This window comes from Xenopus laevis, chromosome 7S, assembly GCF_017654675.1.
Source record: "Xenopus laevis strain J_2021 chromosome 7S, Xenopus_laevis_v10.1, whole genome shotgun sequence".
Taxonomy (NCBI): Eukaryota; Metazoa; Chordata; class Amphibia; order Anura; family Pipidae; genus Xenopus; species Xenopus laevis.
In genome coordinates this window covers 38,472,273-38,606,089 of record NC_054384.1, presented here as the reverse complement: position 1 = coordinate 38,606,089, position 133,817 = coordinate 38,472,273, and the positions used below count along the sequence as shown (strand labels likewise).

Sequence of the window (133,817 nt, the reverse complement as noted above, 5' to 3'; positions counted from 1 at the left end):
ATTTTTTTGCCAGATAGTTCAGCACTTTTTTCATTCATACTAGAATCTGAAGGCCTTTAATACTTAAAAATTTGTGGTTTTCCTGTATTTATAAAAAGCTCTATAAAACAGTAACATCAAAAAATTAAAGTGTTTTAAAGTAATATAAATATAATGCAGTGTTGTCCAGCACTGGTACAATGGCTGTGTTTGCTTTAGAAATGTTACTTTTGTTTATATAAATAAGCTGCCATATAGCAATGAGAGCAGCCATTCAAAGAAGAAAAGGCGCAGGTTGCACAGCAGATAATAGATAAGCTCTGTAGAACATAATGGTGTTATCTGTTATCCACTATTTAACCTGTGCCATATAGCCATTCAGACATTACTACACAGCAGCTTGTTTATATGAACTATAGTAGTGTTTCTGAAGCAAAAATATCAGTTTTACCAGTGCAGGGCAAAAGTACATGATATTTTCATTACTTTAAAACACATTAATTTTTTGGTGTTACTGTTCCTTTAAGTGTAAAAAACCTCTAAAGGAAAACTTTACCAAGTAAAAGTTGTCGAGGTGCTATAGAAGTCAGTGGTAGCAGCACTGATCCTATAGGACCATTTTTAATCCAATCAGAATTGTTATAGCTTTTTGTATTTTTTTTTTGTACAAATTGTCAGAAAATCTCAAAGATATATAAAAAAAAATTCTGTTTGAAAATGCATCACCCAATTACTTGTGCTGATTGAAAGCTATAGCACATACACAAAGTTATGGTAAAAATAGCAAATTACTTGAAATGGTAACATTGACACTGTTTTATAATATTTCAATGAATGTCCCCTTTATAGCTGTAAGGGAGAATTACCTTCCGCATCCACGCCGACGCTGCTCTGTTATTCAAGATGGCGGCACCCAGTCCTTCCACGAGGTTCTTCCCAAGCGCAGCACTGTGACGCCAGCGTTTTCGCCGGCGTCAGAATGGACGCCAGCGCCTGAATGGACGCCAGCGTCGGAACACCTGCGCAATAACGCCAGCGCAGTGACGTCATCACGTCCATCTTTTGGCGCCAAAGGAGGCCTATTTAAGGAGCCTAAAGGTCTCCAAACATCGCCCAATGATAGGTTGTACTTCGTGTGTTCCTGGGTGTGCTAGTGTGTATTGATTCCTGTTCTTGATCTTGACCCATTGCCTGTTTATCGTTATTGAACTCTTGCCGCCTGTACTGACCTATTTGCCTGGACTTTGACCATTCTTTTGCCTAATCCTATTGTACCGCGAACTGTGCTGGACTTCAGCTTCCTCTTGGGTTCGCTACTCCAGTTTGAGCCTTCGGGCCCTTACAATAGCTGGGCGAGCCTTTGACAGAAAGCAAGTAAGCAGTATTTAATAGTTAATATAAAGCATTTTGCAGAAAGAAGACCCAGTATTTTGTGATAAACATTGTCTTTTGTGTCATGTTTTTACAGACAGTTGCATCTAATTAGCTCTGTAGTTTTTATTGCCAAGAAAGTCTTTAGAATACACAATTTCAGTAGCATTTTATTATTTTGTTTGCATTAACGATTATCTTTATTGGACCAAATGCATCTGAATAAGAATTCAACCACACCTATGTTTTTCAAGCTCAAAAAGACAACAAAAATGCACTTCAAATTCATGATTACTTTCCACAAAGTTGACTTTATTTTACATGGGCAACTCAAGGCAAGACAGAGCACTAATTCATTACTAATAACAGGGTGTTTAGCCAGAGGCCAAAATGTCAAGAAAAACCAGACCAATTGGTGACCTACAGGAAGTATGGCAACCCAACCCCACCCTCACTAAACAGTTGACTTGCAAGTCGTGCATTCACAAGCAAATGCCAGAATAAGCAGGAGTGAATTTTAATGAAAGCTTTGGGAGGCTAAGTCTTCTCAACCAAGTCTTAATGAATTTACCTGCAACAAAGGTATTAAAAAGGAAGTTGATACTGTATGTCCCTTACCATGTGTTTATAACACATTAAATTTACTCTATGCAAGTCATGCATTCACAAGCAAATGCCAGGATAACCAGGGGTACATTTTAATGAAGGCATAGGGAGGCTAAACCTTCTCAAACTAACCTTAATGAATTGCCCTGCAACAAAGGTATTAAAAACGAAGCTGACACTGCATGTTCCTTAACATGTGTTTATAATACATGAACTTGACACTGTTTGAATGCTACCATGTGTTCTGGGGCCATTATACATGGACTTGGAACGGTATTTACCCCACCATGTGTTCTGGGACTTGTGAAATTGGCTCTGTGATATATTTTGGGATATATATGAAACCTGTACTGCATTTATCACTGCTCTGTATTCTGCATCAAATTGGGATAGTATGAAAGAATCAAATAACCAAATAAAGGTCCACTTCATGTATTGCGAAAAAGAAAATAACTGATTACAAATAGGTAATTGGTGCATTCAAAATAATATGAATTACATTGTAATCATGTGCCAATAATTTATGTCACATTAGATCTGTTGTAACATAAGACAAATACATATGGCAAAGAAATTAAAAGTTTAAAATGCAGTGTAAATAGGAGTGACACTCAACATCAGCTTTAGGACACATCAAACTGTCACATCAAACTGACAATTTGTTTTATGTTTATTAAAGGGCAGGGTTGCTCTTGTCGAGTTTTAATGGGCAAAAAAAAAATCCGAATTTTTTATAGGAAAAAAAATCTTTCTTAAAGGGATACTGTCATGGGAAAAAATTTTTTTTCAAAATGAATCTGTTAATAGTGCTGCTCCAGCAGAATTCTGCACTGAAATCCATTTCTCAAAAGAGCAAACAGATTTTTTTATATTCGATTTTGAAATCTGACATGGGGCTAGACATATTGTCAATTTCCCTACTGTCGCTGGTCATGTGACTTGTGCTCTGATAAACTTCAGTCACTCTTTACTGCTGTACTGCAAGTTGGAGTGATATCACCCCCTCCCTTTTTCCCCCTCAGCAGCCAAACAAAAGAACAATGGGAAGGTAACCAGATAGCAGCTCCCTAACACAAGATAACAGCTGCCTGGTAGATCTAAGAACAACACTCAATAGTAAAAACCCATGTCCCACTGAGACACATTCAGTTACATTGAGAAGGAAAAACAGCAGCCTGCCAGAAAGCATTTCTCTCCTAAAGTGCAGGCACAAGTCACATGACTGGGGGCAGCTGGGAAATTGACAAAATGTCTAGCCCCATGTCAGATTTCAAGATTGAATATAAAAAAATCTGTTTGTTCTTTTGAGAAATGGATTTCAGTACAGAATTCTGCTGGAGTAGCACTATTAACTGGTGCGTTTAGAAAAAAATATGTTTTCCGATGACAGGATCCCTTTAACTTAAAAAGATTTATCATGCCTGGAAGCTGCTAAAAAAATTGATCAGACATATAGGGGCAGATTTATCAAGGGTCGAATTTCGAAGTGGAAAATGGCATTGAGAGGAGGCAAGTGACGGCAGATCGGGCGTTTGGTGTTTCTTGTGCACCACAGCAGCAGCTTCCACTCACTCCGGGGTGCCATCACAGCAGCTGCCTGGCAGGGGGCACTTGCGTGTCTTCCTGCCCTGTGGATTGTAAATCCCCCTCCCTCTCTATTCCTTGCCGCCGCAGAGTTGCTGGTAGGAAGGACCAGCCGGCGCTGTTAGATTTGTACTGCCGCATCCCATTCTTCTGCAAACAGCAAAGTCAAGTAGAAATCAGCCGGCACCAGATATCGCCATTATTCTAAACCTGCGCCAAAACACGAGCCGGCTGCACAAATAAGTGGTAGTTGTTGACATCGCTGTTTAATTCAATAATTTTTTTTGTTGGAGCACGCGTGTATTTCCCCCCCCAGTAATTCCTTAAAACTGTTTGTGCCGTTTCTCTGTTTTTGAAGCAGCGCTGGTGCTGGTGCAGAAGAATGGGATGCGGCAGTACAAATCTAACAGCGCCGGCTGCGCCTTCCTACCAGCGACTCTGTGGCGGCAAGGAATAGATAGATAGATAGATAGAGGGAGGGGGGATTTACAATCCACAGGGCAGGAAGACACGCAAGTGCCCCCCGCCAGGCAGCTGTTGTGATGGCACCCCGGAGTGAGTGGAAGCTGCTGCTGCTGTGGTGCACAAGAAACCCCAAACGCCCGATCCACCGTCATTCGCCTCCTCTCATTCCATTCTGTCACTTGCTTCACAATCTGTCCATAGCCAGGGAGGAGCAATCCAGTGCCGCAAGATGGATGGTCGCCGTGTCGCCTTTTCTGAAGAGGAGCGGAAGTGGAGTTTATTTTATTTCTTAATAAAGACTTTGCATTTTTAAAGTTTTATTTGCCTTGGTGGTTTTTTTTTTTTTTGATGTATACTAACGAATTTTTTGAAATTTTTTTTTGATGTTACTGGTCCTTTAAACAAGGATTGATTGCTTAGATCCGCCTCCAAACCCAAACCATGTTGCTGAAGAGATCAGTTGCACTCTGATTGGATGTATGTGGTTTGTAGCTTGTCCAATCAGAGCACAGCTGAGTTTACAGACAGTAAAATGTACCAACCAGGTACAGAGTAGGCGTGGCTGGGAAAACTTTACCGACTGAAGGCAGCATGGGAAGACTGATATGAAGCAGTTGGGTGGAACCAGGGCTGCCATCAGAAATCACGGGGCCCCGCACAACAAAATTTTCTGGGCCCCCCTTCCCTAAGTATGAAGGCCACACAAGACACAGGCATTAAAACATTAAGTGCCCCCCTACAAGTTAAAAAAATAACTTTGGTGCCCAGGCCCCTCCTACAAGTTTTGGTGTCAGGTGGTGGTTAAAGAAAAAAAACATTTGTGGCCAGGGCCCCCACACATTTAAAAAATAAACAATGAGCCAGGGCCTCCACACATTAAAAAAAAAAACAATTAGCCAGGCCCCCACACATTTTAAAAATAAACAATGAGCCAGGGCCCCCACACATTTAAAAAAAAAAAAAATAGCCAGGGCCACCACACTTTTTTTAAATAAACAACAATTAGCCAGGGCCCCACACATCTTTAAAAAAACTAGCAAAGGGCCCCCACACATTAAAAAAAAAACAATTAGCCAGGGCCCCACACATTTAAAAAATAAACAATGAGCCAGGGCCCCCACACATTTAAAAAAAACAATTAGCCAGGCCCCCACACATTTTAAAAATAAACAATGAGCCAGGGCCCCCACACATTTAAAAAAAAAAATAAAAAAATTAGCCAGGGCCACCACACTTTTTTTTAAAAAACAACAATTAGCCAGGGCCCCCACACATCTTTAAAAAAAAACTTGCAAAGGGCCCCACACATTTAAAAAATAAACAATGAGCCAGGCCCCCACACATTTTAAAGATAAACAATGAGCCAGGGCCCCCACACATTTAAAAAAAAAAAATTAGCCACGGCCACCACACTTTTTTTTAAAAAACAACAATTAGCCAGGGCCCCCACGCATCTTTAAAAAAAACTAGCAAAGGGCCCCCACACATTTAAAAAAAAAACAATTAGCCGGGGCCCCCACACATTTAAAAAAAAAAATAGCAAAGGCCCCCCACACATTTAAAAAAAACTATTAGCCAGGGCCCCCATACATTTAAAAAAAACACACATTTAAAAAAAAAATAAAAAAAAAATAGCAAAGGCCCCCCACACATTTAAAAAAAACTATCAGCCAGGGCCCCCATACATTTAAAAAAAACACACATTTAAAAAAAAAATAGCAAAGGCCCCCCACACATTTAAAAAAAACTATCAGCCAGGGCCCCCATACATTTAAAAAAAATAAATAAACAATTGGTCAGGGCCCCCACAAGTTAAAAGAAAAAAAAACTGCCAGGGAGTTCAGATCCCGGTATCTTCAGTTTCCTGTGCTCTGATTCGCCAGTGAAATGTAAGTCCCGGTAAACCCGCATGGTGATTGGTTAAAGTAGAGGGGAGGTTCAAACTTCTCCCAACCAATCCGCATGTGGCTTTACCGGGACTTACATTTAATGGCGAATCAGAACACAAGAAGCCAGTCATCGGAGCTCTGATGCAGGGGCCCGGCTGTGCAAGTAAATGCAAGTAAGTGCAAGTAAATGCAGCACGGCCGGGCCCCCCTTAACTCCCCAAACCACCAGGGCCCGGGACAACAGTCCCCCCTGTACCCCCCTGATGGCGGCCCTGGGTGGAACATTCAGCTGGCCATGTTTGCAGCTTTCATTCAACTCACAGGTATTATATACAGCTGCTTCTCCACCAGCTTGAATAAGTATTAAAGATTTTTTTAGGTTTTTTTTTTTTTTTGCTCAGTTTCTTCTTGCTTTATACTAGTTTTTCTGACTTTTTTCATTGTTGTTTTCATGGAAACAGTCCTCTGTTATACCTTCCATTTTTCCTGAGGCTTTTATATGTAAATTAGCATTTAATTTCCCACTGAGTATATTGTGCCAGGACCCACTGTCTCCCACTGAGTATAATGTGCCAGGACCCACTGTCTGCCACTGAGTATAATGTGCCAGGACCCACTGTCTCCCACTGAGTATAATGTGCCAGGACCCACTGTCTCCCACTGAGTATAATGTCCCAGGACCCACTGTCTCCCTCTGAGTATAATGTGCCAGGATCCACTGTCTCCCACTGAGTATAATGTGGCAGGACCCACTGTCTACCACTGACTATAATGTGCCTGGACCCACTGTCTCTCACTGAGTATAATGTGGCAGGACCCACTGTCTCCCACTGAGTATAATGTGCCAGGACCCACTGTCTTCCATTGAGTATAATGTGCCAGGACCCACTGTCTTCCATTGATTATAATGTGCCAGGACCCACTGTCACCCACTGAGTATAATGTTCCAGGACCCACTGTCTCCCACTGTATAATGTGCCAGGACCCACTGTCTCCCACTGAGTATAATGTTCCAGGACCCACTGTCTCCCACTGAGTATAATGTGCCAGGACCCACTGTCTCCAATACACAATATATTTACTGTTACTGTTTAACCCAACCGGCATATAAGCTCTATTAGCCCACCCCTCTGGTGGGGTAAAACAAATTCGGGGTGACTGGTTCCCTTTAAATTACCAAGTATATGGTCAAATTTAGCCTCTCCAAACAAAAAAAATCACATCTCCGCCTATGTTCGACCCTTGATAAATCTGCCCCTAAGGGGTCTGTTTATATTTATTAAAGGGCAGGGTTGCTCATGTCGAGTTTTAATGGCCAAAAAAAAAATCAGAATTTTTATAGGAAAAAAAATCTTTCTTAACTTAAAAAGATTTATTATGCCCTACAGCTGCTTCTCCACCAGCTTGAATAAGTATTAAAGATTTTTTTAGGTTTTTTTTTTTTTTGCTCAGTTTCTTCTTGCTTTATACTAGTTTTTCTGACTTTTTTCATTGTTGTTTTCATGGAAACAGTCCTCTGTTATACCTTCCATTTTTCCTGAGGCTTTTATATGTAAATTAGCATTTAATTTCCCACTGAGTATATTGTGCCAGGACCCACTGTCTCCCACTGAGTATAATGTGCCAGGACCCACTGTCTGCCACTGAGTATAATGTGCCAGGACCCACTGTCTCCCACTGAGTATAATGTGCCAGGACCCACTGTCTCCCACTGAGTATAATGTCCCAGGACCCACTGTCTCCCTCTGAGTATAATGTGCCAGGATCCACTGTCTCCCACTGAGTATAATGTGGCAGGACCCACTGTCTACCACTGACTATAATGTGCCTGGACCCACTGTCTCTCACTGAGTATAATGTGGCAGGACCCACTGTCTCCCACTGAGTATAATGTGCCAGGACCCACTGTCTTCCATTGAGTATAATGTGCCAGGACCCACTGTCTTCCATTGATTATAATGTGCCAGGACCCACTGTCACCCACTGAGTATAATGTTCCAGGACCCACTGTCTCCCACTGTATAATGTGCCAGGACCCACTGTCTCCCACTGAGTATAATGTTCCAGGACCCACTGTCTCCCACTGAGTATAATGTGCCAGGACCCACTGTCTCCAATACACAATATATTTACTGTTACTGTTTAACCCAACCGGCATATAAGCTCTATTAGCCCACCCCTCTGGTGGGGTAAAACAAATTCGGGGTGACTGGTTCCCTTTAAATTACCAAGTATATGGTCAAATTTAGCCTCTCCAAACAAAAAAAATCACATCTCCGCCTATGTTCGACCCTTGATAAATCTGCCCCTAAGGGGTCTGTTTATATTTATTAAAGGGCAGGGTTGCTCATGTCGAGTTTTAATGGCCAAAAAAAAAATCAGAATTTTTATAGGAAAAAAAATCTTTCTTAACTTAAAAAGATTTATTATGCCCTGAAGCTGCTAAAAAATCGATCACGTTTCGTGTGTTTCCACACGTAATCATAGGCACAGGTTGCCTATGATTACATGTGGAAACACATGAAACGCGTCAGGACAAAACATGTTTGTGTAAATAAAGCAATTTGGATTTTACCGCTGGCTGGAGTCCCGTAGAGTGCGTGCCTTTCGTCCGGGGGTTGATGAGTTGAGGTCATGTAGAAGTCAATGGCAGATGTCCCTTTTACAATTGGAAGATATCACGATCTGCTCTGGGATTCGTATGATAATACGTAAAATTTGCCGTTGAGGTTTTCAGGCGATAATGTGAGTTTTTGAGTATACCCTTTGCATTTTTTCACAATTTTATCTAGATTTTATAGAGTATTTTCCAACACCAAATTTTTCTAATTATTTAATTGATAAATAAGGTCAAATTGTGGATGGCAGTTTGGTCAAAAATGTGGGTTTTAGTAAATAACCCTCTTAGTGAAGGTGGGATAGAAAGTAGATGGGAAAGTGGTATCAGAAGAGGCATGGGAAAAGCAGAAGTCACAGAACATAAGAAATGTGACCAGACATGACTGTGAATCTGGACCAGCTTTTAGATTATGAGCTGTTTATAATAATTGGGGTAAAAATTATAAGCATCCTTGCCCTTCCAAGTTCTAGCACATATTAAAAGTGAAGCTGCGCAGTTAGGGAGTAATTTACTAGATTTTTTCTGGTTGGAGTTTTTAATGGGAAAAACACAATTTTTTGGTAGAAATTTTTTTTTTTAAATAAAATGTATTAAACCCCAATGCTGTTAAAGTCAGAATTAAAAAAGTACTCCATCCGAGGTCTTGTAGATGTCAATGGCAGATGTCCCGTTTACAATTGGAATATATCATGATCTGTGCTGGGTTTCATACAATAATCTTGTTAATTTGTCATTTTCTGGCAATAATCCGAAAAAAAAATTAGTTTTTGGGCGACAAATCCTAAAATATAGAGTCTTTTTCTGCACCAGATTTTTTCAAGTAAATGTATTGATAAATACTGTAAAATGTGAGTTTGGTTGAAGTGGTTTTAAGAAAATAGTGAGAAATGTGCTGTTCGGTAGGGTCAGTGATCCTGACAATCAGATAATATTTTACCTGCAGGTTGGAAAGAGCTAGACCAGGAAACCCCAACCTTTTGAACCCATGAGCAACATTCAGAAGTAAAAGGAGTTGGAGAGTAGAGATGTCGCGAACTGTTCGCCGGCGAACTTGTTCGCGCGAACATCGGGTGTTCGCGCTCGCCGGAAGTTCGCGAACGTCGCGCGACGTTCGCCATTTTGGGTTCGCCATTGTTGGCGCTTTTTTTTGCCCTCTCACCCCAGACCAGCAGGTACATGGCAGCCAATCAGGAAGCTCTCCCCTGGACCACTCCCCTTCCCTATAAAAACCGAAGCCCTGCAGCGTTTTTTCACTCTGCCTGTGTGTGCTGAAGAGATAGTGTAGGGAGAGAGCTGCTGCCTGTTAGTGATTTCAGGGACAGTTGAAAGTTTGCTGGCTAGTAATCGTTTTGATACTGCTCTGTTATTGGAGGGACAGAAGTCTGCAGGGGTTTGAGGGACATTTAAGCTTAGGTAGCTTTGCTGGCTAGTAATCTACCTTCTACTGCAGTGCTCTGTATGTAGCTGCAGTGGGCAGCTGTCCTGCTTCTGATCTCATCTGCTGACTGCTGCAATAACAGTAGTCCTTGTAAGGACTGCTTTTATTTATTTTTTTTTTGTTTTACTACTACTACTACTACTACTATAAGAGCCCAGTGCTATTAGTCTAGCAGTGTTGGGGAGTGGGACTGGTGTGCTAATCTGCTGCTCCTAGTAGTTCAGCAGCACCAACTTTAATTTTTTTTTTTAATATTCATTTTTTTTTTATTTTACTTTTTTTTATTTTACTACCGCTGTAGTAGTGTATAAGTTGACCTTTTAGGCATTATTTGCCCTGTAGGCATTATTTGCACACTGTTTTCTTCAACCCGCCATCTAGCTGTGTGACCTTGTTCACATTCTGTCTAAATATCCATAATATTACCGTCTCCAGAAAAAACACCGGAGTGACTTTTTTCAAGCAGCCATAATATATTTTACGTAATCCGTATCCACCGCTGTAGTAGTGTATACGTTGACCTTGTAGGCATTGTTTGCCCAGTTTTTTTGGCCGCAGCCACTGAAGCACAGAGGCCAGAAAAAATATGCCATATAAATGCTGAAAATAGTAATTTTTTGCCATACGTTGACTCAACGTATATGGCAAAAAATGACTATTTTCAGCATTTATATGGCATATTTTTTCTGGCAACTGTGCTTCAGTGGCTGCGACCAAAAAAATGCATATTTTCTGCATTTATATGGCATAATTTTTCTGGCCTCTGTGCTTCAGTGGCTGCAACCAAAAAAATTTATATTTTCAGCATTTATATGGCATAATTTTTCTGGCAACTGTGCTTCAGTGGCTGCGTCCAAAAAAACTGGGCAAACAATGTCTACAAGGTCAACGTATGGCGAAAAATTACTATTTTCAGCATTTATATGGCATATTTTTTCTGGCAACTGTGCTTCAGTGGCTGCGTCCAAAAAAACTGGGCAAACAATGCCTACAAGGTCAACGTATGGCAGTTGTTTAAAGAGAACAGTAGATTACTAGCCAGCAAAGCTACCTAAGCTAAAATGTCCCTCAAATCCCTGCAGACTTCTGTCCCTCCAATACAGAGCAGTATCAAGCAGATTACTAGCCAGCAAGCTTACTATCATCTGTCCCTGAAATCACTAACAGCTCTCCCCCTACACTATCTCTTCCAAGCACACACAGGCAGATTTTTCAGATACATTTTTGCCCTTGATCCCCCTCTGGCATGCCACTGTCCAGGTCGTTGCACCCTTTAAACAACTTTAAAATCATTTTTCTGGCCAGAAATGTCTTTTCTAGATGTTAAAGTTCGCCTTCCCATTGAAGTCTATGGGGTTCGCGAACCGTTCGTGAACCGCTCGCATTTTTGCGCAAGTTCGCGAATATGTTCGCGAACTTTTTTTCCGACGTTCGCTACATCCCTATTGGAGAGCAACACAAGCATGAAAAATGTTCTTGGGTGCCAAATAAGTACTGTGATTGGCCATTTGGTAGCCCCTATGTGAATTGTCAACCTACATTTAGGGGCAGATTTACAAAATTCGAGTGAAGAATTCGAATGTAAAAAAATTCGAATTTCGAAGTATTTTTTGGGTACTTCGACCATCGAATTGGTTAAATTCGATCGATTCGAACGATTGAATTCGAACGATTCGAACTAAAAATCGTTCGACTATTCGACCATTCGATGATCGAAGTACTGTCTCTTTAAAAAATACTTCGACCACCTACTTCGGTAGATAAAACCTACCGAAGTCAATGTTAGCCTATGGGGAAGGTCCCCATAGGCTTGCCTGTGATTTTTTGATCGAAGGATTTTCCTTCGATCGTTGGATTAAAATCCTTCGATCGAACGATCGCAGGATTTGCGCAAAATCGTTCGACTTCGATATTCGAAGTCGAACGATTTTAGTTCCCAGTCGAATATCGAGGGTTAATTAACCCTCGATATTCGACTATTGATGAATCGGCCCCTTAGACTCTGTTTGGCAGAACACCTGGTGGCCAATCAAAGTGAATTCGAAGTGAATTCGAAGTGAATTTTCGAATTCAAAAACGTTGAATTTCGAAGTAATTTTTGGGTACTTCAACCATCGAATAGGCCAAAATTCGATTTGAAAAAACTTCGAATATTAGACCATTCGAAAATCAAAGTACTGTCTCTTTAAAAAAACTTTGACTGCGACACTTTGCCACCTTTAACCTGCCGAATTGCTATGTTAGCCTATGGGGACCTCCTAGAACATATAGCCAGTATTTGGCTATATATTTGGCTATATTTGGCAGTTTTTAGAAGTCAAAGTTTTTTTGAAAATCGATTAGAAAGATTTCTATGATCAATCAAACTATTTGAATTTGATCAAAAACAGCTAAATTCACTCAAAAAAAAAACCGTGACTATTGAATTTCTACAATTCGATGGTCGAATTTAGAAGTTTTACCACTTCGAAATTCGACTCTTGGTAAATGTGCCCCTAGGTTTTCGTACAACCAAAACTTGCCTCCAAGCCTAAAATTCAAAAATAAGCACCTGCTTTGAGGCCACTGGGAGCAACATCAGAGGGGTTGGAGAGCAACATGTTGCTAACGAGCTACTGGTTGGGGATCACTAAGCTAGACTATGCAAGCTAATACACAATGATATTGAGGACAACTTAAAAAGTTGCTTAGAATAGGTTCAATCCATCTACTACTAATCAACATCAATTTTAACTTTTCATTTATTTCTTCATATCTGTCAAGATTCTTTTAAAGGGGTTGTTCACTTTCTAAACATTTTTTTTCCAATTCAGTTGTTTTTAGATTGTTCCTCAGAAATAAAGACTTTTTTCAGTTACTTCCCATTATTTAATTTTTACAGTTTTTCCAAAATCTAATTTTAAGGTTGAATGTCCGTCTGGTGTTTCAGTCTGGCAGCTCAGTAATTCAGGCGCAGACTCTAAACTGTTACAATTTTGCAACATTTAGTTGATACATTTCTCAGCAGCATCTCTGGAGTATTAGCAACTATTGTATCCATTCTAACAGCTGCCTGTAATGAAACCCAAAGGTTCTGCTCAGCAGTGACAGAGATAAGAAATGTATCAACTAAAAGTATCCATTTAGAACAGTTTACAGGGTCGGCGACTCCCCCTCCCAGAGCTGCTTCAGAAGGTGAAAAATGACACTTTACACTTATGTAGAGTATTTTACAATGGTTATGTAGAGTGTTTTACAATGTCGATTTTGTATGTAAAAAACAAATGTATTATTCAGACTAAAAATATAAATACATGTTAACAGTCACTATATTTAATTACATAACATGCTATATTGCATAAAGTATTTATGCCACCACAACATCTTTTGTAATGCTCAGCAGTGACAGAGATAAGAAATGTATCAACTAAAAGTATCCATTTAGAACAGTTTACAGGGTCGGCGACTCCCCCTCCCAGAGCTGCTTCAGAAGGTGAAAAATGACACTTTACACTTATGTAGAGTGTTTTACAATGGTTATGTAGAGTGTTTTACAATGTCGATTTTGTATGTAAAAAACAAATGTATTATTCAGACTAAAAATATAAATATATGTTAACAGTCACTATATTTAATTACATAACATGCTATATTGCATAAAGTATTTATGCCACCACAACATTTTTTGTTGTTTTTAATTTTTATTAAGTGTAAGCCTTTCTAAAGACAAATTTGCTACAGAATTTAAAAACTAAAACATGCATGATACAGTCATATAATGGCATGTTATGCTTGGAACCACTAATAATACAAAAGCAATATAAAAGCAAGAGCAGTTGTTGAAATAGGCAGTGTTTATATAAATAGGAAAGTTACATTTGCAGCACTCTTACTGCATACAATAAATAACCCCCAAGGGGTTCTGAAGCAGACCCTGTTAAAAAAACAGAAGGTTTGCTCCTGGATGGCAAGTACAAAATCTATCATTTCTGTTTTAGTGCCTGAATATATAGTTGGAACTGAAGGGGTGCTACATGATCAAGCTTTTCAGAATAGCCACACAGAAGTCAAGATCCCAAATCTGACAGCACCTTGAGACTGAAATCCCTTACTTTACAAACTGTAGCATTATCCAATTTTGCAGAAAAATTACATTTGTTGACAAGGTTGTGCAGCAGGTAGCATTTACTGGTCACCTGGTCAAAACATCTTATAGGTAGTTATGGTTATTGCACCTGAGCAAACATTGTTCCTTTTATAACATATAAGAAAACCTCCATCTCTGTTGTTGCTCTGGTGTTTATCAGAAGTCATGCATACAAAGAATTGGATTTAAAGGGATAATCAGTTAAGTATATTTTACTGTTTTACAAGCTGTACTAATTTGTTAATATCGAATCTCTATTATTTTTTATATCTTTTTTTGAAGGAAAATAATTTATAATATTAATAATAATAATAGTAAACATTAAAAAACAAGCAAAACTATTTTCTGTTTTCTAGACTGAAAACCCTATCAATAAAATGTAAGTTGTAGACCTTTAAAGGGTCATTTGAGAGAGGATAATAATAATAATAAATGCAACAAAAGTTATTGCAAAGTTACAGACTGCCGGTGCCCTGCTAAAGTATTAAATTAAGGAAAGAAGTCAGCCTAAAAACTAGAAGTCCCATACGTCCATTTATTTTTTCATCAGCAACATACATAGCCACACAACATTTCCAAACATTATTTGAAGTGTCTACAAATCTCTTAACTAAAGGATAAGATTTAAAATGATGGGTGTCAGATACTACTGAACTTTGGAAAGATAAGCTACAAAAAAAACTCAGAACTTGTTTCCCTACCCTTTTTTAGGTTCTTTTCATTCTTTTTTTTTTTTTGCTTATTGACCACAAAGCATATGTTTCTTCAGTTCAATAAGGTTAAGGAAACACTTCGCTATGTTCATTAGTAATGTGTTATTCAGAGCAAGCATGAGATTTCTGGGTAATTTATTCCATTAAACAAAACATATTATGGGTATTAAAAGGAACATACAAAAATGTGGGTAGATATAAAAAATATACAGACAAAATCATGGCTATGACATAGCCTGTACAAGAAAAAGTAAACCTTAACCTTTAGAATGCTGCCTCTTTAGATTCTTTCCACCTACATAACATGGCTTGTAGAAAATACTGCTTGGTAAATAAAGATCTAAAAGGATATTGTCATTGTTAATATGGTTGTAATATGCTCACACACACATACACACCAAAATAATAAATAAAATTAACAATTTCATACCTATCAAGATTTCCCAAGTATATGCTTACAGATAAATAACTAATCTAACATAACTTATCAAGCCAAACTGCTTTAAGGCACTGACGATAATATTAGCATTGTAACTAAACGTATTATAAATATAGGGGGTTATTTATTAAAGTCCGAACACCAAAAAATCAAAAAATTCACAGACCTGCCGAGGTTGTATATAAGTCAATGGGAGAGGTCCTTATTCTCTTAGGAAGTTTCTGTGGTCTGCTCTGGAATTAGCCCAACTTTTCAGACAAAAATCCAAAATATTGTGACTTTTCGGAAAAAAGTCAGAAAAAAAGAGTGATTCGGGAAAAAATCTGAGAAATTGGAAAATGCAGATTTTTGCTAGATTTTTTTGTGTTTGCCCTGATCGGATAAAATCGTGATTTTTTTATAATAAATAAAGTCAAACCGTGGATTCTAATTTGATTAAAAAAAAGTCAGATAGCTTTGGACTTTGATAAATAAGCCCCATAGTGTCAATATTAAAACATAAATATTTTTAATATTCTCAAAAATCATGCAGAAGCTTAAACAGAACTTTAAAAAGTTAGAAAAAGTGACTTATTGCTAGGCCTTAGTAGATATTGGCTTTTTTCGCAACATAAAAATGTCCTTCTTCTTAGGTTTTTTTTTTTAGGTTTCAGTTAACAAACTGTATAGAACATAAATAGGTGCATATTTTCACTGACAGATGCACAAGTTAGAGGTGCGCTGCCTAAGCTTCTCTGCTGTAAGAAGTTAGTTCTGCTACAGTTTAAACATCATAAGCTGCAATCTCCTAGCCTATGAAGTCATGAAATGCAAATATAAAAAAAACAGTCGAAAAACAAAATGAAGGCATGAAAAGTACTGCAGTGAAATAAAAATACACGTTTTTTCTCTCTTAGCACAACCCTACTTTGTATGACTTACAGAAATCTAATGATGGAAATATTGTTGATGTTTGCATGAAACATTTCAATTAAAATGCTATCAGTGTTAAGAACTATTTAAAAGTTAAATAACAGCAACAAATTCAAAAGGAAAATGTTAACAGTTAACATTGTCAGATTCTACATTATACTATTAGGTGTATTATGTGTGGGAATTATTCGTGCAGACCCAATTAAAAAGTTATAAATAATAATACATAGATTCGTGTTTTCAAGCAGTGGTATATTACAAACATGTTAGGAACTACTGTAAAATTCCCAGTGTAATTTAAAACATCTAGAATTTGGAATTTCTACCAAGGAAGAGAGGAGTGTATAGAATCAGTGAATAATGTAAATAGAATGCCTCTAAAGGAAACTATGTTTGCCCATTTTGATCTTAATGCTATTATTACATCATTCATTTGATACCCCCCCCCCCCATTTACTGCTTAGCTGATCTGCTAATTTTTACATTACCTAATTGATACCATACAGTTCTCTATGGCTAATGTCACGTTTTCTTTTTCAGTTAAAAAGTGCAATATTCACTGTGCATTGATGACTCAACCAGCATGAATTACATTTTAATCAGTGGCGCTGCTGCCTGGTAACTTAAAGTAACTTTTTAGTGCAGAGAGCACAATTGCAGGCCCCTGACCTAATTTTAGTTCAGTTTATAGCACTAACTAGCAGCTAAGTTTTAAATAAACCGATACTGTGGGATTTATCAAGCTATTTTCCATGCTGGAAAAAATAAAATAAAATTGAATAATATCTTAAGCACTTAAGTAAAGCACAAATACAAGGGGTACATAGAAATCCCTTTTCATCCTCAGCTAAATATACTTGTGAACTGAGGGCTTCCTTCACCCATGCCTAGGACCCATGATGCCTTGCCCCTCTACCGCCACTGCTGTTGGGTCTGCTGGATTGTCACCTAGTTAACAGTCTTAATTTGCTCCTTAGTCATTTGATAAAAGTATTATTGTAACAATGCCATGTGCATGGGCCGCAGAAGGATTTCTGAGAACATTTTAGTCAAACTGTCTCTGATTGTTGAGTCTGGAATGGGACAGCACAGGCTGAGATACTTTGGAGTATTAAAGGGACACTACAACTAAAATGGAATATTGTTGCAACATTATGGGGCCGATTCATCAAGCTCGAGTGAAGGATTCGAAGTAAAAAAACTTCGAATTTCGAAGTGTTTTTTGGGCTACTTCGACCATCGAATGGGCTAGTTCGACCTTCGACTACGACTACGACTTCGAATCAAAGGATTCGAAGTATAAATCATTCAACTATTCGACCATTCGATAGTCGAAGTACTGTCTCTTTAAAAAAAACTTCGACCCCCTAGTTCGGCAGATAAAAGCTACCGAAGTCAATGTTAGCCTATGGGGAAGGTCCCCATAGGCTTGCCTAAGTTTTTTTGATCGAAGGATATTCCTTCGATCGTTGGATTTAAATCCTTCGAATCGTTCGATTCGAAGGATTTTATCGCTCGATCGAAGGAATAATCCTTCGATCGTTCGATCGCAGAATTTGCGCTAAATCCTTCGACTTCGATATTCGAAGTCGAAGGATTTCAATTCCTAGTCGAATATCGAGGGTTAATTAACCCTCGATATTCGACCCTTGATGAATCGGCCCCTATATATATATATATATATATATATATATATATATGTGTGTGTAAATGATTTTATATATGTAAACATTTCATACTGACAAAATATAATGTATTGTTTTAACAGCGACCAGAAGCTAAGGAACATGCTATTTAGTCTGATCATAAAAAAAACATGTTCCCGATATCTGTCACAATCACTGCTATCTGGTTGTCATAAAACCTGAAAGTAGTTTGAATGTTGGTACAATTTATATTCTTATTATTTAAACACATACATTACTATTATATCCTCACTTTTTCTCCTCCAGACAAAATCTATTTATGGTAATTTTAGTAAACGTAATTTTAAAACTAACACACACACATACTGTAAAAATGTAGTCCCTTTGCATTGCTGTTTTCTTCAACAAATTTAAAAGAACAATTCACATTGTAAGTTCCAATACTGTAACATTAATGATGGCCATAACAGCTTAATAAATTAATATATCCAAAGAAACTTTGTGACAAAAAGGTTTGATCACTCCTCATTTCCTTGTGCATCAGGGTAGCAACAAAAGTATAAATTATCTTTAAAATCAATGTGAGGGGTATAAAAAAATATATGTAGTAGTGGCACATGCTCACTATAACACTGAGATTTGAGAGCTTCTTGTATGTACTTTGGGCCAGGCCCATGCTGATGTATACACTGTCCGATTCTCTCATTGCTCAGAGAGGTGCTAAGGAGGCATGACATAAACAGTGGAGCAGCACTTCCTTTTTTGGTGAAGATGCACTTAATTTATTTTAAAACATTATCCACTACGGCTCTAAAAATACCATATATCTGGTTGCTTGGCACTCTGATTATTTTTGTGCTAGACCCAGAGCTCTGCTTTCAGTCTCCAGGCTTCATTATAACTATTCCAGCAAATTCTTCTACAGAACTGGATTTAACACACTTTCTTCTGGCAGGGTGGATATGCTGAACAAAACATATATGAGCCATTATCAAAAGGGAATATATATATGTATTTTGCTAATATTTAATCAACATATCTTTGGGGCCCATTTACTTACAATCGAATTTCGTTTTTTTTTCCACAAATTTCCTATATTTCTAAAATGCTCTAACAATTTGACATTTATTAAGTGAAATAACCATGAAAGCCTTTAATGCCAAACATTGCCAAGTAAAAGCTGTCAAGGTACTATAGTGGGAGGTGCTCTGATCCTATTGAACAATTTTTAAACCAGAATTTTAGAGGTTTCCGAATTCAGCATTTTTTTTTTGTTCTTACTTTTTTAAATCGGAATAATTTTTTATGAGTTTATGAGTTTAGTCATGAGTTCAAAAACCTCTAAAACCACTAAAATCTGACCTTTAATAAATAAGCTTCCACGTGTACCATCGACATCACTTCACTGTCCAATATATACTATACTGTTTAGTCAGTGGAGATGTAAGGGTTACACCACTCTTTGAAGTAAATTTGGGCCTTCTATGATCATTTTGGAGTATGTAAAAATTAATTTCTCTTAACAAATCTTCTAATAGTTCTTATTTGTTTTGATCTAGAAAGGCTTCCACCCTTGTATTCAGGTGTTTATATAGTTGTTGATATACCTGGCAAGGTTTCAGCAAAATTTTCACTCACAGTAAAAACCTATAAAATGTTTATGATAAGCAAACACGTTTGTATGGTATCATTAACCAGGAAAGCACATTGTTTTTATGCACAGAGGGATAATAAATAAACACAGGGACAAAATGTTCTTGACTACAAAGTGGAACTAGGTGTTCCTGAACTGGGTTGCTACTATTCGTTATCCCTCTGTATGCAATGTCTTATTGCATGGTTAAAGTGATGCTCTTGCCTATTAACGTATAACATAGGCACTTTTCAAAATTACATTTGCAAATGTTCTTTTTATATGCTCTTTATATAAATACAAGTATATCATCAAGTTGCACTTTAGATGTCATAAGGTACACAATACTCATTTAGGTGGAACAATAATTGTTGTGCTGCTTTGATGTTCAATTGATCCTTAGCTTCATTGCTGCCATTCATTCTTTAAACATTGATGGCATGAGCATGTTTCTTGCAGAGGGGCTTATCCTTCTTGGAGTAAAATGGTTGTCCTTCCAAATTCACATGACAAACCTGGAACGCAAGTAGAAATAACTTATATATTTTCATATGAAGAGGGGGCATTTGCCCTTTTCCCCAGCTCAAGGTTTGGTTTCATTTTAGGATTTGGAAATAGCTGCTAAGACAAACTTCTGAGCTGTGTTTGTCTATTAATACATACACTATAATTTTATGTAAACAATCACATTGCCAATACCCTCATAAAATTATTTGCACAAGGTATAATGTGACATCAAAAATCCTGTTGTGTAATCAACAGTTAAAGAATGGGATATGTGCCCATTTTGGTCATAAAGATAATGGGCCAAATTGTCCTTTAATTTTACGATCTAGTCTTTTGCCAGTTGGTCAGATAACTAAATCACTGCAGGTCAATAACAAACTTTTTGGCTTTAGAATATACACGCTTGTCAACAAAATGATACGATTAAATGATTTTCAATCCAGTGCAGGTTGTTTCATGCAGAATTGGACCACTACCACTACCTACCAAACTTGCCCTCATAACACAGGAGATCCAGTGGAGACTGTTAAACTGTACCACTGACACATTATTTTACTGTGTTTGCTAAGGAAAGCACATTTAATACAGCTTGTGCTGGATGAATAGTATATTTTGTATAGTGATGATGCATTATTATAATGTTAAGATTACTTACTGCACAAATGAAGCAGGTATCATGCCATGTATGACCAAGAGCTTCAATGAACTTATCTCCTGCCTCCACTGGGAAATCACATCCATGGCATTTTGTGCTAAACAGAGCAATATAATCTGGAATCAAACAAAAATACTATATTAAAAAATTGAAATGTATTTAATTCTGTATCAAGGCACCCATAATCCCTAGGCAACTTGATCACTTATCATGGCTTATCATTGAGCACCATACACTGGACTCAACAGGCAAAAGGAGACTCTGATACCAATGATGTCAAATATCATGTTACAGTATTAATGGTGTGTTTGATATTCATCAATGACTACAGTTTAGAAATCAATATTAGTGTTTGGTCTTTCCCAAGCAACTATTTTTGATAATTTAGATCATTCTGTCACCCAAGGCAGAAGAACCTGGCCACCCCTGAATCTAGTCATAACCCAACCACAGCCCTGAACCGTGTTCTGAGATTTACTAACTTGGAAACATTACTTGCTGCACTAGCAAGTAGGAAATTGGGCTGTGACAAGCCACTATTTGAGTTGAGGTTCTAGAGACTTATTGGGTGCTGGTACATTAGTCTCTAGTAATAAATCTTTGCTACTGTGGTGACAAATCTCCTGTAAATTCCTTCCCACTGACAATAATATATATAATAATCTCTGGTGGTAAAGCATATGTAGTGCTTAATTTTTCTGAAGTCACTGAAGTTGCCTCACAAAGATTTATTACGCCTAACTAATCCCTTCCTGTGACAGTACCCTTATTTGGTGCTAAAGCAGCACATGAAAATTGCCTTTTTAACCAGAGCCTAAACTTTATATAATCTAATAAGGTAAGGAATTTCTCAAGGGTCTAACCTCCATATGTAATAAAATACACAATTTGCCCAAGAGTCGTAGGTCATAGGAACCAATAAGATGTTTGTTTTTAAACAGATGATCAGTAAATGCTATCTGCTGACTGTTTGCTATATGGGTTGCAGCACAAAAGCAAAAATAAGCTATCAGGACAAAGGTTTGGAACAAATATGCAACATAGGAGCCTTTTTTTCTATGAAGAACAGTTATAGCATAGTGGAAGGAGACTCTTCAACAACACGGACAATTTATCTGCTATTGCAGAGATGAAATGCCTTAACCTCAATGTAATTTTGCCTTTCTATTGACTGCAAAGTATATTGGTGAAATTTTGTGGTTTTGCAAATTTTATGGCAAACTGGTTTGTCGTTTTGGGGACTTTAAGCTAAGAAGGTCATAGGTTGGTGCTTGGTTGCATAGATAATTTTATTTGGACATTTTCCTTTGGTGTTTAATCACAGAAGAATACTGGCATGGGCCTTTGCCTTAAACACTGAATTTAAACCACCATAATGATTGCATGACAATATTTTACTCTTAGGGGCACATTTACTAAGCTCGAGTGAAGGATTAAAATTAAAAAATTCTTTTTGGGTATTTCGACCATTGAATAGGCTACTTCGACCTTCGACTACGACTTTGAATGAAAGATTCGAACTAAAAATCGTTCGACTTTTCGACCATTCGATAGTCAAAGTACTGTCTCTTTAAAAAAAACTTTGACTACCTACTTCGCCACTTTAAACCTACCGAGCATCAATGTTAGCCTATGGGGACCTTCCCCATAAGGTCTGTAAGCTTTTTTTGATCGAAGGAAAATCCTTAATTAATTAACCCTTGATATTCGACACTTAGTAAATGTGCCCACTAATGTTTTGTCTTTGTTTTGCAACTCTATTTAAAACAAAAAATACTTAATTTCCAAAGGGAAAACTGTGCTATTATACTTTCACAATCAATTAAATATAACTGGCATGTTAGAGATATATACAAAAATAGAATTGCAAAGTACAAATAATATGTTCCTTGGATAGTACGTATAAACAATGTCTGATATTTGAGAGAGTGAAAGTGATTTGGCAGCAATATACAGATGTAATATTTTCATACACATATCCATAATTTAAGTGTTTTACGAGAAGCTGATGGAATACCTTTTTCACAGTATGGTTCTCCATCCTCCATATGGAAAAGGCTATTACCAAATGGCTTTCTACATGCTGCACAGACAAAGCAAGTGGTGTGCCAAGTCTGTCTTAGGGCATGCATCACTTCCTGGGAAAAAAAAAACAAACCACAAGCTTAGTACAGTACTACACACAGGGAAACAATTAGGAGAAAACTTCACTAACACCTGGGTGTGCAGTGGGGTCGTATGAGCCAGAACTGAGACACCAGTACTGTATGTCACATGAAATACTTCTCACCAGATGCCCAGAGTGCCAGTGTAAAGCAATGTATTTGAAGACATTGAATATTTTTCTCTCTCAAACACCGTCTTTCTTAAATTCTGCACAAAACTAGTTAATGTAGTGGTAAATGTGTTTGTGTGTTCTAATCTGCTTCCAAGTTCTGAGGCCTGCAAAGAGAAGCTGCATTACTTTAATGTTGGTGATTACGTTTTAATCTAAACCACATTTGCTTCCCAAAGATTAGAAAGTAGTATGCTACTTTTTAGCAAGAGGAGACTATCTTTTTAAGGGTTAATACTTTCTGCTTTTAGCATAAATCTTCCTCTTTCCTGGCACATACTATAGAATGTAGTATATCAAACTTTTCATGTTCTTTTAGTAGCTTGCTTGCCAAGGAAAGACGCCTGGGACAAATACGTGACTAAGAAGTGTTTATGTTCGCTGCTTGTATCCCCAAAATGCTTAGCAAAATTTTGAGACATAATTAGTTCCTGTGATCCTGGAAGTGGGTCCAAAGATAAGGATGGTTTCAGACATACCTTGTATATTTTACAGATATAAACAAAGGTAATTCTTATTCAAATCTTATTTATTGACTGAACAAGTTTGTGCATTATTAAGCAGAGCTGGGGTGGAAGAGGTAGATAATAATAGTGCAGGATGAAACTCCTAGAACCCACGGACAGCAGGATCTTTGCTGGAGGTTTAGGGTAGGACTACATGGGCGTTTTTGGGGTGATCCGACGTGCTGCGCAAAAACGCAGATGTCAAGCAGGATGCAACAGAAATAAGGTAAGTAATAGCATTGTCGGAAGGTGTTGCACCATCTGCATCCGACAGTCGTGTTGCGTCGGATCAATGCTGCAACTTCATCTGACATTTGTATATCTTACCTTATTTCCGTTGCATCCGAATGCCTGTGTTTTTGCGCAGCGCATCGAAAACACCCATGTAGTCCTACCCATAGGGAATTTAACAACAGCAGCTAAGGGGTTATTAATCATTAAAGGTGTTGTTTACCTTCGAGTTAACTTCTAGTACGATGTAGAGAATGATATTCTGACATAATTTGTAATTGGCTTTAATTTCTTATTACTTTTCATGTTCTTTTAGTAGCTTGCTTGCCAAGGAAAGACGCCTGGGACAAATACGTGACTAAGAAGTGTTTATGTTCGCTGCTTGTATCCCCAAAATGCTTAGCAAAATTTTGAGACATAATTAGTTCCTGTGATCCTGGAAGTGGGTCCAAAGATAAGGATGGTTTCAGACATACCTTGTATATTTTACAGATATAAACAAAGGTAATTCTTATTCAAATCTTATTTATTGACTGAACAAGTTTGTGCATTATTAAGCAGAGCTGGGGTGGAAGAGGTAGATAATAATAGTACAGGATGAAACTCCTAGAACCCACGGACAGCAGGATCTTTGCTGGAGGTTTAGGGTAGGACTACATGGGCGTTTTTGGGGTGATCCGACGTGCTGCGCAAAAACGCAGATGTCAGGTCGGATGCAACAGAAATAAGGTAAGTAATAGCATTGTCGGAAGGTGTTGCACCATCTGCATCCGACAGTCGTGTTGCGTCGGATCAATGTTGCAACTTCATCTGACATTTGTATATCTTACCTTATTTCCGTTGCATCCGAATGCCTGTGTTTTTGCGCAGCGCATCGAAAACATGTAGTCCTACCCATAGGGAATTTAACAACATCAGCTAAGGGGTTATTAATCATTAAAGGTGTTGTATACCTTCGAGTTAACTTCTAGTACGATGTAGAGAATGATATTCTGACATAATTTGTAATTGGCTTTAATTTCTTATTACTTTTTTTTATTAAAGGGGAACTCCACAAAAACACAACTTTCGCTTTTTGAGCAGTAAACATAATTTCAAGCAACTTTGCAATATGCATCAGTTAAAAAATATGCAGACCATTCTAACAGTTCCCTAAGCCTAGCCCCCTGCTCTTCTGATCTTTCTGACTACTTTGCTGAGCTGGCTGACTACAGTTACTTTGTATCAGCAGCCAGCTGTCCTCAACCTGCATCCTCCAAACCCCACAATTCCCTGCACACATGATTTCAATAAGGAACAGGACATCATAGTGCAATGCATTGTGGGTTATGTAATTCCTGCATGCTGTCTGTAAGCTGTGGAGTAGTTGTTACAATTTGTAATATCAGTGTTTTAGTCCCTCCTTCCCAGCCAGGATTTCAAATGATGCAGAAAGAGAAGAACTGTTAACCATCTGAATTGCAGCATAGAAAATGGAATTTATTCATACATTTTAAAGAAACAGGTAACTGTGATGGGTATATTAGGGGTTTCTGTGTTATGTCGTCCTCTTTATCAAATTTTGGTTTGGAAGCTTTAATTATGGTTCTTGAGTTATTTATCTTTTTATTCAGCATCTCTCCAGTTTGCAATTTCAGTAGTCTAGTTACTAGGGTCCAAATTATCCTAGCAACCATGCCTTGATTTGATTAAGAGGCTGGAATATGAATAGGAGATGGCCTGTATAGAAAGATAAGTAATAAAGCAGCAATAACGATACATTTGTAGCTTTATAGAGCATTTGTTTTTTAGATGGGGTCAGTGACAGTGGAGTAAGAAAAAGTTAATTAGAATTAATCATTCTATAACATACAAAAAGTTAAGTTAAAGTCCTATTTTGTGTTAATTATGGACAGCCTGTGACGTGGGAAGGATAATGCCACGCCACAACAGTTTCCTATAAGTTGTTCAGCTGTTTCAATAATTATCAACCAATTTAAACAACCATTACTCAGTTGCCAGCAGTGACTTCCAACTAGACTGAAAATGTTGCATGTTTGGAAAGGTATCACTTGAAGAATAAGGCACCCCCCTTCCCAATTCTATTTCCTTCACCCTTGGCTGATCAGCCCTTGTGTTGCCATGTAATGTAATTTAGGGAGTTTTTGTTGCCTACTGTCATGATAAAAAAAAAGTGCATGAGTTATTGCTTTCCTAAAACAAAGTTAAAAACACAAGTTACTGTAGTGGCTACAATTATACACCTTTATGGCAGATGGAGCAGCAGGTAAAAGCTGCGAAACTATCCAAAATATACCACAACCTTGTCTGGGGTTGTTTTCTTTGGAAAAAAGGCAATTGCTACAGGACATAATTACAATTTACAAGTACATTAGAGGACATTATAGACAAATAACAGGTGCCCTTTTTACCCATAAAGTGGATCACCGTACCAGAGGCCATCCCTTCAGACTAGAGGAAAATAACTTTCATTTGAAGCAATACAGGTGGTTCTTCACAGTGAGGACAGAGAGGTTGTGGAATGCACTGCCGTGTGATGTTGTGATGGCTGATTCAGTTAATGCCTTTAAGAATGGCTTGGATGATTTCTTGGATAGACATAATATCAAAGGCTATTGTGATACTAAGCTCTATAGTTAGTATAGATATGGGTATATATAATTTATGTGAAAGTATGGAGGGGTGTGTGTATGGATGCTGGGTTTTTATTTTGAGGTGTTGAACTTGATGGACTTTGTCTTTTTTCAACCCGATTTAACTATGTAACTATGCCTGGCTGAAGTTCTATGATTCATTTTATAACTGGGAGTCCATACACCTGATTTCCGTATATCTTTGGAAATAGCCAGAGGGACATGGCCCGGTTCCAAAGGCACTCAGCACACAAAAAATTTATATCAAAAATATATATGCCCCAAGGCTTGTTTTCAGTAAAAAGATTATTTATTAGTATTTACAATTTAAAAAGTTTTTGATACATACTGACCCCACATGGCCCACCTTACGTGTTTCGTACCCTCCGGCACTTAGTCACGGAGGGTACGAAACGCGTTAGGTGGGCCATGTGGCATATGCCTTAAGGTAACTATACTGATATTAGCATTGGCACATTTTTCCTTGGCAAGCTTATTCTAGAAAAACAATTACAGAATTCTGCATTTTCTTGACTTATAAAATAAAATGAAACCTATTTTTAAGTCCCAATCATGCACAGATTACAACTTAAACAACCACTGCCAAAAAGGAGTCAGCAACAGGTATAGTAAGTATTTTTTTTGTGCAGAGCAGAAGCAACAGGTATAGTAAGTATTTTTTTTGTGCAGAGCAGAACTAATGTATATCATGTAAAGGGGCAGTATACCCCTTTTACAACATGAGTTCAATGTATAGGGTTTAGGTTGATCATATTGTTTTACTATTGTCTTAATCACAAAAATATTTTTTGTTGTTGTTATTAGTTATTGAATTAAACAAGGCAGATAGGAGAATTTCCATTTTTGGTCCTTGCAAGGTAATTTGATTATTATTACACACTCCTCTCCTTTTACCTTCTGTTGTGACAGTTTTTTTTGTTAGCAGTCCATTACACTCCAAACATGGGCTATCTTTAGTTATCCAATTTATTTAACTCACATTGAAAAGGGGTATACTGCCCTTTTAAATTATGCAGTTGATAATGTATCCAATTGTTTTATTTCCTTATACATAATTCCATTTTTATTGCATAAACATTACACCAGCCTGATGTTACCCAAGTGTCATGGAAGTTGCATAATGTGGCCCTCTGCATACCAGCCTATCTAATCTTAGAGATAAAATGGGCACTTCCAAGAAATTGCTTCTCTATGCTCATCATTCCCGGAGTAAAGCTGTGAATAAAGCAAGATAAAGTCTAGCAGTTTTTTTTGTTGTTCTGCCAGATTTGTTCTAATCTAACCAGTCTGGTGCACTGCGACCTTGTAATGCTGGGTCTATTCACAGCTTTGGAGTGTTATCTGGGCATTAAGTCTAAAGTATATAACTTACCATGTGACAAAGATCCTTCACAGAAACCCTGCAAACAATATTGCAGCTCTTTGTATTCAAGTTCACTGATAATGTTTAAAGACAATATTGCATTTTTTTTATACTTAAGATGGCCATAGACGTGCAGATTTTATACCTTACAAGACATACGATTGTTCTTTTCAGTCTGCCAATCTACAACTAACTATTCAGATTAAATAAATAGGAAAAATAACAAATCAGATGGTATTCTGACAGACACCAATACTTTTTTTGTTTAGAAAAAAAAGTATAAGTGCAGTTCAGTAAAATATAGACACTCTAATCCTGTGTGAAGAAGCAGTGTGTATTTTCACAGTCATGTTATTTTCTCGGTCATGTTTTTATCCCTGCACCGTGGCAAAATCTGGATCTCCCCTGTGGAATTTTTTTTAAAGTAATTTATATGAAGATCAGCTCCTATTTGTGTGTGTGTTTTGGTTTGTATGTTTTTTGTAGGCAAAGAGGCCTAGTTTATAGTTTTTGTTTAACATCTAATAACCATTTACATACAAATATATTGAATGTTATGCCTTATTCAAACAAGTCTTAACCTGTACATTGCTTTATTTTTAACTTCTGTTTATTACTTGATTGTGCAGAGATTTGAAGCCAAACACAGCATCAAAGGGAAAGAGGAAACAAGTTTCATCCCTTATTGTACAACACATTCCAAACAATTACATATCAAAAGAGACTAAAAGATTTATTACTTAGTCAAGATAATATCCTGGGGCAGTTTCTCTTGCTTCCCTTAAAGGGTTTGTAAACCCATATTTCAAATTTTTCAAAATGAAAATTTTTTAATTCTACGCAACATTCCAATATACTGTACATGAATTACACATTTAGGGATTTGACATAATGCTGCAGTAGTCAGCTCATGCATAGTTCAGTCATTCTCCTTCTTTACAGATCTGTTAAAGGAGCAGCATTCCCCTTTTCAACATGGGATCAACGAAAAGGCCTTGTGTTTAGCAGTACATTTTGACTGATATTCTAATCATTAATCAACTCCTTGGCTTTTGTTATTTATTGAGCTAGACAGGGCAAACATGCAAATTTAAGCAACCCAGATGAAAATAATTTTAAAATAGAAGGTTGAAAAACATGGGAAAGGTAAAAGACAAATGGGTAGAGAGAAAGCAGGCAGAAAAAAGAAAATATCAAGAGTAAAGTGGGGAAACAATGAAGAAGAAAGGAGATGGAAATATGCAATGATTAAGGATATTAGGATACAACAGTGATCCATTAAATCAGTGGCTCTTGAGCAACATGTTGCCCTCTGGCCCCTTGGATGTTGCTTCCAGTAGCCTCAGAGCAGGTGCATATTTTTAAATTCCTGTCTTGAAGGCATGCTTTATTTGCATGAAGAACACATGTAAGTCCACATAGCAGCTACCAATTGCCTATCACATCCTATTTGTTGCACCAGAAGGGACTTATTGAATGATTATGTTGTTCTTGCTCATGGATAAAAAAAGGTTGGAGACCCCTGGGATACGGGCACAATGGAGAAAGTTACAAGAATAAAAGGAGTTAAAAAAATAGATAGCATAAAAAAGATAGACAGTGAGCTGTGCATATAATTGTAGTTGCAGGCCCATGTCCTGGGTATCCTCAAAACCTAATAATAGACATAAGGTGTGATAATTAAGCAGTTTGATCTTATGATAGTAGCTTGAATTTTTTGTTGCTGAATGATTTATTATTTTGCACTAGTTTTGTGGGCAGAAATTTTGATTTTGTTGTGTTGCCAACAAGGCAGGTAGATTTAAGCAAATTTGTTCGGAATGACAAACTGTACTTACCCCCATAATTTTTGTGTTGCAACGGGCACAAGTTGGAGCAAAGAACTGCTCATAGCAGCGTTCACAGTACACACCATTCTGTTCTTCCACAAAGCTCACATCAGCCAGAGATGTCTTACAGTGAGCACAGTTAAACTCCTCAGGATGCCATGACCGACCCATGGCTACCAGGAAAGGCCCTCTGTAGGAGTCACACAAAAAGTTCAAATATTAGTACAGCTATCCAAAAACTTTGAAGTTTAAGTTGCCTTGAAAAAAGTCAACTAATACATATGAATCTTATTTTCTAGAAAATGATGTAGATTTATATATTTTAATGCCTTTACAAATAAATTATCAAGTCTCACTGAACTACTGTTCAAGTAGCGCTATTAATAGTTTTTGACATCTTTGTTTTTCTATATTTATTTCACTTGTTTGTGTTTTCTTACCTAATTATGCTGTTGCAATTGCCACACAGTGGAGTTCTGCTGCTTGCTGGGAATCTTTCAGCACGTTGGATTAAACCCCTGGGAACCTGTGGCTGACTGACAGGCTGAGGTGTGTAGCTGGGAGTAGGTGGAAGTGGGGCAGCTTTTGGCAAGATCTGCTTAGTGACAGTGGTTGTGGATTTGCTTGGTGCAAATTTCTGAGAAAAGGTATCATCAGTCACCCAGGGAGGTCTGTTAGATGGTTCTTGTGCAGGCAGTGCATACATTTGGGCTGGTGGCTGAAGTGGACTTGGAGCGGGAGCTATGAGAAGACGAGTATATTCAAGTTAGGAAACAGAAGGAAATGGTTTGAGCTGAAAACATGTTTTCATATGCAAACAATTAATGCATTTAGATGAAATCACCAACCTAATATTTTCTTCAGCATAGGAATTCCCTTATGTAATTATAAAAAATATCATAAAACAAGTCATATCACTGTAATTTTAATGTTACTTTAATTATTCATCATGCAATCTCGACAGCTAGCAGTAGCAAGTCTCCTTCAGTAACTAATGATTTAGTGATCACTGTTGACCAGAAAAATATTAGACACTGCCCTGGGTAGCTGCCGTCATCTTAGGCTGGGTTAGGAATAGGCCATAAGCAATGTAAGAGCAGTATCCTCGCATTGAATATTTATCTGACTTCTCATGTGATTTGCAGATCCAAATGATCCCTCTGTACAACAACTACATATCAATTGCAGGACTTGTTTTAAAGGGGATGTAAAATCATCCCATTTAGTTAAGGGATTCTGACCGAATCACTAAAAACAAGGACATTTCCAATATACATGCATTATTTTTTTCTAACAGCTGTAAAGATAAATGATCCAGTGTCTTCAGCTATAACAGGCAACCTCAACAAGCCCAACCTGAGTTGCTCAAGAAACATAGGCAATCGCTGGTTCTCTGAGTGCTGCTGAAGCCTGTTGGATCAAATACTTCACAGATAGCTATGAGTATACTTGCAGAAGTGAAGCACCAGCTGACTGAGGCTGCCTGCTAAAGCTGAAGACACCAGATCGTTTATCTTTACACCAGTAAAAAAAAAATAATGCATGTATGTTGGCAACTTCCTGGTTTTTAGGGATTCTATTAGAATCCATTAACTTTCTGGAATGACTTTAAATCACTTTGAATTCTTTAAAGATGTTTCTAACTACTCATTTATTTGGTGCAACTCACAATTATTTCTTTCTTTAATAGTAATACAGTAAGTATGACAGTATATGGTAATATGTATGGCCAACCAAATTTTGCACTACTTATCTCCCCTTAAGCATATTGTATTAAATAGCTATATATATATATATAGTACTTGAAAAAAAGACCACACTCACAGGACTTTCGCAAGAAAATAAGCCCCCATGGGCTGTGACATTTATTCCTCAACGTTTCGGCTAGTACACTCTAGCCGTCCTCAGGAGGTAAAACATAACACACAGTGAGGTCCTAAATAACATACAAAGATTGGCGCCAAAATTAGTGTCATGACATCATCAAGGTGCGCCCCCCAGCGTGGGGAGATAAACAAATACACCACGTGTATAGTGAGCAAGAAAATTAAAACCATCAGGGCAGATCGTATCCATAGTGATCGTGCGTAGTGCGATCGTTCCTTAGTGCCACACAACGAGTAAATACTTCGTTCTGTGAGAGGTGTATTAAGCCTATTAGTGGCGTGAGTGACAATAGGCAAATGTAGTACTTACCCCTGGTAGACGATCGCAAACCCCTTGCGTTCCAACCTTGTCACTGTGTGCCTATCAAGGCATCCCCATCGCTATAGAGGCTGGTGGCAAACCTGTAGTCTCAATGCGTGCCAAAACCCCGCTGTCATTCCGCTTCCGGAGCGCATCAAAACCCCTCTCCTGCTGCGGGAGCTTAGGCCCCTCCTCCTCTCACCTGATAGGAGGAGGACTCACACACCCTCCAAACTCCTCTGATCAGGGAACCAGTCACTCGTGTACTCTAGTGCCAAACCCCAACCAATCGTTAGGGCATGGAGCTCTGAGCCACATTTGTGTGTGTTGAGTGCCAGTGCATTAACCCTCTAGTGCCTTCACAGTATTCAGGAGTTGGGTGAGATCAATTGCCAGTGCTCAAACCATCAACAGTAAAGTTGCCTGCATTCATAACGGGGTATAGATCCAGCTGGGGTTGGTCATTACCTTTAGCCATCACAGGGTCACCAGCTAAGCGAAGGGACATGCTAGCCAAGGCAAAATAGTGGAAGGGGTCGCTACTTGTGGTAAAGAATTTGTCATCTGGGAGCGGGTCGAAGAACACGTGGTTAGATAGACCCCTTAAAAAGGGCTGCTTCAAGTGTGCAGGGTGCCTAACCTGTGGAGGCATGACACAGGGTACAGCTTTCAAGCACCTTCGAACGGGTGCTAATTTCACCATCCGGCATAGGGTTACTTGTACCACGGATCATGTTGTGTACTTGGCATGGTGTCCGTGTGGACTGTATTATGTGGGAAAGGCTTCCACCTCCTACAGGGAAAGGATGAACAATCACCGTAGTGCCATTAGATTGGCATTAAATACTGGCAAAGCCATTGGCTACAGTGTCTCCATTCTCTCCGCCAGTTTAGACACATGATCATTGATCATGTCCCTGCCCTCCAAAGGGGAGGTAATAGGGGGCTACTATTGATCCAGAAAGAGTCGATGTGGATATACAAACTAGACACTCTGGCCCCTATGGGACTCAATGAGACCTTACCGATGTCTCCTTTCTATTAAACGAGTCTGGTGAACTTTATCGGAGGTTGGGTTACTTACCTGGTTTTTCGAGACAATTTTTATGACCAATTGGGTCGTATCGAATGATCTGGACTCTGGATTTTTGTCTTTTCTCAATTTTTTTGTTTTTTTGCTCTAGAACTCTAAGAATGTTGCTGATGAATTATATAGTCACTTAATAACATACATGTATAGACGATACGGTGACTTTGACACTATTTACCAGTTATATATCTGTGCTCTTCTACTCCTTAGGATTCTCCTCCCTTGGGATGACGTGAGCGACCCCTTCCACTATTTTGCCTTGGCTAGCATGTCCCTTCGCTTAGCTGGTGACCCTGTGACGGCTAAAGGTAATGACCAACCCCAGCTGGATCTATACCCCGTTATGAATGCAGGCAACTTTACTGTTGATGGTTTGAGCACTGGCAATTGATCTCACCCAACTCCTGAATACTGTGAAGGCACTAGAGGGTTAATGCACTGGCACTCAACACACACAAATGTGGCTCAGAGCTCCATGCCCTAACGATTGGTTGGGGTTTGGCACTAGAGTACACGAGTGACTGGTTCCCTGATCAGAGGAGTTTGGAGGGTGTGTGAGTCCTCCTCCTATCAGGTGAGAGGAGGAGGGGCCTAAGCTCCCGCAGCAGGAGAGGGGTTTTGATGCGCTCCGGAAGCGGAATGACAGCGGGGTTTTGGCACGCATTGAGACTTCAGGTTTGCCACCAGCCTCTATAGCGATGGGGATGCCTTGATAGGCACACAGTGACAAGGTTGGAACGCAAGGGGTTTGCGATCGTCTACCAGGGGTAAGTACTACATTTGCCTATTGTCACTCACGCCACTAATAGGCTTAATACACCTCTCACAAAACGAAGTATTTACTCGTTGTGTGGCACTAAGGAACGATCGCACTACGCACGATCACTATGGATACGATCTGCCCTGATGGTTTTAATTTTCTTGCTCACTATACACGTGGTGTATTTGTTTATCTCCCCACGCTGGGGGGAGCACCTTGATGACGTCATGACACTAATTTTGGCGCCAATCTTTGTATGTTATTTAGGACCTCACTGTGTGTTATGTTTTACCTCCTGAGGACGGCTAGAGTGTACTAGCCGAAACGTTGAGGAATAAATGTCACAGTCCATGGGGGCTTATTTTCTTGCGAAAGTCCTGTGAGTGCGGTCTTTTTTTCAAGTACTGTATGCAATTTCGTTACCAGCACCTAGGCGAGTACCTACCTTATTGTGGAGTGCACCACTGCGGATCTGTGTATATATATATATATATATATATATATATATATATATATATATATATATATATATATATATATATATATATATATATATATATAACCTTTCTCCAATATACCTTAATTAAAAAATGTCTACTGTTTTTATAAGAAACCTGACTGTTTAAAGTTAATTAAAAATGGGATTTTGTTTTTGCCTGTACATCCTCTTTAATGTTTCCAACTCTAGCTGCAGGGACAAAGATCATGGAGCCAGATTTAATCAGATAAGCTGGGATTCTATTAGTAGGATTGTTTAGCTGCAGCTACTGGTTCTGGAGAGTTGGAGAATGTTTGTATTAAACAATACAAAAACAATAAAATCCACTTTCGATTACAGGACAACACAGGACACATAGTCGGATTATTTATCAGTCTTGCTATATCTGCTTTGGCAGATATTATTTGACTTGTACTGTTCTGATAATTTATGACGATCCCTAAGCAGCAGCCCAGACCACACTGAGCATGGTCATGGGCATGGTCTTAGTCTTGCAAAGATGTTTAACAAAGTTACAAGATTGTGACCCCCCTGTAGCCAACTTTGAACGCGTATATCATTTGTTTTATTAGACTTCTGGTGCAGTAAGTTCATGTTTATGTAAAATACAAAATACAGCATTTCTAGCATTTTACTAATTTAGACTTTAGTTTCCCTATTCACTATCTGAACTGCCAAAATAAATATAACTTTCTCCCTTTTTATGATTTTCCTTATAATTTGTGGAAATGGCTGTTTGTTGTAAAAAAAAGGAAATATGTATATATTCATTGTTATGTCCCTTTTTTACATAAGTCCAACTGAGTGAGCTAATGTAGGGGTCGGGGGTATAACTTCCCTAACTATCTAAAAGCTATCATCTGTTAATAACTATACTAAAACTACCATTGGTTCCTGTCCCACCTCCATCCCTCTGCCAGTTAAAGAAGAGTCAGGAGGACCAAATAATGCATTTGTCAGATTAACTGGAAAAGCTGTCAAAGATTTTCTGTACTCTGTATAAAAACCTTAGATATACATTTGGCGGGTTAAATATATTAAAGTGACATTGAGTAACCATTTGTTGGAATTACTGCACTTTTAATTTTATTGCACAAAAGTATTTTAAGGCACAGTGCCTCAATTGGTGGTACTGCTGACTTACAGTGCTGGGGTCCAATGACAAAATATGTAAGGGGGACTGTAAGTTTCCACCATGTTTGTATTAGTTACTTCCCACACTGACAGGGACCTTAGATTCACTGGAGCAGGGACAGATGTGAATGTGATAGGGTTCGTAGATTGTAAGCTCCATTGGGGCAGGTACTGATGTGAGATACTGATTCTAAATATACTGCAGTATCAGTCACTAATCACTATAAACGTATTGACAAGTGTAACTTAGTAAAGGGTATCAAAATCAACTAATTTTAACTGACCAACTACATATATTTCAGGGTTATCAGAAATCACACTTCACACCAGGTATCAATGTCTACCTTATTACCCTGTTTTCAAGTGGCCTTCTGCACAGAACTATTTCTGGGCTATGTTAACCTACTATAATAACTGTCTCATTGATTATCAGTCATTCAAGATGGCCAAGTGCATTTACCATTCTTATCAACTTATCTTTGCAACTTGATTGCAAGACATTAATTGCATAGAAGTATTTATATGGGTGTGTTATCTTAAAATCCAACTGTTGCCAGAAACCAATAAATACTGGTACTGATTCAAACTTGAACAAATCTAAACATAGCTGATCAGGTTTCAGTGTGAGATTATTGGAGCAGAGCCGTCTGTATTAGACACTTTCCATTACTTGCTGCACATGCTTGGCAGTTTGGCATATCTTTCACACACAAAAAAGAGGGGATAGATTTCTAGGGGGTGTGTACATTATTTTTGACTGTATCTGTCTAAAGGTGGCCATACACGGGCCGATAAAAGCTGCCGACAGACCAAGTCGGCAGCTTATTGGCCCGTGTATGGGGGCCCCCGACGGGCTTCCCCGATCGAGATCTGGCCGAAAGTCGGCCAGATCTCGATCGGATGGGGTTAAAAATACCGTCGGATCGCGGCCGCATCTGTTCGTTGATGCGGTCCCGCGATCCGACCGCCCGTTTGGTGAACGCTAGGATCCGATCGTTGGGCCCTAGGGCCCACGATCGGATCAGCCCGATATTGCCCACCTCAAGGTGGGCATATCGAAGGGAGATCCGCTCGTTTGGCGACATCGCCAAACGAGCGGATCTATCCGTGTATGGCCACCTTAATTCTGTTGAGGTTGTAAAAACTGTCTTTCACCTTATATTTACACTGGAAGAAAAGAGAGTTGAGACAGTGACCAGAAATTCTTTTGTTTATAGCATTTTTTGTAACATGTCAAGGCACATACCTTATAATCTCAGGCAACACTGCAAACACTAGCAAATTCAGTCTCCTGATGTTTCAGTTTCAATCAGTTGCCCAGACACAAAACATCCCAACACCACTATATAACTAAAGGGAAGCATGACTTTCCTGCACAGTAAGTGGAAGATCATGCACAGCTCTTTGGTACTGATCAGAAGCACCATAATGCTTGTAGGATATTAGCTACTATGAGCAAACCTACCCAAAGATTATATTTGGGGCAGTCAAAGTTTGGTCCATACCATACCTGAATTAGTAGTTTACCCATAACAGCTTACAATCTTTAATAAAAGAAACATGCTCTTCAACTGACACTAGATTCCAATATATTTCTACCTTATCCTGTGGAATATCCTTTTTTGTTTGGTTTTTAGCTACAGACCAGGGGCATTTACTAATATTGGCCAAATTTTCCCTAGTGATGTAACCCATAGAAGCAAGTCAGCAAGTAGCATAAGAAACAAGGAAAAATGATTTTTTGCCCCTAGTACTTACTCTGAATATAGAAAACACCAGCTGCCTAATGGCACAAATATTTAAGGTTTGACCCCAAGTAAACTATAACTATTTTGAGGTCCATATTTTTGGCAAGGCCTCAATGACCCGGGCTTAGGGCGCAGAATTTCAGGGGCGGCATGCTTCCTAGCCGCATCTAAATGAGTTAAGATCACTGGAGATATGTGCATATGCTCGTACAGGAAGGGACCTGTGATGGGTAGGGGGAAGGGGAGGGGATGGTGACAGGTAGGTAGAGGGGAGTGAACGACGATGGGTAGGTTGAGGGGAGGGAACGACAATGGGTGACAAGCAGGGCCGACCTAGGGGCGGCCAGTTTGTAAATCTGGGTCTGACTATTTTATTTTGTTTTCTTTATATATGCTGACTTATTACACACACCATTTTACAGGGAATTATAGGTCACCGGAACACAGAGTTGATGCCACAGCGGAACATACAATATAACGTCCCAACTACAGTCTCAGAAACACTAGTAAGTTTAATCAGAAGACATTAAACCTTCCAGTCCAATATGTTTTTGGATTGCAGGAGAAACCTAAAATACTATGAGGACTGGAATCAAACCCAAGTCTCTAGCAATTCAATGCTAACCACTGTAGCTTCTTAATTCAAAGACATAATAACTCTGTTTATACAGGATAGCCAGCTTTCCAACAATTATAGAGCTCCTGTGCAGTTTGACATGGGTTTTTATCAACTTAACTATGGTGCACTCACATCATAGCTGACTGGCTAAAACAAAAATCATACCATTGAGCTCCCATCTGCAGTGTCATCAGTCAGTTTGGAACTATTGGGCAAAGTATGATACAATGGGCCCTTGGGTGCAATTTGTGTTTCTATTTAAGTGGCAAAATATATAATGAATAAAGTACCCCCTCTTGTAAAATGTGTTTTTATACAGGTCATGGAACTCCGAGGTGACTTCTTATATCCTCATATTTATGCAGTGCCTTGCAAAAACACCTTTTAACCTCATATCTGTGTGTGAGTTCCCACGTAGGGTATTACAGCCCTGCCAGTCCTGACCCTGGATGGAGGTAGGCCAAATGATAATGTACCTGCTCTCTACTGTAGTGGAAACACAGGACTCCTGTAGCGCCACAAGAAGAAAAAAATCACATGGATTTCTTGCAGTAGCAGAATAGGACTACATTATTCTAGTGGTAGCTGTGATTTATTTTAGCTATGTATAATTCCATCAATACACAGAGAATTTAACTGGAATTTACCCGGCTTTTCGTGAAGTCTGAGATAGTGTAAAATCACGGCGTAACATATGGTTTGCGCTATGCAAAAGGAGACATGACTATAAATATTGAATTGCACAAATAAACAGTACATTTATTAAGGATATTTAATAATTGTTTCAGTTCTGTTGTATTTTATATTCTTATTGAGAACCATTGCTGTACGTTAATTGGGAACTGCCAGATAAGTGGTTATTGCCTTGAAACTTGTATTTGAAATGTTTAAGATGCAGTCATTTAAAGGCATACGTACATACACCTATACAGGGTTGGGTCGTAAAGTTCCATACAGACTAATAGACTGAATGATATATGTATACCCTAAACCAGGGGTCCCCAACCTTTTTCCACCCGTGAGCAACATTCAGATGAAACAAGAGTTGGGGAGCAACACAAGCATGAAAAATGTTCCTGGCTAGTGCCAAGTAAGGGTTGTGATTGACTATTGGTAGCCACTATGTGGACTGGCAGCCTACAGGAGCCTCTGTTTGCTAGGACACCTGGTTTTTATACAACCTTCAAGCCTGAAATTCAAAAATAATCACCTGCTCTGAGGCCACTGGGAGCAACATCCAAGGGGTTGGGGAGCAACATGTTGCTCACGAGCTACTGGTTGGGGACCACTGCCCTAAACCCACACGAACAACTGTGATTTTAACTTTCTTTAACTTTCATTCTATAATAGAAAGAAAGACATATATGTAATTTAATTACCAGAAACTTCAAGCTAGGTTCTTAAAGTTGTTGGATTTAGTTATTTTTTATATTCAGATGGTTATAGGTATCATATTGCCATCTAGTGGCAGGTTTTAGGTAATGTGGAATTCAAAAACATTTCTTTACAATCCCAAAAAACATTTATTATCCTTTAATCCATGAATCTATATTAAGTCTGATAGTCTGCTTCATAACCCAAAACAATGATTTTGAGTTAATTATTCATCTTATCGCCTATTGTAGCACGATTTTCCCTTTATTATTTTAAAATGTATTTTATTATAAATGTAGCTCTATATTACAATATAGTAGCCTTCAGAGAGATTTATGTATTGCATAAAATTTAAGGACAATTCCCCCTGTAGGTTTGTTTTAATGCTTAATGTAGTAGTGACTTATCAACATTTTCCAATTCACCTATGGGCATAACTGTAAGAGGAGAGTCCTGAGTCTATAGATCAGGTATCTATAGACTTAGGACTCTCCTCTTACAGTTATGCCCATAGGTTAATTTTTAATAAGGCTAGGGAAGGCTAAGCCTTCCCAGCCATGACCGATTAGAAAGAAAGAAACAAAAAGCTTAACTTCCTGTTTTTCCCCTCAAGATCTAAGTCCTAGTACAGCCAAAAGGATTGGCTAGGCTGGAGGAAGAAATTTGAAGCCTCCTCCAGCCTAGCCAGTAGCAGGACCGGGACTTGCACTTTGAGGGAAAACAAGCTGAAGTTTAGTCCTTGTCTGCTGCCATGATTAATTCTTCCTGGATTATATGTGTCAGGACCAACACCTAGGTACCTTTGTTTCTTTACTCTTTAGCTTCTGCCCCTTTCCCTACCAACCTGGAAACAGTAAAACAAATAGTAGAGCATGCATATCAAGTTAGGGAAACATGAAGTCAGAGCACACGTTACTAATAAAAAATGAAAAGGGACCCTTTGAAGTAAGAGAAAATGGATTGGGTAAATGAGAAGAAACAAGAGATAAGGGAGTATAAAAAAGAATATATAGTATAGGTGATGGCTAAGCAGTATATAAAAGAGAGAGGCAAATTAAAAATTCAAAATACAGTAGTGGCACCTGCAGATAAGAAACTAGTATGAGGGCTAAAGGATAGAAATAGGATGGTACATGAATCAGCAGAATAGGGGGTGCATTCTAAAAAAAATGTCAATTGTCTAGTGTAGCACTTCTATTCATTAAAGGGATACTGTCATGGGAAACAATTTTTTTTCAAAACGCATCAGTTAATAGTGCTACTCCAGCAGAATTCTGCGCTGAAATCCATTTCTCAAAAGAGCAAACAGATTTTTTTATATTCAGTTTTAAAATCTGACATGGGGCTAGACATTTTGTCAATTTCCCAGCTGCCCCAGTCATGTGACTTGTGCCTGCACTTTAGGAGAGAAATGCTTTCTGGCAGGCTGCTGTTTTTCCTTCTCAATGTAACTGAATGTGTCTCAGTGGGACATGGGTTTTACTATTGAGTGCTGTTCTTAGATCTACCAGGCAGCTGTTATCTTGTGTTAGGGAGCTGTTATCTGGTTACCTTCCCATTGTTGTTTTGTTTGGCTGCTGGGGGGGAAAAGGGAAGGGGGTGATATCACTCTAACTTGCAGTACAGCAGTAAAGAGTGATTGAAGTTTATCAGAGCACAAGTCACATGACTTGGGGCAGCTGGGAAATTGACAATATGTCTAGCCCCATGTCAGATTTCAAACTTGAATATAAAAAAATCTGTTTGCTCTTTTGAGAAATGGATTTCAGTGCAGAATTCTGCTGGAGCAGCACTATTAACTGATTCATTTTGAAATTATTTTTCCCATGACAGTATCCCTTTAAACAGTCTCTTATTGTGTATACAGTCCTGGAGTGTCAGTACCCACCTTGCACGGTAGATTCCAGCAGTCTATTATGCAGTAGAAATAAGCAATACACCTACTGAGAGGAAAATATATTTCTTGGCATTTTGTTTATTTATTACTGGGGTACTAACAGACGGTCATTATAAAAACGAGTACAGCTTCCTTTACTTGCCACAGATATTAAGTTCTAGAGTACAACACAGTAATTGCTATTTCTTCTATGACATGCCCTGTAAAATAAAAACATCCTGGCAAGGAATGGCTTAAGTAGCCGTCCCAAGCACAACAATCACCCTCCACCTATGATTATGACTATTTCCTTATTGTGTACATAGTTTGGTTGTCTTACCTTGACTAGGTTGATAAACTGAAGGTTTAATGCTTGCAGTAGTGACTACTCGTGGTTTTGGTGCAGGAGCTGAAAGGGCTGCAGGTTCACTGTACCCCCCATAAGGCACTGGAGCTTTAGCAGTCGTTAATGAAGAAAATGATTGACTAGAAGAAAGACAGGTGAACATATGTGCATGAATAGTTTAGCCTAGACAGACTATTTATGCTCAAATGGGGTCTACAGAGTCTACAGAGAAATGCTGGAAACCTCTTCAGAGCTTTCAGAAGAAATTGTCCTTATTTGTCTGCATCACTGTTATGTAAACACACTAAGATTCCAGGCAGACATGCACTGGCAATAGCACACAAAATACCTTGTACAAGAAACACAATCTACATTGGCTTTTGCATGCTGTATCAGGTTTAATGGATGATGAAACTAATCAAAAGTTTAGGCAGAGGAGAACTTTACATAAGAGTCTAGTTTTATACTAGTATAGCCAGGGTCATACTCCTCTGTAAAGAAATCATCCAGTCAATGCCTTTAAAGGAGAACTAAAACTTATCTAAAGAAGTAGCTAGAAATGTTGCACATTATGTTTTGGGCTTCTGTACCAGCCCAAGGCAACCATGGACCTTTAGCACTGAAGATCTATGCCTCCTAAGATGCCCCAGTAGCCCACTTACTGAGCTTAGGGACCAATTCACAATATACTGTACACATATAATATAACTGTCATAATATAAGGCTGATTAGTAATAAACACAGATAATTTCTACATGGCAGCACAGAAACCAGTGCAACTGTACATGTAAATGTTGCAGACACTTTCCAAGATGGCGACCCAATGACAAGTTTGACGTCCTGGATCATTGCTTCAATTGAGAAGCTGAAACTTTAGGCTGGTGCAATAAAGTTCAGTATATAAAATATGGCATTTGTAGCCTCATTAATTTTTAGGGTTTAGTTTTCCTTTAAAGGACAAGTAAAGCCCAGTTTACTGGAATGGGGTGAAAAAAATGTTTACCACCCCAGTACATTAATCTCCATGGGCAAATGCTCCTTTTAAGAAGACCCACTTGACCCAGAGAACTTTGTAGCTCACCCTAATACAGACTTATCTTAATGCTCTAATTATCTGTAAGTGTCCAAAGAGCAGTACATTGAGTAATTTCTCTGTTGTAGCTTCAAGCCCTGGATCTACCCTAACGAGGATTTGTAAAACAAATGCAAGCACCAGGCAGAGAAATCATCCATTGTTACGAAGGTTAATTTAACCCTAAAAATGTAAGCTACCATACTGAGGTACTCTTTATAGTCACAAATTACTTGTGAAGTGCAGTAACAGTTTCAACTCATTTAGAAAGATTGTTTGTGGCAAGTGTGTATGTATTTAAGTTTTTGTACAGGGATTTTCCTTAATGCATGCAACCAATACTCGATTTTCATTCACTTAACAAATTTACGTTTTAGAAAATGAATCATGCAAGATAATTTAATTCATACATGTGGTAATAATTTCAATAGCCAGGGCCTCAAATAACTATTATCATTAATGTACAATTAATATATTCTAGATGGCTCAAGCCAATTAGGGATTTCTTTGCTGGTTTGGTGTAACAGGAAAATAAGCAGCCACAGCCATTCCTATTATCTCCCCCCCAAAAAAAACTAAAGCATAACAATGAAGTAGGGTAGAAATGCTGTGCATAATGTTATTAGATTCTATACCAGCCCAAGGCAACCACAGCCCTGGTTATGGTTGAAGACTAAACATTTGTCCCTACAGTCACCGGAAGGTGGAAGGGGTGTTTTCCGATACATTTTCACCATCTAATTTGTGTTGCCTTGGCCTGAAGGGTTAAAGTAATTATGCAGTTCTAGTAATGAATAGCAACCAATCAGGCATCATTTTGTGGCCTGTTGTTTGAAAAGCAAATTATAAGATGCTATGGGTTACTTGACTTAGATCGATCCTTGTGCCTGTTATTAAATGATTTTGTATATATGGAGAGTCCAGAAAAAATGGAGCTACTGCTATTGTTAGAATAAATAATAAATTGTGTTCAAAGACTTATTCGCTATAGTGCTATTCATTAATGAGATTACATTTTTGGATAAGAATGAAACTTCAGTATTAATTTACAGGAACACTCAATCACTGGTTGAGATACACACATTTACCATATTACTTGTTGTGTGCTCTAAGGCCATGATCTTTTATATCAAATATTTTCATAAACTTTATAGTTTAGAGTTAATTTATATTTATATCAAATATTTTCATAAACTTAATAGTATAGAGTTAATCCCTGTTAAATTAAAAATGTTGGTTTTACTATCTTAAAGGCAAATAATAGTATATATTATATATAGTAGTAGTAATATCTATTCCACTTTTGTAGTGATGGTGGTGGGGTTTCGGATGATTTATAAAGCTGCTGCAATTGTAGATTTCTATCTGAGACCATAGCTCAGATCAGATTATTCCATCCCAAATAGACATGCATATGGACTTTTGGGCACTAATCATTACCAGGGACCAAACTTGTGGTCAGTAGATTTAGAATTTTGTTTTATTTTGTTTAGATGCAGGAGGGGTTCAGTTCAGGCAATACCTTGCTTTTGACTGGTAGGTGGTAGTGAAGGACGATTGCTGTTGAAGGCTATAAATAATGACAAAGTTGGTCTCAATTATTGTATATTTAAGAGGTCAGACTGGTGAAACATTCACTGTAGATGGATCATAAATACAGTGCTCCCTCACTATACCACCTGCATTATAGTACCATCCAAATATTTTACCTTGTAAATGTCAATTGTAAATGTCAAACACACCAATGCTGCCTATATCAGGACCCATTCATCCTAATGTTACAGTTATAATCACACAATTTGGCTGTCCTAAAGCAGGCGTTAAAAATAGGAAGCACTGTATCAAGGTTAAACAAGTTTCTGTATATGAAAGAAAGTTTTCCATTAATGCAAATTAAGCAAATTGAATGAAAAAAAGCCTTCCTCATGTACTTATTCATAGATTCCAGTGAAAAGATAAGCCTAAATAGAGGCGGATTTATTAAACTCGCAAACACTAAAACCATGACTGCTAATGAATTTATTAAAAGTCCAGATTAAAAAGGTATTAATGTAAAAAGGCACTGAATGATGCAGTAAAAAATACGGATACTTTGAAAACCTTGAAAAATCCAAAAATGTCTTTTGGACAATTTCTAGCAGAGAAAAAATCCGAAACCCTCTAAAAGTCCGGATTGATTTAAAATGGTCCAATAGGAACAGCGCAGCTCCCACTGACTTCTATAGCACCTTGACAAATTTTACTTTCAGGGCCAGAATTAGGGGTAGGCAGAAGAGGCATGTGCCTAGGGTCAATAATGAAGAGGTACTAGGCACATACCTCTTTCATCACTTATTCCTGTTGCAGGCACTTGTTCCCTCAACTACCACTGGTTACAGCTAACTCACCTGTGCATGCTCCCACTCCCTTGATTGCTCACAGTGTTTGTGTGCTCCCCTCCGACCTCACAGTGCATGCGCGAGCTGTCGTGCGGGGGAGGGGGCAAGATGGCTGGCCGGGTTGCCTAGGGCACCCAGCCAGCTTGACCTTCCTCTGTTTACTTGGCAAATTTTTGACTTAGAGGTTTATAATGATTTCACATTTATTAAATCTTGATCTTTGGGGTTTTTAGAAATATAGGAGAATCACAAATTTTTCAGGATTTGTGGAAAAAAACAAAATTCAATTGTAGGTAAATGGGTCCCTAAGTGTATGATTAGGGGAAGGGTGATGTGCTTTGCTGAAGGGGCTTTGCACTATAATAGTCAACATCAGTTTTGAGTCTATGAACCCCTTTGTTTCACCAGGTGTCATATATATATATATATATATATAAACTTCCATATATAACTTCCAGACGAGTATCCACACTCCAAGGTCAATCTTAATAGAAGCAGGGGTGCACAGTAAATTGTGTATACACCAATAGTTTCCAAACCAGCACTCCCTTTTATGTAAAACAAGGATCATCCTTGAAGGGGGTCCCGGTGGGGATCGAGACGTTGGATATTGATGCAACAATAAAAGATTATATGTTTTACATAAAAGGGAGTGCTGGTTTGGAAACTATTGGTATATATATATATATATATATATATATATATATATATATATATATATATATCTATTTATATATATATATATATATATATATATATATATATATATATATATATATATATATATATATATATATATATATATATATATATATATTTGCATTTATACACATGAGCGGTACCTGCTATATTGATTGCCCTAAGGCATTTTCAATAGATCTCAACAGAACAGGCTCCCTAATGAAAAAATATTTGGAAGGCTGAAAGTTATGGAGTGTGCTCCTGCTGAGGCAAAGAGATATTAAGGCAAATATCAACGTTAAAGCAAATGTGCCGAAAGATTATTTTACATAAATATCTATCTGTTTAAGGAATGATTAAATTATCAGCAGGTTTTGCAGATTGGTGTATTTTCCCTGTAACAGGATAGTTGCAAATGCATTTGTAATCTTTCCATATCTAAATAATATATTTGAAACATGATGTTTGCTTTATAAATAAAGTTAATTGAATATTTTTCTGTCCTGCAGTAATACATGACAGTAGAGTAACCATAATGCTGCAAATGTAAATACAAGGGTTAATACCACCACATATAGGAACGTAAAGGGGCATATTTATTGAAAATTACAATTTGAAGTTGGCTGAATAGGTCCGTTTTATAACAAATAGGCAAGTCAAGGCCACAAAGGTCTTGTCTAGGGTGGCAAAATTTCAAGGGTGTCATGCCTCCCAGCCACATCCAAATGCGAGAGGGGACAGGGAGGAGAAGGAGATGGGAGGAGGAGAAGCAGATGGGGGTGAACAGAGCCAGCCTAGGAGCGCCTGTATAGTAAACCATCCCTCCTTTCATCCTGTGTTGGGCGTTTTACAACTGTACTCTAAACTTTAAAAAATGTGATAAGTTTTATCAACCTTGGCAGCCTCATTTTTAAATATTCAACTAATTGTTCACTAAACATTTGCAGGTATGAAGAAATGAAACCTGTTCTCGTATTGATATCTATTTTAGCAGTTTCTATGTGAAAAATAAATTCTTTTTTTCACTCATTGTTTTTCCCATTGCACAAAAAAGCATAAAAAGAGTGTTACATATCCAAACTGGTGTTAAAATGTTTGATGAAATTTGATAACAAGAAAAGGGTAATAACAACAAAAATGTATTATGATGAAATGATTTTACATATGATGGAGTGGGCAACTTGTTAGCTGATATTACTAAGCAAAGAAAATAGCAAACTTAGTTTTCAACCTCAAACTGGTAAACGCCAGTAGAAGCACACAAGCTGTAGAGGACTATGCATCCTCCCCTTTAGTGCTTAAAGGATCTGGAAATGCCCAGCTTTCTGATGAACTGGGACCTCACAGCACTGAAGGAAGAAGATGGTTAATAAATAGCCTGCTGCAGCAGCTGTACCTCCGGTATACTTTTCTTGGGAGAAATGAGGCAGCAGATCTTTTTTGTACGTTTCTCTTCTTGAGTAGCGGTGAAGTTATGAATATAGGAGAAATATAAAGGGCTTCCAGAGCTGGTGGCAACATGGGTGATTTATATTTTTGTCTACCCAGTGAAAACAGTAAAAAAAAAGGTTATTTGTGAGTGGATGTAGACTATCGATGACATTGCTAACAATTATCAAAATAAGATTTTTTTTGCTGGGCTTTCAAAAATATTAATGTCCCTGCACATTATTTACACTTTTTGACCCTATTTGTTGTGTTTTATGTTTCATCTTGATCTAGTGTTTAATTCAAATTTAAAGAGATGATGGGCACCAATGTCAGTGCTGGATTTCTGGCATAGAACAACATCCTGATGGGAAAACCTCCACAAGCCCACTTTGTTACATATGATTTTTAGTATATGCATGCTGGGAGGACCACCCTGACCAATAATGTATTTTGGATATTGGTTGATTTATCATTTGAACCAGTGTCGGACTGGCCCACCAGGATACCAGGAAAACTCCCGGTGGGCCCAGGTGTCAGTGGGCCTTTTGCTTCTAACCATTTGGCTTATTATATGGTCATTTCTTTATTAATTTAAGGGGCTTAATAATGGAAGAGTATAGTATAGTATGTAGAGATAAAAGACAAGAGAATGAAGAGTGAGGAGAGGAGGAATAATAGTTTGGAAAGTGGGCCCTCAGTCTAAAATTTTCTGGTGGGCCCCTGGCATCCAGGTCTGACCCTGATTTGAACATTTTGGAAAATTTCCTCTGCTAATGCATCAACATCAGCCAGTGCATGATGCATCTGCAGCTGGTTGGTCTGTTGACACAAACAAATTAAATAGTAGGAAACCGGCCCACTGCTTCATTCTTCTTGAACACTCAACTCAGTGAAAGCTCTTATTTTGGTCATCATTTGTGTGTTATTTAACCAGCTACATTTAGAACAGAAAAGCTGTAATTCAACCAATTAGAAAGGAATGAGCAAAGTATCACAAAAAAGCATAACTACACATCTGGTATAAATTTAAAGGCTTTGATACCCACGAACTGGAAATGCTTGAGCTAATTATTATAAAAAGATTGATAACAAATGGGACGGAAAAACTGAAAGAGAAAAGATATGCGTTAATATAAAACACATACTGTTTCTTGGAGAAAGAGAAAATCTGCAATGTAAAAAGCAGTGTCATTCAAAATCAGAATAGATTCAGAATATCAGTTTTGTGTTTTCTGAGTCACCTAAAAGTAAAAATGACAGATAGTCATCACTAAAAGAAACCACTGTATATGCGAAAGATATTTTATGAAGTGAGAATGGTCGATAACATGAGCACATGTGCAAGCACAAAATGGGTAACACAGAAGCAAACATATACCTAGACTGTGCAGAAATGGCAGATGATATAGTGGATGCTGCTACGGACAGGTTCTTTGATCCATGGAAGGCTTTGTTCTGTGAAGCAGAGATGCTGGGAGCGGCTGGTGCTCTGCGAATGACATAGCATAAGCATGAGACAAACTTAAATTATGCTTATGTTTGCTATCAAGAGCCACTGAAATGCATTGTCCAATGAATTTCAGGCCTTGCTTATAGCCAAAATGTACTCATATGACACATATAAAGTTAATTTTGATGTGTAAGATGCTGTTCCACATATGTCAGATATACATACAGTATGTATATCAGTTTGTATTTGTAAACTGTTTGTATTTATGTGTAAGATCAGACAGCTATTAAACAGATTCTAAAAACCTAGATTATTTTTTATAATTGTTCTCTTTAAAAGCTGCACAACTGAAAAATGTTCATGAAAAGTAAAGCTTCTTAGAACTTCAGTAGCTCACTATAAAGGACTGATAACAGCTTCTACACCACTGTGAATGCACTTCTATGTAGTGCATTCTGGGTATTTGCAGGATAACAAATGGATAAATCCACTTGGATCATTTGGATTAATCCCTTAGATTAGAGTTGTTCCTCTGCACTAAACTTCAATAACTACTAAATTCTGTTTTGCTTAAAACAAGATATTCCCTCTAGAAGATTTCAGTAGTGATCACATTCATAATTCTTAGTTGTTGATAACTTGCTCAGCATAATTTAATCTTGTTTGCTATTGCCTAAAATATTATTTCCTGATGCAATTTTATCACATTAGTGACCTTTCAAAGACCTGACATTTCTTCTTTCTCGGCTATGGCCTAAGTTTCCATCTTTCTAAACAAGATGCTGCCAAGAAATATATTTTACAGTTAAATATCTACTTTATATTAAGGTCCTTTACATAAAAGATATCATAACATTTTGGCTAAAATCTCTGTAGAAGTATTTATGCTTTGGGTAGTTTACTACTAAAAGTTTTTAGAGTACTGATAACTGACAATACAATTTTTATTTAGTAGAACTGCATCTTTAATGAGCACAAGGGATTAGTCACGCGTTATAATGTACAACATAGAGAATGCAAATGCATCTGTGGGAGAAGAATGTGTGGATCCTTAGAAGACATGTGGTGGTATAATAAATGTGGTATTATTACATGTTAGCATGTAGTCTGTTACAATGGACTGATTAAGGCAATTAAAAAAATGTATCAACTTTTGTAAGCCTCACATTTCAGGAGGACAACATATTTGTTGTATATATTGGGCATTGGGTATATGGGCAGCTGCACTAAAACTTATCTTGTGGTTTGTCTCATGAAAACTCAATAAAGGTTTATGGGAAAATATAGAATTAAATTAGGAGATCATCTTTTCTCAACGAACTGAATCTAGCCATTTGTTTTATCATTAAAAGTAGAGAATGAGCAGGGAAGTTTATGGAAAGGGGATGTAGGGGATGGGATTTTGGAAATAAAATGATTTTGGTTGAAAAGGTAACATGTAAGCCAAGACAATGGAGGTTAACTAGATTATGGCAAGAACGTTTATAGTAAGAACTAGTTTTGAAAATGCAGGTGTGCTTGGGTCATAGTGTAGGATAGAAATGGATCCAAACAAGTAGATGAACAGGCTATAGACAACTAGGAAACTTGCTTAACTTTCTACCTCAACTTAACCCTGACTGTACACATTTATATAAGCCAAGTTCATGTTCAGTGATCTATGAACATCTTTTGGTATAAATGAGGGTGGACACTGCTAACTCAATGTCTATCCAGTTAGTTGGTTGTCAGTGGAAACATAACTGTTATAACCTCTAGCATTTTTCAATGGTCAATGAATAATTTAAAAACACTATTTGAATTATTTATCATAACCAAAGACCATATCAACTGTGCCTCTGAATTTCTCCTTTTGCAGACTTTAATAACTTTCATCCTGTTAATTAAATAGGTATCAGAAATACAAAGATATTAAATTACCTTGGGCTGGAAGGCAACATAGCAGACAATACGGAGGTGGGAGCAGCAGCAGGTAGCGGTGATACTGGTTGTGGTTCAGTGTATTGCTCAGCAGTAGCATTTTGATTTGCAGAAGCAGCTGGAATTGTAGCAAAGTCTATGCTTGAAGCCATTGGTACATGCTCAACTGGGCTACTGAGTAAAGTTAAACCAAGGGAATAATCTTAGAATATTAACATAGTGGACTCATCATTGTATAGAGATATTTTTTCTAAATATTTTTCTTCTGAATATGCTGAATCTGATCTGATCAAGCAACTTATTTCTTGTAAGGTTACAACTTTATGTGGATTGGTTGCACCACTGAATTTTTTAAACCCAAAGCAAAAGACTAAATAGCAAAGCATGCAGTCAATACAAGTGGAAAATAATATGCAAGAATTTGTGGAATCAAAAATTATAGCATTTTTAGTTTTTCAGAAGACTCCAGCATGTGTTCATAGTGGCCTGCATTAGCAACATTCTAATGTAGAGTAAGGTCACATGGTCACTTTCTTTAAGGGTACCAAAAATAGCTGGCACATATGGATGCTTCATTTGTAATGCTACTCTGATTAAGAGAACATGGTTTCCAGTAATTATGTCACTGTATGGGCAAGAATAATACTGTAGTCAGACTTTGGTTCTCAATCTGTGGAACTGGTACCCCCATGGACCTAAATCATTTGCCAACTTAAAGGCTCTATATAGAGTGAGATTTGGAGAAGAATACCTATTTGAAGTTGTTAATGTTCTTGAAACTATTGCTGATATAGCAATGCTTGCATATATCTGTAATTCTAAAATATTGGACTTCAAAAGGGGGCTTAAGAAAATCATTGTTTTTATTCTTATTTTAATAATTCAGGTCCCAATAAATAGAATTAAAATCTTTGCTAAAACAAATTGTCTTGGACCTGGACACTTTTTGTAAGAAAGATGCTGTATAGCGAGCGGTAAAGCAAATCAAATTTAATGAAATAACTACAAGGTTACTGGTCTGAAAGACACAAGCGTTGTTTATTAGAGACTGGATCATCTAAAGGGGTAGTTTACCTTTATATTTAGTATGCTATAGAAGACTGTGATATTCTGATACAATTTTACAATTGGTGTTCATTTCAATTTTGTATTTATTTATTTTTAATTATTTAGCTTTTTGTTCAGCAGCTCTCTCGTTTGGAATTTTAACTACCTGGTAGCTAGACTCCAACAGTTACAACAACAATAACAACAACAAAAACAACAGATTAAAAAATGAATAGGAGAGGACCCCAGCAGAAACATAATCAAAAACAATAAAATTGTAGCTTAACAGAGCAATAGTTTTTTGGGCACCAAATAACATTTTAAATTGCACAATGCATAGAGGAAGAAGAGAAAGGCATGTAAGGGAGAGGAAGACATGTAATTAGTAAAAAAAAAAATTGGTAAATATAAAACTACTCCTTTAGGAAACAGAAGGGCAATTAATCATTACTGTCAGTTATTGGATATTATTATGGTAATTTAATTCCACAAACAGAGTTTTATTTTCCACCTGAAAATGTAGCAAACTTGTGAGCTTTTCATCTAAGCCAAAGCATGCACAATGCAAGTCACAGGACTGTACACCAGTCGGGTGCTTTCCCTGTAGTTATATGCATAGCAGGTTCTTTTCTGAGGTAGACAGACACCTAGTGCTGTGTTTATACATTTCATTTGTAGTATATAATTCAAAGGAAAGTGCAGCTTCAATAAATACAGAAACAAAATCTCATTTTGCTGCTGATCCACCATTATTCCCACAGTCATCAAGTACAAGAAAATTGCTCTGCTTATCACAGGCACAGCAAAATAGATTGTGGGGATGCATTAGCATCAATTAAGTTTCTAGCTGATGTTTAGACACAAAAGCACATACTGTAGCAAAGACACAAGTTTTTAATATAATGTTATTATGTTCTCTACTTGAACTGGAATGTCATTCTTTTCTGGTGGTTGTTGCAATTAAACAGAAGCAAGAAATGAATTTGCTAGTGTACATGGTCCCTTAGAAAATGTTTTCTGATTCCATATTGTAATTACATTGCTCTCATTCTCTATCCAAAAGGCATTTACCTGGAAGCAATAAAAATACTTTGCAGATATTTCTAAATTTAATTTGTACACCTTAAAAGAACTCAAATCAAACTGCACATATTGATTTTCAACAGCAACTGGACAAAAATTCTTTGCTTTAAAACTCTGCTTCAGTGACACATATGGCAGGTTTAGCAAAATGTGAGATTATAGAACACCGCAGAAAAACTTACCCTCCTCTGTTCATTCCTATGGCATTTTTAGAAGTGTATTGATGAATGGCTTTTTAAAATCACAAAGGAAAGAATGGAAAATGGGTTTTTTTAATTGCAGTTCCTGATGATGTGCAAAGTAGGGGCTTGTCAATAGACACCCATGCACCAGCAGGCATAATACATAAATGGCCATAACCCTTTGAGCTCTTTTATGTAATTGCAAAGAGTTGTGCTTACAATACCCACATGTTTTGTGCCTGTTTTTTTGCACCTTGTCCACCAATGGCAATGAGATATAGGGGGTTGTTCATCAAAGTCCAAATTTATCTCAATATTTTCTGAAAAAACTCAGACCAAATCCGCACAGGTTTTTTTCTGCATATTTATTAATACACTTTCCTGAAAATGTTGTTTGCGGGGAAATTTTTTTTGGAATTTCCAGCCAAAAACTGATTTTTTTTTATTTTTACCAGAAAACCCTGAAGATTTTCGATTATTGCACGTAACCCAGCGCAGATCAAAAATAATTTGGGACTTCTCCCATTGAATTATATGCAACCTCGGCAGGTCTGAGATGCTTTTGGATTCAAACTTTTTCCATCCTTACTGTATAATAAAATCTGAAAATTTTTAGATATTTTTTTATACTAAAAGAACGCAATTTTTTGGGTTTTTTTGGGATTTGAAGTTTAGTAAATAACCCCTGTAGTGTGTCAAATGTGTTATACTACAAGGAAGAGGTCAAGTCTGGATGTTGATCTAGTGGAGAGCATAGAACAAGTACCCATTAATGTAAATTAATATATATTAACAAGCCAAAAATTCAGAAAGCCAGAATTCTACAGTCTCATTATGTTCAGTTCCTGAAAAAAAGTTGCTTGCATTACTGCATGTTAATTAGCATGTGTAATATTTTAATTAAGCAACATAGATTTAGGATGAAAGTTATGCTTAATAAACTACCATACAATAACACATACTGTGCTGCATCATTCCAAGTAATCATAGATATTTTTTCTTGTTATTTCCCAGACAAGTTGAAAAGATTTTTGTATCAATATATAATTCATTCCAGTAAACCAGTTATTTCCGAAATAAATTCATAGCGGTGAATGAAAAAAAGAACCCTAGCTTTTCAATAATGTTTATAATAAAAGCTCATTCAATTCCAGTGATGCTATTTATGATCACGTCACTGCATGAGAAGATTTCAGTGTTCGTAAGTCTTCAGATTCAGTCATTCAAAAACAAACCTTTCCCATGCCACAAATGTGTAGGGCTGCCTATTGATAAGAGCATAGCTATTCCACTGATTAAGGCAAGAACACAACCAAAAGTGACACAACCCTTCTTTTTCTTACTTTTCCGAAGAACAATTATAGCTATAGTACTTGCAACTCTCCTGAGTTTAACTGCACCTGCAGGCCATAAAGCCTAACACTGATAATGTCAGTAGGCTTAGAATTGGTAGTTAAATGGGTAGTTCACCTTTTTGATAACTTTTAGTAAGGCCACATTGATCTTCGTATTTGTAATTTATATAGTTTATTAATTATTTGCCTTCCCCTTTTCCAAATTTCAAAAGGGGTTCACTGACCCTGGTAGTCAAGATTACAATTTTATTATTTTAATATTACATATTCATACCTAGCTAATAATTATTTATACACACCTATTTATCTTCCAGACTCTTATTCAAACCACTGCCTGGTTGCTGGGGTAAATTGGACCCTAATAATCATATACAGTAAATGCTGAATTTAACAGGAGATCGGCTAAACAAAGACCTTTATACTGCCACATATAAAATATGAAAAATAATTGCAGATTGTCTCTGGATCGCTATCTACACAATACTAAAAGTTACTTATAAGGTGAACTAGCCCCTTAATAAGCTATGAAGTATAATCAGTAACTGATGCTATAACTGTCCTTATCACCAAGGTGACTGCCTTTTTTCTGCCGTATAGCTGTTTAACAGTTACTAATTGTGCAGTGGGAATGGCCATATGAGGTGGCCTAAGCCAAGAACAGTCAAAATGCAACTTTCCCAACACAGTGACAATTTTTTACTTTTTTCTTTGGTTCTGAAAAACTGACAAATGCACAGTTATATTCATTATTGAGGATTTCCTTTGACTGCTTTATCTGTGTTTTTAGATGTGATCACAGATTCTGGCTGGCCTATAAAAAGTATTATTCATTTTCCCTGACTATATCTCACATGTGTATATACAAAGCTCCTTTGTCAGCAGAAGCCCTGTATGATAATCCAGAACAGTGCAATTACCTGCAGAGTCGCATACCATATGGGGTAAATTGTCGGACATAATCCACTTGTGTTTTGATTATACATTTACAGCAGAATTATTCTTTTCTGTAACCATCTCAGTAGATTTATTTTTTTTTATTAAATTCATTTTCAATGTGATGCATCCCATTAAAATCTTTCCAGCAACATGTCAATCATTGGTTATGTATCTGTGCATCATCAAAGTGTTTTTGTAACAGTCATTTCTGTAATATGATCAGGAGCTTTATCTGGGATTTTTTTAGTGCTTTTTATGGAATGAGCTTTTATTTTTGAAACTATTTGTTATAATTCTTTGATTCACTTATATGTTTATTATAGAGGATTGGGAGTATTTTCTATTTAACTATTTCCTATTAATATTACTCACTATATTGAGGTGTGTGAATTTGAGCAGTTTGAAAGACATTTTTCCTGTATATTGTTATGGTTCTGGCTTACAATGATATTAAAATTAGGGTAATAATAGACTTGTGTAGTTGTATACATGGCTTACACAAAAAAGTGTATTTATTGTAGCTTTTGACAGTAACAATAGTAAAATAATGAGCAGGATCACACTTTTATATTTTAAACCTCGAAAGGGGTTTGCAAACTGGGTTAGAAAAATGATTATCAAAAGCTTCACTATAAAAAGCATATTGGTTAGAAGGTGAATTTCTAGAACCCAATACCTTTTATAGGTAGATGTAAGAGGGGGTGAAAGTTTGGGTACATTCTGATCAGTGCTGGTGTGAATGTTTTTTCTTGGACCTGAATCACCCCCAAACCTCACAGAATAACCTCTTGAGGACACTGGTCTGAGCTGGGAAGAGTTGTTCTCCCGTGTAGGTGATTTAGTAGGTTGCCAGGAACCTGACCTGGCAGATGGTGACACTTTGGCACCTGCAGGACTGGGTGACAGACATTAGAATGGGCATTATAACCCATATTTAACTGAGTTAAATGTATGCAAAATAAAAAGAAATAAAAAAAAGCACAGCTGTAGTTTTAATTTAAATATGTGTAATCCATTGTTAACCTTTATTTGATCTTTGGCAACTTATCCAGTGTCCAAAGGTTTACAGTCTTCATTGTAAACCCCATGTAAACACAATATTGTGAGCCTCCAGTTGCTTAGTGTGAAATCCTAAATATTAGATGGTATTACTTGCACATTGTGGAGCCATTTACAGGTAAGTACAGGTAAGCATCAATATACTCCTCAAAGTAAGACAACTTTGAGAAGAATCTGTTTAAAAACACCTCAAATTTCCAGAAATCCATTTTTACTCTAAAACAAAACATATCGAAAGTTACCTTGTGTCTGTAGATTTGGCAACATTTTCCTTGCTGCTGGGAAGGAATGGGACATGATGAATGAGCTGCAAGAAGAGCTCCATTGAGGTGGGTTATTAGCCTGTTCAGTGCACGAGTCTCCAGCCCCAAGTATATTAATAATTACAGTGAAGAAAAAAAAGAATTTCAAGAGGGTTTAGCAAAATGACTATGACTCACTCACCTAACCGGGGGAAAAATATTTGGTCTTGTCTCTTGTGCTATAATTTTTATCTAACAGATTTGTACAATTTGGATAATAATTTGTTCATTTTTTTCATTTAGTCAGCCTCGAGTTCTTTTGTAACAAGGTCAGAAGAATGTTGAGGTCTATTTGTGCAGGATTAGGATGTTTAAACCCTTAAACTGTTAATTTATCCCTCATTAATCTGTTTGTATCTACGTTGTATGTTTACAATTAATGTTTACTGTAAAAGTTAACAGAAATCAGGTTAATGATACAAAGAACAATATTCCTAAGTATCCTTCAACACCTCCAATTTATTCTTCAAGGACACCTTGTCTTCTGAAATTGTATTGGGTCTCTGCTACACTGTTACAAAGCAAATTTGTATACTACTATCAATACAACTATTATTGCAAAATAATTTTCATCAAAGCATCTACAATATTATCATATTTCTTCTTATCAAAAATCTTCTCCCTTAATTTGTTATCATGAAAAAGAAAATCTGCCTTTCTGACTGGGGTCTAAAAAATATTTGTCGCCCTGGCTTGTGGTGAGTCATGCATTTCCTAAAGATTCTGCCCATGATGATTTGGAAATAAAATAGAGAGATTAACCAGTGAACAAAAAGATTTGTACAATAATATACCAAGAACCCAAAGATCATGCATTATAAGTTAAAGATCACTCTCAAAGCAAGAAATCAGAAGCATGTCCAGTGGAGCAAACAGTTTTCTTGTTGCATTTCAGAGTAAGGCAAGCAGTTGGGTCAGGCTTCTAGCAGCATTAGGCCTCTATTGTATTTACCATTTTGCTTTATTTTTGTTTCTTTCTTTGCCAGTCAATTCTACAGTACTACATTATTCACCTATACAGGATGTGTGAAATATTGTTGAATCATGTTGGCAGGGGAGTTTATAAAGTTAAAGTGAAAAAGAAAGGAAGTTGGAAAAGGAAACAAAATGTAGTAGACAAAAAACATACAACATGAAAATATTGTAGGGTGTTCTGTAGAATACTGGTGAACCCAATCCTGTTTTTCTCCATGTTTTTTTATTTCATAGTATCGTAGTAGACAAAAAACATACAACATGAAAATATTGGAGGGTGTTTTTTAGTATACCGGTAAACCCAATCCTGTTTTTCTCCATGTTTTTTATTTCATAACGATAAAGCTGAATGTTTCGTATCCTAGATCAATAAGACCTACTATAGGTAACTGCCACTATAAAAGTAATATTTGGGCAAACCAAGAAAGAAACAGGAGAAATTTTCAGTGTCTAAAAAAAATCACAGTAAATTATACTGAAATTCTAAATATCTAAGAACAGTGTTGGTTTGTTTGAAAGCAAGCATTAGAGCTCCCATGGTCCAGTATTTTGATTATCAATGATTGGTTTAATATCTTGAAGCACCATGGATAAAATAATCTTGGACTTGAGCAGACTTTCCTTTAAATAACACATTTTGCTTTTAAGAAATGTACAATGGACTTTTATTGAGCTAATATAATTTATACTTTAATTTCTACATTTTAGGTATTTGTGTGCACACATATGAAATAACAAGTATTCAGAATATAAAATAATAATGGCACACTATTTATCTCTGCATAGCACTTTATTAAATAATTAGGTGCTACAATAGATATTTCAAGTTATAAATATATGATATGGGCCCAAGGCGTTAATTCATCAGTTAGGCTAGAAATACATTCCCATCTGCTTAGGACAAAAGCAGGCGGTGAATGCACTTACAGCTTCTTGTACTAAAATGTCTGTTCTCTAGTTTACTTTACTTTATTTCAAGAATCAAAGTTGCTTTAATGGTATCTCATCCCCTTAAAAAAATAATCACAGATACATTCATGAAACAGACCTTGCAGTTAATTAAAACAGCTTTTAAACAGCTATTAGATGGCATACATCAAACCTTCCAATATAGCTTTGCCTAAGAAAAGGCTGTGTCACACTACAATGCTCAACACAGCTGATAATTATAGTGCTACTTCATAAAATATATATGCATACTTATTTATTTCACAGCTTATTGGAACATTGTCAGATGTCAAGCTGTAGCGGTGAAACCTGGTGGACAATTAATTTTATCTTCAAGTTCATTTGAGTGCTGTTTTAGGCTCTTTTAAGTTGGTGTTCCTTGAAGCTTCATGACACCTTATTTTACAAGTATTTATGTGATTACTCTCCACAAGGGATTAAGAAATTTCCTAACATTGCTTACAAGAATTATATAATAGTATGGGGTTTCCAAAACTGAAGACTAGAATATGGAAATACAGAACTAAAAGTAATTATTATTTTATGTATGTTTCTTTAAAGGTAAACAACTGCTCTGTTTTAAAGTAGCATACTGTCTATATTTTTTAAAACTGTAACTAAAGTAGAGGGTGTGGCATATATTTCATATATGGTGATCAACTTTCTTGACTTTGGCCAAGGCCTGTAACTCTCTTGTATGATAATGGATATGTGGGCTACTCACAGAAACAATCATAGGCAAAGTACTGAAACATTACTTTGGAATGCAGTACCTGAGAAAATGACACCCGCATGAAAAAAGAAACATACATTAGGGGAAAAACATGGAGAAGCACCGATAATGTTTATTGTTTGTATGGATGACATGCTGTTTTAGTAATGTACAGTTGGGATGTTTTCAGGACAAGTGAGCCAGTCTCTCTTTCTTAGCCACTTAAGAAAGTAATGTTTTTAAAAAGACGGAGCAGCCCACGCCAAAGGCCTTTGAAAGCAAATCACCCTGCAAGAAAACAAGTCCTCTTGCAGGTTGTACAGAACCTCTATACAAAAGGTTAGTTTGTTCATGCTCTGTGTGTATATACTAATTGCATAATGAGCAATCAGTGTAAACTTGCATGTACTGTATAACAGTTAAGTAAATAAACTGTATTGAATGGTGACAACAGAAATGTAAGGTACCTATACAGTCTTGTGCATTCGATTTAGAGCAATCATATATTGTTGTCACTTTTATAATGATTACAAGTAAAATTATAGTTTAATCTTTTACTATAAACCTATTGCATTTATTTTAAGATGTGAACCAAGGATGGCCAGCTAAAAGCTCTATGGGGGAATTTAATAAAAGTCGCAAAGAGCAAAACAATTTGCACAAATAAGAATAAAAATATGGCAATGTAATATTTTTCCTTAAACTGTTATTGCATTGCGCATTGTATATTCATTGCGCATCGCCCGTGTTTAAGAAGTGCTTGAAGGTGTCGTAATCTTTTGGAACAAACATAACAAGTTTTTCAGTAAGGCGTTTTATTACATTCACTGCGCACTGATGCAAAGAATAAAATTTGCAAACCTTCGGAGGTGATCACTAAAAATTTCCGGGTTTGCAACAGCTATATTAAATTTGCGTAATGGAAAATTTGTTCACACAGAGGCATAACTTTTTGCCTTGCGAATATTTTTTACGTTACCGACTTTTATTACATTCACCCACTAGTGTTTTAATGTATAATACCAACCACTGCAGCAAGGCCAAATTATGTTATACAGTATCTATTAAAGGTCACAACAGAGAATGTAGACACAGGAGTTGACTACATATAAGTAGAAACAGAATTACCGACGATGTAGACAAAAGACACTCAAGACAAATACAATCAGAGGGGAAGGTGTGTATAAGCCAACAATAAACCTTCTTAATTTCTTTTCTCGAGAACATTCAGACAGAATATATATATATATACTCACACATATACAGTATGTGTGCATTTGAGTATAATGTAGATCTGTAAAAACTTATATAGATATATGTTTTGTAAAAACAAAAAACATTTTCTATTGAGTTATTTCAGTATCTTATAGGAGTTATTTATGGAAATAGTATAAAAAAGGCTGATGAATATGCATATCCTAAAATGTCCCCAGTAGATATTAAAATATCCATAAACCTAGTGATATTAAATTTGATCCAGTACAGTTCATGACCCAGTGCCATCTCTGTGTGATCTAGTCAAGCTAATAATTACACACATGCTCTGGGCAAAATACATAAATTCCTTAGTTGGGTTTAATGTATGTTTATTCTAAATAATTAGATAGGGATATGGATGCATAGTTGTGTTTAACATGCAATTGACCTCTCACGGCATGCATTGTAAACTTGTAAACTAGCATGTCTAGCAACTAACATACAGTAAATCTTAAGGGGATAAGGAAACTGTGAGCAGATGGAATCAGTGTAAGCAGTTAGTACAACTAAACAGGCAAGGCCACTGCAGATACAATTACATTTCCTATATCATAGAACTAATCAAGCAAATTTACCTTAATAGTCGGTTTTAGGTTGGCTTATGTTTACTGAGAGCTTCCTGGCAGCATATTCATGGATGCAGAAGCTTGCAATTTTTGGGTTTATTTTTGTTTGCAGATTGCCCATGTGCTACATTCTATCTAGTGAAGTTGCTAGTCCTCTTAGACAAATATTATTCTTGTCTAGCCAAGACTGTTTGTCCATATCAGTGTTCCAGCGTCAGCCACCACCAAGGCTTATCCTCAAAGCAGACGAGAATTCTTCCATCTAAAGTATTTTGTTTTCTCATCATTAGCAGGGAGACTGCTAAACCTTTTCAAGCTAAACCAAAGAATAAATGCACTGCCTTTATAGCTTTTGATTTTTATACATGATGGTAGGCTACTAATGTAATGGAGGCATAGATGGGGTTCTAAGAATTCTGGTTAAAAGGAGGCCACAGTATAACTATCTATTTTTTTAAAATCAAACTCAGAATAAATCCTTTTCTTGTACAGTAACAACCAGTGAGATATTTGCTCTTATTATTCTAATGCTGTCCACGCATGGACCACGTTTCCAAATCTGTTAATAATTGCTTTTGCAGAATAAATGGCTACATATTGGTACAATATAACCATTCTTATTTATTTCAGAGGTTGATCAGGCAATTACCACTGTCTGCATACCCCAACTGCATTGAGTTATTTGTTCTTATGTTACTAGTTTGATCAAATTTGGGCTATGCAAAAGTGATTGTATTGTTTGAATACAGGGAGTCAGTAAGTGAGCTTAGTGTGTAGCTAGCTTAAGTGTACCACTGCTGGGTAACTGTACTGGAGCACATGCGCTCTGTGCTAATAAATTAAGATTACCAGAACACTTGAAAAAACAGGGACACTTCTAATAAACTCAACTTGATGCCTTGTAGCTGGATTTCCCTGATTTGTTTTAATGATATGGTACCCTTGAGTAAACACACCCTAGAATGCTAATATTTTAACCAATTAATACTAGTGCTATAGGTAATATGACTGCAAAACTGTGACTACAAACAAAATTATACCATGTTGATAATATGGGCCAGATTCAATTGAGTGAGAAAAAGGTTTAACATGTGAAAAGTCATGGATGAGATTCAATTTGAGATGCAATTCAATGCAGAAAAACTCATCTCACATTTATCATATGAAAACTCTATTGAATTGTATAGGGAAAAACCTAAATTTGGAGAAGACTTTTTCTCCTCGAATTGACTCTCATCCATGAGTTTTCATGTGATAAACCTTTTATTCACTGAAATGAATTTGGACTTTTGTGAGATCTATAGTGTTTTTATGGCAAAGCAGATATACCAGATTATAAAAAACAGTATAATTTAAACCTTTGATAATGTAATGGAGACATAATTTAGTTAGTTAGAAAGCACTTCCCTTGGAAGATCAAGGTGCTAATGATAAAGCAGCAGGGTTTAAAATAGATACCAATGCATTATAAACTGTTTTAATGTTAAAGGACTTATTGTAACTGATGATTTACTTGGAAAAATATTATTCTTTTGTTTATATATTAATCATTTAAATGCACATTTTTCATCAGTACTTTATCATTCTCTACCCTTTGGTAAGCTGGCTCCAGCTAAAAACATCATCATCTATTGCTGCCAAAAGGTTTTTGTTATAAAGGTTATATTAAAGAAAAAGTAACTCTAAATAAATGGGCATTGACTATGTTTGTTTGTTGTATTTATGGTAACCTGAACTTCACAATACAAGCCATACCTCCTAGATCTTTCTAATGCAAAGACCTGATAATATCTGTACCTGGAAACTTGTGCTGTTGCTTTAAATCACTACATTTGAGTAATTAATGTAAACAAGCACATCATTGATTTGTATTTAAACATTTTATTTTCACAAACACAAATTTTCCACTATTCACAGAGCAAAGTATAAGCACAAGCTTAGAGGATGATTCAAAGCTTTGACAGAAAACAAGCAAACCTAAAGAACAATATATTCTAGTAAAGAAACATTCAACTGTTGGCTGAGCCTTTGACTTAACTCCAAATTTAAAAAAACTTCCTGCAATTATTTGGCAATTGGTTCTAAAGCATTCTGTAATACCTGCTAAGCTACCTTAAACATCTAGAAGCTTTACTAAACAATATATCATAGACCAGCATTCATTAAAAAGAAAAGATCTTGGTTTATGAACCAGAAACCTGTGATCAACCGAGATCTACAAATTCAGACACTATCAACAACCTGATCGTATTTATCGCTGTTGGATATGTCAACTTCTGCTGAAGATATATATTCCAATATCCAGTAATCCAAACTCATGCCAAGTGTTCAGCTCTGATATAATTTACTGCATTGCTTTATACTACTAGCTCCTACATAACTGGATAAGGTAATATACATAGAAATATTATACATGTACCGCGTTCTTTCTATAGGGCATTTTAATATAAGGAAATCTTTCAGAGCCAATTTCAAAGCTACAGAATACAGTTTCTTTTGTATTACATAAAGGCAAAAACTCTATAAGACTAAATCTAAATCAAAACTAATAAATCCATCCAAAAAAACCCATATCTCTTAAATGACTGTTTTGACTATGTAGGGCTTAAAATTTTACAAATATTATCAAGAAATCTTATTAGCAAACTTCAAAAGTAACATACATAATGTTTTATAAATAACTTGAACACACTACTGCAGGGACGTGAGTAACTGAAGGTGCTGGGACTTTAAGATTAAAATCTATTTGAACAGGTATGTTTAACTGAAAGTTAATGAGTATAAAAATAACAATTAGGAACATTTGTTGGCTTTCATTTGTAGTTCTTAGGTGGCTAGGAAGGTAGAGAAACACTTATAATATGACCATATCTTGTTTGATTCAATTTCATTAAACTTGGCAATCAAAGAAAACAAAACACAAACCCCTTTACATTTTAACCCTTAGTTGTGCTGTTAGGGCAATCAAAAGCCTGCCAAATATTTCAAACAAATCCCCTCTCTATCCTATACTTAAACAGCAATCACCAACTTCATCCTATCAAATCAAAAAACCTCTACATATCTACCTTCCACACTCCAGATAATGAAATTAAACAAGTGCCACTGAAAACCTAACAGTAGTTACTATAAGCATTTTTATTTAAAGCACATTAAAATAGCTATCTGTGTTTTACTTTAGTTGGCATTTTTTTATAGAAATATAATATTTAATTGCAACACAAAACAGGTGATGTTGTCTTTACAAGCACATTTTATTTTAATTGACAATGGAAGGTTAAAGGACTAGAAACAGAGATAAAAGTAATGACAATCACTGCAAGAACACATCTTAGATGTTTTCTATTTATATATTTATATATATATTTATGTATAAGGCAAGTCATTAATGCTTAGTGATATAGTACAATTTAGTGTGCTTCATTGCCTTTCAGTAGATATTGTGTTACACTTGGGCATTTAACTTTTGACATTAAGAATTTGTGCAGAAAGGCCGTGATGCCAGGTGCGCAATTTGGCAAAGCGTGGGCTGTTACGTTCCGTTTCAAACTTTTCCCTGTGGCATAAAGAAAGAGAGAGAAAAAGAGAGAGAGAGAAAGAAAGAGAAAAAGGAGGAATAAAGAAAGGGGTTAGGGAATGTGACCTTCGCGCCCCTGTGTTCAAGTATGGCAATTTATTTGGATAATGATATAGTTCATAGAATTGATTTAGTAAACTCAATATGTAACTAGAGGAATCACTGGTGGCTGGTAAGACGCTTCCTATTTGTTGTTTTTTCCTGAAAACACAAATGGTTTTGTACCAGTTTTTTAGATCCTTTTAGAATATCAGTGAGTCATTTAATTTTACAGACTTTATCATATTATCAGCCCCCATTGTATGAGAGCTTAAAATCCCAAATATGCCTACCCGTACAATTTATAACAATTTAAAATATTTTGTTTACTAAATAAACCTTTTAAACATGCTTATATTAAAATATTTCATAAACATACATTTTTTTTTCCACTATGAATACATTACGCACCATTTCTGGAACAAAAGATTTGGCTGAACAAAATTTTAATCTGCACATCGTAATGTTGCTGTTTTACAAAATCTAAATTTAAGGAAACGTTGTGCAGCCTTCAAAGTCCGAGTTACTTGGGAACTAAAGTTTGTATTTGGTACGGTCATAAGGATTCATACTTGTATTCACCGTATCTGCTCTTTCTGCTCTCATAAATGCTATTATTAGACTGTGCTCATTAATAAAACATTGGACTTGACAAAAGAGTTTAGCTTCAGAAATCACAAATGATGCACCCTCTTTAAATTTGTAGCTAACTTTTTTTCCAGATGCTTTATCTTATATTTTAATTGCATAAAACCCGGCAATTGTTTCTATATAGTAGAGAGAACCAAGCAACGTTTTATAATGGAGAGGAGTAAGATCCAAATAAATTGCACACATGATTTCAGCACTACCACATCATTTATAGATGAATCCTTATCAAGAAAATACTTTGACTAATGTCAGAAATGTCAAAGTAGTAACTGATCAGGTCTTTTGCTTGTTGCCAATATTAAAGCCAGTAGCAAATCATTGTAGTGTTAAATCTTGTTTAATTTGTGATTATTAAATATGCTTTAGAGCTTTAGGCATTTGTTATTAATTAAAATGGCCAGATTTGGTTTGCTGCTAGTTGCCTACCTTGTTCTTCTCAATGCATCTTCATCGGGATCTTGCACTAAAACAAGAAAAAAAATAAAAAATAAGGCTTTCCTGATTTTAGGTAACTCAGTATATTAAAGCAACATTAAAGGAACGTCTCTTCTGCTTGAATTGCTAGCCCTGAACCATAATTTTATTTTCCTTTATTTGTCTAATAAAAACTTTAAAATGATAATAATTTCTTACTAGTTTGTTTGTATCATTTTGCGCATACAGGGATTAGCCTATGGGGCTTAGATAGATGTTACCATTTCTTTCCTCTGTCTTTTTAGAAATACATACACGTATATATCTGTCTCTATTAATGTTAGTGACAGTGAAGTCAATAGAACTGTATTACTTACTGTATTCTGTTCCAGTGATATGGGCAAGGACACGGAAGGACTTAGACTGCAGATTGGCAGCACGGCGTGCCCATTCATCGATTTCGCCCTCAGTTTTGCCCTGATTTTTAAGCACCGCCTGATACACTGGAGAAGCAATGTCTATGAGAGGATCTTTAACAGGGAGGTTACTGTAACGCAGAAAGAAGTGAGTTGGAAATTGCTAAAGCAGAGAAAAAAATGTTAAGGCCTACCTACCATACAGATACAAAACCAAAATCAAACAGCTCAAATAAAATTAGGGGAAAGCTTGAAAAATAAGTCAAAACACCACTAAAATGTGCACTTCCATACCAAAGCCACCCACTGTAAGAAAAAGACATGAAGCCATCTTAGCAGTGGATCAGAACCTGCAGGCCTTGCATTTTAGAAAAACTGAAATCACCAGAAGTGTTGGAAATCTTTTACATCTATTGCAAAAAGGAAAGGAGTTTGTACTTATGTTTATTGACTATATATCTTTGTTTATGATCATTTAAATATAGATGTAGTTATATCTATCAATCTAGTGTTCAATAATTCATCCATCTACCTACATCTACCTCTAATATATGTAATACATTTCAAGGGTATATGTATATATATAATAAAGCAGGTCTTAAAAATCATGTTTATAATTAGCCAGTATCCTGCAGAAATTCTTGTCATAGCAAATCAGTTATCACGCAGACTGGTGTAAAGAGCTACATCCAGAAGGGTTATTATGTGAAAAGTAAATCAGATATCTTATCCACTATAAAATTCAATGTACATTGGGCACAGTTTTATAAAACAGACCATTACAGAATAACAAAAGAATTTCTACAACTGTATCCATCCTACTTCATATATCTCTGTCTATTCTGCAACAGTGAAAAAAATGACCCATATAAAATAATCATCTTGCTATTGTACTATTTTGCTATGCAGTAAAAAAATTTTTTTTTCCAACACTATTGGGATTACAATGCCAAAAATTGTCTTAAGCCAATGTTTATATGAACAATATTGTAGCTGCACTTTCTACTTTAAGGGGCAAATGTATAAACTCCCATAAACTCAAAATTAGAAAAAAAATGACCAATCGAAAATTATTAAAAAATTTGATTTTTTTTAAATTCCAGTGAATTCGACTTGCAAACTGGAATAGAATTTGATTAGAGTTATTCACAAAAAAATTTAAAAAAATTTAAAAGTCCACCAAGCGACTCCAAATTGATTGTAGGAGGTCCCCTATAGGCTAAAACACCAATTCGTCAGGTTTTAGATGGCAAATAGTCGAATTTGAATTCTTAAAGGGACAGCACATGATGAATTTTGAATTGCATTTTTTTTTAAACTCAAATCGAATTTGGACTATTTCCTAGTTGAATTACACTAAAATAAACTCGAAGTTCGAATTTGAATTATTTTCAATTAGATCCTTGATAAATCTGCCCCTAAGTTGCAGTTCATTGAAATAGGTAACACTGACCCCACAGTTAGAGAAAATAACACAGGAAATATATTAAAATAAATAGAGATAGGATATGTGTTTTAAAAAATCTTAAATATTTTCTTAAGCAGAAATAATACATTGCTTCAGAAACTGTATTGTTCAATTAGGATCAGCTTAGGTAGAAGTTCTTGGAATGCTTAACCAAGCCATTAGGTGGCAGTGTGTGAATAATCTGATAATAGTTAAAAAATAATTAACAAAAAGATAAAAAATCACAGCTACAAAAATGAACACCAGAAAACATATCATCTGTAATTGCATCTAAATTGTAGCAACAACACTGTTTATGTATACATGGCTTATTGACAATAATTGTACATATGCAGAAAGCCATCAGTGCTTGACCAAAGTGGTTTCTTTTGACCAAAAAAAATTTAAACTTTTTTACTATATCATAAAATACACATTACACGCATTACGTAATATGTTATATAGAGTAAATATTATAGGCAACAAAATCTCTTTAAATGAAAGGTAATATATATTTCTGGATAAATAGATTAGATGATAGATCATAGAGATCTAACATGCAAAACACTAATTCAGACATGCCAGTCCTGTAGCCAACTAGATGGCTGTTCAACAACAGCTGCATGTTGGACATCCTGGGCTTAATAGGATTGTCATGACGATTAACAATATAATTTAAAATCGTTAGTTTATAATAGATTTCCTTAGTTAAAGAGGTTTCGTTGTTATAAGGGCAATAGAGGAAACAAAATAAAACAATAACTCTTGGTTCTTGGTATATATTGTGCAGAAGAAAAACTTAGAGCTATGGAAAGCAGGCTTGTAACTGGCATGAGGCTGCAAAATATTTAAGACTCAAATTCACAATATGTGTCAATTGGTCAGAAAATTCTTAGAAATGTAAATATACACAGTTCTTATATACTGTATAATTACATTTAATCATGCAACTTTTGTCATATTTGTAATATAATACTAGTTGGGTAAAACTGCCGCTTGATGCTGCCCAGTTTTACATGACCATATTTATTAGATTATTAATCTCCCATGCATGCATACCTTACAGTTCCATTTTTTCAGGAGGACATATTAATCATCTTACTCCAAATATCAATATTACGTGTTGTTATGTTGTATCTCCTGGAGACTAGCTGGTTAAATCATAGCATTAACTAAAATATTCCTGCTAATTGCTATGCTATTGGAATAAATGTCTAAATTAAATCATCAGCGTCTGTGAAGCTGCCTTATTGGGCAAATCTAAGAATTTCATTCTTTATTTAACAAATATTTTGTATTCATTATGATAAACAAAAGTGATCAGTGAAAAGCTGGGTTTCTGGTTAAAGGCGGGATAAGAATATGAAATGGGAAATGGAGTTGGTATAATGAGGAGGAGTCAGTAGGTAGGAATAAACAGACACTTACAAGTTGAATCAACCACCCACTTACAAGTTGAATCAACCACCCAGTGTATGTATCTGCTAATGGTAAACGCTTCTAGATTTGCATTTTTGATGAAGATTATAAATGCAATAACCAAACATTATGGAGTCTCTCAGGATTTATGGAAGAGATAAGAAAACACCCACATATAAGGTACATATACTTATTGTAGTTTCCAATAACAGCAGAAGTCCTGAAATAGGCTATAGTAGTTTTATAATAACTGGGAACCCCTTTGATATAGAAAACATGTACAGTATAATTTAGATCTTTATCGTTCACACAATAAAACAGAGAGCACACTTTATAAGAGTAAATCAAATCTTTATAGTAACGCATTTGTTTTGTAGCAGAAAGAAACAAGTGGAAAGTAGTGATGGGCAAAATCTTTCTCATCAAAAGAGGCCCATAGTCTCCAATGGGTGAAAAAATTTGTCACTCATCAAAAATATTTTGTCCCCCATAGCCATCAATGCATTTGGCAAGTTTTTCGCAGTTTTGCAAATTTTCAGGAAGCGAAATGGGTCAGTTTCGCCCATCACTAGACATAAAAAGTAATAATTTACAAATGCCACAGATGCAAGTGCATGAGCCCTAAAGGGTAAAACACATAGGGGCATATTTATCAAGGGTCGAACTTCGAACTTCTAATTTGAAAAACTTTAATATTTGAATTCAAAAAGACCAACTGGAAGCAGATTTATCCGACAGCCAACAACATATGCTGGAGGTGTAAATCAGACGTCGGCACACTTCTACATATTTTCTGGGACTGCAAATTACTACGACCCTACTGGGAATCAATCCTGGATGCTTGCTCTCAGATACTAGGTCGAGAAGTAGTATGTACCCCAGCCCATTCCTTACTGAATTTTGCAATAGATTATTCCGAGATACCGCCAGATTCTGCCTTAGAAAAATGTCTGCTTAAAATTCTTATACCGAATAAATGGAAGACGACCACTTCACTTCACCTTGGCTAGGTAAGGTAAACGAACTGGCAAAGTTTGAAGAATTCTCAGATGGAACTGAACGGCAAAACCAATCTTTTAGAGACACATGGTTACGATGGTTCATATTTAGAGACTCAGACACATACAAACAACATAGCCGGGGTACATGCTAAAGTGCTTGATACACGGTAAACATATTTAGAACCCGACTATTTTGCCCTAGAGATCAATAAACCATTTCCTGTGATGACCATTCAATTAGATGCGCGACAGTAACACATTGGAGTACTTGCCGTGGTAAATCTAGGCAATGGGTAGTCCCTATACTGTATGACTTACCTATACCACATACTGCTGTAAGGAATTTTATAGTTTACGGTGTGAAATTGTACTGTGATGACATGTTAAGTGAATGCAGATTTTGCTATGCAACCAATGTGTGGCAACCCCTCACCTTTTATTTATTTTGTAATTTTTTTCCCTTTGTTTTGCTATATATCATTCCCCTTTCTTTCTTCTGTATCCCCCCCTCCATTTGTTGGAAACCATTTCAATAAAAACTATTGAAAGGAAAAAAAAAAAAAGACCAACTGAAATTAAGTCGAATTTTTTTTTGGCCTTATAGGTCAGTTTATGATCGAATAGGTCCATATTCTACCAATTTCGAATTGTACGGATCTAAGTATTTCCCAAAAAAAACCTTCGATTTTTCAAAGTCCACCAATTGACTCCAAATAGGTTTATAGGCTAAAACAGCAATTCGCCAGGTTTTAGATGGTGAATGGTCGTAGTCAAATTTTTAAAGAGACAGTACATGATAAATTTAGATATTTGAATTAAATTCAAATCGAATTTGGACTATTCCCTAATCAAAGTAATAGCTTGAAATATAGCACAAAAAATAGCTTGAAATTCAAATTTTTTTAATTCGAAAATTCACCTCGACCCTTGATAAATCGGCCCCATACACTTGATTACATCTACCAGTGACAAATTGTACATATTGCTTTATTAATGGGATTTATTAATGGGGTGCTAAACACAGCAACCTACTCTACATCAAAGTCCAGCGATTACCATTTAAATCTGAATAAACAATGAAAGATGTATATCAGTTTAGAATGTTTTTGGATGTTTAAACATTCATTTGCTGTTAAATACATCTGATTAATTTTATCAAGAAAAGGGGGGTTGTTTTTCATTCAGAACGGTCATCCCTAAAAATTATCATGAATTATCATATAATTTAGGCTGTTTTGTTTGGTGCACAAAGCATGAGAAGCTGGGACATTATAAAAAGATAACAGAAGGCAAACATAGGCAGATTTAAGCAAGCACATGTAGAGGTCCTGTTACTTGTGCAAGATACTCATAAATAAATATACATGTGGGGGCACATTTACTATTGGTCGAATATCAAGGGATTCGACTGTCGAAGGTAAATCCTTCGACTTCGAATATCAAAGTTGAAGGATTTACCGCATTTCGTTCGATCGAACGAAGGAAAAATCGTTTGATCGAACGATTAAATCCTTTGAATCAAACGATTCGAAGGATATATATTCATCGATCAAACGATTTTCCTTCGATAAAAAAATACTTAGAAAGCTTATGGGAACCTTCCCCATAGGCTAACATTGGTGCTCGGTAGGTTTTAGGTGGCGAAGTAGGTCAAAGTTTTTTTTTTAAAGAGACAGTACTTCGACTATCGAATGGTCGAATAGTCGAACGATTTTTAGTTTGAATCGTTCAATTCGAAGTCGAAGGTCGAAGTAGCCAATTCGATGGTAGCCAAAAAAAAAAAACTTCAAAATTCGAAGTTTTTTTCCTTCTAATCCTTCACTCGAGCTAAGTAAATGTGCCCCATAATATTCATTTTGCTAAAGGAAAATGTACCCTACAAAGAGTGTTATGGATGGCCAACCTCCAGTTTTTAGGCAAAAGCCTACACTCATGGGCACTTCTTGGGAGACAGTTTTACAAACTGACCTACAATTTTATCAGGTTATACTTGTTCTGTCTAGATTGCTAATGTCTCCTGTGGCAGGGGCTAAAACTTTAACTAATATTATTATATAATATATAATTATATATACAGTAAAATATAATTATATAATCAACTGTTGTCCCAATATTACCTTAATAAGCAAAATGTTTTTTAGTTTACCAACATTACACTGTGGGTTCTTATGACAGAGTAATGGCCACATCTTAAACTGTAAACTAATTTCATAAAATCTAATTGAGTAGTTATAAAGTTAATAAAGTTGGTGGAATTCGTTCTCTATTCAGCTAACTCAAGATTGGGTTAGCTTCTCAAAAATCTTTCCATAAGGACTGTGTAATTCCACACATTAACAATGCTTTGTTTCAATGCACTTTGGCTTTAGTTAACTGATTAATTACACCATTCTTCCTTACTGGATTTTTATTTATCCGTATTTACTCCATCCTTACTTATACAATATGTAATGCATATTTAAATGTTTTAACTCAGCCCTAGATTTCAATTCTGATTTATGAGATTTATACTGAAAAGTTATGGGTATCCACATATCATACTAAACAAGATACTAAATAAATTACCAACTGTGAGAATTTAATGAGAACATTATTATATGAAATACATACATAAAGTTATAGAGAAAGGATAGAGAAAATGGCAGCCATCTTGCTCTTGTTTTTAATTACTTGAGAGATATGAATTGTGGACATAGAACAACTTTTAAAAGAAACATCTGCAGGTTTTCAGATTTGTCCTAGGGAACGAACATATATAATCTGAATCTTCACAAAACCTGCACAGTTGGTGCGTTCTAAGGACATCTTTGAAAACCAGGAAGATAGACAAAGATATAGTTTACTAAATATATTTGAATTTTGAAAAGAAAAGCAATATTAGTTTTTGTTCTGTAATAATAATATTTATATTAGCTAGGAAATAAATGATTTACTTCAATAGTATGAAACAGATACCTGAAAACTGAGAGTACTTAAAAATATATATGAAAACTTGGAATGTCTGCTAAAAATGAACACCTAGGGAAGAATGAATAAATAATGATGAAAATATAAAAAATATATGTATGTTCCTATCCTTTGATCTAGTTAGAAAGGATTGTCTACTTACACCAGTTGAGATTCAGGTTCACTGTGATTGATTTCACCAAACCCAACAGAAAGATCATTGAGGTTTGGTAGCCATCATAATGGAGAAGTGAAGGGCACAACAGTGAGATGTTAGTATTAGAAATAAGTTAATGAGGAAAGAATGGATAAAGAGAAAAAAAAAGAGAAGAATATTGTCAATTCAAGTAGATAAAAACATATATTACATCGAGAAGATTATTAGTGCAAATGTCTTGATTCACCAGACTGTGGAGATGATGTACTTTAAATGAAATGGGTCAGTTTTTTACTGCACAAGGAAAAGGTACAATAATAATGGTAAATGTCTGTGATTTTAAGCATCAATAAAATGGCATAGGAGAGGAGTTCATCAAATATGACTGACTAATGAAGAACATATGCCTCTACTCTACCTCAAATCCCAAATCAATAATATACAAAATAGATATTAGATATTCCATATCTATATCCCCTTATTCTCTGTTAGGAAATGTAGTTGTTCATTGATTACTACTTTGCCTTTCTACATATCACCACCCAATACTTTTCCTGAATGATGTTTCCAGAAACTACTAAAAGAATAATCAGTGGAAGTAGGCTTAAATGGGATGGCAAGAAAGAAATAATACTTTCAGAGGCAGATATATTAAAATTAAAATTTGAGTAATTTTAGTTTTTTCAGTTATTTTTACATTTTTAAATTTGCAAAAAACACAAAATCACATTCTAATCTTCACTATGCAAAATCTGGATTTTTTTTCAAAAACTCCAATTTTTAAATTTGTCTTTTGAAAATACATCTCCCATTGACTTCTACAGAAGCTTTTAGATTATTTTTTTTTGTCACAAAAGGCTTGATTCATTGTAAACATGCAATTTTGAATTTTGATAAACCTGCTTCTCAGTTAATTTCTCATAAATCTAAAAAACAATATATTTTATTTGATATGAATACTTGCAAAAGTTACCAGTTGATGCCATATAGGCAAAATTATCCAGAACAGTTTGCACATACATTGATTAAGTATTGCTACAGATGACGATGGGTCTACAAAATGTTTCTTATTATTTATTTGTTTTGAATATAAAACAGTAACATTTTGAAAATGTAATTTTGAGTTTTACTGCTCTGAATTAAAAAAAAATTCACATAGAACAACATTTCACTGTAGGATTATTATTATGTAAAATGAGATAATTCTAATACTTTTGCAAGGTACTATATTTCAACTCATAATACTTTAAATACTACCAGAATAAATCAGTGTTGTTTATGTCTGATAATCTGGTTAGCGATCGCCATTACACAAATGAAAAAAAGATGCTGCCTTTGTCCCTCCAGAACGAGTTTGCAACATATTAGCCAGTATATGAGGTTAATGAGAGGGCCGGTCTGAATAATTTTTGGCTGAATATCTATTTGGTACATTTATAAATCCTTTTGGGTGGGAACTGCATTAGCACATAGGCTTGAGCCAAAGATCAGATCAGACTGATTTGGCCGTGAATGTGGGTGGTCAAATAAGTTATCATTAAATATATGGCCAACTTCAGTTTAAGATCATACTAATTTAGCTTGTTTATAGGGATGGGCGAATTTTTTCGCCTCGTTTCGCCGAAAAAATGACGCCCATAGACTTGTATGGCGACGTGCTTAAAAAAAAAAAAACGTGCGTCAAAACAATTTCGCCGCGCGACAAATTTTTTTGACGCCCATAGACTTTAATGGGCGCCTGCGACATTTCGCCGGTGGCGAATTTTTGGCGAAGCGAAACGGGTCAAATTCACCCATCCCTACTTGTTTACGCTGAGTCAGTATTTGGTGATCTTTGAGGTTGGAAGTTAAGGCCTGTTGCTCAGGTGGAAGCAATGGAATGCTTTGCTGCTCAGCAGTTATTTTAATAAAAGAACATATTCTGCCTAGTGACAGATGTGCATTGGACCAAAAAAACAGACGAATTGATCCATGGAAGCTTATTAATTTTGCATAATCATACAGGTATGTAATTTGTAGAATTTAAGCCAATAATGTATTATAATTTATCTGCAGATAGTATTTTAATAAACTCCACTCCCAGTAACCACATTGCACAAAAGCTCATAATAAGCACATTTTGCTTAGGAACATGCATTTTATAATGACTTAACAATTATAGCTACAAAAATGCAATATTTTCCATTCACATTTTCAGTGCAAGAGCAGACAAGAGACACTGCAATGTGATTATTGTACAAATATGTGTATATGTCTTCCTTTAAAGATAAAGAAATATTAATTATAATAAAGATCAATATTTACAAAGTGGGTATATTAAAATTGCTGGAGGAAGTGCATTTGTCAGTAGCAACCAATCACGTATTTGCTATTGTCAATGCTTTAGAAGTTCATAAATTAGTAAGTTCATAAATAAATGTTCATTTATTTTCTAAAACAAAATCCTAGGGATCCCATAGGCATGCTTATTTACTGACTTCAATAAAGGACATGCAACTGGCAAGCCTGTAAGTGCCCCACTATTGCTCACAGTCATTGAAAGACAATAGAGCTGCGCATATCCAGAGCGACAGGTTGCCATGAGCAAAGAGACTCTCAGATTTGCTTCTTGGAGGTACTTTTTGAGTTTTTATATAGGTTTGTGATTGGCTAGCTTGTTTGCATGCTGAATTAAGCATCTCTGCATATTGAAAAATACAGAGATACATTAGTAACAAATCTAAGATTAAAAAACATCATACAAAAAAAGGGAAATTCTTTAATTGTTATGTACTAAATTACTATCAAAATATTTAGAAGCAATGTCCTTTGAAACGTTTTCGTAGTTGGCATGGGAATATCTATACCTATTTATGCAATAGCAGTCAGTAAAAATTATTTATTCTTTCACAGATATTTATTTTTAGTATTGAATTACGTCCTTTTTGCATTTTCAGCTTTCTTGCTTTTGATCTCAGGGTATCATTATCAAGCTCAAGTTATCTAGAGCACTGAGGCCTGTGCCTGGTTGAAGAGGGATTCAATGTTTTATGAGCAGTTTGTCAGTGTGACATCATCGAGGGATTCTGGGAAACTGCCTATTTATAGCTACTAATCAAATAAGGGTATATATATGTAAGCATCTCTGTTACTGTTTCCTAATTTACAGTATCTTATTTCTGAAGGGAATGTCTGTTAAATCTGACACTGGAATGCATAGTCCATTAGTTTATTTTCTTGTGGATTGTCATCTTACATATGCATAAATGAATATATGCATATATGTGAGATTTAACATATTTCTTGCCTCAGATCAATGTGATTTATAGCCATGTCCTTAGGTATAATGTCATTGTTTAGGCAATTTACATATATGATGAAAATATACATTTCTTCGAATAAAAAGTGATCTATAATTTTGCACCTCAATGCTAGTGTAGATTATTATTAGTATTAGTATTTTAATCTCATTGATTCAGATTTCATTTTGATTTGATAAATACACTTTTTTTATATATCAAATTCAGCAGCGTTCTGTGATTTTTTTTATTAACATTTTTTCATAGCATTAGTAATTCATAGCTTTTTTGACTAATTGAGGGACAGTGATTACATTCATTACACCAAATAACATGCAGGATAGTGGATAGATTTCTTACCCAGGCACTTCATTGCCCCTGGCCTGTGCTTGGCCAGCAATAGCATCCATAATGGCATCCTGGGAATACATGCTGATTGGGGTGTTGTACTGTGCGTGAATGATAGTGGCTTTCCCTCCTGGACCCTTCACCTCAATAGGTTTGTGGGTAGAGAGGGCAGAGTCTTTCAGCACATTGGGGTTGAAGCGTTCCACAAACTCAGAGCTGACCAGAAGTGAAAGGGGTGTGAGTGATGGAGTTAAAGAGTGAAAGAAAAAAGGAGAAAGGATAAGAGTGAACAGAATAGTATACATGTGATTACACAGCCATTGCACAGTGCATACCGTGAGTTATTAGCTATTAGGATTACCTATAATTCCAAAGCACCAACTACCCAAGGCATGCACATGACTATAAAAAGTCAAATATTATTTATGCAGTTTGTCTCCATTTCCATAGGTTTGTTTATTCCTAAGCCAACAATGTTAAAAAGGGATACTAGAAATATTTCAGGCTTAAATGCATACATACAGTATCCATGGAAATGGCAAGCATGCTGACAATGTATTTATAATAGTATTGCTGTCTAAAGAAATATCCAGATAAGAGAAACTCTTCCTAGTCTTTATTAGTTTTTGGTGAAGCTAGTACCTTATAATATATATAATTTTAGAGGTACAATATAATTTGTCACCTCAAGCAGATGATCTATATAACTGTGACCCACTGAGAAAGAAGTTGTTATAGTAGGCCACTTAAATCCAGTAACAATTCCTGCAGGTGGGCGATAGATCAGCAATTTATGCAGAGTGTATCATGCTAATTAGCACAATTGTTAAATGTACAACATTTTCAAGTTTTAAAAGGAGAGGACAAGCTATATTAAAGGGGACCCGTCACCAAAAAAAATTATTCAAAATCCTATTTTATCAGATTAGTCATGGAAAATGAACTTTAATTACACTATATAAATTATTTGAATCTTGTTTCCTTCAGTCTGAGATTTAAAAATTATAGCAAGCAGGCAGCAGCCATTTTGTGGACACTGTTATTAAGACAAGCCTTGTATCATCTCAGAATTTGTTTTGTGCACAAGAATGGGGGAACCGATGTCGATCCCCATGCCCTGGCTACACAATTATATGGTAAAGAGAAGTGGGGGAATGTGTGGGGAAAAGTGACATCTAAGAAGTGCTGAATTGAAAGTGAAAGTAATTGTCTGCCCCGCCTCTATGCCACGGGCATAGAGGAGGGGCAGACAATATTTGATTGACAGCTGAGATATTTAAATGAGTTTACAACAGCTATGAATGCTTAAATAAAAAATAGAAATTGGATTTTATGTTTAATTTGAAAAGGACTTTTATTATACAGATTTTTGTGTCTGGGTGACAGGTCCACTTTAAGGGCCACAAAATGTCACTTTGCTGGTATTTGTAACATAGAAGTACCACAAACCTAAAGCATGCTTTGTGGTATACATTTTGCAGTTTTTCACACCAAAACAAATCATTAGATATTTTACATCTGCTTTATGTAACTTAATAAATACATGCTGTCCATGGAAGCAGGACGAGTAACACACAAACAAATTGAGCATTCTCTCTTATACTAACTTGGCAGCAGTGTTGGCTATAATCTGTAAAGAAAGAGAACAGAAATAACAATTTAAGAGAGATTAAGAAAAAGGAGAATGATATTTTACCACTGCAAGCTCAATCACTTTGATCTTTTTTTATTGTAGTTTACTTAATCCTTGTGATTAACAAGAATTATTGCCAACAGAGTTGAATTTATTCGTGAATTTATTTTTCACCCCTTTTTGATTTGCACTTTGCATTAACCATCATCTCAGAAATTAAAGCCTAGATGGCAGTTAGGAGTCCCAATAAAATGTCAATGAAACTTTTATATAAAGATGGATTTAAGGATGTATAAAGTTAAGATATGATAATTATTTTGAGGTAGAGTCATCCTGACCACAAAATAACATCTAAAGGGCAGTTGGCATTAACCAAAGATTACAGGGATGCTTGTAATAATCTACAAACAGAAATAGAAAACAACTGTATATTTGAAATGATAATGTGAGTAATAGGTCAAAAATGTGAGGATTACAGTTTATCCCATCAGGTTCCCAGGTTTTATGTCTTCTGGCAGACCCTCAACACACTGTTGGTAGAACATTTTTCCCAAGTACACTGAGTGGAAAATATAATGCAGTACAATATATAGTGAATAAAGTACCCCCTCTTGTAAAATATAAGGATATTATAAGTTACCGAGGAGTTTCATGACCATATAAAAACACGAGGCCGAAGGCCGAGTGTTTTTATACAGGTCATGGAACTCCGAGGTAACTTCTAATATCCTCATATTTTACAACTGGGGGTACTTTATTTATTATAATACACAAATTTTAGTGAGTCATGTGACAGAAATTACATCACTACTCACCGTTTATAACTGATGACATCAGTACTCACCGTTTATAAGGATATAATTTACAAGATATTCACGGCTTTTGTGTATTATAAAAAGTTATTTGTCACCTAGCGTTGTAAGTCACCTCACTACATGGTATATCAGCTTAAGCCACTGTTGTGCATTATTTCTATAGGTGCCCATGCAATTGGGTCTGTGTGCTGAACTATAACTCACAATATTCAAAAGACTGGCGGGATTGTGTTGTCCAGTAACAAATAAAGGATTGCAGCATTCTTGTAGGTCCACAAGATCATTCACTCTGCACTTTTATTTTGGCAACAGTCCAATATGTGCCACATATAGTACAGCCTGGGGCAATACCCCTCTATTAACTGCTGAGTGCAAATCTCATTAAACTCTGCAACACCCAGCTTCCGCAGGCATTTAAACAGATATGAAGGAGGAAGAACAGAAACAGAACTCACAATAAGGAAGCTGTAAGTTAAAGGGAAGATTCTATAAGAAAGTAGTTACCAGAATAGTTCTTTTTTACAGTCTGTCTACAAAGTGTTTTTTTATAACTTTTCACGGGACTACTAAAACAGGAAAATTTTCCGACGATCAAAAGGGAATTACAAAATATATTCTGCAGCTAATTATTTAAAATGTAAGAGAAAACATTTATGAAACTGATGTTATAAGGTTTGTGATACAACTTATCTACAGGGAAATGTAAGTTAAGATGCCATAAGAAAAAAAATCTAAACTATACCCCCCAAACAATATAGTTTCTATGAAAATATATTGCATAAACAGCTCAAATGTAAATAAACCATTTTCATTATAATATACCCTTTTTTAGCAGCATGTGACATTGGGTAATCATAAATTGAAAATTGCCATTTTAAAAAATAAGGGCTGCTAGGATTCACGGTGCACACAAACAAGCCATATATATTAGGTCACATCAGACAATTAATCGACAAAGCTCTGTCTTTTGCTTCCACGCTTATTCATTTTACAGTTACGGTTGTAGTATTTCTGGTCAGGTGATCACTGAGGCAGCAGAGAAACCATCATGAAATGGTGGTTCAAGACAAAAGATATAAAAGGGCAATATTTACTTTAATATAAATATATACCAGTTTGGTAAGATTCTTTAATATGCTACACAATTTGATAAAAATCTGTTGCTGTAGTATTAATTTTGGGGGTATAGTTTTCCTTTAATACATGGGCGTTGACCCACAGAGAGGTAACAACATGGCTACTTACCCACCATACAGAATGTAAAAATGCATATTTGTATTTTCAGGAACATATTTACAATAATGGGTTGGGAGCATTGCCATATCCACTATCTTGAAGGTTTTGCAGATTATGAGACTGGAAAATGATTTCTATAAATTCTAGGTATGCCATTGGGTGCCCATTGGGTATAGTGCCATGTTATCGGTTTGGTTTGTATCTTGATTTGTGGTGTTTTAAATACCTGTACTCTGTGTATTCAAATATTACATATGAGGTGTTATTAATCATTTGGTCATAAAGGCATTATTTGAGAATCTTGTTCAAGATTAGTAAATTAGATAGGGTCTAAAGGTCCCTGGAATTTTCTGTACATGGCTCTGCCCTGCCAAGACCAGAATATACTGTTCATAAACATGATGCAGCTATAGATCATGAGGCAGAGATAGAAGAAGCTAACACTTAAAAACAGAAGGTAAACGGAGAATTTTTATCGGACTGTACAGTTGTAAAGTGCTGCTGTACATATATTTTCTACATTACTGACAAAAAAAGAAATGTCTTCCCTTTGATTCACACTTTTTGTATACTGTATTTTAAAGTTGCTTTAATGTATAACAGTTTACTCCACTGTAACAATAAAGAGCACATTCTGTCATATCTCTCAACATCTAAAATATCTGCCTGCTATAGTATCTAGAGAGATATATTAGGAACAAGCTGGAGCCTGTAAGCAGATAGTCATATAGCCATGTTTGGTATGTGCTCAACAGCTGAGCATCCCCTTACAGTCAAAGACAGTGTAACAGTATCACTTGGTTAAAAAAAAAGGACCCATGTCTGTTTTAATCCTCTGAACCTCATCCATGTACGTCATTTGACATATTTAAGGTAGAACAAAATATAAACCTTTACAGGAAAGCAAATGAAATAAACTATGGGTTAAATTTAGAGCACAAATGATCCAATTAATTAGTGTCATTAGTAACTGAATACAAATGAATTTTGGGGGTTTTGTTTGTTATAGTAAAATCCAGTTCATGCAGCAAAGCTTTACAATCTCACACTTTGTACTTGTTCAGGAAATCTAGAATGCTATATGTATGAATGGATGAATGCATAAACTAATTAGTATAATGCTAATTGTCTGCAGGGCACTGTGAATTTTAACAATACCTTAACAGTGCAGGCAGTGGAAACAAAAATTACAATAAACATAAATAAGTGCTGCTGTTCACAGTGGTTGAGCCATTGGCTTATACAGTAAATGGCAAGACTGCATTAGATCCTGTGCTAGTGCTCCAGGAGATAGGATTGGAAAGAGGCTCAGGGTGAGTTCCAGTTAACAGAAATCAACTGCATGAAGGTGCTTATAGGAAATCGTTATATAAAACAGTGGATACATACAATAACAGGAAATAAATAATGATCCATGATATCCGATGTACGAAATCCTTGCAATTAGACCTCCTACAACTAATTTGATCTCTGACAGATAATCACAAAAACAATTTAAGCAAGCTAGAATTTAGAACCCCCCATAAATGCACAAGAAGGTACTGTACCATCACTTAAATTGTATGGTTTTGTATTGATACACAAAGGGAATAAAGGATGAGGATGCATTAATGAAAGTAATTTTAATTTATTCTTAACGGCCCTAGTTTATTAAAAAAAAATCACTTAACTCATCCACACTCTCTAAACAACTGTATTTGGTGTTTTCATTGCCTCCTACGATTGGAGAGTTTAGAGAGTATGTTTACTGTATTAATACTGTATTGTATAGCATAATGATACTCATCCATACCAAACCCTGCTAGGCCCAGCCAGAACCTCCTTGCACATAGCACTGATTAGATGGGCACTCGAGGCGTTATTATTTGGAGCATTCACTATCAAACCTAAGGAAGGTTAACTCTCTAGGTAAATAAAGGCTTTCTGAAATATCATCTATCTTATATAAGAACATTATATATAAAAGTTATACAGACAGTATTTTAGAAAAATCATTGTTATGTCATCTTCAGGACCTAATTTTCTTGGGAGGATTGTTTTTTTCAAAATGCACAATTTTCAGTAGTGCAGAACTTATCTGGCTGAAAGTCAGATTATACAGTGGGTTATAGCAACCCGACTTCTGAAGTGCTGCTTAAAGAGTCAGGCCCATAATGTCAGGCAGTTGTAGCTCAAAATGTTAATATTTGAAAAAAAAGTGTCATTCCTAAAAAATCAAGTGCTTTGGATGAAATACAAATGAATTTGAAGTATTAACATCCCTCAAGTTTATGTTAATTATAATAACATATAAATATGCTCTCGGTAGGAAGAGGCTCTGCTCTAGCTGCTCTTACTGAATTTTACACAGCACTGTGGCATTTACCGTAATGAAGGAAGCCACTTTACTACAAATACCAATATCACTGAGCAAAGACTGGCAGCTGGAAAGGTCAAAGTAACTTATAACCATAACATTGTTAGAACTGCTCATGCCAGGAAGGGTAAAGGAAGCTTGCATCAAAATGTATACCAACAACCAAGAGTTACTTTTGTAAAGCAAATATAATAATACTATTCATATTAATCAATAACTTTATATATAGCATTTTACTGAATTTTCTAGGCTATTCATTTTAAGGCATAAACTACAGGGCACCATTATAACTCAGGGCTAATATTATTATTATTAAATATACATATTATTTATTACATATTATTTAAATGTATATATTTAAATACATGTGTAACTAATCTAAAAGGCCATATGGGTGACCTAGCAAGAGTACCAAGATTTTCATAGGTAATATGGAATAAATTCAATATATGGGCTCATTTACTGACATATGATATATACAGCACCTGGGCAGGCACTGTACACAGAACAACCAATCGGCAATAAGTTTTGCCAAGTCTAGTATAAATTAGAAAATGAAAGCAAATGCATAAAAATGCTATAGGTTATTGCACTGGTACAGCATAGAATCTATGCAAGTAAATTAACCCCAATATGTTGTCTTCTTTACTCTTTACCATAGCTATTTTATTTGTATATTTTAACTTTAGATTTTACATACCCTCTATGAAGACCACCTTCTGAAGTACTTCCTTTTAGGCTTAATTTATGCATTTCCGCCATTTCATTCAAAGTCTCTGCTGAGTAAAGCCCAACTGGGTTGTTATATAGTCGATTCTTAGATGGGCTAAATTGATTGTTGGGATTATTGGTACCACTAAGCAAGGGGTAAACTTTTGGCCCTATGCTACCCTTAATCAGAGATGCTTCAGATGCCACTGAGTGAGTTGACATGGAGGATCTAACTGGCTTCTTAATAAAAGTAGAGCTATGTGAATGGTTGGTTTCTTGCTTGCTGACGTAGCCTGCCATTGTCCCATTTGTGGTAATAAAACCACCCCGTGGCACAGCAGATTTGCTAGACACAGTACTGTAGGCTGTTCTGCTGCCATTGATTTCCAAAGCGTGGTCCTGTAAAAGCATACATGCAAGTCAAGAAAAGAGGAGACAGCAATCAGAGCAGACATGCAAAGAAAACAAAAAAAACAACTAAATAGCATCAGTACTTTAGCACTGAAACCCATGCTTTGCAGCACACAACCCATTCAAATTGCACATATTACTTTGCATTGTATGTTTCTTCTCATTTTCAAAAGCTAACAGTTCTGGTTGTTAGTAATTGCAGGCAATTTATTAAAAAGACATACAATTATCACACTTTCTTTAACAAAGAATGAAAGGACGCTATTAAGTCAAATATAATTGTACAATGTTCAAATAAATATTTTTGTTTTTTTACAAAAAAAAAAGGAAAAGAAGAAAGAAAGGTTTATAAATACTGTAGCATTAGTTAAATACTTCATCTCATACCAAATGCTTAGCTTCATTATACAGATAATATACTAACCAGTTACAAATTTAGGAAATAATACTTTCTTTTTAAGACATTTGTTTTAATCCCAGAGAACAACTTTTAAAATAAAGGCTTAATTCAAAAATGAATGCATTGCAAAGCTTAGCAAGCATTTCCCCATTTGTTTTCACTTTTGTGATTGGGGTGATGCATATAGACAGGAAAACTGCTTTCAAATATGTTCATTGTGATTGGCTGCATAAAAAACTGCCAGCACTCACATAGGTGCCAATCCCTTGCTGGGACACTGCATACTAGATCATGACTAGTTTTATAAGTCATAAATAAGACAAACTCTTAACAGTTTGCCCAGTGTTTGTCCCTGTAGGTTTTTAAATTAAGCTAATATGTGTCCTAGCTTCACTGGTTCAAACTTACTGTTGCTTTTCAGTTATTCAGTTATCATAAAGTCTTATGATCAAATGCTCCCAAACTGAATTTATATTACCAATGATATGACATTGAATCAGAGTAACTGATTCACTAGGTTTATAAGCCAAAGAGTCCTTGCCATGCAGTCCCCAATTCCCAATAAAAATGAAAATAATTCAGGTGTAATCTTGACTGTTTCTTCTTTGTTTTGTTTCAGCATTTCCTTCTTATTATAACTGATTTCTACTTTAGACCATACTATGTATAACTCAATGTTGGTTCTGCCTGAATTAACTTCTTGTTGGCTTTTGCATTTTTCTTCCAACTACATTGATTGGATTCAGTCTTTATCCGATTCCAGTCTGAAGTAGACTCATTACAATTTTATATAAACAGGCATAGGGGCATATTTATCAAAGAATGAAGTTAGAGATCTCCAAGAGTGAAAGTCTGCCACTATCCATTAATTTATATGGCATTTTTAAAGGTTTATTTATCTAAGGGTGAACTTGCACTCATTAATGAATACTCTTTTAAAAATCCCATAGAAATGAATGGAGAGTGGCGGAATTTCACTAAAGCGGATTGTGGAGATCTCTAACTTCATTGATAAATATGCCCCATGGAATTTCTTATCTGGAAACCTATTATCCATTTTAAGCAAATAATTGTAATTAAAAAAACGATTTCCTTTTTCACTTTAATAATATAACAGTACATTGGTAGTGAGTACGCTGCATGAATCCATATTTGTTGTTTTATTTAATATTTACATTTTCTTTTAGCAGGCTTAAGGTATGGTGATCCCTTATCTGGAAAACCTCATGTCCCATGCATAATAAAAAGATAAAAATACCATAGAATTTGAAATAACCTTCACTGAGTAAATCTTGCCACACATTCATTGACAGTTCCATATCATGTGTTCCATCTTATTTTTAGTCAACACTTTGACCTCAAGAAACAAAATTCTGTTGATCAGCTAAAACAAAAATCCTGGCTTACCAATCACCCCCACCCAGAATCTACATGGTGTCTCCCCGGACCCAGGACTTTATTGACCTTGGCATAATGTTATGGATCATCGCCACTTAGCCATTAATATGTTCAGTAAGCTTTAGAGTTTTCTCATGTGAACCATTCCCCACTCTCATATTATGTATTTTAGTGGATAGTTTTGTACAGATGCTACAACAATCTCTATGATTATTGGTTATCCCATCTGTTATCAAACTCTGTTTAATATTACAAGAGTTAACATGAAACCTGTGTTTTCCCCTATATAATATATGCCTTTAAAATGAATATAAGGAGGGTGTTTTTAAAATGAATATAAGAAGGGTGTTGCTCTAGTTGGAAAGCAAAATGATTATTGCAACCTTAAATGCACTGTACAACTTTAATATTTAATTAGAGGGTGTTGTTTGCTTTGCCTGTAATTTTACTTAAATGAAGATTATATAATGATTGCCACATGGCAGTTAGTGTATGGGAGTCTGAACAACCTTGGCTCCTCACCACTGCACATCTTTGTCATTGCTAACTGGCTGCATAACACAAAGACATTCTACATAAAAAAAAAAAAATTAAAAAAAAAAAAAAAAATATATATATATATATATATATATATATATACCTCCAGTTTTAAAGTGTTTATATAGCTGTGCAACTATGTAATGGATATTAGATATAGATAAATTAAAATGTTATATCAAATGATAATACCATTTTTGAACATTAGGAGGGATTATCTTTTACTTTTTCTAACCTTAAACAAATTAAATTAGATATATAGAATATACAATATTGGAAAATTAAATTTACAAAATGTGCAATCTGTTTCAAAAACTACATATAACTACCTTTTGATGAGGGATCACTGGCAGCGGGGAATCTATTCTTGGAGTAGCAGTGGGAACTGGTCCAGGACGCTTTGACCTAAGTATAGAAATAATTATTATTATAACGAATGCCAACTTATTCTGAAACCTTAAGATTATATACAAATATATCATATCATATAAAAGCACGAGGCCGGAGGCCAAGTCATGAAACTCCGAGATTACTTCTAATATCCTCATATTTTCCAACAAGGGGTATTTATTATAATACACAAGTTTTAGTGAGTCATGTGACAAAAATTACACCACTAAGATCTATTTATAACTGATAGCATCAATAACAGCCGTTTATAATGATATAATTTACAGGATATTCATGGCTTTTGTGTATTATATTAGGAATAAAGTACCCCCTCTTGTAAAATATAAAAATATTATAAGTTACCAAGGAGCTTCATGACCATATAAAAGCACGAGGCCAAAGGCCGAGTGTTTTTATACAGGTCATGGAACTCCGAACCCCTCCATCACATGCTATTCCCCTCCCCTGTGTTCTCCCCTACATCACATTCTCCTCCCCTCCGTCACGTTCCACTCCCCTCCATTGATCTCTCCTTTGTCAGGTGCGTGTACTCATGCGCACATGTGAGAGGGGGGTGTGGCGTCCGGCCTGGTTGCCTTGGCCTCCCGGTCAGCCGGGCCCAGCCCTGTCTAACCATACTTGGGTTAGACAGCTCGGGCTAAGGGGTAAGGGCAATAGGTAAATATTCTAATTAGTGATGGGCGAATCTGACCCGTTTCGCTTAGCCAAAAATTTGTGAAACAGCAAAAATTCGCTGAAATTCATTGAAGTCTATGGGCGACAAAATTATTTTTCTATGGGCATCTTTTTCGTGGTGAAACAAAGTGAATAATTTTGCTCATCACTATTTTTTCTAATCCATGATCAAGACAGAAGTCACAGCAGATATCACATAATCATAACACAGGCAGAGGTCATAACAAAGAAAAAGTCAGATTAGTCAGATTCTACTATCAAATAGACAACCTTGTGGGTGTGAGGTAAGTTAGGCATCTGTTTTAAAGTGACAGAGGCATATCTTGCAGCAGCATGGTTGTGTGCCTAGAATGGAATTAAAACATCAGAATTGTGCACTTTAAACAACAGAATCAGGGTTTTTGTTGCCGTGCTACAACTGTTCCCATATTTGTCTTTTAAATAATTTATAGTGATTATCTCCTCATATATATGTACAAAATCTTGGGGGCAAAAGTGACCATGGGAAAAAGATGAATTTTTCTAAATATGTCCCTTGCGCTTGTCTATTCATGTGTGTAGTCCAAAATTAGAAAGATAAAATAACCAAAATTAAAAATTTCAATTATATTAAAAGTACCGTTTTAATTCTGTAACAAACATTCTTATAAATAAAATAAATTCTTATAAATTACATTAGGGAATACAATATCCACTGTATTATCCAGCATATAATATTATATAGATTGTTTTTATCTTTTAATTCTTGGTTGATCCGGCAGCCATTCGGTTAAACTAGTCAGGTCATAACAATTTTTATTTGAGTTTAAATAATAGCTGCCCACTTGAAGGTTTGAATGCCCTTGTTGTGTATTGCAGGCTAAGTTACTGTCCAGCTTTGGGCTTTATTCAATCAATGTATATTGAATTGCAAAGATTGAATTCGCTTGTTTAATTCCTTTTTTCCAGTCTCTCTACTAGCTAAAGCAGGAAAATTTTCAAACAAAAATTGCTTTTTTTGTAATTAGGATTGTACAACGATTTAAAGGCATTCTGCTAGTTGCTTTTTTATTGAATGTAATGATATATGCCATTTTATATGACCTAGAAAACACTAGCATAGCCATTCAGTATGTAATAAACTGTCTCTAAAGTTATAGTTTAACAGTACAGAACAGTTTTTTTGTTACAGGAAAATACAGATTCATTTGAGCTTCAGAAATTGATTATGTCACATTTTTCTCTACTCTGTAGAAGTCACAGAAAACCTTTAAATGGGAAGAAAAAGTCGTGTTCAGACTATATTTGTGCACTTTATAATTAGTTTTACAGGAAATGTTTTATACAATAAACAACAGATGAAGTGGAGACTTTTAGAAAAGCGAATTATGAATAGAAAAAAATAGATGCTTAAAGGAAACATGCAAAAGATCCCACAGTCTTTCTTACATTAACATTGTTGCTTGGCACCATGATTCAAAATTTTCTCTAACAATTTTATTGTTAAAATTAAACTTTTTGCTTTCATGTTTGTCTTACTGCAAATAAGGTTCTTTAAAATTATTTTTGTTATCTGTTAAGGGTATAAATATAGACATATTTATGGTAATATTTAAGAATTCATCAAAATATTCTAACTTGATGGTACTGCTTGTTCTTGCAAATATTCTGTATATATATGTATATAAAATAACATGGGATCCAAGTTCACAGGCCTCAGACCATGGGCAAGGGGAGGTAGTTAAAAATGAAGGTAGTTGGGCTGCAATATGTAATCTCATATAGACAGATGGAGTTAAAGCAAAGATACTCAACTCACAAATGAATGGGGTACATAAAGCCTTATAAATTACGATCTCTAAAAGTCAGATTAGGAAAAGGACAAGATATTCTATAGGCATAATTTTCATATTTTTTTCTTATTATAAGATATAATGCAAAGCCTAGCAGCTTGATTTTTTTTATTCTACATTAATTACTATTACACTTCTATAGAGTTTTTATTAGTACAATTTATTTTCAACATAGTATAACATTTTATGCAATTTGAATGGCAGTTTTCCAGCAACCTTCATATGTCAGCAATTTTTTGGACTCTAGATAAACAAATCACTAAGGTAAAGAAAGAAGTTTGAACAAACACTGACACTCTATAAGAGAAAATAATTTAATATATCACTGCAGTGAAGAGATGGAGGAACTCCGTTTTTTTCCATTTTATAATATGTGCTGTTGAACAAAAGCTTTCCTCCATCACCATAGAATGCTTTTATATGTTTTGTTGCCTTTTTCATTGTTAATGTTTATCTTTTCTTGTATTGTTTAAAAAAAAATGGAGTCTGAAGAGATATTTCTGAAGGCTGTAAAAGTGCCATTTATACTTGAGATATTGTTTCTCTATGGATGGTGTTTACGAAGAAACTGGCTGAATAACCCTTTGTTGTATACATCATTCCTTGGGTAGACTCCTGAATTTGCTTCCCAGCAAAGAACAAATGAAGGACATTCAAAAAAAAGTGTCAATCAAATAAAAGTTATAAGCTGCAGTAGTGTTCTCTTTCTGTTGGATTTCTACGCTGAAGAAATCTTCTGTAACTGGTGTAAACGTCATAGCTTATTCTCCTTCTACACATAAGTCACTAACTCATTTGCAGAATTACTAATTTCCTGTATTCAGAATGTCAGACCATTTTTGTTAAAGTACGGTTGAGGTTCATAGAGATCAACAAAAAGCAATTCACGGTATACAGTAATTCAAGTGATAACAACTTTATAACTGATGTTCATTAAGCTATTTTGTTGATGGCTTGTTTGCAGAAGGCACATAATACTTTACAGATATTTTTCCCAGCGACATGTCATTTGTTTGTTATGTATCCAGGTGTTAAATTCATCACATTTACTGAGGACTGAGCTGTAATTAACTTGGCAAAAAATAGTATGCAACAGTATCTCTACTTGAATCTGAGTCTAATAATTTTAAGTGATTTTTGTTCACTTAATAAGGTGGTGATCCCCAACCATTGGCTCACGAGCAACATGTTGCTCACCAACCCCTTGGATGTTGCTCCCAGTGGCCCCAAAGCAAGTGCTTATTTTTGAATTCCTGGTTTGGATTCTTGTTCACTTAATAAGGTGGTGATCCCCAACCATTGGCTCATGAGCAACATGTTGCTCACCAACCCCTTGGATGTTGCTCCCAGTGGCCCCAAATCAAGTGCTTATTTTTGAATTCCTGGTTTGGAGACAAGTTTTGGTTGCATAAAAAGTAGGTGTATTGCCAAACAGAGTCTCATGTAGGCTGCCAATCCTTATAGGGGTCATGAAATGGCCAATCACAGCACTTATTTTGCACCAATCCGGCCTTTTTTCATGCTTTTGTTGCTCCCCAACTCTTTTTACACTGAATTTTCCTCCAAGGTAAAAAAAGTTGGGGACCCCTGATATAAGGTCATAAAGGGAGATTTATAAATACTATGGGGTAGATTTATCAAAGAGTGAAGTTAGAGATCTCCACAGTCCACAGAGTGAAATAACGCCTTTCTCTATTCATTTCTATGGGATTTTTAAAGGCGTATTTATCAAATGATGAACTTTCACTATCACCCTTTGATAAATACGCTTTTAAAACCCCATAGAAATGAATGGAGAGAGGTAGTATTTCACTCTCACTGCAGACTGTGGAGATCTCTAACTTCACTCTTTGATAAATCTACCCCTATATATCTGGCAACAAATATAGTTCACAGTTTGCCATGGGAGAAACAACATGAGTGAATATGAATAGTCAAACAAATCCCTACATGTGAAGATAGCCTTAGTTAAAGCTTTTAATGTCCCAGGCGTTTAGTTGCGACTTTTAAAATCTATAAGAAAAAGACTGCACAAACATGAAAAAGTTGGATCCTGTAAAGATCACTGTACAAACAGTACTAACGTTATAGTTAATATTAGGAAGTTATTTTTCAAAGAATAGGATGGCATGAATGGCCAGCAAAAGTAGTAAAGGAAAAAATAGAGGCTAAATAAAGATTGCTGTTAAGGGTCAAATTACATAGATTTACCTATTGCAACTATCCAGCAGCACCAGCAGAGTGATTGAGCAGTAGGTACTATGATTTCTTATTTTTTTAGTCTTGGGTGCTCACTCCTATACTACATGGTGGATCTTTATCAAAAGACTAGAGAACAGATAATTTGATTGGGGTACTACTTACAGACTGCAACCAACATTGTGCTGTATTTTCTACATGGTTGTTAGTCATTCTTTGAGCACCCTCCTCTAGCATAACTTTTATTTTCTTTAACGTTTGTTGGAAAAATTAACTTGGACTAAATGTAGTACAATGCTGTCCATCAAGGAACTACCTACTTATGAATCAACCCTCCAAGAGCCAATTACAATTAGGCTATCCAAGATAAAAGCAGTGCTATCCTAGGGACTCATCTGTATGCAGACCGGCAAGTCAGCCCCATTCTGACATTTCCAGCTGTTCAAGTAAATTGTAATAATGTGCTTTAGTAATATAACAACAGACAATAAAAATTGTGACATTTTAAAATATAAAAATTATTAAATATTCTTTAGACACGTCGGTATTTCTCTGGTATTGGAATCTCTGATTAATATATTCATAATATTTCCAGATCCCATTAGATTAAAACAATGCTTTGAACATTTTATACAGTATGCTACTGGGCTGTTTTGGGAGTAGTTAAAAAATATGTCTTCAACGACTCTTCTTCAGATTATAAATATTTATATTTTTCCATTTGAAACTTACTATAGAACATCAAATAATCTTTGTCGTTTTTGAAAGGTTTGATTAAATGCTGCTTTTATGGCAAATAAAAAACCTACCCTAGGGTGTACATTTGTACTGATCTTTAATAGCTGTATGCAATAAAGGCACTTAACCCACTTTATCTTGCTCCATTGACCTTGAAGGAGTCAGTAGTAGAAATGAGTGAATGTCTGCCCTATTCCATCTGTTGAAACAGATGTCCAGAAACCAACATTCTTTTTTCAACTAGATAATATAGTATATTATTGTATGTTGTGCCTAAATGTAATCCCATAAGGGGGGGGTGTGGCCAACTGCCTTGCGAGTCGGACGCACACTCAGGAGCTCACGGTCTGGATCTCTGTGAACTGCACAATATGTTACCCTTAAAGTTCAGAGGAGGGTTCAACCTGGGCCCCATTCGGCTAATCTTCCCCACTGAGAGGCGACTGCAGAAGACAAAACTTTGGGGCTTGGACCGCCTTTGGGTCTGTGGAGCCATGACCCCGAGTAGAGCACATACCAAAGCTCCGACCGGAGATCAAGCAGTGTGCGTTAAGCCATAAAGCTTACCCTGTTTCCTGCCAGCTCCTACAGAGCTTTCAATAGCCTATTTCCCTGACGCTCATCTCCTATAAATATATTGTTAAAGAAGGGAAATATTTGTAAGTGATGCAGTTAAATTGGCAACACACTATACAACCTGTGCTGAGCAGCAACCTAATATAATGGCTTGAAAGATACAGCTATTACCCTGAACACACTATAATGAACGTAAGAAAAATGTCATAACTTTATGTATTATTCCAGGCAAAATATCAATGGGTGGGAAAGGCTAAGGATAATGCACAACATTTAATGGGGCCAACTCATTAAACCACTGAGAGTGCAATCCCAACATCTGATGCCCAAAGTAGGCAAATCCTACAAACTCTGGAAACTCTCAATTGAAGTAATTGAGGTCCAATACTTATACTTTAGCAAACCTACAAATAAAGACTACCATATTTAAATAACAGCTTGTGGTGGAAGTCAATGGACCAAGCTACTATTGCTGCCACCAAGCATGGGTCGGTCAAAAAAAGATCCCAAACACAAACCTCCAGTAAATACCCAATAAATTGAGACTTTTCTGGAGAAGCAAACATTGTATTGTGCAATCAGTAAAAAACTTAGATCGGGAAGTCCAGACTGTGGAAACTTCCATCTCCCAATCTATATAGACAAGCCCTTCTAAATCAGACCGGTCTGCTAGTGACTTGTTGGAAAAAGTTACAGTGGTTCCATGAACGGAAATGGACAAAGCCACGACAAGTATAACTTCCGCACTATCCTCAAAATTAAAGAAATGGCACAGTGTACAGACTCGTTGGAAACTCAGATGGAAGATGCTACAACAGTATAGGAAGCACAAGAATCTGACTTATCTGAACTCCAAATGCAAGTCCATGACCTACAATTAAATTTGGAAGATCTTGAGAATAGAACTCGAAGGGATAATATAAGAATACGCGGCATCCCTATAAAAATCTGGAAGCAGAGATAAAAGAATGGCTAGCTACATTCATCCTAAACTTACTAACTCAATTCTTGCATATTGGCCACTTTCACAGATCCTTGAGCAAACCACCCAATCCTGTCCAAGCCCAGGACATTATATTAAGGGCAGAGACACAGGGTGAGATTCAGGGAGATTAGTTGTCCGGTGACAAATCTCCTGTTCTTCGGGCGACTAATCTCCCCAAACTGCTTTCCCCTAGCACATCGGAGGGCTTTCAAACCTGCCCTTACAATACTACAATCCCATAAGATACGCTACCAATGGGAATTTCACCTTAAATGGAAAGCAGTATTGTCACTCGATTCTGGAAGAAGCCATGGACACCCTTGCGTTGGGAAGCCTACCCAATTCAGAGCCACTGAAGTCAGCACCCTCTCCACTGAACCAACACTCAATTTTGAAATCTGACATGGGGCTAGACATATTGTCAATTTCCCAGCTGCCCCAAGTCATGTGACTTGTGCTCTGATAAACTTCAATCACTCTTTACTGATGTACTGCAAGTTGGAGTGATATCACCCCCTCCCTCCCCCCCCCAGCAGCCAAACAAAAGAACAATGGGAAGGTAACCAGATAACAGCTTCCTAACACAAGATAACAGCTGCCTGGTAGATTTAAGAACAGCACTTAATATTAAAAACCCATGTCCCACTGAGACACATTCAATTACATTGAGAAGGAAAAACAGCAGCCTGCCAGAAAGCATTTCTCTCCTAAAATGCAGGCACAAGTCACATGACCAGGGGCAGCTGGAAAATTGACAAAATGTCTAGCCCCATGTCAGATTTCAAAATTGAATATAAATAAATCTGTTTGCTCTTTTGAGAAATGATTCATTTTGAAAAAAATGTTTTTTTCCCATGACAGTATCCCTTTAAGCATTTATTACTATTTCTCCCCTTTATTGTGACTACGATCACTGACCACTCATCTTGGGTCCTTATATCTGTACCATATCATAACCCTATTTCTAAATACCAGTTTATATACTAACTGTTACTTCGAGACTCGAGACTGTTTAATTTAGGGTCACAACCATTGCCCACTCATTATGACTGTACCATATCATAACCCTTTTCTTCCTCAGAGTTCTAAATATTGGTTCAAATACTGACTGTTTTATTTCTTTGTGACCCTCTAACCTGAATCTGAATCTGCAATTGCATTATCCAGGATTACAATCATTGCACACACATGTTGGGTTCTATACTGATTTAATTTGCCTGGATCCCCCGATGGCGAACTCACAATCCCCCCCCCCAAATGAGATTATAAATCCCAGAGATCCGTACATCCCTTTAGTTGTGATACCAAAGTTTATGAAGTTTATATGTTTGACATACATAATAATGAAAATACAAGAGTCATACAGTACTTATTTTCTCGTCTACATAAATGCATCATTTGACTCTTGTATATTATCGAAAAAAGAATGAAACAATTGTACATTATTGTATTGTGAAAAAAAGATAAAACTATAATAAAAAAATACATGAAAAGAAATTTATGAAAAAAGAGCCATATATTGCTGTTAACATTAAACCACTGTACTATAGCTTGCAATATTTAACATTTTCAATTTTGTTTTGTTTTGTTTTTTGTTTTAAAATCTTCTGAATAAAAAGGCAATTCTCCTTATTCCAAATGATTTCAGTTGGCATGTTTGCATCCTAACATGATCAGTATGCCTGTCACCATTTGCAATGAACAATAATGTTTGCCAATATGTTATGCTTTTTTTTTTGTGCCCATTTTTCCCCATGTCAGGCTGCTGCCAGATGAAGTGTTTCAGGACAGAGAATTGTGGGGAATATAACTTTTTCTCCATTAGATATACACTTTGACTGGGTGCAGAGCTATCAGAATAATAATTAGGTTGGTGAATGCAATGATTCTGTTTTCCTGTTAGTGCCTATTAAATTCTTTTTAGTTTCAGAGCATTCACGTCTCCCCCAGCATCTCCAACTTGTGGGCTAGTTCAAATGAATTGCATTAGAAAGTGTGCCATTTATATTAATAAGCTTTTACCATAGGGTTCAAGAAAATTCACTGTCACACTCAGTAAATTGTACCAGGGAAACCCCTTGCATGCTTATTAGTGGACAAGGGCAATGTTTCAAGGTTACACCCCTTTATCGAGATGCTTGAAGCTTTGAATTACAGAAAGACCATCTCTTACAGACTACATTTTAATCAACTAATTCAAATTAAATGATTTTCTTTTTCTCTGTAATAGTAAAACAGTACCTTGTTCTTTATCCTAACTGAATTAAATTAATTCTTATTGGTGGCAAAACAATCCTATGGTCCTGGTCATTCTGGATTACAGGTCCTTTACGTCTATCATACATCTTGTTCTAAACCTGTAACTAGAATAGTTTCCCGAGAAAATTTGGACAAAATTCAAAAAGCAGAAATCTGTGAGCTCTGAAATTCAGAAAAAATGTTGATAACTTTTTCTTGGGTCATTGTGCATGTAACAACCATGAGATTTGTTTTAATAAGAGACTATAGTGTGTGACACTTATGAAACATGCATATTTACTCGTAAAAGGGGTGAGTTCCTGTCATAAGGGTCCTCCCATACTGAATACAAGATGTATATATATATCTTTAAGATCACTTATTTCCCTTTTCCTTCTAAATCAGATAAACATTAATTCTGTCATATTGATGCCTCATTATTAATATGGCATGTACTTTTGTATCATATACCTAAATCTAGTAGAGTTCACTTACTTTTGAAGTGTGAGGCTCAAGTTGTAGCTGGCAGATTTAATCTTGTTCTGAGCCTCTAAGTGAGTCATGCCGTCTGTGTTGACTCCATCGATAGCAACCACTACGTCACCCTGGTTTATACTGGATTGTGCTGCTTTACTGCCTGGGGTAACCTGGTGACAAACATAAAATTTAGTTATATCCACTGTATATATTTTGTCATAAACAGGTGTTCATTGCTGTCACATAATCACAGAAATAGAGAAGAGATTTAAACACTCATGCATTCACATACCTTATATATTTCTGTATAAATATGTGTGTGAGTGTGAAACAATGTAATACGGAAAAAGATCTGAGTTGCTTTCAACTATTTAGAAAAGGTGACTGCCAAAGACAAAAGGACAAAAGAATTCAGCTATTCTATAATTTCTTATTTTCAGTATATTTCCATTTCAATATTAGGCATGGTTAATTAGTAACTTAGTTTTATTTTACCAGATATCCAATTATCATGAAGACAAACAATCTAAAATTGGGATGGCCTGAAGGTAAGATCCGGCCTTCAAAAAGTTTCCGATGGCCTCAACAATCACCAAAGTTCCATAAACTTCTCAAATAACTGGTGTAATATACCCAAGCCCTGAGATTGCTCATCTCTGTTTTAATATAGTGGCAAGTTGGTCCATCTGCTTTGCTAACAACTAGTTGTTTTCAGATAGATCACCAGAAATAACAACTTTTTCCAATGACTTTCTATTCGCTATGTGTGACCGTTTTTCTAATATTGAAGTGTAAAATGTCATTTTTTACCTAAAGCAGCTCTTAGGGGGGGTCGCCGACCCTGTAAACTGTTATAAATGGATACATTTAGTTGATACATTTCTTATCTTTGTCCCTGCTGAGCAGAATCTCTGTGTTTCATTACAGGCAGCTTTTAGAATTGATACAATTGTTGCTAATACTCCAGAGATGCTGCTGAGAAATGGATCAACTAAATGTTGCAAAATTATAACAGTTTAGAGTCTGCACCTGAATTACTGAGCTGCCAGACTCAAACACCAGAGACAAGAACATTCAACTTTAAACTTAGATTTTGGAAAACAGTAAAAAATAAATAATGGAAAGTAATTAAAAAAAGTTTTTATTTCTGGGGAATAATCTAAAAATAACTGAATTGAAAAAAGTGTTTGGAAGGTGAACAACCCCTTTAACTATAATGAATTATATAATATTATATGGCTTTAAAAAAATAGACTGGAGGAAAACATTGTAGCAGGTGTGCACCAAAGATTATATTGCCAACAGTTTCCTGTACTATGATAATGCTTTTTTTTTCTTAATGAAAGTTACAGGTGCAAAATTCAAAACATTTGTGTTATTATTGAGGCAAAATACTAAATCTACTACAAAGACCAATTGTAAAAGAGCTTGAATTCTCTAGATTACAGCATACCAATATTTGTATTTAGGTATCCGTTTCCTTTAAAATGGATTGGCTGCTACACTGCACAGTAAAACACAAATGCACAGTTCTACTTCAGATCTTTAGTAGTTTTGCAGTGACATAGACCAACGTTTGTTCTATCTAATAACCTGTAGAAACCAATCACATATTTACAATATTCAGCAATCAGCATTCTTGTATCTCTAGATCAAGCAAAACTTACTGCTGATTGCAGTGACGTAACTAGAGGGGGGCGGGCCCTGGCGCGGGACGCGCTGCCGGGCCCCCCGTCCCCCTCCGTACACCCGGAACCGCCGGGAATCGTGGCGTGTGAGCTGCCGGGGGGCCCTGAGGGGTGCGGGCCCTGGCCCAATCGCACCCCCTGCTCCCCCGGTAGTTACACCACTGGTTCTTATAGGTACTGGACAAGTTGGACTTTTACTCATGTAATTCCTATATTGAGTGTCTAGGGAATGACTAAAGTGCTGTCTTTAAAATGTAATAATTATCTTTCATTTAATTAGCGGTGACATATTGTTCAGCACTAAACTGAACTTGGTGCAATGCTTATCATATCATGTGGCATGGGAGAGGAAGAGGTTTCTACATGATTTACAGTTTTAAAAAACTCCCATCACCTCGAAGTTTGATCCTTGATAAATCTGCCCCTAAGTGTCCATAATAATGGATAGGTTTTCCAACTCAAAAAAAGAACAATACAGTTTTGTGGCTTAGATTCCCTAGATTCCATTTTGTATTAAATGTTTCTCTTCTGAAACCTACTTACTGTATGAGGCCTGGGGCTGCCTTAGAATTTTTCTTCTGAAATATGGAAAGCTTGGTTGGAATTATTCCACTGCAAAATGAGTAACTGTAATGTGGCTCTGTTTGTGTTAGACAACTGCATGACAGATTGCTGTAAATGTAATGTACATATTTGGTGCTCTGGTGTTTATGAAAACTAAAAAAAAATTCCCTATTTAGCCTTCCCAAATTAAAAACATATTCCTATTCTGGTACAAATCACTGTTGCAGCCATGAAGTAAAGTCAATCTTGTTGTTAAGTGTCATCTTTAATATTATCCTTTACAGACAAATTGTTGAGCCAGTCACAGTATGATGAAGATTTTTAGCTCTGTTATCAGCCTCTGAATAAGACAAGCATGGCTTGCTATCAGTTCTGAATTGCAGCCAAATAAAAAGAGCCCATAAATCATTTTTGTGTCCCCCAGAGGCCATGAGACATTCTTTTGAGGTTATGCAGGACACCAAGGATATTATAGGCTTCCTAAAGGACTTGTATTTGATATCTGGTACAGTTAGCAAATAAACAATTTGCAGAGCAGAGAAAATAAAATAGACTGGTGCAACTAGACATTTCTCTTGCATGCACACAAGATGTTTGAGGCACTGAGCAGTGTGTGTGTGTGTGTGTTTGTGTATGGGAATATGTGTTTGGCCATCAAGGAAAACTCAAGGATTAAAACTGTTAACGACATCTGTTATTGATATTGCAATATTTATATATAAATCCATATGTATTTTCTGTATAAGTGCCCCTAACTTTGGGTGTCAGTGTCTATAGTTATTATTCAGAGGGTCTAGGATATTTATTAACCAAAAACTGAAGTGGGAGGGGGCTCTGGTTCATATAAATGAGGCCAAGAACCAGACAGATTATGGACATAATAATACAATATAGGTGATCACAAAAAAGGATAAACCCCTCCTGCAAAATATAGTGTGTGGGTGGCTCCTTTAAGTAATTTTTTACAGTATCAACATAGTCCTTGAGACACAATAAAACACTATATCTATACCCAATTTCTTCACTACTTTGAAATAACATTAGAAGTTGGTGCTTAGGTTTTCAGTTTCTGCAAGTCAATGTAACCCTCAGGGGCTAATATACTAACAATCTATTTTTTTTTTCACAAATCTCATCATTGTGTTTTTTCTATATTTAGTAAAAGCTCTACTACAAAAATTCACCAAGTAAAAGTTGTCAAGGTCCTATGGAAGTCAATGGTAGCTGCACTGATCTTATTGGACTGTTTTTAATGAATTTAGATTTTTTTTCACTAGTAATTGTTTGAAAAATTAAATTTTTTAGAGGTTTTAGAGGTATTCATGTTTTTTTTTATCCTTCAGTGCTTTTTTTGTTCATGCTTTTTAAATTGAGATCTTTTAACTAATTCCATGGCATTTGTGGTTTTAGAGAAAGTGAGTTTAGTTGTGGTTTCAAAAACCTCTAAAACCACTATACCACACCAGCTTTTCAATAACATTATTAAACCAATTTCTTTGAAAATATAATGGAGAAATGGAACAAAACCTTAGGTGATCCTATTCATAATTTTGTTTACCTACGTTCAGCAACTGTATAATTGATACCCATTCTTCTCTAATACAAATCTTCTCAAATGGTTTACTGGATGGCTCACTAAACCAAATAAAGATTTGTATATTTTCGATAATGCTTTCTTTTATTAAGCCTTAGCACCTTCTGCTGATGCCAAAACTTGACAGTGATAGGAAAATCAGCAGAGCATGCAAAAATGTTAAATTCTGATATACTAATGCTATCCCAAGTTGTCTTAAACACAAAATTAAAAATAGATACAGGAACATCTGCTGACCTGATACATCCAATACCTTTGACTTGGACAGTTTAACTGTGTCAGTACTAACATATAAATAAACCCAAGCCATTCCAAAAAAAATGGACGCAGTGATACATAGTTTCCAATCACTTAACAACTAACCTTGTCCAATATCCCAGTACCTTAGTGACCTTTGAAATGCATTACTGACACCACTGTGTCAATAAAGCTTCAGAATCTAAGAGCTATGGTTGCCTGTATTTTTTTTTGTATCAGATATTTGAAATCCAGATAGTCCTTAAAGAAATGGAGAGCACCTGTTAAAATCAGACAGCCCAGTTCAGAACCATAGACGTGGTAACCCTTTATACAAAGCAATAAAGCCTTGAAAAGGGTTATTGATAACTTCTGTAAGCAGAGAAAGCCGAGAACAGGATAGAGATATAAAATTACACTATTCAATACCCATTGCAAAAATACCATCTTCTTTGTAAAAGGCATCAAAAAAGGGATTTCCCCATCTAATCTATGTATTTTGGTACTTACATTTTTTGGTTGTAATGGTTGTGGATAGGATGGGAATAAATAGGCTTACTCCTTTCACTTTTTATATGGCTGCTCCATGTATTTTTAATACTTTCTTTTTCCTTATTTTTAGTGTATGGCCCCTGATTAATATCAGTTTCATATCAGTTTGAAGAAAATGCTACTCGTCAAACATTAAATATGTATTCAACATTTAGGGGGGTATTTATCAAGGGTCGAATTTCGTGGGGTTAAACCCCTCGAATTCGATCCTTGAATTGAAATCCTTTCGAATTTGAATATCGAATTTGAACAATTTAGCGCTAAAAAAAGCATTCGATCGATCGAATAAAAATCGAAAGATTTGAATGATTTTCATCGATCGATCGAAGGATTTTTATTTGATGCCAAAAACGTAGAAAATGCTTGTAGAAGGTCCCCATAGGTTTATAATGCTATTTTTTAGGTTTAACTTGGCGAAGTATTGAATTGAAGGATTTTTAAAGAGACAGTACTTCGACTATCGAATGGTCGAATAGTCGAACGATTTTTTATTCGAATCGTTCGAATTGAAGTCGAAGTCCAATTCGATGGTCGAAGTAGCCTATTCGATGGTCAAAGTAGCCTATTCAATTGTCGAAGTATCCAAAAATTTACTTCGAAATTTGAACTTTTTGAAATTCGAATATTCACCCGAGGCTTAGTAAATCTGCCCCTAAGAGTCAGCTATGATTGGCTTCTTCTGCACAGTTGGAGCCATATCAGTCACCTTCTGAGATCCAAACTAGCTATTAGTGGGCAAGTCCACATTCCATAGAGATTCTGTAACTAAGCCCATTTCAAAACAAATGTTCCTTTAAAACACCGAAATGTATAATTATTTTTTGCCTCCTCAAAACGGATCCCCCTGGAAAGTTCTGATGAAATGCCAAGATTCAGAGAGAGGCAGGGAAGATATTTATTGACCTGTGATGAGTTGATTCTGAGTGCAAGAGAGGTTTTTGGAACCAGAAATAATCTTGGTGTTTTCTAATGCGCCTGAAATGGTTTGAATTACTATTAAATCTACTGGAACAAACTGAACTTTTTGATTGATGATGATCACTGTAGACCAAAGTAGAACAAAATGAGGGTTGAATCTTGTTAATCTTGTTAAATCATATATTCTTGCCAAAGCAGTTTTGAAATAGTTTGGCCACATACAATAAATAGCAGGCAGACCTACAGTTCCTTTATTTTGTGTCTTGTTTGCAACAATTCACCCAAACCCCAGGTGCTAATCAAAACAGATCTGCCCCCTTGTGCATACAAAAATTGCTCCTTAATTACTGTAAAAGTAATTGTGTCCCATGGGTTCTAAGTTACAACACTCCAATAAAAAATCCATCCCTTTCTCTAACTAAACACAAGAAGATGTTAAATGTATTTTTCAAAGTGTAAATATAATAATGGCATGCACTAAACAAGCAGCAAGTACAGTATATTAAGTATATTTAATGCCTTAGCTTAATAATAATTGTACAGCACATAGATTATGTTTATAGTTCTGACCAGTTAGAAATACTGATGTTTTTTTAAAGCCATATGTATTCTAAAGCCAATAATGCCAAAGGAGATACCAAAGTTTCTTCATGGGGCATGAAAAGCTTACTTATACAGTATATAAAACATATATGCTCATCCCAAAATGTTCCTAATTGTAACAAATACAGAAGTCATAAAATACTATATGTACAATGTATTATGTGTACATTGTACCATACAAGTGGAAAGGTGCTTTAGTTCCTTTAGCATGTTAAGTTCTCCTGACCTTCAATACTATGTTTAAAACAGGCCTAACTGTCATCACTTCCAAGTGAGATTTTACATTATGCAGGAATCACGGCTTTAGCTGTTCTGGAATTCCAGGGATTGCCCATACATAGCAAGTATCCTGGTTGTTTAAAATAGAGACAGTCTTGCATTGATTCAAGCTGTATAAGGTTAAGAACCATGGAATGCAAGGAAGGTGGACAAATGCATTAATTCAGCTATGGTTTATCTGAACAACTAAACAACTATGGCTAATTTTGTGCCTTCTTATGTTGAGATATTATTTTAACCATTTAGTGATTAAGGATGTGTGCAATATGCGTGTGCAGCATGCACAGGTATGTCTACAGGACCTACACACAAAAAGTTTATTTGCAAACACAGCACAGTGTGCAAATTTGCCATGCTTGCAGGCCTGGATTTGCAGCAAGGTGCAAAGGCCTGGGCCTAGGGTGGCACAAATGTCTAGGAACGTAGATTTCTGTGCTTTCAGACCCCCCACCAAATCAACGGATCACACTTGCATGCGATCCTGGGGGGGGGCGATGGAGGATTCTTGCACAGGGGACAGGTGGTGTATGACGCTGGCCTCTGGGCACCAACACATAAAAAAACGGCCCTGCATGTTTATTTCCTACAGCGCTGAGTTTTTCCAACAATTCCATCATCAATATAGCTAACACAATGATGTGTGTCAAAATGCACACAAAGTACCTTGTGTGTATCTTGTGAATTTGGTGCAAGTTGGAGTGTGTATACTGTCAATTTCTGTGCACAAATGTGTGCCGTGTCAGTAACATCATTAGGACACTATTCATTATTTACACAACCCACTGTGAAAATTATGGAATTATGGTTACATCCAGGGTGACTGTAACTCCAGGGTTCCCTAGTGTTCATGGACACAATTGGGACTATTAATCATGAAGTGCAAGGAACACATTTGTGCATAAGTGTCTTATATGAATTGTGTAGCACAATAATTTTGTATTTTTGCACAGTGCACTTAAGTTCGTAGTATTTGAGCCCTAATGTTTGTTTTTATAGTTGCTTGCCAAATACCACCTTCAGGGAGTTTCTCTTTTCATTACAGGTGGAAGATGAATGCACAGAACATAGCTTAACAGCCAAAATATGCTATTGACAGCTCGCAAAAGTGCATAAAACAAGGAGTTATTTTCCACTTCATTTGGTACTGAACATGACCAGTTTGATACTGTCACTAATAAAGTCAGGGAGTTTTCAAATGACGCAAATGGCTGTTCGTGTCAAAGAAAAATAAAGAAAAACATTAATTTCAGAAATGATAAGGATCTATTGTTGAGCTACTGTTCCATCAATGTGAAAGTGAACTCTGCCGACCTATGTACTAAAGAATACCAAGTCACAGGACATGAGTTCTACGTCTTTTTTATAATGAATCAAAATGGAAAAAAAAAAAATCAATGACGACATAGATAACATTATGTCTGCACTGCCTCTGGGCTTCCACTTTCCATCTCAAACATGAGTTGCTTAAAGTGATCAATGTGCCTTTTATTGTAGCAATTGACAATTGCTCTGTATAACAAAGGGAGAAACAACAACCTATTGATTAGATGTAAAAACCCAGGCAAAGGCATTAAACGTGATCTGTCAAGCCTGTGAATAGATTTCTCCCTGTATAAATGTATACATACAGTATTAAATCTTATTCTGCTTCAACAAATTATCTGAAATATAATCTCTACAAGAAGGATGTCAAACTGTCCAGGGCTCATTTCAAACCAAGTGGCAGTGTGCAAGGTGCCATGTTTTTTTTGTTATTAAAACCTCCACCCCAAGATTTGCTGCTATTAGCAAATGTGGTACATGCAATCTGTTAATTTGCTGTGCTGGTATAGTTCTGGAAGCCCAGGCAGATTGTTAGTTAGGTGAGATTAAGGGGTGAACACATTTAGCTCTCCTAGATTCCTTTGGCACTATGGCAATAATACTGAAATAACAATGTATTCATATGCCTGTAAAGTCATTATGTGCCAAGAGGTGTTGTGACAAAGCTGGATTTCAGAGGAGAGCTTGAATATTCAGAACTCTTTGTACTAAAGTGATGTGATGATGTAGCCCCCACGATGTATTACAATTAACAACTATTTCCAGTGGCCAACAGATTTAACATAATGTAAAATATTACACTAGAAGCAATGCAAACTGGGACAAATTGCAGGTCGCATTCACAGTACTACAGGGTGATGGAATTAGTGTTTAAATTGTACATTTTGGGTACAGTAGAAAGGTAGAAGAAAGCATGGCGGGAGCTCCATGATTATGAAGGATTTGGGTTTTTTCCCATGTTTTTCACTGTGGTTAAATCTAAAAGGAATCCTCAAATCAGCCCCTTTTCAGTTGAATCCCATTTTTCACAAATATTTTTCTGGGATTGTGCAAGCTTTGGGCTACATTAAACAGCAATGATAACATATGAATGTGATAAGGCAGCAGCACTTTCAGATGCATATTTCTCTGTTTTATTCCATAAAATCCACTAAGGCAAAGTATTAATGTCACTGGAAATGCTGCAGTCAGACTAACCATGACCCTGAAATAGATTTATGTAACTCGGCATGCTACCAGGAAACCATTTCTGTGGCTCCAACTGACGCTTTGTAAGCCATTCAAAAGCATTCCTGTGATACTGCACAATCTGAATGTTCCCTTCAGTAAAGAGCACAGAGCCTATTATCTTACAGGTGTCCCTTGCACAGAATTGCACAGTGCTGAGGTATCCTAGATACACGCTCGGACAAATGTTATGATAAATAATTGCTGTAGGAGGTTTATGAATTCATGTTTCAAGTTAATAGCAATGTCACAGAATGTTCATAGTCATATAACCCTTGCATACTGTATTTTTCTGCATGGTATTTTAGTAAACCCTACCAAAAATATAATAATGGGGTGAAACCTACTTTTGGGTCATGAATTCATGAAAGATATATATCACTATAACAACTTTGATTTTACTAGACCTGGTTAGCTGTTTTAGCAACTTTTAATACTGCTCTGAGGTCTTCTGTTTTAGAAATGTGCTGTGCTGAGGATTATTGATGGGTGAATCTGTCCTGTTTTGCTTCGCCGAGAAATGAGTGAAAACATTTGCTGTCATGAAATCCAGAAGGTCACCGCAAATCCATAAACCCATAAAGCACAAGCATTTCCATGTATAATTTAAGATACGTAGGGCTGCAGTAAAATAGTAATATAGATGCAACCTACATGGAAAATCTTAGTCTAGGACTTTGAAACACTAGGAAACTCATTTAGTAACATTCAAATTAGGGATGCACCGAATCCAGTATTTTGGATTCGGCTGAACACCCAAACCACGAAAGATTCAGCCGAATACCGAACCGAAACCTAATTTGCATATGCAAATTAGGAGTGGGAAGGGGAAAACATGTTTTACTTCCTTGTTTTGTGACAAAAAGACACGTGATTTCCCTCCCCGCCACTAATTTGCATATTCAAATTAGGATTTGCTTCGGCTGGGCAGAAGGATTCATCCGAATCCGAATCCTGCTGATACAGGCCGAATCCTGGCCAAGTCCCAAACTGAACTCGCAAATTCGATTTAGTATTGTTTTTTCTAATAGAATGTAATTGTGCTGCATTTGGGTTGTGCCATGTTTTTATGTGATCAAATTAGCATTTTGATAAGTAGGCCTCCCAGGGTAATATCATACAGTATAACTTATCTTTCCAAAGTGACTCCTGTTGACTACTTGGCCTTCCTTGATATTGGTACTGGTAAACGAATAATTGCTACCGAAATTATGGCATGCAAGATACAGTACATCATGCTTTTTGAATTCTGTGGGAGATGCAAAAGGTCGGAAAGTAGATCCAACTGCATTCATAAGTGAGGTTAACCCTGAGGGTAACACTGGTCTTGACCCTTAACGACAATAAATAATAAATAGGACTTCATCCCCCAAAAGTCAGATAATAAGATATTTAATAGGTAATATTGAATAGAATTAAAATGATGATATTTATTAGTCAACCATGCCAACACATATTAAAACCCTACTCTTACTCCTGTAAGAAGAGGGGGCCCTCCCATCTGTGACACAAACAATTATATAGCAAATTAATGATGTTATCACAATACTGTAAATAATAACTGCTGTTAACATTGAACTAAAAAGTCCACCAAAAATTAATACAACGTCTTGATTTAATTGAAAAGATTTGGAGGAGAGATGCATCAGGTGCAGAATAACTTTGTTTGCACCACTGTGATTAAGCTTGCTTCCTCAAGAGTGGTCAGTATAAGTCACAAATAAAGTCTTGTATACAAAATGTTGTCTCCTATTTGTAAAACAACCCCCATTGTGGTGCTTGTATTAATATCCCAAATATTTTAGTAAAGGTTGACCATTAGCAATGTAGAGTTAAATAAATTGTTTTTAAAAAGCCACACTCCATAAAGCCACATAATGGCCATTTACAGTTATCCAACGTCTGTTTGGCCACTCCATGCACATTCCTATTAGTATCCATAACTAACCAATATTTATTTTTAGCATTTTGAGAAATCAGATTAAACAAATTAAAATAAAGTTATTTATTAGGCACTACTAGGATATAAATAGTGTACACCTTTACACATATAGAAACAGGGAGGGTGAATATTATAGTGTTCTTAAAGCTATTACTACTGCTTTCAAAATCAGTTATTTCACAACTGCCAACAAAAAAGCTCTGCTTTATCAAGCCACATAATAAGCTAAGTGTGGAGTGATAGCTTATCAACATTTAAACAACATAATGAGGATTTTCTCACTGCCAGGGGAGAAAGGCATTTCTTTCTCCATGCTATATTTGTACATGGAAGAATGCTTGGCAGTGTGTAGAGCTCTCCTATGTCCTTTTATGCTCTCCTCATGAGATGGAATATCTAGGGCACCTACTATGTCATATTAGAGACAACAGGATTATGTCCCCTGAAATCTATGCAATAGTTATTATTAAAGTGACAGACTGTCATCCTAATTTAATTGAGGAATAATAAAACCCATGATGGAGCTCTCGTTTTCATCAGCTAGACCAGGAGTGCCCACACATGTGAGGTCTACTTTTAGTGATGTTGTCCCATTATGATCTACATCTATAAAAGCATTGTTAGCATTCTGTTCCTTGGAAAATATTACTTAAATATTATAGTGCTTTATAGGAAAGGGGATATTGCACCCCTCTTGGTAAAATTTGATATTTTTTTAATTTTTGTTTATTACTTTCACGTGACCATTCACTGTTTCTAAAGTGTTATCCAGATTTATTTAGAAACATACCTGTTAAGAGGAACACTTAAGAATCTCAGGATTATGCTGATGCTGACCACACTATATAATTAAGTGTCCTGCTATGCCACTAGCACAATATATATGTACATTTCAGAGTCATAAAGACTTGTGGCCAGCAAGTCAACACCCAAACGTGCCCAATATCTTTCATGCAACTGAACCATGGGTGTGACAGGATTGCATTAGTACTACCTGCACCATAAAATGTATTTTTTTTGCATTACAAGGGAATCTATATTGGAATATAGAAGTCTGTGGTATTTTTCTACACAGGCTACTACAAATTCTTAGGCCTGTCCTAGTCAAGGAGAAATACTTTTATGGCCCTCTTTAAATGGCCACATTCTATTTCAATGAAACTGCTCCTTTTGCTCTAAGCTTGCTTCTTTTAAAGGGATGCGACAATGGTAAAAGTATAGGGTGGTGATAAATAAGGTTGTGATCAGTTAGGCAGAGAGTCAAATATAGCATGGGAAAGATTAAAGCTAGCCATACGATGTCAGCCATTGGCTACTAAGTTGGCAGCTTCTTAACTTATGCATGGGGCTGAACCTACCATCCAACCTTAAATGCATTGGCAATGAGCATGTTGGAGAACAGGGTTACACTACATTTGTATCCTTGTTCTTTTATTATCATTATCTTTTAACCTTATTTGCACCTCTATGCTAAAATCCTAACATTCCTAAATATCAAAAATAGCAAAACATTTAATTAGCATAGAAACAAGAATCCAAATGCACCCAGAAATAGAAATGTGTATTATATTTAGCACCAAACTTAAGATTTCATGAGTTGCATCACCAAGTTAATTGTTCAGTGCAGCCATATGTACAGGTATTGGATCCATTATCAGGAAACCTGATAATAAAAAGGCCATCTACCATAGAATCCATTGTAATCAATTTGTCCACATTTTTTAAAATGATTTCCCTTTTCACTGTAATAATAAAACAGTACCTTGTACATGATCCAAACTAAGATATAATTAATCCATACTGGAAGCAAAACCAACCTATTGGGGTTCTTTAATGTTTATATGATTTTCTAGTAGATTTAAGGTATGAAGATTCAAAATCTGGAAAACCCCCAGGTCCTGAACATTCTGGATAACAGGTCCCATACATGTACATGCAATGTATACATCACATTATGACTAAGCTTCAGATCAGAATTGTGCACCAGTTTTGCCAAGGGCAGACTATAAATAAGTGAAAGATTTAAAATCCTGTATTGGTTGTGAAAGAGAAATAAAATCCTATGTCCCAGTCTTGTGACAGTGTTTACTACAAATATACAGCAATAAGAAGTGTGCAGCTGACTGAATAAATGGAAAGCTTAGTTAACTGTAACTATCAGCATTTATCTGTACACCTTTGTGAGTGCTATTGAGTCTACCCTTATGTGACCACCAGTCCAATTTCAACTTTTAAAATGTTACTTACATCAAACTATTATTCATGGGCAACGTTAATGATGCAACAAATGAGTAAAACTGAATAAACTAATTAAATGCTACCTAAAATTATGATATAATTTTAATATTAGGGTAACCATAAGCTGTACACTGAGAAATGACTGACATTTTGTATCTTAATCTTGTGTCTGTGCTGGGCAATGGATGCATAAAACAGGAATCTGAGCAGGGCATGTATTCAGTTTAAAATGTCCTGTACTCATCAAGCATTCCAGAAGGGTTATGTAAATGGCTCACAAGTCCAAAATAGATTTCTGTACACCAGGGTACATTAAAAATAGAGAGCAAGGGTTTTGGTATTCATGTCACCCTCTAAATTAAAATGCAGTAAAGCCCAAAATGAAGTTGAAATGCCATAGCTCACGCACAATTCAGGAAAAGGTTTTGTAAAAGGTACTGTAAAATGTTGACACTTGTAACAGGTTATTACATAGCTCAAGGCTTATAATTACCCTGGCTTTAAAGCATGGAGATACTGTTACAAATGGTTACTGTCACCACACATTTTTTAGTGTGCTTTTAGGACTTTAGGAAGAAGCCAGAGCTGTCAGAGGAAATCCTCAGAAGAACACACACACACACACACACACACACACATATATATATATATATATATATATATATATATATATATATATATATATATATATATTCAGACATTGTCCAGTAAGCCTGAATTGCCCTTCATTTTTTATAGTTTTTGAATAATTTGCCTACTTCTGACTCTTTCGATCTTTCAAATGGGGATCATTGACCCTATCTAAAAAACAAAAAACAATTATTGTTATTTGTTATTACTCATCTTTTATTGAGGCCCTCTCCTATTATTATTCAAATCTCCTATTCAAATCAATGCATGTTTGTTAGGGTAATCTGAACCATAGCAACCAGATTGCTGAAATTGCAAACTGGAGAGCTGCTGAATAAAAAGCTAAATAACCCAAAAATCGCAAATATTAAAAAATGAAAACCAATTGCAAATTGTCTCAGAATATCACTACACCATACCAAAAGTTATTTTAAAGGTGAACAACATGATCTTGGCTTGATAAAGGGCCCTGTGAGGCCCGAAACTTTGCCTTTGTCTACATTGGTTCAGCCAAAAAATAGCACAACTAAAAAGTTGATTCACTCTGTCAGTGTGCAACAGTAATTTGGACTAAATGTGATTTTCCTGACCCGTGGCAGGTTGGATAATACACTGTTTGGCACCTGATCTGAAAGGAAGGAATACAGGGGTTGAGCACTTCATAATTGAATGGAATAGAAAAAGATCTGTGATGGATGGCAGGTGTTTAATCCTATCCAGGGAATACATGCATACAATATTAGAGTATAATTTTAATCTGAAGAGAATGGCTAAATACGCCAACCAGCAAAGGCCTGCCAGCCTGGATGTAGTTTCTGGACTATTCAGGCAATGATGCCTGAAAGAAAGCAGAAGGCACAGGCAAATTTAGTTTCTTAACATGATGCACTTATTTATTCTAGATCATCACAGAGGTGAAGAAAGCAATGATATCCATAATGCTCTTTAGATTTGCTCTAGGTTTACGTAGCCTCCTTCCTTAAGGGTGTTTAATAGCACTTTATTGCTGAGAACATATTCAAACTGCATTCAAACATATTGTGTGTATTTTAAAAGTGAATGTTCGGATTGAATTGAACTTTCTTATTTGATATGGATCCAGGAATGTCAAGCCTTGCTGGTTCCACTTCATTTATGCTTATGATGCCAAGTCTCACATAACAGAGTATGGTTCGTTCTGTTTATCAGCTTGAATGACAGATGGGGGTTCTTCCAGTTCTTTGACATATAACTAGAAGTACATTATCAGTATCATTTAACTGCAGTGAGTAACTGGAGTTTAAAAGAAACTACACTCCATGCTAAATTTGTGCCCCCTTTCAAGTGCACCTTAGGAGTAGGGATGTAGCGAACTGTTCGCCCGCTAACTAGTTCGCGCGAACTTCGACCGTTCGCGTCCGCCGAATGTTCGCGAACGTTTGGGAACGTTCGCATTTTGAGTTCGCGTTCGATCGTTCGACCATTCAACCATTCGAATTCCTTCGACCGCTTAAAATCGAACGTTTTCCATTCGTTCGAACGATTGTAAGCATTCGATCGAATGAAAAGCATTCAATCGAATGGCTTCGATCGTTCGATTCGAATGAAAATCCTTCGATCGAACGATTAAAATCCTTCGATCGTTCGAATCGAACGATTTTAGCGGTGTTCGAAGTTTGCGAACTGTTCGCGAACGTTCGCATTTTTTGCCGGTGTTCGCGAACGGCGTTCGCGAACACCAAATCGGCAGTTCGCTACATCCCTACTTAGGAGAGAAAAACCAAAATATATGTAGATTGGATACCATTGCATTTATATGCATATAGACATTGTATGTATGTATATACATTATTTGATGTATCTTATATGTTATAAGAATAAATTACCTATTCCTTTTCATGTTTTAATATTGTAGGGCTCAATTACAAACATAATTAACTAAATAACAGAATTACAGTTTCCCAATTGTACCAGTTAAAAATACAAATGCAAACAGAGATTATGTTTGGTTGTTATAAGCTAATGCACTTTTTCTATTTAGCCCCTATGTTCATACACCAGACCTGTAGCTCTTTCCAATGCCTTCTTGTCGGTTTGGAGGCATGATCCAATGGATCGGGCATGGTCTGAACTTAAGGATGGATGTGAAGTTATTTGGGTATGACCAGTTATATGTGGATAAATAAAGACCAATACCCCTTATGTTTGCCCATTGTCTGTACCAAGCTGTACCAAGCAATAAAAGAAGGTTAGTTCTAGCATGTATATAGCAACCTTATACCTTATAAACCATATCTATCTTACCATACCCAATCTTATAGGGTAGAAACAGTTGCAAATATATGTATGTGTTCATTTATATAGTTCTACCCAGCATACATTTTTATAACACAGTAATAGCCCAAACACAAACTGAAATATAATATAAATAAATATACACAGTATAAAAGATACAGTACATACACAGAGTAATAAAAATGTAATGACACTTGTTAAAAGACACAGAAGCTCCCCATCCTGTAGAATTTACAAGGTACAGCATTTACAGTGGTGCTTGAAAGTTTGTGAACACTCTTTACTATCCGAGTCTGATCTTAACAACACAGGTTTGTGGAAGTGTGTCATAGCTCAAACAAAGAAGATTTTTGAGGACTTCAGGAAAACATTCTGATGATGATGCTCACCAGGCTGGAAAAGGTTCCAAAACTATTTCTAAATATTCATATGAATTCAGAATTGTATCAGCAAATTCTGCAGGAAAATGTCATGGTATCTGTTTGTAAATTGAAGCTCAAGAGAAAGTGGTTCATACAGCAAGACAACAGCACCACACACACAAGTTGATCTGCCAAAGAACAGGCAAAGCAGAAAAACTTTAATGTTTTGAAATATTCGAGTCTTGGCCTAAATACTTTATAAATGTTGTGAAAGCACCTGAAGCTGGCAGTTCAACAAAGCCCACCAACATTCCTCAGCTGAAGCTACTCTATAAGGAAAAATCCCTCCAAGCCAATGTGCAGGACTGATCAACAGTTTCCAGAAACATTTAGTAGGAGTTATTGCGGCCCAAGGGGGACACACTAGTTACAGCATACGTTTGCCACACACAAATACTGTATGTAACTTTGGATCATTTTCCCTAATAAATAAATGAACAAGAATTATATTCTTGACATGTTTGTTTAACTGGATTCTCCTATTACAGTTTTAGGACTGGAACAATTCACAAACTTTAATTCACCATTGTATGTACCTTTTAAAGGAATTGTTCAGTGTAAAAATAAAAACTGGGTAAATAAATAGGCTGTGCAAAATAAAAAATGATTCTAATATAGTTAGTTAGCCAAAAATGTAATGTATAAAGGCTGGAGTGATTTTATGTATAACAAGTCAGTCAGACACTACTTCCTGCTTTTCAGCTCTCTTGGTTTACACTGACTGGTTACCCTGGTTACCAGGCAGTGACCAATCAGAGACTTGAGGGGGGCCACATGGATCATATCTGTTGCTTTTGAATCTGAGCTGAATGCTGAGGATCAATTGCAAACTCACTGAACAGAAATGTACCATGAGGCCCCCCTTCAAGTCGCTGACTAACTCAGAGTTATAGAGCTGAAAAGCAGGAAGTTGGATTCTGGCTGTTTTATTAGACATCTGTTCACTCCAGCCTTTATATATTACATTTTTGGCTAACCAACTATATTAGAAACATTTTTTATTTTGCACAGCCTATCTATTTACACGGTTTTTATTTTCACACTGAACTGTTCCTTTAAGGGCAATGTCAGATGTAATGCTTTGTCAATGTTTGCAATCTTGCTTTTTCACAGGAAAATGCCTTGGACCACATTTTCCTGTGATTTAACCAAATTGTTGAATGTAAAATGTTTTACATTTAGCAATCCCCATACTTCTGGATTACAAGGTATTTGTACAGATGCTTTGTCGCCCCAGGGAAATTGCTGCTTTTGAAATTGCCCTAAATGATCATTATACCGTACAAATACTTTCTGCATGTCAAAAAGTAATTTCCTGTTGCTGCCTAGTCCATCACACTTTGGAGCATGTGTGATTAACAGTTTGGGAGGCTGGGACAAAACATCCAAAACCTCCCTTTCGTCAGACAAATTGCTAAATTCCCAGTGTACCTTCACTCAGGACCGCCATCAGAAATCGCAGGGCCCCATATGACAACATTTCCTGGGCCCCCTGGGCTACACCCACCGTAAGCCCCACTTACAGGTCTTCCCTCCCCACCACACAGTAAAAAAAACAAAAAAAATATTGGTGGCTAGGGTTCCCACATGTTAATAAAAAATAAAAAGATATTGGTGGTCAGGGCCCCCCCATTAAAAAATATTGGTGGCTAGGACCACACATGAGAAAAAAAATTGGTGGCCAAAATTGGTGGCCAGGCCCCTCCCCCCACATTATAAGAAAATTGGTGGCCAGGGCCCCTTAAACGTCCATGCCTTCCCGAAGTCAGCAGCTCTCAGAAAGATGGGGGGTTTGGCTTATCAAGTAAGTGTGGCGTGGCCGGGCCCCCCTTACCCTCGGGGCCCCCTACAACTCTCCCCCCTGTCCCCCCCTGATGGCTGCCCTGCCTTCACTATCAGGCGTCCCTATTTTCTTCTATATTTTCACATTGCTAATTTTAGATTATTACAAACAACATTTGTTGTTTTTGTTTACTTCTGTAACATACATTTTTGGTAAGGGTTTATAACATCTCATATGTTTCCATGATAATGTAATCACTGCTTGAAAGTAATTCTAGGGGGTAGATTTACTAACAGTCCATACCACTCATAGAGAAATAATAGGATAGACTGATTTTGTTTTAGTATTCATTTCTACCTAAGTGGATAAATTAAGTGTACCAAATCATTAAACCCCTATTAAATTGCACTGTGTTAATGCTAATTACCTGGGGCTTAATGATTTGGCGTGCCATTAGAGGTCAATTAGCAGTATTGTATCACAGAGAGCAGAATAGAGTTCTGGTCCTAACAAAACAGAAATAGCCTAGGCAGCACTTACACAGTTTTACATTTCTAAATAATCAAAATAACACTTTCAGGTGAAAAAAAACAAAATAGTGGATTATTATAGGCCATCAATCTATTCATACCTTCCTTACTAGATAGAGTGATAGAGAAGATATACTTTGGTATTATATTTTTAGATTCTATCATTTGTCCAGTTTTTCTGCTCAAGAATTTACCTGCCCACTGCCATGCTGTACTGTTCCCTACCACCAGTTATATCATTCTAATATTCATGTAAATCTGTAGTTTAATTCTGCTTTAAACAAGGACTGAAACAATGCAACATGTCCACTTATAGAACAGATTTTAGATAAGAGGTTTCCTTTCCCTTTAAATTACATAAAGGATTTACATTAATCTTTTCTGTATGCTTGTCAGTTTATTTAATAAACTGAATATTCCAGATAATGTTTTGAAAAACTCTATTCTATTTCATCCCTTAACTATTTTAGGGATGTAAGGAAGTTATTTTAAACACCACTTCTCTGGAAGGATTTGCATATGGACTCAAGCAGAAGAGTCTGGATATTAATTTCACTAGAAGCAAATATAATGATAGTAACATCCCTTTCTAAGATAGTTAACATCACCATTGGGACCAAAGGAGAGTAACTTAACCTTACCATGTATCTGTCATTTCACTTTCTAAACCAGCAGTAAAGCAGGATTATCAGATTGTGTCTGCGATAACTTGACAGCTAGATACAAACTGTAAAAAAGCTTCAGAAGCATTTGCCTTTAGTTTATTTTTAGATGGGGAACAATACTGCCTATACTCTCTCTAAGGCGAGCACACAAATGTTTTTTCACCTGTCACTGTTTGATTGACTGTGACCTACTGCACTGACCACCCTGGAACCTCTTTCAGTCGCTAATCACCTGAACCCAGTCTAATCCTGTGCATCTAAAATTAGGAGATAGAAGAACTTCAAAAGGACAGAGGGGGGTAAAAGGCAATGTATGAGAGCATTTTCTTTGCTTATGCATTTGTTCATAACAAATGGCAAGCACACAATGGAACATCAGACACAAGTACAGTCACAGGTATCGTATCGTTTGTAAATCTACAAATTATGGAAATGCCGTACTCCCGTAGACTCCAATATAATCAAATAATCCAAATTTTTAAAAACAATTTCCTTTTTTCTATGTAATAATAAAACAGTAGCTTGTACTTGATCCAAACTAAGATATAATTAATCCTTACTGGAAGCAAAATCATCTTATTTGGTTTATTTAATGCTTAGATGATTGTCTAGAAGATTTAGGGTGGTGGCACATGTTAAGATTAAGTGGAGATTAGTCGCCCTGCGACAAATCTCCTATTCTTCAGGCGACTAATCTCCCCAAACTTCGTAGTCATCCGAAGTTGCCTCACGAGGAAACTTTGGGAAACCAAATTGATCTGTATGCTAACCTGCCGGCGATTCACATTCTTGTCGGCGGGAAGGCATTTCGGGGAGATAAGTCACCCAAAGAAGAGGAGATATGTCGCTGGGTGACTTTTCCACACAGAATCGCTATGTGTTCCACCACCTTTAAGGCATGAAGATCCAAATTATGAAAAGATCTCTAGGAAACCGCAGGTCCCAAGCATTCCAGATAACAGGTCCTGTAATCTTTTAAGAATTTGAATCTTAACAAAATTTTCCTCATTTAAAAATACTCATCAAACAACATAGATCATAGATCATGAAGTATTCAAAATCACCTAATGTCGATGTCTCTCTCACAATGGTTTTTCTGTGAAATTGCCACTTTGAAATCCAAGTTATTGGCGGCTAAGCTGCCTGTCCTCAGCATTGGAAGCCAAGCAAAAATAAGTAGTTGCTATTTTCTGATTGGTTCTCCCTCAGAGACAGAGCAGGGTAATATTTAGGTCTGTCTAGTTCTTTGATATCTGTCAGTACAGGCTGTGTACAAACATATGGGGAAATTTAATTAAAATCAAAATTGCTGTTTAAAACAGAAAGTTGTCGAAAAGGACACAAGCAATGGAAATCTGGGTCCCTATGTTTTTTGCGCTAATGAAACATTAGCATTTTATTAGCATTAATATTTTATGCTGTAGCCATGCTTCTGACACTTTTGGTTGAAATATCCCCTGGATGTACACCCGGTTCCCCACCAGGCCACCCGCCCATTTAAACTGCAGAGAAATTTCCCCACCCTGCAGCCCGCGATATACTGATTGCAGCCTTACACCCTCCAAACCTGGGAAACCTGACATATTATGTAAGCCTGAAACTAAGTACCAAGTAGGCCATGGGTGTTAAAGTAAACACACAGGTAATTTTGTGATAGCTGCAAGCTTCTAATATAACTAGGCCTCAGTAATCCCTTAACAGAAGATAGGAACACAAGGCAAAACTAAATGTACATTAATCTCTCTTCTGCTTGACTGAAAACAACAAATTTTAAGGCCAATAATATATAATGGTCTTTTAAAGGTGTGTTTCATTGTTTTACATAAATATTAAATATATAACTATGTATTTTATATATTAAGGGAGATTTAAATGCAAAGGTCTGCAGGAGAAGCACAGTATACATAGCATGTTAAACCGAAAGATATCCATAAAACCTAACTAGAGATTTCGCCCTCATTGTATGTAATTGTATGTACTGGATACATTACTCCATCTGACTTTCCTATTAATTTGTTGGCCTATGTGTATCCAAAGTCTATATATATATGCATATATAAACATTCTCTCTCTGCTCATTACTAATGCATATATAAATAACAGAACACATTTTCCATCCACTAGTTTCAATAAGCCATGGCCATGATAAAACCATTCTGAAAAAGATCATCATTATACGCTTCAAAGAGCAGGGAAATTTACTGGGAAAAGTATGAGGAGCAGCTTACAAAGGCTGGCTATATTAGTAGAAAACATCATTAACATTTCTCTTTATATAATTATCATTGTGGAGCTGAAATTAACCGTACTCTGCTTTGAATCTATTGAAGGCCAGAAAGGGGAATATTGTGTTACAGAGAAAAACTGAGCAGTCCATATTGATTGCATGTTTCTCTATGAGCTACGCTTGTAATACCTGCGTATGTTTGCTGCATGACTGCACTTAAGGAATTCTCTCCATTTAGTCAGTCTCTCATGCTTCTCGTATTCTACACGGTTTAAGCCCGTGAACAATGAAATATATGAGATTAAAAGTCCTTTTAAATGTAGCCACACAATTGCAATATGTCAGAATTGGGGTTTGGAATTTAACTTTTTCTGTTAAAGTACATTCCTTAAAAGATTAACACAATCCCATGATTTATAAAATAGAATTTGTTCAGGTTTTAGCTGTAAAGGTTTCTAATTCATGCTTTGATATTATGTATTTTGATTGGAGTATTTTGAAGTTCTCCCCAAAGGTTTCTCTATACAGACAATCCCTTTACAAATCCCTTGGGTGGGTAAATAGTTGTACAGTATATTGACACAGTCTCTAAAGCTAACCTCATACGGGTGGCAAAATATCAGACCAAACTGAACTAAAAGTGCCCAATATTTGAGCATGTGGGGCTGGATATGAGGGAAATTTTTAATCTGACAAAAAAGGGGGGTTGTGGGAGCATTCCAAGGCCAAATAAAAATACAAAGTAAGTGCAAATGATCTGGCCAGGATAGTTACAAACATACAAAAAACAAACAATTAATCAATGCTTTGGAATTGACAACCTCTCCCCTTATAAAATGCTACTGGCAAGGGGGAGGATCAAGCCCATTTAGGCCGATGCCTTGGTCTGGAGACACTGATGCCAAGACATGCTACTACATTGGGAGGGGCCAACAAAGAAAAAACTTGACCAGAGATAAACAGTTAAGATCACAATATGGGGTTTACCTTGATGTGGTATAGTGGCTTATCAAATTTATTATCGGAATTTTGTAACTAAATAGACCCCGTGTTGCAAAATACATGCTTTAGCTTATATACTAAATTACATGTAAAACAGGGGACACGGGAATGTGAATTGATACATTTTTTCTTTTTTTTGTAAATTTTTAATTTCAATCTATTCAGAAATAAAAATGGTGATGACATCTGCATGTGCAAGTGGAGATTGACCAAATCAGTGGCACGGGTACTGACTGCCAAATAAAAAAATGATTTAGAACTGTATTAGTTAATACAGAACACTAAAAGCCAGATTTGCTTCTGCAAGGTTCTGCAAAATGTGCAAAAAAAGTCAAAGTTCTGTATATCAAAATGGAAATCACATAGCCACCATGCTGCTTGATTATTGAAAGTACAAAGCTCATGGATGCAAGCAAGCCCTAACAATGTAACATCTGCCTTGAATAGATCAGCAGTGGCATAACTACAGGTGCTTGGTTCCTCTGGCAGAAAAAAAATTTGGAGGGCCATAGAGCACACAGCAGCCTAATAGGGCCTCCACCCAATTCACTTCAATGAATGCACACACCTGTTTGTGGCTGATGCTCAAATTTTGCAGGAGAAGAGTAGTTATAGAAAAAGCAGACCCCACAGTTTGGCCCCCCGTGAGGCTTGTTTCCTATTTAGTAACGTTACTGTAGTTGATGCTTCCAAGGATCCCTCTGTATGTTGTATCTAAACTTGCACATAATGAGTCCTATCACCATGCCAGAACTAATGCAATTTACATCATCACTGACACACTCCAAGCAACATTGCAACTTGTGCACAATTTACCAGTGGGATGTAAATTTCTATGTGAACTGGAAAATCACATGTAAGTTTCATGCACGCTATTTTCTGTTGCATTTCCATTACACTGATATTGTGAAAAATAAAGCTGGACTGAGGGCAAAAAATGTGGTGGACTGAATGCATATTTGCATCGTGCACATTGCACTTGCTTGTAAATAAGCCCTTGTGTATGTAGTCTGCTTGTTTAGCTATCCGGACCTTGATTTTTATATATTGAGGTGAATAAGCTGGCAGGATATGCTTCTAGGATTTCAGGAGGTAACCCAAAATTATATTGAGGGTAATGTCATAAAAAGTGCAAGGTTTATTTTGTCACCCATAGCAGCCAATGAGCAGGTAGAATTTACAGATACATATACAAAATATCTGATTGGCTGTTGTGGGTTGCAGAACCTGGTTACTTTTATTACACATAGGTGATTATATTTAACAATTTTCTTTAATCTCATTTGAACTAACTACAAGCAATATAATTTTCCATTCAGCCTATATTTTGTAAAATGCATTTTTGTTAAAATGCACGCAATTCGCTGTTTTTTTTTTTTTACCCACAATGCAGCATTATTTCCCTAAATTCCATCTAAATAGCGCCTGCAAAATAGCAGGTAGCATAACTTGTGCACAAGTTTCAACACTATGTGAGTGTGAATGGCATAAATTCTGGCACCCCTATGTACATACTTCCAGAAATTTCATTACTGCAATTATGCATTTCATTAAGTGCAAGTCAGTTGTGTGTAGGTGCAATGTTCAAAAGGAAACGATGGAAATCACACCTTCTCAAGGCAGTTGGTAAATTCAGGGCTCCCTTGCACCCCATGCTTTCAAACATGCATGCATTTTGAAAGCATTTTCTCAAAGCAGGATGAACACCACCTTGGTGTAGCTTGTCTGTGTAACTGCAAGTAACCTTGTGAATAGCATTTAAAAGTGTGTAATTTTGCACTTTGTCCTGAGTAGGAGTTATATTGATAGGGATTCCTTATGTGTATTTATACTGTTGGGGCAGTTATTGCCATTTATACTGCTATTTAATATGAACAGCTGGTGCTAATGCTAATTTATACTTCATACTTTTAAAAAGAGCAAACCATCAATAGAAGCAAAAATAAATCAATGAAAGTTAAATGTATTAGAGCCAAGAGTAACTGTGCGCACCAGCTTCCGTTTATAATCAGTGACTCCCCAGTGATGTTTGAGATATTGACAGGTTTGCTTGCAGGGAATCAAGCAAATGGGGCTGCTCTGTTGCACACCAAAAACAGCTGCTGAGAAGGAAATGGATGTTTCAAGTTGTGCTCTGCTAATATGACAAGGAGGAATTCTCCCAGGTAACAGGGGGTTTGTGAATTAAAAATACTTATTTGAAAAATGTATTTATATACTGTGCCCCACTACTTGGTGTTGAGTTGCATCTCTCAAATTCAGTCCTGAGTAAGTGTGCCTCTAGTAAGGACGGTTGTACAAGCTTGCTGAAACAGCATCTGTAGCACAGAATCATATAACACCCCTAAGGGCAGAGCTCCATGAACATTTTTCGTCTGATCGACGCCCGCCAACAAAACGCACTCTACATGTCGGATGGAGTCGCAGGCGTGAATATATAATTGGACTTAATGAACAGTCGGAGTTAACTACACGGTTCGACTGTCGGATGAAGACGCTGCTTTCTGCGTCCACATCCGACAGTTGTGTTGCGTCAGATATAATGCAGTTGTTACCTCCAACTTTTCATTCAGTCCAATTAAATCTTCACGCATGCGACTCCATCCGTGTGTGTTTAGTCGGCGTGCGTCGATACGACGAAAAACGATTGTGGAGCTCTACCCTAAAAGTGTTTTACCATGCTTGTTCAGCAGCACTATGATACTATTGTTAATTGAGGAATTTGATACTGCTTTCACAAATTTATTTCCACCATTAAGAGGGGGCAGACAAAATGATCAATGCAGACTTGCTCACTCTATTCTCAGACCCTATAAACACCCCTAGAGTACTTGTTTCATGAATATTGCTCAGCTGTTGTGAATTGGTGTGAAAATAAAATGTGGGGGCACCAGAATATAAAGGGTCTAGTGGGTTCTCATTCATGTGTATCTTCTAGATATGTTTGTACAACAGGTGGAAAACTATGTAATTTGTATGATGCACAATGACTAAAAAATTATATCATAGTACTGACTTCCTTTTTTGTGCTCTCTTCTTGGATCTCTAATGTCAGTTTTCTACTGGGATTTGAGTATTATTAAAGTTGTAAAATATGTGCATACTATCATGTTAATTATCACAGAATTCTATACATCCAGATCTTCAATTTTAGTACCGTCTTAATCACAATGGGGTGTCAAATCATATATACAAAGCCTTTAGCCCTTCTTACAACCAAAGGAAATACACAGTATGCACTCTGGGCTTGGTTTCATATCAAAACATTGGCTTTAAATCATAGGTCTAAATTGAAATATTTTCATAATTTTATACAGCTATTTATTTTCAGCTTTTGTTTAGTAGCTTAAGGGAAGCATTTTCCAGTGCACTACTGGCTTTCTCAATAATATGACTACCGTATATTAAGCCTCCTCCTGACCGGGAAATGACCAGCAACAATTCTTTCTACCTTTAAAACACAACATTGATGATATATCTCAGCCTTTACATAGAAACATGGTACAAACTCATTTTTATGACAGACAACTATTTAAGAACTAATAGTTATTGAAAAAAATATTTCATCACTTAAGTTGACTATAAAGATTTTATATCAGATACATCACTTAAGTTGTTAATATTAAATGTACTGTAACACGCAACAAAATGCAGAAAAAAATATTTCGGCATTTATCCTATGACTTACTATATGTTAGATTTATGAACAACATAGTTAATATCTGTTATACATTTTATTTTTATGATGCACAAACACAATCTTAAATAACACAGGGAGTTCCTGCAGGCTTTATTAAAGCATTTTAGCATTACTTATGAATGCACTTACTCTGGAGATGGTCAAGGGCATGTTAAAGTCTTTTCCTCCTTGCAGACGGAATCCCCACGGTCCAGGTCCAGGGAGGGAAACATTGTAAGCCATTTTTACAGACTTTTAGCACAGCCACTCTCTGAAAAGGAGAGAAAATGAAATGTTTCACAGAGGTCAACTGGCAAATAAAAAAAAGAGGGAGATTCAAGAAAACGACTTGGTTCACACAAATATATGGTAATTGTAGCCTTGCCTGTTCAGACAGCTTGAAGTGCCAACTAAGAATAGACGGGAGGTATAATGCAGATACAGATATCCCAGCTGAGCAGGGTCCATAAAAGGTATGTAACCAAATACCTCCCAGGAAAGGATTCTGTGACTCAGAGATCTATTATTGCCTCATACCAGTCAAAAGGATCTTTCTAACATACTTGTATTCCTCTTTTTCTTATCAACAAATTAGACACGTATAAGGAGTTTAAATTGCAATGCAGCGACATAAACTAATATAGAAATAATTATTTCAAAATAAAAAGTTTCATTTATAAGATAAACAGTGTGTTCCCAGTGCATCACTAAAATGTTCAGAAATTATAAAGCATTACAGTATAATATTCGATTACTGCCAATATGTGTGTGCATATAGAATTACAAATAATTACATATATTTTAATACATATGAATAAAGGCAACTCTAAAATGCATTGACTGAGAGATTGGAAAATTTTTATTACAGCTATAGGATCTATTATCTGGAATGCTTGGGACCTGGGGCTTTTCTGTATAAGGGATCTTTCTTTAATTTGGATTTCTATACCTTAAGTCTGCTAAACTCGTTTAAACATTAAATAAACTAAATAGAATTTTTTCGCCACTAATATGGATTCATGCATATGGATTCAAGTTAACCCCTGGCACAAGGTACTGTTTTATTATTATTACAGAGAAAAAGCAAATCCTTTTAAAAAATTTGGATTATTTGATTATAATGGAGTCTATGGGAGACGACCTTTCCGTAATTTGGAGCTTTCTGGATAATTGGTTTCCAGATAACGGATTTCCAGATAACTGGTTTTCTATATTTGTTTGTGTCAACAATAGCATTTGCAGGTATGGTACCTTCCTGAAGGGAGACCAGACCTAAATATTAATGTATTTATGTTTAACTTACTAACTGTTGGGACCTTATTAAAAAAAAGCAACATTGCTAAACCCTCAATACTGTTTTATTATTACAGAGAAAAAGCTAATCCTTTTAAAACATTTTAATAATTTGGTTAAATGGGACTCTAAAGCTAATTCTTTCCATAATGCAGACTTGGTTAAAAGAGAAGGAAAGGCTCAATTTACTTGGGGGTGCCAAAAGTTAGGCACCCGCAAGTTGTAAATATGCTAGGATTTCTTCCAGCAAGCACCACGGAGCGATCAGCTTCCCTCTTTCTTTCTTCTCACGGGTGCACATGCGCAGTAGCGCGAAAGCTGAACTTTAACATTCTACTGCGCTGAACTTTAACATTCTACTGTTTGTCCAGTGGTGCTCACTGGACAAACCCCCTTACCAATGCAGTTTTCTCCTGATAAGAGCACCGGCCCGGGGTGTGTGAGGTAAGTATATCTAATTACCCAGCCAGGCCCAGTACTGCTGTCTGAATCATCAGCATTCTTCAAGAAATGCTCTAAAAGTATAACTGACAACAACAAAAAATATAGCATTTATATTTCAGAAAATATTTTTGCATAACATTACAGTCATTGTCTTCTGTCAATTGCTAACAACTGTTCCTGCTGAAGTTCCCCTGGTTGCTAGGATCTCTACTCCCAGAAAGCTGTTGTAATTCTTCATATAGGAATTCCAATACCATCTGTTGCATGCTAAAGGATAGGAAAAATCCTCTCCAGCTTTTTGATGGGGAGTCTATATGTACTGTCAGGATCAGGACGAGTGTCCCAAACCAAAAAGGCTTATTAGCTGCATTGCTGCATGAATATGTCTATAGCGGATTTTTTTTCTCCAGAATAATAATAATTTTCAAGTGATTAACCAAGATGTACCAATGCAGTTGCTATTTGACATTCGTTTTTGTTAATCACACACAATTGTGGTGTCATTACGCATGTGTTATCATGACGAGCCCTTATATATTTATTTTTGTTGCATTCAAATGTTCTTTGCCACAGCCGTCTCTTACCATAGACCCAGTTATGTCAGCACATGCCCTGTCCTATGCTTGGCACATAAAGGCAGAACTGGCAGAACATTGGCCACACACTGGCAGCTAAACAGGCGCCCCTACTCTAATTGTTAGGAAGGATACTCTAACTTCCTGCAAAGTAGCACAGTCAATCAAAACATTTAACAAAATGTCAGATTGGAATCTGCAGGATATTGGGCAGAATCTGAGTATGGAGCTTTATGATATTTATGATATACTCAGGATTGGCAACATTATTTGCCTGTCGGAACTCAGCTCATCGTTTTTGTCTGCAAAAGCTAGAGATAAATGCTGTATTATTCAGGAAATACATCAGGCCTTCATTATCCCTGGCTCTCCCAACTGCAATTGGATGTGCAGCCTTCATTGTTATATACACCAATACACACGGTTTATGGAAATATTGCAGTTGATTTCAACTGCCAGTGTCTGTCTTTAAACAGTAAGCTAAAGATCACCAAAATGGGTGGTTACAAGAACCCTCCCATTTGGCATGTTATGTATGATGACAGTGGCGTAACTAGAGTGTGCTGGGCCCCCTGCAAAAATATTCAGAGGGGCCCGGAACTCCGATCCCATCCTCCCACCAACTTAGTCCTGCCTCCACCCACCCTTGCTCCACCCCTTCCACTCCCCGCCCTACTCCACCCAATAATGCCCGACTTGCATCCCCCTTTCTCGCCATAGGTAAGAGAGTGGCTGGGGAGGAGGTTTTTTTTTATTAGCTATAGTGGAAGCAGACCCATACCTGTACAATATATATGGTTATTAAAAAAAAACAAAAACAAAACTGAAATAATATTTGAAAAAAGAGCCATTTAACAACGAACAACAAATCTAAAAAAGACAGGTCTGCAAAGGTCAGATAATGGTGGCATAGAACTGCATGATGGATTTTATTCAATGTTTATTTGGATGTGTAGTTTCCATAAAGCTGACTGTTTATTGTAAACTCTATAAATAATGGCACACATTCCCTTTATATATACAGTCTCTGCAGTTTTCATAGAGGAATGTGCATCTTGAATGGCTTTGCCACCCTAAGCATGTATTTTTAATGCCAACCACATTTATTTTATCACCAAATCTGCTAAATAAAATAGCATGTATAATAAACTTAACAGAACAGCTCCTAACTTGGCTTTCTAGAAAGAGTCACAAACAAGTGCTAAAATATGACTTAATGGTAGACAAGGGGAGGGAGTTCTATGACTCTCCAGATGTTGTGGAGTGGTTGCTATACGGGGAACAGAAGGTTTGTCTACCATTTTATAGTGATAGTTATTACAGCAGTAAAAGGCATTTTAGAAATTCTCAATTAAACAGTGAAACAGGGAGGTGTAACTACTCTGAACTATGAAGGCAGCGGGTACAAGGATGCAAATAAAATGTCATTTTAGTCAAGTAGTCCTAGAAATGCTGCATTTATGTTTTGTGCATAGGGCAGTGTATTGCCTCATAGTCATATTTGCATTACAAAGTTGATGTCAAAACCCATCAGTCCTGTCATGCTTTATCCCTGAGATTCTGGTTTAGGTTTAGAGTCATTTCACACATTGAGTGACTTCCCAGCAGAGATTAAATGCAGGGATTGGGCAGGGATTTTGCTGGCAGTTGAACCCCTGGGATGTTCCTTCTGACCTCACAGGAATTCTAAATGTGATCGGAGTTACACAAACTATGTGTGAGTTGTCTAGTCAGTCTACACTTTATGCTTATGGTAGCGATTACAGACTGGGTGTCTCACCAATGACGCAAGCTTATTGTGGGAGGAATGTTCACTGTAGCTTGCACACTCAAGTGTTTTTCAAATGACACATATGTGACTGCTACCTTATTGGCAACATTTTCTACAGCATTCTTACGGTCATTTATCACCAGGGCTAAAACATGCCCTAATGCCCTAAAGCGTTTTCCCCTAAATTTAAGTATTTTTTCAAAATATTGTAAATCGCCACTCTTACCTAGAGAAAAATGGTTTAGTTTATGCACAAGAAACTGACTAATTAATATTAATACAGATATGGGTCTTGTTATCCAGAATGCTGGGGACCAGGGTCGTACTGGGGGAGTTTTTTCCCTGCGATTATGCATGCATATGAATACACGTTTTTTTGCTGCTACCTGGAGATCATGTTTTCAGGGAGCAGGTCTGGGCTGGCAGGGCCCACAAAAGCCGGGTCAACTGGGTTTTTTCCCGGCCCATTCCGACCCTGCTCGGGAACTGGGGCTTTCCAGAAATAGATCTTTCTTTAATTTGGATCTTCATACCTTAAGTCTACTAGAAAATCATGTAAACATTAAATAAGCCAAATGGCCTGGTTTTGCTTCCAATAAGGATTACTTATACCTTAGTTGGAATCAAGTACACTGTACTGTTTTATTATTACAGAGAAAAAGGAAATCATTTGTAAAAGCTTGGATTATTTGGATAAAATGGAGTCTATGGGAGACTGCCATTCCATAATTATCCATATCCATAATTATGGATAACGGATTTCCAGATGGGCTTGGACACCAAGGGCCCTCCTCATAGCCACCAGGGCCCAACCCACGGAGTGAGCCTGGACTGACAGGGCCCATGAGGGCCAAGGCCCACCATGTTTTTTTCAGCTGGCGCAATATGACCCTGATAATGGGTTTCTAGACAATGTATCCCATACCTGTTTGAAAGCTCTCATTTAAATACAGTTTACTGAAGTGTTTTGAGTAGATTTATAATCAACAAATGCCAATAGGGTTGTAAACTGCATGGGGATACATTTGGTGAGCAATGTTAAAGACAACAGGGTAGAGAAGTATGTAGTAGAGGACTAAAAGAAGAAGGTAAGTTAGAGTGTAAAGACAACAGGAAGAAAGAAGGATGGGGGTGTTTTTTTAGGAGCTTTACAAAAATAGCACAAGGAGTATAAGAGAGGAATATCACTTCATATTTTATGAGACAAGTCTATCCCATAATGGCTTCTGGTGCTTGCAGGGAAAAGAGAGTGTCAACTGCCCATTGTGAATGCTGGTGCATTAATTAGCGGATTAATTTACCTGAAAATATGACTAGCTCATTTAGCAGAACCCACACAGACACTCATAGTGTGCATATGTACATTACACATTATTGTCACTACTTCTCTTTGAAACAATACTATGAAATATATTGTTTTGCTTAATAATTACAGTGTTCTGAAAGGCAGAGAGAACAAAGGATGGTGTCAGCAGGTACCTGGGTGGAATTACACTGCTAAGATGTGACACGCAACCAGTATGGACGATGAGATCGAACAAAGAAACACAAGCAGAGTAGTTTACAGTTTGCAGGATTTTGTATGTAGCCAAGGAACCTTTAAAAAACACATTCAGGCTAAAGTATATTGTACATCACTCTGAATGTCCTAATCATACACTGGGTATCATATTCTCTTTTCGACATTTGATTGGACTTTAGTTGTGTATCCTTCTGAAATCTGTAGGCCATCATTTTTTAATAAAAAGTTTTTAAGGAAATTCTGGGTTTGTGTAAAAAGATTAAAACAACAAGAATAATCAGGCTAGTTGTTGCACATGGTTTTGTTTATGAGATATAGCCTACATTCTCAGAGGACAAGTAAGGGAGATGTGTGTGGCAGGTGTTCCTGCAGTCAGTCTTACAGCTAAATATTTATTGCTGAAACACACTGAAAAGGAATCAGACAGGCAGATATGCTTCATATAGCATTCTCATGGTATCCAGAGCAGCTGCTCAGACTGTCAGTCCAAGAGTGAATCTGACTAGTTGGAGCCAGTAAAACATTAAATGACCTGCTATGGGACAAGGAAATGATAGAGGATATTATTATTATTATATACACACATGTATATATAAATATATATATTTATGTGTGTGCAATTGTGTGGTTGTGAAAGTGTATATATTATATTTAACAATTTGCTTAATCACTAAAAGTGCAGCTCTCATTATTATTATTTTGCCACTGAAGCAAAGATTTTCTGTCTCTATCTTTCTCCACCACTGATCAAACTGATAATTTGACTCAGTACTGAATAATTCATGAAAGATTTAGGTGAACATTTAAAAAAATCTTAATTTGATTATGAAACTATGACTACAACAGGCCTGAATGCACTTTCATTTAGTCTGAGAGCTAATGCTTACCCTTAGGCAAGAAACTAAGATAAAACCCAAGGTTAGTAAAGTCCTAAATCATGGGCCAGATTCAGAATCTAGTGATATGTGGCATAACCCATTATAGCATCAATCAATTTTACATGTTATACAGTTACATATAATCACATAGATTCAGACATCAGATGGCACTGTTTTTACTGTCACCTATTTAAGCTTGGCTTTTAACAGGGGAAGACAACATGATACATCTTTTTACATTTATATTGTCAAATAAGTACTGTATATTAGCAGAGAGATTATGGTTCTAATTTAATTTATAGGCAACCAAACACATCTTACTCATTTATACAAGATGTTAACAAATACAAGGGACATAAAACTGTACTCAGATGATTTATGTAATAGTTGCTTCTTTATTTTATTTTTAAGTTATTTGACGTCCTAGTTCAAAGTTGTCATATCTATATTCATTGGCCTAGTATGATTTTACACACTTAACATCTCACAAAACCTTTGTTAGTACATTATGTGTTTATCCACAAACCATTCTATTCTCTTTCACGATTGTGTTGAATGTTTATCCATGGGCAGGCCTGCAGATTAACCAAAAGACAACTATAACCAATTGCTGTCTCTTTGTAGCAAAGAAATGTAAAATACAGTTGCAAGAAAAGGAGTAACATAGAAAACCAGGGACACTATTAATCATTTACAGAAATTTACAGAGTCAGATAAGGTTAAAAAAAAAGGGGGGGGGACAAAAACAAACAAAATAAAAGTTGTTGTGAATTTGCTGCAGTAACAGTCTCTGTGCAGTCTGATCAGAGCGCCTTGCAAAAAACATAGCTGATCCCCTGTGATTAGTGAACAAATGGTGTACTGTAAGCCCCAGCTGGCACAACCAATATCCTAGCAAGCACAGGCACAATACAAACAACACGAGGCTCTCTGTGAATGCTAAGAGAAATAGAAAGAGTCTGGTCAACAGCAACATGCAAAAGTTAGAGGAAAGTGTTCTATGGCTTTTGAAGTAGTGTTAGTTGTAGCTGACAGATGGCAAAGCATTAGATTCTACCTGGGAGCTGTTCTGCAGATCCCCACTGGTGCTCTTGTGGTTTTACAGTTGCTCCATAAGCACATTTATCTGATGCCTGCATCAACTGTGACGTCACTCACATGGAGAGGGAGAAGGGAGGGGGGAGTTCTTAAGGTGGACTTTTTCAGTTATCTCTTTTACAAATTAAAACATTGGATTTGGCCCTCAGCACCTCACAAGTAAAACAATCAGTAAACTCAGAGAGGTTAAATTTTTTTTAGATTTTAAGCTCTTTTGAGTAGGGTTACTGGTTATTTTTTTATATGTAATCTGTATGTATTTTACATCTCTGCGGAATATGCTGGTGCTTTATAAATAATAATAATAGGGTATTACGTTATTGATATGCAGAGGTATTCCTCTTTGCTTTTCAAATTCAGCATATGAAAATGATAGGTAAAAAAGGTTCAAATCAAAATGAAAAAAAGTATTAGTATTCTTTCTGAATAACTTTGTCATTCATGCCAATAACAGACTAACGGGGGGAATGTAATAAAAGTCGCTAACGGAAAAACTATTCGCAATGCGAAAAGTTATGCCTAATGTAATAAAACTTCTTAATGAAATAATTAGTATTTTAGTAAGAGTTTTAAAATGTCAGTTCAGCTCTGACCTGTTTTTGGTGATCAGTCAGAGCTGCCAATAACACTATGTGCTGCGCAATAATGGAAACTACCTAAATAATAATGTGGTTTCAGTGTGTAGCCATAGCTGAAAGAGGTGATATTTGCCAGCTTATGATAGCTGCATGTTTTATACTAGGTTAACGTGATTATACTGTACATATAGGTAGTTTTGTTTTGTTTTTTTGCACTTCAAACATTGCATTGTGCCCTCTGTAAATTGTAGTGGATTATCTCACAAATACAGTGTTGACTACATTAGTCAGACTGTATAGGTGAGGAGTGGAAGGCACGTAATTGACCCCCTCCTGCCCTCTACTGTCCTCTCAGTTGCAGGTCAGATGCAAGTTAGAAAACAGCAGGAGCTGCAGACTGCAGTGGGCCTCTGTCCTCTTTCCTGACCTGCCCTGTGACAACTGGTAAGGACAATGCTTGCTGGCACCTCCGGATACCATGCTCTGCTCCTTCAATTGGGCATTCAATCCTTCACGAGGAGCAAAGTGCAGCTTTCCACATGTACAAGTGCTTATTAGAGAACTAAGAGCCATTCTTTTGTGTCCCTTAGTGTATTTGAAGTATTTGCACCATGGGAATCAGTATATGAACCCTATATCTAAGAATGAAATAAAATTACTCGACATAGTGAACTGCAGTCTAAAGGGGCACTGAAGGCAAAATCTTATTCAAAAACGTTAAATGTGTTTTTAAATTGAGTCATGTCAAAGGTGGGATGAAATGTGACTGGGCTGTGTATTTAGATGGCTATAAAGTTTTTAGGAGGGGCAGAGGAATCAAAAATGGAGACAGGTGAAAATATGCAAAGTTTCAACCGAGGCTGGAAATCTGATACTTAGACAAATGTGCCCATGTTCAAGTGAGTACTGTGGTGGTCTACACCAAGTTCCTACTCCTGGTGAGGGGTTACCAGGGCCACCATCAGAAATCGCAGGGCCCCATACGAAAAAATTTCCTGGGCCCCCTGGGCTGCACCCACCACAAGCCCCACCTACAGGTCTGCCCTCCCCACCCCACAGTTCCACGCCCCACAACACTATAAAAAACATTGGTAGCTAGGGTTCCCACATGTTAAAAAAAAAATATTGGTGGTCAGGGCCCCCCCATTGAAAAAAACATTTGTGGTCAGTGCCCCCATTAAAAAAAACATTTGTGGTCAGGGTGAAAAAAAATTGGTGGTGGTCAGGGCCCCCCCCATGTTATAAGAAAATTGGTGGCCAGGGCCCCCTTAAACATCCATGTAAAAAAACTTGCCCCCCCTCGAGAAGTTTAGAAGAAATTTGGTGCCCAGGGCCCCACCACACAACAGGGACCACAAAGGGTTACCTTTAGGGGGGCCCTGCCATGTTACACTTACTTCATTAGCGTAGCCCACCTGCTGTCAGTGAGCTGCCAACTACAGAAGGGAGGAGGGGAGCACAGGTGGCTGCATCTTCTTCCAGTGACAGCATTTTCTTCCCTTATTGGTCACAGAATTTCAAGTCCTGGTAAAGCTGCATGGTGATTGGATGAGCTGGAGGAGAAGTTCAAACCTCAGCTACCCAATCCCTGAGCAGCTCAACTGGGACTTAAACTCAGTGACCAATAAGGGGAAGTAATGGACAGACCATACCTCCCCTTGTGCTCCTGTCCAGCCTTCTCGAAGTCGGCATCTCTCAGAAAGCAGGAGGGCTCGGCTAATCAAGAAAGTGCAACGTGGCCGTGCCCCCCTTACCCTCGGGCCCCCTACAACTCTCCCCCCTGTCCCCCCCTGATGGCTGCCCTGGGGGTTACCATGCTGGGGAATATGCACACACACACATTATATGTATGCCCAAGAGCCTGAGACACTCACTCAGTGCTTAGAATATAATCCAGGTGACACACACACTGAGGAAGGGCCATGCGGTCCCGAAACGTTTGATCATTTAAAAAGTGTTGTATAGCACCATTGAATATATTTGGGATCACCCCGTTTGCTGCAACTACAGGTATTGGCATTCTTCTTCATTTGGACACACATAATGAGCATGTTCTCCAGTAGAAACCTGGTGCAGGCCACCAAGGTACTTAGCATGGGGGTGCATTTTTTCAACTAACATGATCCCTCAGTAAACTATGCATCTTAACTTTTCAGTCTGACCTGCTGCTTCTATCTATATGAATATGGATGAGCATATACAAACATGGTAACACAGACCTTATTTGATGACTTCACCTGTTAACAATTTTCCCCCTTCTATTTATTTCTGAAGGAACTTATCCAACTACCAACTTACTCATTTTTCTACTAGATCTGTTTAGAACAACCAATCCATTGACCTTAATGCCATATTTGTTTTGCTAATCACTGACTATTGTTTTTCTTCTAATTCTGACCCCAATTTTCACTTGTAGAATTCCATAGTCTGCCGCTGACAGCTGTTCCCTATGCACCAACCTTTTTTGCTTAGTTAACCTAGGCTGTCAGTGCAGCTCTCCTACACATATTTTATATGCCTTTATGCACTGTGCTGAATGTAACTGGACTAAAAACAAAAGTTCAAACTTTTTCAGCTCTCCTTTCCTTGTTTCTGTGTATTTTGCTTGTAGGAAATTATAAGTGTCATTATAAGGATATAGATAGATATATATATACTTCCACTGATAAATTAATCCAGTGTTGCCCTCCCCCTTGTGTGGCCTTTATGGGGCCTTCCATTGAAATCTGGTACCTTGTGTAAGCTTTAGCATTTGGAAATACTTGTTAGTGGGTCCCCAAGGTGTTTAATTATGTGCTGGGTGTCCCTGTGCTGTCCACAAGGGAGGAGGAGATACATAGATGTAAGGGTATGTCTTAATATTGCTTAATGAACATTTTTCACACATGTCTAATGGGCGATTTCCCTGCAGTAAGAATAATTCTTTTAGTTTTTTTTGTGCTACTACCATTACTGTGGCTATGGTCATAACATTTTTGTGATAACATTGGTGTGGTTTAAAGGAACAGTTCAGTGTAAAAATAAAAAATGGGTAAATAGATAGGCTGTACAAAATAAAAAATGTTTCTGATATAGTTGGTTAGCCAAAAATGTAATGTATAAAGGCTGGAGTGACTGAATGTCTAACATAATAGCCAGAACACTACTTCCTGCTTTTCAGCACTCTAACTCTGAGTTAGTCAGCGACTTGAAGGGGGGCCAATTTAGTGGGTTTGCAATTGATCCTTAGCATGCAGCTCAGATTCAAAAGCAAATAGTTATGACCCATGATGCCCCCCTCAAGTCTCTGATTGGTTACTGCCTGGTAACCAACCAGTGCAAACCAAGAGAGCTGAAAAGCAGGCAGTAATGTTCTGGCTATTATGTTATACATCCAGTCACTCCAGCCTTTATAGATTACATTTTTGGCTAACTATATTAGAATTTTTTTTGTGCACAGCCTATCTATCTAGTTTTTATTTTTACACTGAAC

The 133,817-nt window shown here is 36.4% G+C and overlaps 1 protein-coding gene across 18 annotated transcripts; it reads right to left on the bottom strand.

Annotated features, from left to right (window-relative positions):
• Nucleotides 1-18,536: 18,536 nt before the first annotated feature.
• ldb3.S (LIM domain binding 3 S homeolog) lies at nucleotides 18,537-129,816 on the bottom strand. Of its 18 annotated transcripts, XM_041570362.1 has the most exons (20): nucleotides 122,572-122,641; nucleotides 122,337-122,457; nucleotides 95,828-95,979; nucleotides 86,008-86,083; nucleotides 77,789-77,811; nucleotides 76,194-76,397; nucleotides 72,562-72,582; nucleotides 65,547-65,716; nucleotides 65,182-65,218; nucleotides 55,971-56,006; nucleotides 55,346-55,564; nucleotides 48,075-48,185; nucleotides 46,662-46,805; nucleotides 43,729-43,776; nucleotides 41,129-41,274; nucleotides 29,942-30,242; nucleotides 29,511-29,691; nucleotides 22,601-22,721; nucleotides 20,584-20,699; nucleotides 18,537-19,936 (listed from the first exon to the last, which is right to left on the bottom strand). In XM_041570362.1, the coding sequence occupies exons 2-20, from the start codon at nucleotides 122,427-122,429 to the stop codon at nucleotides 19,847-19,849; spliced, it is 2,289 nt and encodes a 762-aa protein (XP_041426296.1). In that variant the 5' UTR covers nucleotides 122,430-122,457; nucleotides 122,572-122,641; the 3' UTR covers nucleotides 18,537-19,846. The 18 variants fall into 18 exon arrangements, with proteins under 18 accessions (XP_041426296.1, XP_041426297.1, XP_041426290.1 ...); XM_041570363.1 differs by lacking the exon at nucleotides 72,562-72,582; XM_041570356.1 differs by lacking the exons at nucleotides 72,562-72,582; nucleotides 76,194-76,397; nucleotides 77,789-77,811; nucleotides 122,572-122,641 and adding exons at nucleotides 82,922-83,331; nucleotides 129,727-129,816.
• Nucleotides 129,817-133,817: the final 4,001 nt, after the last annotated feature.

Excerpts from the sequence above, each read along its gene's own strand:
- ldb3.S (XM_041570356.1), bottom strand. The coding sequence starts at position 122,429 with ATGGCTTACAATGTTTCCCTCCCTGGACCTGGACCGTGGGGATTCCGT. Across the intron at positions 86,084-95,827 it reads TTGAGCCTCACACTTCAAAA|GTCAAAGCGTCCTGGACCAG; the intron begins GTAAGTGAACTC and ends TTCTATACTTAG. Across the intron at positions 22,722-29,510 it reads GCAACACAAAAATTATGGGG|GAAGTGATGCATGCCCTAAG; the intron begins GTAAGTACAGTT and ends TTTTTTTCCCAG.